This window comes from Dermacentor silvarum, chromosome 2, assembly GCF_013339745.2.
Source record: "Dermacentor silvarum isolate Dsil-2018 chromosome 2, BIME_Dsil_1.4, whole genome shotgun sequence".
Classification (NCBI taxonomy): Eukaryota; Metazoa; Arthropoda; class Arachnida; order Ixodida; family Ixodidae; genus Dermacentor; species Dermacentor silvarum.
In genome coordinates, this window is record NC_051155.1 from 223,968,699 (window position 1) to 224,112,387 (window position 143,689).

Sequence of the window (143,689 nt, forward strand, 5' to 3'; positions counted from 1 at the left end):
CGCCGATTCGGCGGAAGCGTTTATTGGAGCCTGCAAGCACGGATCCAGATTTTTAAAGTTCATGTCTCACTGATTCGTCCGTGAGCGCCAAAAACGCACTGCAGGAAAGCCAACTTACACAATGAAACTATCTGCGCACGCAATAGAACAACGACGGCGCATCTGCGCACACAATAGAACAACGACGCACGACATACGTATCGTACGTAGAACACTACAGTTTACATTAGCAGTTGCACCGAGAAGAACAATGGGAACTGCAACGCCACGCTACCCAGACGAACTGTATATATCTGCATTGGGTTACGCGCGTCACGCAATGCATTCCTGGCCGTCACCATGGGTAGGCCGCAGGTGCAGCGCACGGCAGAAGTGGCTGCCGTACGCGAACGTAAGCGCGAGCGCGATCGTGCCCGTAAGGCCGATCCCGTGTATCGGCAACGGCAGAGCCTCTGACCGTCTACCCCAGCGATCACAAGGCAACACTCTGCAAGTGTAGAGTCGTCCGTGAAAGTGTGAGTGTATGCGTGTAATCAACGGCTACATGATCTAAAATAAAGGCTATGCAACTTAACGAAAGGTGTCTTGATTCAACTTCATCGTTAAATAAATACTACCCTAAACAAGCAATCAAATCACATATGCATCGCATCGGGTCGGTCATCATTTCTTGAGTTCATTGCGTGGTCGTTGGCTTTGGACTTTGATTCAGTTTGCACGAGAGAAAGCTTCGCGTTAACCATCTTTCTTTAAGAAAGGGGCTTTGATTTTTAAAGGGGTAGGGGGTGGGATTAGGTAGGCGCGCGGTGAGCGCATACGTATGTACCAGTATTCACGGTTTGCCAACTATCATGCACCAAAAGTTAAAAATATGCAAACGCCATGTAGCTGGACAGAACCAAGGTAAGTTGTTTGCCGTCGCTTGGAGATACCCAGATTATTTTGTGCATTTTGTAATTACATAATTATTCTTAATTAATTACTCAACTTCTCAAATATTATAGTTAATGAAACGTGTCGGTGAGAAAATTGTAGAGCAGCATGACAAACTCCCGATACAGCTTTCTATTGCTCAATACGTGCTACATAAAAGTGTTTTGCTGAGCGTGAAAGAATCCCGCGAATAGACGCAAAATTGCCGCGCGACTGGCCGCTCGAGGCACTTTGCGTGTATTCGCGTGCAGCTTTCACGCACGAAAAAACACTTTTATGTAGCCCGTATCGAGCAGCAGAAGGCTGTATCGAGAATTTCTCATGTTGCTCTACAAATGTCTCATAGACACTTTTAATCCAATTATAATAATTGAAAAGTTTATTAATTAATTGACTAATTATCTAATGAGGCGGAATGCAAGAAGAAATTGAGTATATCCAAGCGACGGCAAACAAGATTACCTTGGTTCTGTCCAGCTACGTGGCATTTGCATATTTTTAAAGTTTGGCCCAAGTAAAGTGAAACACCTTGTGTACCCTATACTGATACGCCACTGGCCGGTACTTTCTACGGAAATACGCAATAAAATATCAAAGTACCCAAATATTCTTGCTGCAATCCACACACACTTTCAAGCGCATAATCGCTTTATTAAACTGTGCCTACATTCCTGGGCTTTGGCTTGTCTGCTTGGTCGTTTTGCCGGATAAAGTGGACCGATCCTGGAGATTGTGCGGTATAGTAAACTGTGATCCCGTAGAGATGGTGTAATGAAACACCTCTTTTCAGGGAAAAATAATGAGAAAGAAATAACAAAGACGGAAAAAAAATGTGTTCTTAGGTACCAAGAAACAAAATGCGGACCTTTCAACGCCAGCATACATAACTCTTGTCGACTCGTGCTCAAACGTCAAAGAGATCGCACGTGCCGTCAATACACAGAAAGGTAGTATACAGCCTAAGTATCGTTCTATACTGACTGGCCCCCATTCCAGAGCTTGTAGGACTTCGTTGTGCTCTTATCTACATTTCTGTTTGGCGCAGCACACGCTCGCAGTTTCAACAATGCATTGGCAGGTGTCCATCTCGATAGCGGAATAAACTGTGTTTGTCTTCCTCTGTTGTTAGGTGCATGTCAATTTGCCAGTGTACACTTTGCCACATGACAGCGGAACAGAAAAGGAAGCGCATGGCGAACGAGACAAAGGGAAGCTTATTTCTTCTTTTGTGTAACCAGGGCGCCACGTCCCTATTCCCGTTTGCACTGATAAGCTTCCACTTACTCGCCTTGCTTCCTGGTTTCTAGCCCTTGTCGTAATGGAATTCGTCACGACGGTATAGTGTGTTTTCCCTCCAAACTGATACCTTCGCTCTGAGGAATCTGTGACTGGTTTAAATATATTCTTGTTGATGGGGGCAGGAGCTCTGTTGCTCAGCGCTGCTCACCTGAGCCTTGACTCAGCAGTTGCTGGGCTTTTAGAAGAGGCTCCGTCACTATCCTTATTTCATAATAGCTTTTTTATTTTTTATTATAACCTCTTTGGTTGGCCGTTGCTGATACTGATTGCTTTTATTACGAAATACAAGTCTTTAAAACTAACAGATGACGTGCCTATTATGTGCAGTGACTACAGTCAGTTGAAGAATTTAGGCATATTAGCTAATGATGTAGGGGGCGCTACCGCTGTGAGCAATTCAGTGAGGAGCAAGCAAACTGGCGCAAATCCACAATGACCGTTATAAAAAATTATGTATTTATAGCTAAAGATATGTAGCGGCGCTGTGGACAGTTATTATAGGGAAGATAACATCGGACACTAGATGAACGTGAAAACGCTGAACCCTACGGTATCTGGAACCCACGCCCCAGATACCTCCAGACCCTACCTTACCGGTCAATGCAGCGAGCGTCGCGCGCTCGACTTCGCACTTCCTCACCTTTAGGCTTACTATTTTCTAAAGTGAACACCATGGCCAGATATATCATGCGGTATACTCCGGTCTTTGCGAAACCATCGAAGCTATAAGGAGCATCATTGGTCCGGTAATGTCTTGAGACGGAGACCATCTGAAAATGTCGGGCATGCAGCTTGTTTATCTCATGCCGCTAGTTTCTTCAGGTATTTTCACTGCACCCGCCTCCTTACAGTGTCCGCAGCCGTGGCAGAGGATTCATCCCCACTCTGCTTTGCAACCAATTCCTTTCATATATCTTCTCCCAAGAGATTTACTGTTGCTAGCTGCTACTTCGATCATGCAAGCGCGCACGGCTGAACTTATTGAGCAGGCTCTCAACCATGCTGCCAGCAAAACCCTCTATACCGTGAGGGCCCACAACAGGCACTACGCCCAGTATTTTCAACAATAGTGTTCTTTTCCTAGTATCTGTAGATGCATGCTAACCTCCCGTCATCTAAAGCTGCTGGAATGGTTTGGGGATTCAAGATGACCTCGAACATTTCCGTCTATACGCAGCATGGCGAACTTACGCGCTATAGAAGAAATATAGACTCCGTATACTTAAAAAAAAATCGCTTCGTTTCTCCTTCTTCTGGTCTGCCCTTCTCTCTTATATTTCCTGTTCCGCACAGTGGAATGTGTGCAAAAGTATGCAGGCGAGCGTCTTTTATTTCCAGTAAAGAGCTCTCCTGCGTGCTTCCTCATTCAAACAGCGAAAAATTTCCTCCAGCAGACTTGCGCGCAAACATATGCGATGTCGTAATAATTCAGTATTATGCGTTAGAGCCGGTTGTGCAATATACACCACGCCTTGCGTTTGTGTTGAGATAGGCAGGGCGTTGGTGGCAACCGTCCAACCGACAATACCATGCTCGCGCCGAAAGACATTATCGACGAAACAGCACCTCAGAAGTCTGAAAACCATGCGGACTGATCGAGCTATGCGCAGGCTCTTGCCTTGGGCCATCACACGTGTTTGCAGCTATACGAGGGATTGCCGGAATGGATTCATTACGCCCCATGTTATCATGAGTTTAATTACTGAATAACATAGGGTTTCTCGAGAAGCCCGCAACTACCAACGTTTGCAACTAGGTCCAAATAAACTAACCAATCATTGAAGGGATGCTCTTATGTAAGAAAAGACAGAAATGGCGCATAATGTTTTAATTTCAAAACAATGTTGATGACTATCGCATTTGCATCTTGTATATATGTGCTTTGCAAATGCCTGTAGTAGACCTACGTATTATATCTTGTTCAGCCTATGTACAAGCTGCCGGTCATTCCTTTGGCTTACAGAAGTATATATCGGCTCGATTTCCCGTTCTTTAAATTTTGATACAGCTGCCGGAAAGGTTGATCAGCATCACCTTTGAGTCGACTGCAAATATGACAACACGATAGTTCCCACGGGGCCCCGGCCACTGTTAAAAACAACACTCTTTGGTGTTCTAGATATAATGCAACTTGAGCACTATTTTAAGGAAAACAAAAGAAACAAGAGGTGGCCGAATGGACATTTCAGACCAGCATCTATTGTGGAGACTAGTCCGTGGGTCTTCATGTCAAAATTAGGCTATTGTGGGCGCTGGAATATATTGAAGAGATGCTATCTCTTGGAGTTCGCGGCCCTGTACATGGAACTAATATTTATCGTCGCGAAGCTGCTGTCCTCGCGAAATTGGAAAACCAACGTGAGGATCACTCTTTTGAAATTCGTTCTTCAGGTTAAACCTCAAAGCGGCCTGTATACTAGGCACTTGTTCTTTGCCTACCGTGCAGAAGGGTACGGGCTCGTCAACTATCGCGAGCCCTGCGTAAGTTTGACTGTATAGCGACGTTTATCATGTCGGTGCCGAGGAAAAAATCGGTGGCCACGAGGTTGGCGCAGCGCCACCAGTTCTCCCTGAACCAACGCGTCACGTGCGAGTTCACATCCTGCGCCATCTTGCGATTGCTCTTGAGAAAAGGCAGCTGCGCCGTCGTCTGCGCCATGGCGGACGTGGGCGTGCCGAACGTCGGCTCGCACACCTTTTCGTCCAGAAAGCTTTGCAGCGTCGACAGGTCCTTCGTGTTTGCCCAAAGGTGCTTGACGCCCAAGCCGGTGAACTCGACGCCCGGGCCGTGGTACGGGTGATTGTAGCACAGCAGCACCTTCGGGCCAAGGGACGCGCCGTCCCGGCAGCCGTCCAGGATGTCGGCGAGAGGAATCCTCGTCGCGTTGCGGAACAGCAGCAAGCCCCGCAGTTCTTCGGTGATGAGCTGCACGAGGCGGACGTGGTTCTCGTGCGGTTGCGGGTCTCGCTTCCGGAATCCCGTCGTGAAGCGGTGAAAGTCCAGCAGCACGGGCTCCCCGGTCTCCTCGACGAACTGGCGCACCTGCCTCAGCACGTCGCGCACGGTGAGCTGTCCCTTGATGAGGTCGTGCGTGATCCAGAACTCGCCGCGGCTCTCCTGGACCCGCAGGTCGAGCGAGCGGATGCCGTACAGCAGCTGGTTCAGTATGGTCTCCTCCTGGTTGAGCAGGAAGTGGTCGAAGATGGTCACGTGGTCCGGCGAGGAGGTGTCGTACATGGCGGAGTTGTGCGTGCCCGGCACGAAGAGGTCGACGAAGCGCAGGTGGCCCAGCTCGCGGCAGTGCTGTCGCATCCAGCGAGGTCGCGCCCTCAGGCAGGACGTCGAGGCCACGGGGCTTTCGGGAGTCGAGAGGACAGCCCAGAAGCCCAGACACTCGTCGGTCGTCAGACTGGTCCAGTTGAAGCGAGGGAAGGGCACAGCCGTCGTGTGTCGTCCGTCGCGGCCCGTGGCACGGTACGACTCGAGCGGATTCCAGCTGACGTTGTGCGCCGCCACGTGGGGGTCGGTGTTGAAGAGGTGCACCGAAGCGACGTCCTGAAGGTTCGGGGGCAGGCCGTACCAGTTGAGCTCCAGGAGTCTGTATTTACCGTCCTGCTTCTTCGACGCGGCAGTCAGGTAGACTCCCCAGGTGCGCCGCTCTCCTGCAGGTAAAAGTTCGTGTTTTTTGTTTTTTTTTTTTGTTAGCTAGGTATAGGACGTCATACAGTTGGCTGCTGAGGATTCTTCCTCACGGTAACGCAGATAACGAAATAATACTTTTACTTAGAACGCAGCAAAGTGAAGCGATGGAAATGACAAACAAATAAAATTCTCACTGTGTATTAAGAACAACAGCAAACAAAACACATTTACAAGATGAAGAAAAGCAAAAAAAAAAAAAAAAAACAATAAAGAGTAATACGTAGACACAGGAGTCCCAGGTATGCACGAGCCATGCACGCTCTATACGCGAGCATCTCTGTTGCCTTGCACTCGTGCTGAGAAAGTTCGGATCAGTATACGGACAACAAAGCAGAAGAAAACAAAATTGAAATTCCGTGTGCGTGGTTTCCCAGCGTCCTTGGCTCCTCGCGAGAAACGTATCGCGCTCGCGTCTGTGTTACCCTGACTAAAAAACACAGTTTCGCGCTTATTGCCAACACCACCGCCACGTTTGCTCGATAACATCGCGATACCGTTGGGGTTCTTTTCCGTTTATATCGGCATTCCGACATAGATAGACAACCACCTAATGTCTTCTTGAAAGAAGACAGCCAAGCGGTGTCAGCAAAAGGTTAGTAATTAATGCTAGGTGTTTCAAAGTATACGATTCTCCTCCCTTTAAATTCCGCGCACACATTTTAAAACCATGCAATTAGCAGTCGCACCTCGAGCTCAATTTTGTCTTTCAATTCTCAAGGCGAACTTTATTGAACGGACTTCGCTAATCGCACACCAAGCGTGCACGAATGTGTGACGCCGCGTGCACAGCAGATCTCTCTGAATGCTCCACACGTTTTACTTCAAACTGCCACGAAGTTGTGTTGGCGTCTCCGCTCTCCTGATGTTCTGTACAAAGGACGTGTTTATAATACGCTCGCACTTTTTCTATAAGCGCCTCGGAATGTATACGCAGCCGTGCGGTGTGGTTTCCGCGCATTTTTTTTTCCTCGAACGTTTGCAATTAGGAAACCAGACACGCACTGCTTGCTAGGCGCGCTGGCTCGTATACGCGCAATCGGTCTGCAAACGCTGCCAGTTAACGGTCTCCATTTAAAATAGCGCTGCACTTCCCCGATATACTGAGCAGGTAAGAGTGGTTGCCACGTCATTTAGGCGCACCTTATAATACGAGGCATATTAATCAAATTCTTGAGGTGTAGGCGCGCGTTTCAGGTTCACGCTCATACCGTTCCTGCGTTCGTATAAACGCTTTCTGCGATGTCTGCTCCTAAACCGTATCGCCATCATTAAACCAAGCACGCGCTGTAGAACGCGAGGATTCACTGGAATAATTGGCGCGAGGACATAGTGGAAACCACACGATGGTACCTTTCCATCGGTAGCGATCGATCTACCGGGCCGATAGTTGCACACGATTGCCACATCGTGTGACACAGGTGCGCAACACAAGATCTCGTCGCGATGTGTCTTTAGGCGGCGATGGTTGAGGATCGCGCTGTCGCTACGTTCATGTGGTTTCGTTGTGTTCAAAGTTTGCCGTCAGTATAAACGAGACACAGCTTCCAGACATGATCGACTTATTACATTTACATCAATTTGTTATACTAACGAGGGCACGAGGTGATCGTTTAGATGATTGGTGTTTCCTAAGCACTGACAATCGCGTAGCAGTGTGACGCAGCAAATTATAAGCGCAAAGAGATGATGATGAAGTTAAAAAAAAACACAATCGAAAAAAGAAATCAAGCTTTCCTGTCCACTCGATTTCTTTTCGCCTCTGTCTCTTCCTGTTTAATTGCTGTGTTGTTTTTTTTTTGTTTTTTTGAGCTGACAGTGCGTCAGTAACTATCATATACTGCATCGTTCGACGCGTAAGCGGGAGACACGTGGTACGACGCGGCGTATACGACACTACCTGCAGCGCCTCCGGCAAACGGCTTGTTTGACTGTTACGACCTGTTGCGATCTGTTGGAACTTGCTCGAGACTCGTTAGATGCCGTCGTTGGTGCCAATATAAACGCACGCCGGAATCGTTCCCCGCCTCAAGTGCTCGAATACAAGTTCGACACTTCGTGACACATTCACGCATATACAGAGACGGCAGTATACGCATATGGCTGCTGCTCACCATGCTCTTCTTGTGCGGAGACAGCGCCGGCGGCGAGCCAGAGCAGGGGGAGCAGGGAGACGCGTCGCATGGTGCTCGGAGCGGTTTTCCTCGCTGCCACCACCAGATAAGCGTCGCGCGCGCGCGCGCGCTTTCCCAGAAGCGACCTCGTCACGCAAGCGCGATTAATCGCCCGCACGCGATGAGGCGCCCAGAGCGCGCGAGAGAGACGACGCGATCGCTCTTTTTTGTTTCGTTTTATCTCGTTTATCCCCCCCTTACCCCTCTTGGATCGGGTGAAGCGTGCCCTCACGTTCTTCCGGCACTCGTCCACGTTCTCGTGCGCGCCTTGTAACAGACGCGCGACAACAGCAGGAAAAAATGAAAGAAGACAGATCCATCGGGGGTCGGCGTGGCGATAAGCCGATTGAACGAGTGAGGTTTGAAAACGAGAAGGACGCCGCCCTCTGAGCCACTCATTAGGGGATTTAATTGCAAGATTGCCCGTTTCTCGGCAACACTGTAGAGGTGGCATTCTCACATGCGCGAAGGTGGTGTCGTGTTTTTCTGACGTTCTTTATTAGTGAACTAGCTTGAATGTGGTTTCGTCTGAATGATGAGATTACAAGCGATCGAGCTTCTCACATTTACAGTCTGTAGCAGGCAATACGTCTTGTAATATACTTCTATGCCACCACGCTTGCTCACGCTCAATAAAAAAAAAAAATTGCGTAGCTTGCAATGGAGGCGCAATGCTGAAGAGACAGCGGAGCTGATGGGCACTATAGCTAGTCCTGGCTTTTTGGCTAGGCTAAGCACTAGCAAGTAATCCCCAGCATTTCCCGGAATTTATTGATTATTGATCAGTTATTGATTAGCTATTGATTGGCTATCGATTGCCTATTGATGACTGACTAAGCTTAAGTAGTCCTAACCATGCTTAGCTAGACTTAGCCAGGTTCAGCTTCGCTAGTTCACAGTGCCATTGCACTTGGGCCCTTTCTGCACTGCCGCCAGGATCGGCCCACATTTCTTCGGGCGACGGACGGACTAACGGCCGGCTTAAACAGCTCCGCGGTTAAAAGAAGGAAAGAGAGCGAAAACAAAAATAAATTGATGATGCAAGGAAGAAATAAAGAAAGCCAAAGACAGGACACGACGAACAGGCATGCAGAAAAGCAAACGCACTGCGCATTAGGTTATGGTTAAGATGCATATTCAACCAATAAGGCTTCTGCTAGGGCTAGTTGGCATGGCATCCTTCTGTTGACTGCGCTATACTGTTTTACGAAGGACAAAAAAAGAAAGGACAGGCGCACATTTGCGCACATGTGTGTCAGTCCCCCCCTCTTTTTTTTTTTCGTCCTTTGTAAAACAGTATAGCGCAGTCAATAGAAGGATGCATATTCAAGGTTGCACAAAGTATAGACTCTTAACAATTTAGAATCACAACCATTGTTACCACATATTCTTGCTTCATTGATAATTTCGATCGTGGCTCGGCTATAGCTTAAGTTTTATATTTCAACTAACATTCACCCCTTTTCGCGAAAACTCGCGCCCTAACGTTTGCAGTGAAGCACAACGACACGCGAATTCAATAGAACGGTTATTGCGGGACAGACGCATTCCTGTTCCGGTAACGGCGTCCAGGGAAGTGCGATCGTCTTTGCCAGATGCGGCAGTGAATGGTCGCGCAGGAGAACGCGCAAAATGCAAGAGGACAATGTGCCACACTCATTTTCAATCAATTCGAACACCACGCGCGTCTTGTCTTTCTCGCCGAGTTCGTTCGACACGCGAAGCAGCAGCATGCGTCTCGCGCAAGGGATTCCTTGCGCAAGAGCTCTTCGTAACCAGGAAAAAAAAAAGAAGCCCACTTATCGGGAACGCTTCAAACTTGCAGCGACGTGTCCACAACCGGTGCAATTGCGATGCGTGAGCTATTATCGGTACACTTCGGCAATCACGTGTGCACGGCCCTGGGTGCGTTTTTTTTTTCGTTTTTTTTTTTTTGGCACGCAACCTTGGAATAACCCAAACCTTTATGTAACAAGATAGTGAGTGCGATAGATAAGACTGTCCTTGCACGAATACAAAACTTTATCCCCGCTTTTCTGGCATCGAAGTCGTATACTTTCCAGCTTCCGGTAGCAAACAGCAGCGAAAGTTGAAAGGCCAAGCTTTGTTGACGGATGATATACTGCCTCTCCAGTGCTCGGTACATGTAGCGTGTGGGCCATTATAAAGGAAACACCCGATTGGTGAAAGGACAATTTACCTGCAACAATTGTTCCAAGAGAACCTTCTGTGGGTCACTTTTCTGCAACAAGAAAAGTGACCTACAGAAGGTATTATATAACCAGGCGGCTATGTATAAAAAAGTGTGCATACCTTCAGATCTTACATTAGCTGTTATTCGATTGCGGAATACTAACTGTACGCACACTGGAGTGACGAACGCATATCATATATGCGTAGAAGAACTTTTCATTACATGTTTGTATCCACTGAGAATAAGACAAGATTCGCTTTTATAAGCCCAGAATCTAGTAAATCCAGGTGCACGATACGAAGCCTGGGGAGCGGGGGATGTAATCCCTTCGACTACGGTGTCCCTCATATTTATTTATTTTAATTTTTGATAAATACTGTCAGCCTTATTGCACAGGCTGTTACAGGAAATGGGTTATGAAGTGCACACAGAAGCACACATGGTAAACATATTTGCACAACGCAACAACAACAAACAACACGTACAACAATTGAATAATTAAGCTTCGTTAACAGAAAAACGTACGTCAAATGGCGACAAGATATACAGGCGGTCACTATCATGCTTACCAAACATGCAAATAAAGCAGTACATATCACTTTTCTTACTATATGAGGAAGTACGACTCCACTTTCACCAGAACGTTGTTTACAGTAAAGAGTCCGTTTCGACAACATCCCGGGGAAACACATTCAATATCTCTATAGATCTAGTAACAAAGAAGAATTTGGATGTGTCGCACCGTGTGGCATACGGCCTCAGGGGCTTATCATGTCAGTTTCTACTGGTATGACGATGGGGTGTTTTCAAATGCTCGTGTTTATCTATGCTGATAACAATTGTGATAAAGCATGAAAAGAAACTTCATTGCAGCCATTCGTTGCTGACAAACAAAAGTAGGCATTCCTGCTACATTTCGAAGAGCACTCACGCTATCGTGGCGATAATACTTGGAATAAGGTAACAGGAGTGCCTTATTTTGGATGCTTTCCAACCTATCTCCAAGGTATACCTGATGAGGGTTCCAAGCTATACTAGCGCACTCAAGAATTAATCGCACTAATGTTTTGTAGGCTGTTAGCTTGACAGGAGCAGGTGCCGCAGCCAACTTCCTTCGCGATGAAACCCTAGTGTTCTGAACGCTTTCGGGCATATATTCTCCATGTGAATCTCCGACAATATAGCGTACGTGTAATGGTTATACGTGAATATGTTATAGCGTCTGTTCGTTTTATATCAGATCCCATCAATTTATAATCAAATGGTACCAACGGCTTCTTATGGCTCATACTCATCTAATTTGTTTTATTGATGTTAAGTTCCGTACCCCACGTATTACACCAGCGAGCGATTTTATCTATAGTGACGAGTTTAGTCGCTTCTGGTCAACGTTGCTTCTGGTCATCTGTATCGCGTACACGGGTGCACGCCACGTGATCGTCGGCAAATAACCGCACATTTACGCCATCCTCAACGCAAGCAGGGATCGGTGTTAGGCTGACACCGATCCCTGCTGTACACCTGAGTACACATCAAGCAAATCTGATTGAATATTATTAATGGTGACGAAGTGCGTACGATTCGGCTGATAGGCAGTAATCCATGCTATTAATTTTGAGTCTTATACCAATGGACCTAGGCTTCTCAATTAGTTTGGAATGTACGACGCCTTCGAGAAATCAATAAATATAGCATCAATTTGGAATCGGGAATTCATTGCCGAAGCGAAATCTTTTGCTATCTCTAAAAGTTGGGTTACTGTCGGTAGTCATTTTCTGAAGTCGTGTTGCATTGGGTATGACAGTTTATTCTGTATACGTCATGACTGCGTTGGTCAGGATATGCTCCATCAGTTTGAAACATTAACTTGTTTGGGCCGATATCGGCCGGTATTTTTCTACAAGCGTTTTTTTTCGTTTGCATGAATATGGGTCACGTTTGTGCATAACCAGTCGGCAGGAAGGATAGCTATTCTGAGTGAATCGGTAAAAAATTACTCAATCTCCCGGTAAAGGGAACCATGTGTGGATGCGAAGCAGCGCGGAGATGGTTAGCTTGAGCGGGAGATGGTTTCGCGGCAGCGGCCCGCGCGCTCATCGCGGCGCTGCACAGGAGAGAGAATGAGGCGCGCGCGCTCCGTCATTTTCATACCGCGGAACTACCGTGGCGCCCCCAGCGGAGTATGCAGCTGTCGCACCACCTGTCGTGCGCGCCCCTCCTGATTCCTAGAGGAGAGAAAGGGGGAGAGCGTAGGAGAGGAGACAGAGGGGGAGGGGACGCGCATGCGCTGTGGGGGTGTGGCACGCGGGCGCCCCTCCGTACAGTAGAGGATTCCTAGAGGGGAGAAAGGGGTGAGCGTAGGAGAGGAGAGAGAGGTGAGGGGACGCGCATGCGCTGTGGGGGTGTGGGACGCCGCGGGACGCAGGACGGACAAAGCTCCCGCCATAAGCTGCTTCGCATCTAATAATGTGCAAGAAGGGAGTTAACTGTTGCGCATATCGCATACCGTCGGCGTAATCGAGCGAATGAGCACAACGAAAGATGAAAGCGAACGCGGATCGGGTAATGAAAGACGCGAGGAGGAAAGCGGAGGAGGAGGCTGCAGCGGAACCGTGAGACGGAAAGCGGAGGAGGGTTCGCCTAAAGGGTGAAAAGCGTAGTGCGGCGACGATAGCTACGAGGTGGCGCCAGAGTAGCTAGCGTAGTCTTGTAGATTTTGTCGTCGGCGGCTGCTGGGAATCTCGCCCACGCGTCACCCACGCGCTGGCTCTCGCGATCTCCAGATTAGTGAGTCAGTCGCGCCACACTTCGCACGAGACAGATTATCCTTGCCAGCCATTATATCGTGAAATGAAAACACGTGTAGAGCTGCGCTCAAATTTAGGGAGTATCCTAACAGTCCGTAAATTTTTCGTATATGTTATCGAGACCCGGCGCCTTTTTTGTATCGATTTGTAAAAGTACTACGACTTGAACACATCTGTCTCTGTTGCAACAATTTCTGGCATAAAGACATCACCCTTAGCCAAAGGCGTACGTATAGGAGATGAACGTGTGAACACAGATTGAAAATAACTGTTGAACGTATATATAATGAATTCATTTGTGACTACTGACTCGGCAATTTCTAGTCTACTAACACTGCCCTACTTATCACAAAGTGCCTGAAGTGACGTAAAGAATGCTTCGCATTAAAATGCCATCGACTTACAGGAGATGGCTGAATGCCACGAGATGCACAGCTTCAGTTGAAAGAGAGAATTGAGGCTTGTAAATGATGGGGCAGTATTCTAAAAGGAGTTATTTTTTTAGCGCCTAAGCTCTTCACTACCGCAGATTGCGCCAGAAATGAATTTATGGGGCCGCGAGACCGCACTTTGGGGCCATTAGATTCCTCTCTTCAATCCCCTCCAACAATTTCTTTATTTTACAGCTAAGCGGCTAGCCTCTAGTTGGTCGGGATTTTTCGCGCCGTGCTCACACAAAAACCGGCACCTGGTAAAGAGGTTTGTGTTTGAGTTTCCGCGTAATATACGAGTAGAATTATGTTTTCTCGCATATTCGAATTACTATCCGATGCTATCATATCTGCAGGTTGTGTGTAAGTCGTACTTTACGAATTGTCTGACGCATTTTACTTGGAGAAATTCAATTAGTTCAATAAGGCACTTGTGCTAGGCGGAGGGCCTACAAGAATGAGGATATATGCTCTGCTAACGGTACCGCCACCTAGCGGTCGCGGCCACTCAAGACAGCCCTCAAACAGCAAAAGGGCTTTGTATTTCAGAACTTCGATGCGAGTTAGTTGGTTCATGATCTTGAAGCAAACTGACCAGCGCGAAGAAAACGAGACGAAAGACGAGGAACACGAAAAAAAAAAAAAACAACGCTCGTCTGTGGTTCTTCGTGTTCCTCGTCTTTCGTCTCGTTTTCTTCGCGCTGGTCAAAGCTTGCTTAAAGATCATGAACCAACTAACTCGCACCAAAGTACTGCTAAGTCAAATTTCTTCTATCAGCGCTCGTCTGCGTTTCTTCGTGTTCCTCGTCTTTCGTCTCGTTTTCTTCGCGCTGGTTTAAATTTGCCTTGTCTTTCAGTTTCCGCGTAACAGATTTATGTTTTCTCGTACATTCCAATAACAATCCGAAGCTATCATGTCTGCAGCTTGTGTGTAAGTCGTACTTTACGCATTTTCTGACGCAATTTGCTTTCAAACATTAATTTAGTTTAATAAGGCACTTGTTCTTGGCATAAGGGCTCAAAGAATGAGGATGTATGCTACATTTCCGCACACGTCAGCGTTTTCACAGCGGTTGTCTGTGGTCGTCGAGTAGGATCTGTTCATGTTTGCTTGTACGCGCTGACACCATGCTTGTTAATTCAGTTAGTAAGCGAACGTGTGCAAGTTTATACAGCCGATAAAACTACTATCCTTACTCCGTATAGCTATCTACTAATTTGCTATCGCAATTGACGCTTCGCCTTTCGGGCGAAACTGCGACTTCTTACTCTTTACGAGGAAGCTTTACACTCTAAAAAAGGTTTACACCCTTTGGGTGGTATCTTGTCCCCAAACAATAATCGTCATCTGCCTTGCTTGCGTTTCCTTTCTTGAAAACTCAGCGCTCGCTACTTTCCTGTCGAGAATGCTATGTCACGCTGATTTCGTGACTAGGAAGTACCGGGCTCGCAGCGTTAAAGAAAGGAAATGCAGAGAAGACAGATGACGATTATTGTTTGGGAACAAGACACGACCGAAAGGGTGTAAAATTTTTGTAGCGAGAGCTACATTTGCCGCATTCTCGCCGTTTCGCTGTGGTCGGTGGCCACACCGCGAGCTGAGCCGTTGCCTAGCAACCGCCGCAGCTGGCAGCGCCGCTCGCCGTGCCACCTGGCATGAGGTCAGAGGAGGAGCCGTTGCCTAGCAAGCACCGCCGTTGCATCGCCGGAGGAGCCGGCATTGCATCGTATAGATGCGGCTCGGTGGGATTCGTCGGCAGATATGGAAAGTCAGTCGGAGAGACTGAAAGAAGCCAGGCTTCGTCGTCGGAACGAATCTAAGAGGAGGCAGCGAGCCGAGCAAACGGAGGAAGAACTAGCCGCACGCCTCGAGAAGCGTCGTAAGTATGAAGCGGCCATGCGAGTGGATTCAGATGAAGATGGTTCGTCGTCTAGTTCGGTAACTCGTGCCAGGGCCGCGGATAAACGACGGAATGAAACACCAAGCTAAACAATAACATTAACCGTACCTCTCGCTACGCACACCCAGGCATAACTGAATTAAACCACTACCATTTTTTAAAAGTGTAACACGGGAGCTTTTATCTGAATAGATGAAAACGGAGGAATAGTTTTTCTCGGCAACCACTACACTGAATTTGATGAGGTTTGTTGCATTTAAAATAAAAAATAAGATTATTAGGACCATGAATGTATATAAAATTGTTGAAAATTGCAAACTTGAAAAAAGAAATATAAGCCTAGAGTATGAAGTTTATAACTACGTACTTCAGCAAGAAAAGACGATACCACAATTCTGTAAACTGCTACTAATAACACATCTAAAGCGAACAAACTTGATATACTGTACACCGCGTTGAAGTATACCAGTAATTTATGAGAGTAGGACTTTTGCGAAACCATTGTAAACATTGCAACAATTTCACGTCAGCTGTAAGTTAATATATCAATTTTGTCCACTCATATATATTTATACGTATCACCTTCAAAGAGGCACCGCTCATTTGACCCCGACAAGGTTTCGAAACAACATCCGTACTGTCGTTGCGGCGGTGTTCTGCGTGCGTATTTTGACTGTTGAAGTCACGGGGGTGTCGGCCGTTCAAGGCCGCTTGTGTAGAGTGTAGCGACACCTTCTTGATATGCGAAAAAAGTGCGAGCTTAGAGCCGTGACGTGTGACGATAGCAAACTGGCAGCCCCTATTACATTCAAGGCGGGAAACCGCGACAGGAGCGTCAGTTTACTAGCGTGACATCACGGTTCTGTGACCTCGTGCCTTTCGTTATCTAGATGTTGAGGTTATGTCTCGTGTTGACGGCGAGAAACCGGGAGATAGATGAGGCGTCGAGGGTCAGACGCAATCTCACCGCTGTTTCAAACAATCAGTCACACTTCAAGACCATCTCTGGGTGTCGGCTGACGAGGATCATTTGCGAGATGTAGCCGGCCGGGCGATATCGAAAGAAGAGCGAGAATGGTTTGTGATCACATAAAAGGTCCCACATAGCCGGAGAGACCGGACATAAAAAGTGTTAACTTTCTCGAAGTCAGCGTGCTCGTACTGATTTCGCAGAGGGCTGTGTTTGAAATCTCTGCTCCTATGTTTTCTACGGGAGCCCCGTCGTCGTACGTAAATCACTGAGTTCTAGAATTTCTCTTTTGTCTGATTTGCGTATACGTAAACACTCCTGAAGACACGTTGTAGATGTTCTCTTGGCCATGCGCCTAGTACGCTACCGCAGACGACAAACCTGATGCATTAAATGACCCATTCATACATATCACTATGAAAACTGGGGAAAGTATTGCAGGAATAAACGGTGTCTCCAAAGCATTATTTTACTGTCGCGAAACGTCGGATGGAGTGAAATGCATTGCTCACAGTGTAAGCCAAAAAGAAAGTGAACTTTATTTTTCACCCTCCTCCTTAAAAATTATATATATATATATATATATATATATATATATATTGTTACGGTGAAGGGAAAGAAGAAGGTGACGCGAACGAGAGGAAGACGAAGTCTCTGGCCGTTGCCTGAACGCCATATTTCTTCGCTTGTAAATATACATCCTTCTACACTTGTGGGCCTGCTTTCTTCTTTCTGGATTATGCAATGCGCCAGCTACATTCGAGCGCATGATGGACTCTCTGCTGCGCGGCTTGAAGTGGTCTACATGCCTCTGTTACCTCGACGATGTGATTGTGTTTTCGTCGAACTTTGAGAGCCACCTGAGGCGCCTCACGACCATACTCTCCGTGTTTCGCAGGGCTGGCCTTCAGCTAAACTCCTCCAAGTGCCATTTCGGTCGCCGTGAAATTACCATGCTCGGCCATCTCGTAAACGCCGCCGGAATCCAGCCTGATCCACAGAAAGTCCACGCTGTGCGCAATTTTCCTCTACCTTGTTCAACAAACGATGTCCGTAGTTTTCTGGGCTTATGCTCTTATTTCCGGCGATTTGTGAAACAATTTGCCGACATCGCTCGCCCTCTCACTGACCTTCTTAAGAAAGATGCCTCTTTCTCTTGGGGACCACTGCAGGAGCAAGCCTTCTCTACCCTGATCGAGCGGCTTACCACCTCCCCGATTCTGTCACACTTTGACCCTTCTGCGCCTACTGAAGTACGAACTGACGCGAGTGGTTATGGCATCGGCGCTGTCCTCGCTCAACGTCAACAGGGCCACGGCCGTGTCATCGCTTACGCCAGCCGCCTTCTTTCCACGCCCGAGCGAAATTACTCCATCACTGAGAGGGAATGCCTCGCGCTCGTATGGGCGGTCGCGAAATTTCGGCCGTACCTTTTCGGTCGGAGCTTCTGCGTCGTAACCGATCATCACGCCCTCTGCTGGCTCTCCTCTTTGAAGGGCCCAACTGGACGACTTGCACGTTGGGCATTGCGTCTACAAGAATATACATTTTCTATTACGTATAAGTCAGGGCGCCTGCATAAAGACGCTGACTGCCTGTCCCGCAATCCCGTGGATCAACCGGACGATACCGATGCAGACTCGGACATCAGTATTCTGTCTCTCTCCGGCTTTCTCCATATTGGCGACGAGCAACGCCAAGATCCTGTTCTTCGAACACTTATGGAACGCCTAAGCTCCTCGCCTAATGACCCGTCTCTGCGGATGTTCACCTTGCGCGATGGAACTTTATACCGTCGTAGTGTTCGTTCTGATGGCCCGGAGCTGCTCCTAGTCGTTCCAAAGCACCTTCGACTAGCCGTGCTCCAGCAACTTCACGACGCTCCTACTGCTGGACATCTGGGCATCACTCGTACTTACGACCGCCTGCGGCGCCGCTTCTTCTGGCCCGGCATTTATCGCTCTGTGCGCCGTTATGTCACTTCTTGCGACCTGTGTCAGCGCCGCAAGACGCCTGCTATGCCTCCTGCTGGTTTACTTCAACCAATTGCTATCCCTACAGAGCCCTTCTTCCGTGTGGGCCTCGACCTCCTTGGCCCCTTTCCTATTTCTATGAAAGGAAACAAATGGATTGCTGTAGCAACAGATTATGCCACGAGATATGCCAATTACACGAGCGATGCCAACCAGCTGCGCTACAGATGTCGCCGACTTCCTACTATACGACGTCATCCTGCACCACGGCGCCCCTCGCCAGTTACTCACGGATCGCGGCCGCTACTTTCTCTCGAAGGTCGTCGATGATCTGCTCCGCTCCTGCTCTACAGAACACCAGCTCGCTACCGCATACCACCCTCAAACGAACGGCCTCACCGACCGACTCAACCGCACACTAACCGAAATGCTGGCCCTGTACGTTTCCGACGATCACCGCGACTGGGACGTCGCTTTACCGTACATCACTTTCGCATACAACTCGTCCCGTCACGATACTGCCGGATTCTCCCCATTTTACCTTTTGTATGGCCGCGACCCCACCTTGCCCTTCGACACGTTGCTACCTTCCGCAGTACAATCACCCAGCACTGGTTACGCTCGCGATGCTGTTGCCTTAGCCGCCCAGGCCCGAGAGGTCGCCCGTCATCGCCTCACAGTCTCGCAAGCTTCTCAAAAACGACGCTACGACCTTCGGCACCGAGACCACCATTTTTCCCCTGGTTCCCTTGTCCTTCTCTGGACGCCTTCACGTCGAGTCGGCTTGTCGGAAAAACTCCTTTCCCGTTATTCTGGTCCATACCAGATCTTACGACAACTGTCCGACGTGACATACGAGATCGCTCCAGTCGGTCAGCCTTCAGTGTCTCCCAACGTCACCAGCGATGTTGTTCACGTCGCCAGGCTCAAGCCCTATGTCTCCCCATTAAGCGACGCTCCATAACCTGCACCGGGACGGAGCTAACCCCACCGGGAGGGTGATGTTACGGTGAAGGGAAAGAAGAAGGTGACGCGAACGAGAGGAAGACGAAGTCTCTGGCCGTTGCCTGAACGCCATATTTCTTCGCTTGTAAATATACATCCTTCTACACTTGTGGGCCTGCTTTCTTCCTGCAACAATATATATATATATATATATATATATATATATATATATATATATATATAATACACCCAAAACTTCACTCACGTTTCACTGTATTCGGTGTAATTCCTTCACTATACCTGAGCCTTCTCAGATAACGCACTATGTCCGAGCTTTGCACATCTATAGCCTGCGTTATATGCGACGCATGTTCCTCTGTATGTATTCTGTGCCGGCGAAGGGCTTACTGATGTCTTTAGGGATGATTCGTCACCGACGTCGGCTGCGCGTCGAAGCCCTAGCTGGTTAGAGTATACTGTACCTGCCTGGTCTTACGGCCGCTTCGGGGCTCCCCGCTGGGTGCGTTGCTGGCTGCTTCAAAGGGAAAGTTTATTGAATCTTGTATCATTTTTACAACATGCATGTTTCTAATTCTTTCAGACATTTCATCAATGTTATGGATGATTTAATCACATATACCATAATGGCATTACATAACTCGGTAGCAGGCATTTCACAAATTGGTTCTTTTGGCAACACATTTAACCATATACATTCATATACAGGCTATGCCAACTATCATGCACCAAGTTTTACAAATATGCAAATGCCACGTAACTGGACAGAAACGAGGTAATGTTGTTCGCCGTCGCTTGGAGATACTCAGATTATTGTTTGCATTCCGCCTAATTACAAAAGTGATCATAATTATTTAATGAACTCAAATATTATAAACAGATGAAAACCGTGGTTGCTCAGTGGCTATGGTGTTGGGCTGCTGAGCACGAGGTCGCGGGATCGAATCCCGGCCACGGCGGCCGCATTTCGATGGCGGCGAAATGCGAAAACTCCCGTGTGCTTAGATTTAGGTGCACGTTAAAGAACCCCAGGTAGTCCAAGTTTCCGGAGTCCCCCACTACGGCGTGCCTCATAATCAGAACTGGTTTTGGCACGTAAAACCCCATAATTTAATTTTTTTTAAAGTGTCAATGAGAAAATTGTAGAGCAACATGAAAAGCTCCCAATACAGCTTTCTGTTGCTAAATACGTGTTACATAAAAGAGTTTTTCCGAGCGTGAAAGAAGCCCGCGAATACACGCAAAATTGCCGCGCGACTGCATGGCTGCTGGTAATTCATTCCAAGTGAATACGCCTTGCAAACTCACAATTCGTAAATTGTATTATGTGCCGTAAAGTAATTATTAGGAAGTGATTTTTTGTTAATTATTTGAATATGTTTCGATTTCTTTGAAAATAATGTTCGCCTCTCTGACTAATCCAGCTCAATGACTAGAATAGTGTTATCTGCAACGGGCAATTTTTAAAGATTCTGTAAAACTTTAAAATGTTCACCCCGTACAATCGCATAACTATGTAGCAGACAATTTCCCAAATTGGCTCTTTTATTATGATAGTAACTATATGGACACGCCAGGCGAACTTCCACCATCGTCGTCGCCGTGACGTTCCGTGTAAAACCCAAGCGCGATAACATCGCGGCCGCGCACCCTATGCCGTAGGTGCGAACGGAATAAGCTTGCGAGGGTGAGCCGAGAAGGACGGTGGTTTGATCCGGCGGTGTCTTCTCGCTTTCGCAAGGGTGGAAGCCGAGGAGGGTGCCCGCCGTTTTCCCACGTGCGCAAGGGGGCTGGGGAGCTGGGAGATGTGCGCGCGATAGGAGGTGGAGGGAGGGAGGGGGCAGATCAGTGCGCGTCTCCTCCCTAATCCAGCTGCGGCGGCTGAGCCCGGCTGCTCGCTATTCTGCGCTGGGTTCGAAGGCTAACCGACCTGAGATCGCTGATGGCTTCGTGTGCGCTGTGTTCTCGCGCGCCTAGTTCGCGTTGAAGCGAGAGGCAGCACGCTCGAGGCGGATCGCCGCTGCTACCGCTCTTCGATCATCACGCCAGTGTTCTTATAGCAATTAAGTGTCCGTGGTCATCGAAAGAGACGTGTTCTTGTCTGCCTGTACTCGCGTGACAACTTGCTTGTTAGTTTTGTTAGTAAGCGAATGTTCACAGCAGTTGGCAGCTGATAAAACAACTAACCTTACTTCGTATATTTGTCTAATAATTTGCTATCGCAATCAATGCTTCGCTTGTCGGGCGAAACTGTGACTTCTTTTCATGTTCAATATATATATCTTTGTGTGGGGGGGAGGCGACGTTTAGCTGCGGCACCATATGCGTAATTACATAAAAACGTTGCAAGGTGAGAATGTGGTAAAGACTTCCTACGCTGCTCGACGAGTGTCCCGTTCTGATCTCGTCGAAAACCACCGAGCCGCCCCCAGGGGCACCGGCAACAGTCACCAACGCCGCGCGCGTTCGATGCGAACGCGGGCAAAACGCCGACGGCGTCGACAACAGTTCTGCGCGTTGTTGGTGCTGCTGCATGTCCAAGTTTATAGAGCTAATAAAACTACTATCCTTACTCCGTATAGCTCTCCACCAATTTGCTAGCGCAATTGATGCTTCGCCTTTCGGGTGAAACTGCGATATTTTCTTTTTATTGCGATAGCAATTATATGGACACTCAAAAGCAGATTTCTGCCGTCGGCGTCGCCGTCGCCATCGCCGTCGCCGTGAGGTTCCGTATGACGTCATTTGGAGAAGAAATCGTCGCCGCGCGCCGAACGCTGTATGTGCGAGTGAAAGGGCGCGAGGGGCGCGTCTTTCACGGGGAGTGAACGCACGGCGGAGAACAAACGCGCGTTCTGCGCCGTGCTCGCTTAAGGGCTGCAGAAGTAGGCGTCTCTGTTCTCCTTCACAATCACCATGTATGTAGAGCAAACGCGCCTTCTTCCGACGAGCGAGAGGCCGTGGGGGGGGGGGGGGGGGAGGGAAGGGAGGCGACGTTTAGCTGCGGCACACAGTGCCTATTTATATCAGAGGCTCCGGCAACAGTCACCAACGCCGCATGCATTTTGAGCGAACGCGGGCAAAACGCCGATGGCGTCGACAACAGTTCTGCGTGTTGCCGATGCTGCTGCATGTCCAAGTTTATACAGCTGATAAAGCTACTATCATTACTCCGTATAGCTCTCTACAAGTTTGCTATCGCAATTGATGCTTCGCCTTTCAGGTGAAACTGCGACAACTTTTTTTCTTACAGGCGGCGGGCGGTTTCTTTTTCCGTGTTTACTAACGTTGTGAGTCGATTTAACTCTTCACGGGGAATAATTAACACCTAGTCCTGATACAAAAAAAAGTTGTCGCAGTTTCACCTGAAAGGTGAAGCATCAATTGCGATAGCAAATTTGTAGAGAGAAATACGGAGTAATGATATTAGCTTTATCAGCTGTATAAACTTGGACATGCAGCAGCACCGGCAACGCGCCGAACTGTTGTCGACGCCGTCGGCATTTTGCCCGCGTTCGCTCAAAATGCGTGCGGCGTTGGTGACTGTTGCCGGAGCCTCTGATATAAATAGGCACTTGGTGCCGCAGCTAAACGTCGCCTCCCTTCCCTCCCCCTTCCCCCCCTCCCCCACGGCCTCTCGCACATCGGAAGAAGGCGCGTTTGCTCTACATATATGGTGATTGTAAAGGAGGAAAGAGACGCCTACTTCTGCAGCCCTTAAGGAAGCACGGCGCAGAACGCGCGTTTGTTCTCCGCCGTGCGTTCACTCCCCGTGAAAGAGCGCGTCCCTCGCTCCCTTTCACTCGCACATACAGCGTTCGGCGGCGCGCGGCCTGGCGCTGAGCCGTGCTCCCTCAAGGGCTGCAGAAGATAGCGCCAACCTTTCCCTTTCCCTCAAGAACCACTTACCACCACTTACCACGCGGCCACGATTTCATCTCCATTGACGTCATACGGAACCTCACGGCGACGGCGACGGCGACGGCGACGCCGACGGCGACGGCGACGCCGACGGCAGAAATCTGCTTTTGAGTGTCCATATAATTGCTATCGCAATAAAAAGAATGGTGGGCAGGTTAGAGTACGTGTAGTTTTTTCTGCCCACACAAGCTTTGTTCAATTTCAAAGAGAAGCATCCCTATCAAGAAACAAACACGCACATGGAGCCAAAGAAACAGTTAGACTCAACGTGAAAGCTTGGGAAGTGCGGAGCAGCCGGGTGTGTTAGAAGCGATTTTAATGAATTTCTGTTAATTCGATTAAGTCCTGAGTATTCCGGTAGTTTCTATTATTCTGAATCAAGTCAGTTTAACTCTACCAGGGTTTGTGCTTGTGTTTTTGAGCGTGACGACATGACACATGACACGCCGACAACGTCGGGCCCTATGACGTGCTCCGCCCTTAGAAGGCACTCCGAAGAAATAACCAGCACGCAGACAGTTCGAAATTGACGTGCACATCCTCCGAATGATCTCTGCATGCTACCTTACAGAACCTCAGCACTCGATCGGGTATTTTTTATGCCTCTTGCCCACCGCTTCTCGCAAGTCATCAGGGAACTATGTGCTGCAAGAACCAAACCATAAGCAAGTCACTTACGGCTTAAATCTGTTAATCTACGCTGACATTTTAGAGAACCGAAAGGTTTGGTTGCCACTTTTTTGTTTACAGTGCTTTTTGTCGCGGAGACACAGAATGTCGCGAATGCACAGAATGGACGGCAGATACCCACTGCCTAGCACCAAGGAGGTTGTAAAATAATTGTAATTTTTATAGTCTATTTGCCTAGCACTTACCTGATGACGCAGTCAACCGACATTCACAGCTGCTGCTTACGAACAGAGACCCTGGAAAGCTTCCGGTTCCTGCAACAGGAAACAATGACGAAGCACCAACCACGGTTGCTATTAATTAATGCGTTTAGCATGCTTTGGGAGGTGTTCATTCGAGGCACTATGGTGCACTCTGTGCTATGAGTGGCGCTCTCCTTACCCCCATGCCTTACCCACGCGGGAGCCAACCGGTATTTCGAGCATCACTTCCTCAAGGAGCAGTGCGGAACACCTTCCATCGTGTTCGACAGCCTTTTGTCGCAGCATCTCACACGACATCGTCTGCGTCTTCTATGAGAGGCGCAGGGTCTCAAAGCGATAGCCCCCCCCCCCCCCCCCCCCCCTCCACAAACACACTTATTACCGTGCCGCCATGAGGTACCGTACCACCATACGGTTTCTACCGCTGCGTTTGACTGAACTATATTCGGGATCGGCGGCCCAAGAAAATGGTTAGACACGAATAAATTGCTGTTAGTTCCAAAAGAAAGCTAAACGCTTTATTAGCCCGCCGGCGAGAAAGACAGCCTGGAGATTTTAAACATTTTTCCTATGAAGATAATCACATCGTTACAAACAGTTCGGTCGTTAGTTGCACAAAAATGATATATTTTTGAAGTTGAGGCATGCGGCGCTATACTTTTATTTGAAAACATGAGATGTCCCATACGTTCAAAGAACATGAAAAATAAAGTCTTTTTCTTTTTTTTCTGGCATAATAGAGTGATATATAGGGCACGCGAACCGGAAGCTTTTGGGGGTCATGCCGTAAAATGGTTCTAGGAGGCCTTGGCCAGGGTAACTGCTGCCACGGCGTTAAAAAAAGTTGTCGCAGTTTCACCTGAAAGCCGAAGCATCAATTGCGATAGCAAATTTGTAGAGAGCTATACGGAGTAATGATAGTAGCTTTATCAGGTGTATAACCTTGGACATGCAGCAGCACCGGCAGCACGCAGAACTGTTGTCGACGCCGTCGGCGTTTTGCACGCGTTCGCACAAAATGCGTACGGCGTTGGTGACTGTTGCCGGAGCCTCTGATATAAATAGGCACTTGATGCCGCAGCTAAACGTCGCCTCCCTTCCCTCCCCGTCCCCCCCCCCCCTCCCCGCCACGGCCTTTCGCGCGTCGGAAGAAGGCGCGTTTGTTCTACATATATGGTGGTTGTAAAGGAGGAAAGAGACGCCTACTTCTGCAGCCCTTAAGGGAGCACGGCGCAGAACGCGCGTTTGTTCTCCGCCGTGCGTTCACTCCCCGTGAAAGCGCGCGTCCCTCGCGCCCTTTCACTCGCACATACAGCGTTCGGCGGCGCGCGGCGATCTGGCGCTGAGCCGTGCTCCCTCAAGGGCTGCAGAAGATAGCGCCAACCTTTCCCTTTCCCTCAAGAACCACTTACTACGCGCGGCGACGATTTCATCTCTATTGACGTCATACGGAACTTCACGGCGACGGCGACGGCGACGCCGACGGCAGAAATCTGCTTTGGAGTGTCCATATAATTGCTATCGCAATAAAAGAAAAGAGTGAAAGGGATAGAGAGAGAGAGAGGTAGAGAGAGAAAGAGAGGCTTATTAAGTTGAAATTTTGGCGCTGAGCCGTGCTCCCTCAAGGGCTGCAGAAGATAGCGCCAACCTTCCTTTCTCGCAACGAACCACTTAGTAGTTGAAATTCGAACAACAGTCAGTAAAAATTCATTACCCGCCGTCGTTGCTTAGTGGCTATGGTATTGGGCTGCTAAGCAAGAGGTCGCGAATCAAATCGCTGGCCACGAGAACACCCGTGTACTTAGATTGAGGTGCACGTTAAAGCACCCTAGGGGGTCTATATTATTCCGAAGTCACCCACTACGACGTGCCTCATAATCAGATCGTGGTCTTGGCACGTAAAACCCCATACTTTTTAGGGGCGAAGCTCCTTATAGCGGCACCCGTTCGTCCCCGTCGTAGTAGGTAGCCACGTCTAGTTTTATGAATTGCGCAATAGATGGCGTTGTGTGTCCGTATATGTATGTATACCCACACACACACACATATATATATATATATATATATATATATATATATATATATAGTATAACCGGAAGCCGACTTCCGCTTCCGTTTCCACTTCCGGTTCCGCTTCCGCTTCCGGAAGCCAGCTTCCGGCTTCCGGAGAACGCTTATGAAAAAAAATTCCGAAAGTTGTGTCCGTAGCGCGGAATCGAACCAGGGACCCCTCGCTTCCGAACGCGCGGCGCTAACCACTACGCCACGAAGCGCACATGATGATGATGATAAGTGGTTCTTGAGGGAAAGGGAAAGGTTGGCGCTATCTTCTGCAGCCCTTGAGGGAGCACGGCTCAGCGCCAAAGCGCACATAGACACACGCACCACGATGGCAATAAATACCCAACATTAACGAAAGGCCGCGTTTCTAGCGCGTTTCTAACGCGTTTGTGCTAGCGCGTTACGGCCCGTGCAAGAAGCTGGTGTAAGACGCTGTGGCCTCTCCGCCTTACCTTCAACGCGTTTCGAACGCGCTGCCCAAGGCGGTGGCAAGTCAAGTTCAAGTCGAGGAGCGTTTATGAATACGGGGGGTATACTCTCTCAGCAGTCATGTGATGGCGTCGGCAAACGCGGTGCACGTTCCGGCATGTGTAAATGGCTGCGTAAGACGCTGTGGACGCTCCCCCTTACTAGAGAGTACTGCACGTTTCTAACGCGTTTGTGCTAGCGTCCCCTTAAGCGGGAGATCCGATGATTCCCTCCGTACCTTCGCCCACTCATCATCATTCACCCCGTGGATATGCTGTGATTTTTTTTTAGAAGATCATTTAGAGTCCTTGGAAGGGGCAATGAAACAGTCACCCGCATGCTGGGCTGTTCGTGCTCGATTCCGCGGCCCACGCACAAGTTATTAATGGGAAAACATTACATGCCTCGTTACGCGAAAATCCGTCGGCGTAGATGGTACCAAAAATGGACGTGACCAAAGATGGTACCAAAAAATGGATGACGACGCAAAGCGTCGTCGTCCATTCTCTTTGCGTCGTCGTAAAAAAAAATGCCCGAATTGACTTCAAATTTCTCAGGGAGGTTCCTGTAAACAATGGAAAATAATGTTTCCGGAAAGAAAATTCGGTCAATTTTGGTCTGGATGGGAATCTAACACAGGTCAACGGGGTGCATGTCATCTACGGGTCGTTCTGCTATACGGTGGCTGCTGCTTACCGCGGCGCGGCCGCGCGGTCACCTTATCTTGCAAGCGATCTGCGACATGGACAATGTGCGCGCCCAGCTTCGTATGCGCTGTGCTTTCGACGTTTAATTCGCGTTGCAGCGAGAGACAGCACCAAGGTCAATTCGCACAATGCTAATTGCGCGCTTTCTCACTCCAGCGTTTTCACCGCGAGCTTCCGCTGTCATCGAGTGAGATGTGTCCATGTTTACCTCTGCGCGCGCGACACCGTGCTTGTTAATTTAGCCAGCGAATGTCTGCAAGTTCATACGGCCGATAAAACTAATATCATTACTTCGTATAGCTGTCTACTAATTTGCTATCGCAATCGATGCTTCGCCTTTACGGCGAGACTGCGACTTTTTTTAATAATTCGCCGTCATTGTTCATTTCCGGGCTTTGTGTTGTGTCATATAGTTGCACATATTGTTCAACTGCCCTTCTCCTCCTTTCTCTTTTGTATTCACCCTGCACCTGTTGTATGCGCACTCTTTTCAAGATTGTTATTTTTATTCATTGTTTACTTTTTTACTGGTATTCCCTTGTCGTTCTTCTTTTTATGTATGCGCGCGCCAGCACTTAGACCTTATGGTTGTACCTGGGCACGGTAAATATGCGATTGATTATTATTATTATTATTATTATTATTATTATTATTATTATTATTATTATTATTATTATTATTATTATTATTATTATTATTATTAGGTTTCAAAACATATATACGCTTGACAGAAAATGGAAAGCGAGGAGCAGGCTGGCAACTGCCACCGGAAGGTGCACAACGCCTGCCTACTCTTCAGAAAGGAGGGGACAGAAGCATAGAAATGGAAGAAAAAAGGGGAGGAAAGAAGAAAGAAAGAGCAAGATGAAACATCTCAAACAATAAAGCAGCACACACACACACAGTACAGGTCACGCACAGTAGGTCACGCTACTAAAGAATGTTAAAACAGAAGAAATAGTGTCTGAGGTGGTATCATTTGAAAACAGAAGTAGGCTACAAACGTGAACCTAAGTTAGTTACTTCTAGAAAAGTAAAGAGAGCGCGATGAGCCTGATCGCATCGAGACGCACAACCACTGGGTTACAAACATTCGTCGACTGTCGTACACCGCAGGAAAACGAGATAAATGATAGTCCCTCACTAGCGAAGTGCGCTGCCGAATGAAGCGTCAAGACGAGGGAAATCGAAACACGCGTTGCTATACCACCGATGCACCATCGCTTGGCCGAGCCGGGCTAACGAGTGACAAGAGTGGCGCACTCGTTCTTCGTGGCTGGGCGCTGCCGGCTCGTTACCGTCGATCGCCGCTCCCATCTTGACCCGCTCCTCTCGCCGTAGTTACGTGCAGCTGAGTGGAAGCTATACCAGAAGAACTAAAGGAGAGCTGGTCGACATCGATGATCTAGGCCTTGTCCATAGCCTTTGTGAGTTTTTGTTGGTGCACTGTCTCCTGTTAATTGTTTGTGAACGTGTTTGTTTCTGCTTTTTTCCGTATGACAGAAGAGTAGCCGGCATCAATCTCAAGTAACCGCTATAAACACGTCACGCGCGCGTTTGCTTATCAAGGCGAAAGCCTTGTATGTCTCATCGTTCAGTCGACCTTTAAAGTCCTTGAGCGAAAACGCGTCGACGACACGAACGATACAAAAACTATCATCACCAATGGCTCATAACCCCGTATAAGCACTCATACCCGCGTAAGCAAGCAAGGTGGATGATAAAGATTAATGATAAAGCGAATTAAGATGGACGATAAAGCGAAATAATATGGACGATAAAGCGAATTAAGTAGATGACTAAGCTAATTAAGAGGGATGACTAAGCGAATTAAGTGGATTACTAGAAAAAAAAAGATTGAATTATGGGGTTTTACGTGCCAAAACCACGATCTGATTATGAAGCACGCCGTGGTGGGGGTCTCCTGAAATTTGGACCACCTGGGGTTCTTTAACGTGCACCTAAATTTAAGTACACGGGTGTTTTCGCATTTCGCTCCCATCGAAATGCGGCCGCCGTGGCCGGGATTCGATCCCGCGACCTCGTGCTCAGCAGCCCAACACCATAGCCACTGAGCAACCACGGCGGGTAGTGGATTACTCAGGCTGGTTAAAGGCCAATAGAATTACCATTGATGACTAAGCGATTTAAGAGGATGACTAAGCTAATTAAGAGGATCACTAAGCGAATTAAGCGACTGAGCGAATTAAAAGGATGCGTAAGCGAATTATGAGTGATGACCAAGCGAATTAAGGGGGATGTGTGTCATGTGTCCGTCTTTAATTCATCGGCCTTCGCCTTCAAGTCGTCTTAGGGATAACATAAAAGACTGAATTTTTGTTTCTTCTCTCATCTTAAACTTTTCGTGTTTACTTTTCTACAGTTGTTATGTGTTATTTCGTATCCATTTTCAATAAAGGAACAATAAAATAACAACTGGCAGGCTGCACCACGCACCAGCCAAGCCCTCCTAGCCCGGATCCGGAGCCTGCCGGCTTCACGCATGGGCAGCCTGTGCCGCCTCTATGAGGAGACAGTTACCCGACTACCTATGGCAGTGGCTCTTCCTCCTCCCCATCACCAGCCTCCGGACGTGCACCTCTCCCTCAAGGGGATAGCCAAGCGGAGAACGCCAGCCGCAGCCCTGCGGCAGGCGGCAGCCTGCAAGCTCCAGGCGCAGCTGGAAGGACACTTGCTCGTGTTCATGGATGGTTCGGTCCTCCCGAGCGGGTCAGCAGCAGCGGCATGCACAGTTCCAGCTCTCGCCCGTCACAAGCAGTGCCGGCTTCCCCTAAAGGCACATATAGGTACACACCGATTGCTAACATGTACCGTGCACGCACTTGCTGCACGCGTGCTCGTTAAAAGGTAAATGCGGTTCAAGCATAAGTAACCGCACAAAACAGCTGCTAGCACTTATACCCTCCATTTGTTGTGATGGTGTTAAGCTTCGTTTATCATCAATCTTCACGGAGTGGAAGGGCCGACGATTTCTTTAGAGTATATTGTTGACACTTCCGATTGGGCGACAAATACGCCATCAAACAAGGTGTGAAACTCTGCAAACAGTTTATCAACATCGAGTATAAACGCGAACAATAAAATAACTATGGAACCGGACTGACAAAAGTAATTTAATGCAAGTCGTAATTAGCACGTGGAGATGACTTTTCGTTTCGATGTGATTTGATGTGACGTCGCTTATCTCCTAAGCACGCCGGAGACACAGCGCTCTAAAGGCCGAGTTTGTATACAAAAACGAGCACAAGTTAGTAAACGTACAGGGCAGAGCTGCATATTCCGAGTTTTCGGGAGTTGTTCCCGCATCTACATGTGCCATATGCCAGCGTCAAAAAAAGAAAACGTTTTCGAGATAATCTCGCTCTCAAACTCCCTTCGAAACTTGTCGTGCGAAATGGCCACGAATATGTAGTGCCAGTCTTGAGTTTTTATGACAACGCCACCTGCAGAGAAGACGGGACACTCTCCACTCACGTGGCAGTTCATCGATCTGAGGTCAACACGCCAGGGGTGACGACCACACAGCAGGAGCAGACAACACACCTCAGACGCGTGTTGTGTTTCTTTTGTCGTCGAATCGTAAACGCAGTGACTGTACTGACCTCATCAAGCGCGGTGAACCGAGCATCTCGGAGAACACGTATGCGGCTTGGCCGTGGTTTTGCTTGTTGCACCGTAACCGTGAAGCCTCACTGGAGGCTTAACAATCAAGAGCTATAGCAAGCAAAGAATGAGACAAACAAATGCTCAAGTCTGCTGCGGCAGCAATGACTGACAGGGGCACAAGAGAACTTTGGTGAGCCCTTGAAAGAAATGGACCAGACGTTGCTTCTCAGCCCCGTAGCAATATAGGCATTTGTCGTTGCAGAGCTGCATCACAGTAACACTCTGTAAACCGCCTGCACAGCTTACATCCGTTCTTTTCATTTTCTTTTGCATTGGCCGTGTAATGCCAAATCCGCCGGTTGTCGAATTGTTGAAGTGGCAGGGAAACCCCTAAAGAATGCTAAGCAGTGTTGGCTCGTCTTTTGTGTCCTCCTGATACCCGAATACAACTATGTGATATAATCGCTCTTCAAGGTGGTTTTTATTGCCGACTGTTATGTTATGGACTTGAGAAACAATTTTTAAAATTTAAATAGCACGGTTAGATGCCAAAAACTGTGTCTTCATGTATACTCATATTTGCTATGGTAAAACTGCATTTCATAGCTTAAACTCCGAGATGGAGATGGAACTACGTGCAGTAATTGACAATGTTGCTGGCGCGTCCGGTATTTTCACGCAATATCAGTGATATAGAAACATACCTCAAGGTTGCTTTCAGCCGTCTGGGATGACACATAGGTCTAGATCGATTGAGTGTCAAATTCCTGGAAATCGGAGGCCAGGAATATGAGTAAACCACTTCTTTGCAGTTACACGGGCACCGTACTTTATACCCATATGAATATCTTGCGTAATCACTTTCGAGTGAGTTATAAAAAATGTAGAAGGCAATGTGCAAGTATTGTACAAAGGGTCTTGGGAGGGTATAGCCAGTACTGCTCAGTAATAAGTTACCATGCATTCAACTCAACTAGCCAATCTCTGTCTTAATTCACCACATTTAGATATATCCAGTCCGGCGTCATGGTTCTTGAACTGAATAAACACCGCCAGCACAAGCAGCAGATTCCGCGCAGCTTTGTCGCTTGATAACGTGTGGGAGGAGGAGGAGGAAAAAGAAGAAAGGAAAGGCAGGGAGGTTAACCAGACGCACGTCCGGTTTGCTACCCTACACGCGGGGAAGGGGTTTAAAAGGATGAAAGGAAAGGAGAGAGAGAGAGAGATGGAAGAAAGTACTCTCAGTATGAACACGTGCGGTTGTCCAACACTTCACAATCGGTCACTGAGGCCAGTCAACTTCATGAACTGTAACAATGCCCGCGTCGCTTTGTAAGGCTGCGACGCGTGCGAGGATCTGTTGTTCCGCACATACTCTGAAAGTGGCGGCGTCTGTGCTCGCATTTCGAAGCCCACACAACAGGCAATGCTGTACAACGGAGGAGAACATGTACGTTGTGTGCATCGCGAAGAAGTTGTTCTTGAGAAGGTGAGGCTATTTACTGTGAGAGACAAAACGAGTTGAGACCTGGAGGGGGGGGGGGGGGGGGGGGGCGTACCGATGAAGTCTGCTGGTTTTCTTTCTAAATTGACCCACGCTTTCAAGCACGTCCACAAGTGCATAACAGTATACAATCACCGCGCGAGAGGCGGCCGTTGAGACTTCCGGCAGCAACGCCATATTGTTGCCTGCGGATTTACCAGGTCACGAGACCGCTGCGACGTAGAACCACACGTCGGCAGCGCTCGGCGCGCTGCCAGTGGAACGTCGTGTCCCAAACCGTGTACCGATCGGCAGTCGCTCGTGACGTAGTGCACGCGTGGGACGAGAAAACGGGGACGCTGCGACGACGCACCCGTACTCTTTTTCTCGGCCAAACCCCGCGGGACCGATTGCGGCGGCCCGAATGTGGCGGCGGCCGCCGTGGGATACTTTCGTGGTACACAGAAAAGTCTTGTTTCCCAGCACGAAGGAGCGAGACCCTCAACGGAAGAATTTCCCACCACTTCTGCAAGACCTTTCTACATAGAAAGCTGGAGTGTTCTTGAGTTTTAAGTAATTGTTTCACGGGTATTCGTTTCTGCGGAAATCTATACAGTTGAGATTGTTTAAATATTTGCCACGTCTCGCCTGCGTCTTGTCGTGCATGAAGTGTGGTAACTTTGGTGCTAGAGCACTGCTCTATAAGTTAAGGGTTGGGTCTGTGTTGGTGCGCGAACGCCTATACCGACAAGGACGTGTGGACAGCCCGTCGTGTACATTTTGTGGCTCCTGTGAGACACTTGAACATCTCGTTTTAGAGTGTCCCGCATTCGTTGAGCAGCGCGCATTGCTAATTAAGGAATATGGACTTATTGGACTGCAATGTGCGACCCTTGACGATTGCCTCTTTCCAAGAGGGTGCGCTTCCCGACGTGACCAAGCCCATCGAGCCCTGCTAACTTTTCTTAAAGACACTGACTTGGCCTCCCGTTTATAGACATTATTTGTATTTTGTTTTGTTCTGTCTGTGTCTCCGTCATTTCTTCATCTCCTCTTTTCTTTCCTCATGTTTTAAATTCCTCTATTCCCTCCCCCTGAAGGAGTAGGCAGGCGTTGTGCCCCTCTCGGTGGCAGTTGTCAGCTTGCTCCCTCCCTATTTCCTTCGTTTCCTTGTGTTATATGTACTCAAACCAAATAATAATAATAATAATAATAATAATAATAATAATAATAATAATAATAATAATAATAATAATAATAATAATAATAATAATAATAATATAATAATAATAATAATAATAATAATAATAATAATAATAATAATAATAATAATAATAATAATAATAATAATGCCTTCGTTTTGTACTAAGGGTGGTGCGTCGCTGGGGTCATGCGACTACGTCAGTCTTTATTGTTCGCCTCCTGTAGCCCTAGAGCTCCTGAACATTTTAATGTCGGAATAAAGCCCAGACTGAACTTAACTGCATTGAATCTTCTGCGCCTGTATGGTTCTTACGAATCCTATGGTGCAGTTACTTTTCTCACGTATTATCGAGCAGGATAATTTCAATGCGGTTGTGCCTACTCAACAGACGAGACAATTATTAACGAAAAAGCCAACAACTCTACCTTATGCTCTCCGTGTTCCAATGATCATTCCCGCAACTTCGCTGAAAACACGTGGTTTATCTTAAATATAATCTGCTATTTTAACGTTGCTATGAGACGTGATTTGATAATTTCTTTGTTAGGAAAATATATACATTTAAATGACTGATCAACTTGCGAAGTCACGAAACTTAATCAGATTTACTTATTGCGAGCCAAAAAAAGAAAACAAAAACACTGTTGGCTACGCTTTATTCTTGTCCAGCTCAGTATGAAACTGGGTATGAAATTGGGTATAGAACTGAATATTGTTGAATAACGGAATCTCTGCTATTCAACTTTTTTTTTTCGTTCTATAGTTATTTTTTCTCGTTAACTGGCTCTCATTCATTCTCACTAAACATGCCAAGAAGCAACTCTGTACCCATTTAAATATCATAGAGTTCAAATTGTGCCCTAAGCCATCTAATGGCACACCATGGGCTAAACGGGACCAATTTTTTTGTTGCAATTTCTAACATTTACCAACGGCAAGCAAGCCGGCTCAGGGAATCTTTGTGGCGTTTTCTGGTGCATACATGTAGCTCTCCGTGCAGCTGATCAGATGCAGATTAAATACATTATTGTTCGTTCTGTCTCTTTAAGCGTCCCTAGGCAACGCATACAAACCACTGATACCGTAAATCACTATTTTACGAGCATTCAGAATGAAACCTTTGTACACATCCCACACGTTCTCTCTCTTTACCTCTGTACACCGTGAAGACTCAGCTGTCTTTAACTTTAGTCTCTAGAGTGGACACACGATGACGTTTCCTGTTTAACACCTAAAACCCAACTGCCCCAGAAAGTCTGCGCATGGCCTCATGTGCTGTCAGCAACGAATGAAAACCCGCCGTATAGTGGCTTAGCGGCTATGGGGTTGCCCTGCTAAGCACGAGATCGCGGGATCAAATCGCGGCGGCCGCACTTGGATGGGGCGATATGCGAAAATACCCATGTCCCCGTGCATTGGGGGCGCGTTACAGGTTCCCAGATGGTCAAAAATTCCGGAGTCCCCAACTAGGGCGTACCTCATAATCAAATAGTGGTTTTGGTACGTAAAACCCCAAAATTTAATTTAATTTTTAACGAATGAAAGGTGACAGTGCAAGAGCTGCACATCGAGTCGCGGTGGAGATTGCGTATCTGCTTCTAGAGGTAATGCAATAAATACGAGTAGCATGCGCGGCTCTGTATCTCAGCAGCCGAGCGCGAATATTTTCCATGCACAGCGGCAAACTGCTCGCTAATTCCGAATGCGATGCGTTCGGATCGTCGCCTTTTCATTCCTTGACGACTGCTCGTCGGTACGCTTACTGCGACAACCCAACGAAACCTGTCGAAATGGACACTAAAAACCAATCTTTAACTTTCCTACAGATATAACCCATTACCTGGGATTTACTGTCATCCAACTCAAAATGCTTATGAGTTTAGTTCATTGAGGGCACCAAGTAAACCCACTAAAACGATAAAGCGATGGTTCAATAAATATTTGTAACGCCTGTAAATAAACCAGAAACGATAAACTTTGCGACACATTGCGTTTAAGATGGGCCTATTTCTTCCAAGTCGAATGTTTCTGAACCGCAGCGTTCAAGGCATTCGGGAAACGTAGCTGGTAACGGCAACGCGACCCTTCCGAACACTTGCTTAAGATTTTTTTTTTTTTTATTAACAGCGGAGCTGTTTAAGCCGGGCGGAATGTGTCTCCTGAGTCCAAAGATGTGGGCCGAGCCTGACGGCAGTGAAGGAACAGTCCAAGTGCAATGGCACATACCCCTGCGAACTAAGGAAGCTGAGCCTGGTAATTCTAGCTAAGCATGGTTGGGACTACTTAAGCTTAGTCAGTCACCGATAGGCAATTGATAGCCAATCAATAGCTAATCGATAATCGATCAATAATCAATATATCCCGGAAAATTAATGCTGGGGATGACTTGGTAGTGCTTAGCCTAGTCCAAATACGTGGCCAATACCTTGCGATAGCCAATCGATAGCTAATCGGTAATCGACGAATAATCAACAAATTTCGGGAAATGGTGCGGTTGACTTGGTAGTGCTTAGCTTAGCCCAAAACCCTGGCCAATACCTTGCGATAGCCAATCAATAGCCAATCAAAAGTTAATTGATAATCGATCAATAATCAATAAATTGCGGGAAATGCTGGAGATGACTTGGTAATGCTTACCCTAGCCCAAAAGCCAGGACTAGATAGGTGCCCATCAGCTCCGCTGTCTAGATCTAGCATTGCGCCTCCAGTGCAAGCTACGCTATTCTTTTTTTTTATTTTTTGATATTGCAAAAGATGTGTTTGATCAACATAGATTTAACATCGCACACAAATTTCGCGCAACGTTCCCCTTTGTTCGCAAAATTTGCCCTCGGTTGTCATTGTAACTATGCAAGGGCAGCGGTCCAAGTTTTACGCCGCTCGTAAAACACAGTAATAACGTTCCGTACCACTTGCGCACGTAATCTACTGCAAAAAGCTGCATTTAACCCACCGATTGAGAACGTTACCTACACATTACCCATACCATGTCCCTAATATTTCCCAAATATGAACGCAGTGTCTTGTTTGTAGCTCACACCAACAGCGCCGGAGAAACAAACGAGCTTCGTATGAAGCACGGAAATAGGGAAAGCCAAGGTTCAGTCATAATTAGCAGCGCTTCCATTTGAAGCAGCAACATGAACTTTTCGCAACGAATTTGAGGTTCGTATCTCGTGCAGAATTTTTAGAAGTCTGGCAAACATTTTTAATAGCGGTAGTATGACACCCTGGAACGCTTGAATAAGTAACTGTCTACAAAGGCTGTAATGAACCCACACTGCATATTTAAACATTTATCGCTCGTCACACAGAACATGCTTCCTTTTTCAACTCATTCGACAAGGTCGTTTGCAACATATCTACAGGATAACTCGTCAGTACACAATGAAATTCGACAGGACCTGTAATATGTTTCATTTGCTTACTGATGGCGAAAAGACACTGAGTCTGCAACGCTGTGCACGTCGACATTCTCGAGACAGAGATTGAATAGTTACAGTCTTTGATAATCCGACGATTTATGCAATCGTTCATCGCGACTTTGTAATAATACTTTATCCGGACCCCACCATTCGCACTTAGGTTAAATATGGCAATCGGATATTGTGTTTTCAAATTTGATGAGGCGGTCAGAAAAAGCTGCTCATGGTGCAAGAAGCGCAAGCTGAGATTTTTTATGGCGGGAACTGTCCATATGGCGTATCCCACACGTCGTCCGCTACAGCGCGTCGCGCCGAGGCATGAAAAACAATCCTCGTTGCCCAAGCAGGGGACACGTAATAGAGAAAAGCATTGCTTACGTTGGTAATATATTCAGAAAAAAAAAACACTTTGACCTCAGCTGTTGTTTTGTTGAACTTCACAGCGTGCAGCCGAAAGTGCCCTCTTTCAAAAAAAAAAAAAGGGGGGGGGGGGTGCAAATAGATACTTGGCCCCTCCACTTCTGACAGTGGTGCCCCCCCCCCACCGGTAAATACGCCTATGCAAATAAGAACAAAAAATGCACTGGAATTTGTGCCGTAACGCTTACGCAACATTGTTGAAGTTCGCAGCCACGTCTACGGCACGAAATTCGACATCGCATTTCATGTTCTTCATGCAGTAATCGACCCGGTTCCGCCAAATGAAAGAATGCTTTTCCAATCTAAATTGACTTGGAGTTGCTAGTTAGTGTCCATTTAACGCTTCCTCTATCAATTCAAACGCTATGCTCAAATGACCATCCTAATTGGTTTACCGAAATGGTATGACCACTATGTCGGTGGTTATGTATACCTCCGCGGCTCGAAGGCAGCCTAATGTGACGTAAAAACAGTAACGCGCTGCATTTTTGAAGGCACTCTGCGTGAAAAACATTGCCCACCCGCTTAGTAGCATTTTTACTCTGCAACACATGACTGGCTAATACAACTACACTACGGGTGAAAAAAAAAAAAGGGGGGGGGGGGGGGTAGGGAACAGTTCTGGTGGAGCCACAGAAGCGCGGAGAATGGTGCGCCTCTGTCCGGTCCACGGCCCCTTAATGTGGCGAATACTGTGATAAACAGTTCGCCGGTGCGCTCGAAATTGGATTCCAATGAACGTCTATTGGCGTGCTCTCGATAACAACGGCGACAGAGAGAACCGCCGCGCGGGCGTGAAAGTACGCGGCTGATTAGCATCCCGGCGAAGAAGCTTCTTTATACACACTCGCTGAGCGAGGTAACGCAATGAACCTTGGCCGCCTTCGTCGTTCCCTTCCATGCCTCAACAAGGGCGGCCCTCACTCTTATCTGCACTATATAGCTTGTATGAGAGCGTGTTTCTGTGCGAGTCTGGCGATGGCAATGCATTCCTCCTGTTCTTTTTTTCCCCCTTTTTTTGTTTCTTTTTTATAGCCCCAGTTTCTTTTGGTTCTATTCTATAGGGGCAGCTGACAACCTTATTTTGCGGTCTGCTTACCATCAAGGCGTTGCTGGACTGTGAAAATCACGTCGCTTTTCTGTTTGGTTTGTACGACCTCGTAAAGCAGCAGTTCCGCGGTTTCTTCTTTCTGTTGCCCGCGATTCTGCCAGATACTCTTTCGGTTTACTTCTATATACTTCGTCTACGCACTTGAAGAGCCGCGAATTGGCTGGATGCTTGCGCAAGAGCAGTGCATTATCACATTTCTTCTCCTGCTTTCGCAAATATTTTCATTATTAGCTGATTTCGTATACGTTTTCCCAATAGTAGATTCTTGTGCAAGGCTGCTGGCAGCTCTAATGAGGCACATGCTCATGCTTCGAATGCTTTTTTTTTATTGTCCTTGTTCGAAGATATGCTCATAAGCGTGCGTGCCAGCAGAGCCGAGACTTCCAAATTACGCAAACAAGATTTCGCGCGTCACAAATCTAATACTTCTTTTCCCGAATCCTGCTAAAGGAAGGCAGCAAATGGCGTGTTTGAAAATTAATTGATAAATTATTTGGTTTTAAACATAGGAAGTTCAAATAACGGAAGAAAAAAGTATCAAGTAAAGTGACACTTACAGATGGCAGTTGCTTGTGAAATATAGTTTGCGGGCTATTTCATCGAGAGCGAATGCTTTATACATTTACTGAAAACGCAGGATGCTATAGGCAGACCGAGTTGCGCAAAGTATGGGGACACACCTTTGCTAAATATGTATGAGATGCTCAGGCGGAACAATTGCCGGCTAAGCATGCCAGGCTGACCCGTTTGCTACACCACCACCACCAGAATGATTACTTTTGCTGGTCTCAATTCAAAGCAGTGGCAAACATCAGATCATCATCATCATCATCATCATCATCATCATCATCATCATCATCATCATCATCATCATCATCATCATCATCATCATCATCATCACCATCCTATATTTTATGTCCACTGCAGGACGAAGGCCTCTCCCTGCGATCTCCAATTACCCCTGTCTTGCGCTAGCGTATTCCAACTTGCGCCTGCAAATTTACTAACTTCATCATCCCATCTGGTTTTCTGCCGACCTCGACTGCGCTTCCCTTCTCTTGGTATCCATTCCGCAACCCTAATGGTCCACCGGTTATCCATCCTACGCATTACATGGCCTGCCCAGCTCCATTTCTTCCGCTTAATGTCAACTAGAATATCGGCTATCCCCGTTTGTTCTCTGATCCACACCGCTCTCTTCCTGTCTCTTAACGTTAGTCCTAAGATTTTTCGTTCCATCGCTCTTTGTGCGGTCCTTAACTTGTTCTCGAGTTTCTTTGTTAACCTCCAAGTTTCTGCCCCATATGTTAGCACCGGTAAAATGCAATGATTGTACACTTTTCTTTTCAACGACAGTGGCAAGCTCCCAGTCAGGATTTGGTAATGCCTGCCGTATGCACTCCAACCCAATTTTATTCTTCTGTAAATTTCTTTCTCGTGATCAGGGTCCCCTGTGAGTAATTGACCTAGATAAACGTACTCCTTTACAGACTCCAGAGGCTGACTGGCGATCCTGAATTCTTGTTTCCTTGCCAGGCTATTGAACATTATCTTTGTCTTCTGCATATTCATCCTCAACCCAATTCTTACACTTTCTCGATTAAGGTCCTCAATCATTTGTTGTAATTCGTCTCCATTGTTGCTGAATAGGACCAATGTCATCTGCAAACCGAAGGTTGCTGAGATATTCGCCGTTGATCCTCACTCCTAAGGCTTCCCAGTCTAAGAGCTTGAATACTTCTTCTAAGCATGCAGTGAATAGCATTGGAGAGATTGTGTCTCCTTGCCTGACCCCTTTCTTGATAGGTAACTTTCTATTTTTCTTGTGGAGAACCAAGGTAGCTGTGGAATCCTTGTAGATGTTTGCCTAAGATATTCACGTATGCCTCCTGTACTCCTTGATTACGCAATGCCTCTATGACTGCTGGTATCTCTACTGCAGTCATAGAGGCATTGCGTATGCCTCTATGACTGCAGTAGAGATACCAGCATATGGCAGAGATATGGTGCGACAATGGCGGCAAGTTCTTTATATAACGTTTAGAAGTGATTCGACTGTTTGGTATAACATATAGGGAATATATTAGTGCACTGCAAAGGTGGCACAGACACGAACATTAACATGAAAAATAAAACTTAACTCGGACGTTGCGCACTAACAGCTGTCAATTAATTCAATCGCTTACGCTCGTCATATAGACATGTACATTTCACAGTAACGTATCCAGTGGTTTCCATTACATTTTTGTTGCATTTTTGTGCACGTGGGCTTTTACTATCTGTGAAATGGATATATGTATGACAAACGTAAGCGATTCAATTAACAGTTGTTAGTGTGCAAGGTTCCTGTTCGTTTTTGTTACCTTTCTCTCTCTCTCTCTTTCTTATTTTTCGTGTTAATGTCTCTGTGTGTGTTACCTTTGCAGAACAACTATAGACCTTAAGGTAAGCTCTTTAATGGTATAAATCAGTAAATATATTTGCCATTTAATGACTTAAGGATACACATAGAAATCGCTGCATTAAATATGGCCAGCGCTCAAGGCATCTACGCTTAGTCATTGGAGCAGCACTAGTTTCGACATATTTGTTCTCAATATTACGTACAAAACACATTGGTGCTCCATTTGTTTTGAAGAACTTGTGTGGGAAAACGATGTACTCGAGAACCAGACATATACTGCAACAATACAAACAATCCGGGATGCGCAGGTTGAATATATAAGTCAATAAATGAATTGCCATAGTTATGCTTCAAGTCATTCTTCCTACGAGGTGTTTTCCTTTTTCTTTTTCCTTGTCAGTGTCCACCCGAGGCATTTTATTGAAAATGATCCGGTGGTCTTGAAAGAGTAGTGTTCTGCCATCGTCCAGCATCACGCTGGATAGCCACACGTATCAGACATATGACCAAGAGTTTGCCCTGGCGTGATCAGTGGTCATCGAGGACGCGTGCTCTTTGCTGCAAAGTTTGGCCGGTATGACCAGCGAGCATCTCACTTCTAAGTGAGAGCAAGATACGCAAGCAAGCGCCTACACTTCGCATGCGGCTTAACTGTAAGCGTGTCAAATTTCACAGTGGGTGATGCCTCTTTTACGCTTTTTTTTCTTACTACGGGGTTTGCGCAAGCGCAGAGGCTCGTGTTTGCGTTGGAAACCCCATACATATCTGCGTGAGCTTCAGTTCTGCGGCCGAGTCCATTGATCGAGCAGGCTATTAGTCTGAGTGGTTCAGTCGATCCTGCGCGCAGTTTGTAAAGCAACTGCGACTTCTCGCGATTCTGTAGCACGCGCGCGCACTTGATGCCTTGACGACCCGCCCTGAACGTCAGAAGCCGTACGAATGAGAGGAAAAACTAGGATTGGCTTAGGCCGAGAAACCGGCTTCGGCGGCTGTATTTAGAGGGGGCACAAATGCGAAAACGTATGGGTACTTAGGGTCCCTATAACGTAAAACTATTCCAATCTGTTTTATTCCAATCTCCTGACGTCAAATTTACGTAACCGCCGACGCAAGCGTCGGCGGTTACGCTGGTGACTTCCAGCGTCACTTGAACCTGCCAATGAAACGCTCTCCTCGTTTAGAGGCGGTCACTTTTGTTTGCTTTCGAAGCGAATAGCGTTGCCTTACCTGACATTTTTTCTTATATAATTGGTTGTATTGATACGACCAGCGCAAAAACAAACACGAAACACAGAAAGAGGCGACGAGGACAAGTACTGACTTCCAACTGGCGTTTTTATTACAAAGAAACATGAATACATAACCTCACGCACGTGATCAGAGCCACACATATACTTGTGCAAGTAATCAAGACTTTTTCTTTCTTCTTTCTGGGGTTTTACGTGCCAAAACCTGTTCTGATTACGAGGCACGCCGTAGGGGAGGGCTCCGGATTAATTTTGACCACCTGGGGTTCTTTAACGTGCACTAAAACGCAAGCACAAGTAATCAAGACTGCCCATATGCATGTGGGGAGCCGCCTTAGGCTATGTTGGTATTTTTCTTGCGGAATTGTGGCAGTCGTGAATACTTGCACAAGTTTGGGTGGTTGTGATCGGGTGCGCGAGGTTATATATTCATGTTTCTTTTTAATAAACGCCAGTTGGAAGTCAGCGCTTGTCCTCGTCACCTCTTTTTGTGTTTCGTGTCTGTTTTTGCGCTGGTCGTATCAATATGGAATACCAGCTAGCCCGGTCCCACACCTTACTAATTGGCTGTCCTGACGCGAGGAGCATGCAGAAGTAGAGAGGGTTTCAGTGAGGCCAGGTTAGCGCAGTGAAAGTAGATAACCTGTTGAGGAGGGTGGTGCCAGCATCTGCGATTGGCCTGCTTCTTCCTGCTTAGCTTTCTGTGTGTGTGGTAGAAAATCACGGCGGCGTGCAACCGAAGGGTAAAAATGCAGCTAAAACGGATCCTCAGCTGAGAATATTCGGCAGAGCGATGTAGTGTACGTGCTGATAGGGATGCGACAACGAATACTGTTACGCAAAAAGTTTTATTATACACAAATAAATATGTTCTCCCCGGCAACTCCGAATTGCCAGTGCCAGAGCGATCGGCGGGCAGTCATGCTATATTGATTTCAGTATAGCCTTTTGTGCACAAGGAGGTTATATACTTAGACTTCTGGAGTTGAGCTGGCTCTCCAAAAGTGAAGCCGGTCGCCGCCATCTTGCTAGAGGAAAAAAAGCCCGAACAGGAGTAGTCGCGGTAGCATAGCGTGGAGTGAGTTCGTCGTGCTTATTGATTGTGCGCAGTCGAAGCAGTGTTGAAGTGATTGTAGCATGCTTTCAGAGTGCATTACAACATCCCAGTAGGTCATAGGTGCACCAACCACGTGAAGTAGACAACCCTGGTTCCTGTAACATTCCCCCTGAAACATAAGCTCTCGTTTTTGCTCCTGACGGGAGGTGTTAAGTACGTTTGCTTCCCTTGGGAACTGTCAAGAATGTGCTCGCACGTGCATGCATGAAACTTACGTGTCAAGTAGACACTGGCACGTCACTGCGTTCGGAATTATGTAGGGCAGCTGGCTTGGGTTGTGACGTGCGGTGCGCATTTTTCACGACCTTCTCTATTTGGTTTGCATTTATCGTACCATGCGCTCGCCGAGCGCCGACGAGCGCTCGATTTGTGACGAGGAAAAAAAAAATTATGGTTGATCCCTCTTTCAATGGAATCGCTAGAACACGAAAGTGAAACGTGTCTTCACAGATGCTGTTGCATGCTTGCTTCGTGAACTCATGGTCCGCTGCAGCTTAAGGCGCACAATTTGCAGGCCGGCGACCGTGTTGCAGGTTCACTTAGTGCGCAGCGTCCTGTTTGCGAGCGGCGTCCAGCTGCCGAGTCGCTTCGGCGATGGTACGAGCATTTTGGTCCGACTCCGTATTGTCTTGGGCAGCCAGTTGCGTTACGACGCGCTCAGCTTCAGAAATGCGAGTGGCAGATTTCGCAGCGTGCTCTGCGAACGCGCGAAGGCGTTCTGCTTCACGCTGGCGTTTTTTCGCCGGACTAAAGCGAGATTCGCCCGTCGACCTCGTTGCCTTTCTGCGCCACTTTGCTCAACAGTCTTCTTAGTTGTGGCCATCGCAAGCGAAGTAGTAGGCGGCGTGTAAGCACTGCTGATGCATGTTGAAGCTACACTCCGTAGGCGACCAGGTGCAACAAGCTAATGCGACGCGAAAAACAATCCATGTGCGGAAAGTGCCAACACCAGGCTATACCGCGTTGGAGCCTCCCCTGCACTGTGACTACCGTAGCGCTCTCTGTCGGCACTCGTTAGTGTCACGATGCAGTACTTCGTTTCACCACTCCTACATGGCGGCGCCATCCCTGTAAAAAAAGTCCCAGGTGTCCTTAGCTATCGCCTAAGAGATGCGACGGCGAAAGCCTTGTAAAGCCTACTGTAATTCACCTTAATCCTCCTTAGTCCACCCTAATCCTTCTAAGTCCTCCCTAATTGACCTTAAACCACCTTCATCCACCTTAATTGACCTTTATCCACCCTAACCCTCCCTATAATATACCCTAAACCATCTTACTACAGCCTAATCTAACTTATTCCTCATTCATCCATATTAATCGGCCGTAATTCACCCTAATCCTCCTTATTACAACTTATTCCATCTTAATCTACTTTAATCCACCCTTATTCATCCTAATCCACCTTAATACACCGCAATGCATCCTAATCTACCACAATATACCTTAATACACCCTAATCCACCTTAATCCTCCTTAATCTATCCTAATCTACTCTAATTACCTTAATCTACCTTAATCCACCTTCACCATAACCATCATCAGCCTACATTTATGCTCACTGCCGGACGAAGGCCTCTCCCTGCGATCTCCAATTACCCCTGTCTTGCGCTAGCTGATTCCAACTTGCGCCTGAAAATTTCTTAACTTCGTCACCCCACCTAGTTTTCTGCCGTCCGCGAATGCGCTTCCCTTCTCTTGGTACCCACTCTGTAAATCTAATGGTCCACCGGTTGCGAGGAAATATAGGTTTTCTTGAAAATTTCCGTGCTCCGCAGGAAAACTATCACTGTCGGCCTGTATACGTAATCATAATAACGCTTCTTCCAACCCTCTCTCACCTTTCTGTCAGTACTTGCTTCCCTCATTCATGTAATTCTCACGGTTTAACTCGCGCATACGATATATCTACATCCTAATGTAGATATATCGTGTATTATTATTATAATAATACACAATAATTATAATAACGATACCGTGTATTGTTATTATAATTAAAGTAACACATCGTTACATAGTTATAAATTACTAACTACTGTATGCACGCCACAATGTGTGCGCCTCGTATGCTAAATTTCAGCGAAGATGTCAGCGCCGAGACTCAGGACAGTGTCCCTGCGGGAAAATTCGCTTCTTTATTCATTAAACGCCAAATTGATCGATCGATGAAAGCTTAGAGTCGAGGGTCACGAAATTCCCACTAATTTAGTTTCGGCTGGGAGTCCACTCGCTGTCATTCAATCCGTGCACGCGCAGAAAAGCCGCGGCGCCTGCGTCAGGATCGCCCTCGCTGTTCTCAATATGACGTTATTTATTCACGCGTTCCAAAAAGCCGCGATATGGCTTTCTACAGTACAGGCTTAGTGCGTTACAGCCGCGGAACGTTGCTACAAATGCCCCCACTTGTTGCTCCAACCGTGATTCTCCCCTCCTTGGTATACCTTGGCTGCCAATGTCTTCCCACGCTTGAGCCCCCTTTTCTCTTGCTTCGGCGCCTGACTGCCTGTTCGCACGCCCCAAAGTGCATCGGCGTCACCGCCGTTATTACGCGTGTACACGCTCAGTGGCGTCATGCCATAACTCGGTGACATGGAGCATGCGTGGGTGCAGCGAGTCGGCGGCGGGCGGCGAGCCCGGGACCAATGGGCTAGCGCGGCGCGGACCCGGGGGCCGGCCCGGGTTCCGCCTCCGCGCCGACAAAAAGGGCCGCGCTTTCGAGTGCGCGCAGCAGCCTGCTTCGAAGGACCGCGGCGCGTCGATCTTGCACCCCGAGACGCCAAGCGCTGTGCCGGACCTTCGGACAGCAGCCCAGCCGGTGAGGTTGACTATTTCTCGGTCTTAAGCATATGTCGATGTGTGTTTGTGTGTGTGTGTGTGTGTATCTGTAAGTGTGTGTGCGCGCTTTCTTCCGATTCACCCACCACGTTGGCTCACTGCAGCTGCAGCATTCCGAAACTTTCAAGAAAGAGGTCGGGGGTTTGATTCCCGGTGGCGGCGGCCACATTCGTATGAGGGCAGAATGCAAACACACCCGTTGTATTCGATTTAGGTGCGTTTTAAATAGCTCCACTTATAGAAACTATTCAGGGGTCTTCTACGTAATCACTGAAAGCGCAATGGCGGTTGCTTTTGGAAGTTAAACTTCAATCAATTTACGGTGCGTCTGCATTGGGGGCTAAGTTAGGCGTTATGCTATGGGCACGAGGTCACGGGTTCGATTGACAGTCGCGGTGTCGTCGCAATTGGACAGGGACGAAATGCAAGGACATCCGTGTACTTTGATTTCAGTGCTCGTTGACTAACATTTCGGAGGTAGAAAGTTATCTGCTGCCCACAAAGGCGTTCATACAGACTAAGTGATGCTCTGAAACGTTAGACTTGCATCACTCACCGTTGTCACCACCAATAGTGACAATATAGGTTATAGTTACCATCAGTCATATGAGCACTCAAAGGAAAAGAGTTACGGAAGTGTCATAACCACCGACCGCATAATTCTTCATCAGCGTGACATTATTGTGGATGACTATTCAGCAGCATGTCAACTACAGCGTGGCCGTATGTTTCCACCAGTTCATGAAACTTGGACGTTGTAATATTGTCCCCTGTCTGAAGAGGTTGTCTTGTGACATTGAAAGTACATTGCAAAGCCTTAGCGCTTTCACTGAACTTAGTTTCGACATTTTCTCTATGTAAAATCATGCCAATGAGACAGCGGAAAATTTCGCGCGAGAAGCGCTGGCCGGGCCTGTGACAATAAAATTCGGAGAAACTCAGCGACATCGAAGAAGATTTTACTTCAGTTTAAGCAATCACTCTACTACCCACTAGACGTTGGTGCTGTTATGTTGTGTCCGTAGAGGAATGGCATTTACACCATCATCGCGGCGTCGAAAAACGGTCGATTCGCCATTTATGATCGTGTCCACTACTGCGCCCGCCAGATACATGTTCCAGCTTACGTAAACAAGGATTGCTCTGTGAGTCCAAAAGGCTGCCCGGAGCGTGATTCTAAAGAACGCGTCGCGGCGCAACTGATGTGCCACTTGGATATGTTTTTTTTAAATTATTATTATTAAGTGGGCCGTCACATAAATATCTCGCATACCACCTAGGCAAAGGACTCACTCACTCACTCACTCACTCACTCACTCACTCACTCACTCACTCACTCACTCACTCACTCACTCACTCACTCACTCACTCACTCACTCACTCACTCACTCACTCACTCACTCACTCACTCACTCACTCACTCACTCACTCACTCACTCACTCACTCACTCACTCACTCACTCACTCACTCACTCACTCACTCACTCACTCACTCACTCACTCACTCACTCACTCACTAAATTCTCTTTCTGAATCTCTTTCAGCAAAGAGGAGAGAGTCGCAATAGGAAATTTCATCGGCATGATATTATGCTTTCAGCAAAAAAAGAAAGAAAAGAAGAAGATCTAGCTTTCATTGTTGTCTTAGGTGCCGAAAATTTGCTAGCCTTTCTATTTTATCTTCTAATGGAGAGGTATTCCGTTGAAGCTACGGTACCTTGACTGAACGGGAACGAACAGGGCCTTTAGCGGCTGTAAGTTTTATCAAGTCAAGCGCGATTTCTCTGAGAGAACTCCCGCCGCCTTTCTCGAATAACTAATCAAGCAGGCTGCGAAATGGAAATCACCCGAGGAACAAGATTATACATGCATGCATGCAGTGGTGCTGTTGTTTTGAGCTAATGTTTTTGTTTGAGCTTGCACAAGTATTAACGTGGTAGTCTATGGAACTTGTCCAATGTGCGAAGCAATACAGCGCATAAAAATGCAGTGTTCGAAAATAATAAAAGTACTATATAAATTACAATTTACCGGTTCTTGTACATGCTTCTAAATATAGGATTTCATTTGGTTTAAAGAGCGGGACATCAAGTCACATTTATTTAAGATCGCGATCGAAATAGCGCTTTTCAAGTGCACATAGGAAACTCTCTACGGGAAGTGCCTGCGCAAGCCCATAATTTAGTAGCTGTGAAGATCGCGGTACGTCGCTTGTAATAAAGCTAGACAGCCATATAAATAAATGTCCATAATTTCTATTTGCCTGTTCAACGACGTCGCATGAATTGCGTCGCTCCTAGATAGTTCTTAATTCATCGACAGGTTAGCCCATACGAGTATGTAAAATCTCCCACGCTGTTGCAGTTCTCAGCCTGAGAGAGGCAGAGAGAAAAGAGAAGGAAAACGCAGAGAGGTCCACAAGGCGCACGTGTCATTATTTAGCTTGCGCTAGGGAGAGGGGGTTGGGAGTATGAAAAGAAAGAAAGACAGAAGGAAAGGGGAGAGACTGCACTTACAAAAAATTATCTTACGCAAGTTCTTTTCGCAAATGGTCGTCGCCGAAGCGATTGCCAAGGGATCGCCTGTCTGTATAGTTCCTGTAAATATATTGTCTGTCTTTATAGCTATTACCATTCACGGAACACCAAAATACCGGACACGGGGATAAGAACAGCAGTATTGGTGGACGCCTACCTCCTGACGGCGAGTTCAACTCACAGAGATCATATTACGATTACCAACCATGTTCTACTCTTCCTGCTGACGTAGGTGATCGCAGAAACAGAATTATTACCGTATAGTTTTCGTTATTATTTGCTTTCGCAAGAACCCTCACGCTATACACGAATCCGAGTACCGGCCAATCGGGAAACGCTCTTTAGTCAGAAAAGTTTCGTGAAAAACGGGCCCCGGTCTTCAATTAGCTCGTACGCTGAGTTAGCATTTCTCGGTTGCAAATGCGTGGTCGATGAAGGTGGAGCCCGTATGCAACTCGGCTAGTTCTTCCGTAACCGCAATATCTCATAATGTGGGGAAATTTGTGGGAAATTGAGAGCGACGCGATGCAGGCACAAATTCAAGCTGTCAGTCGAACTAGCAATTCGCGTTAAGAGGAAGCTTTAGCTCGCTCCCAACTCCGATGCCACCTATTCAAATACATTTGAAACACAGAAACGCTTTTCTGAGATAACCGCCGGGCCAATTTTAATGAAACTTATTGCACTTGAGAGAGAAAGTTAAATTCTAGGGACTGCTGAAAGCAACATTTTGATTTGGGGCCTAAACTTCTTTTAAAGGCCTAAACTTTTTTAAAGGAATTAAAAAAAAAATGTAAGTTTGGAAAAATAACCACGAAGTTTACAAATCTGTACCTCTGCACCAAAAACACATATAGTATTTTTGTAAACTGCATCCGTTAGAGCATCCAAAGCTGACAAGTTTGATATATCAATTTCTATCTTTTATGAAGTTGTTACATTGTTTACAAGGGTTTTGCAGCAGTCCTACTGACATATAAGTGGTATACTTGAGAGCCATGCATAATACATCTATTTTGTCCGCTTTAGATGTACTATCAGATGCAATTTACAGAATTGTGATCATCATTATCATCATCATCATCAGCCTATATTTATGTCCACTGCAGAGCGAAGACCTCTCCCTGTGATCTCCAATTACCCCTGTCTTGCACTAAGTGATTGCAACTTACGCCTGCAAATTTCCCAACTTCATCACCCCACCTAGTTTTCTAGAATTGGGATATCATTCCTTAATGCTGAGTTACAGAGTTCTATGCTTGATAGTTTCGTTTTCTGAAAATGTGCGATTTTTGACAATTTTTATGAAAGCTTCGACGGCCTAAATCAAAAATCCGCTTCAAACAGTCACTATATTTTAACGTTTTCTTTTAAATACAACAAACCTCACCCAATTCGGTGCACTGGTTGCCGAGAAAAACAATTTCTATGTCCTATCTCCTATCTATATCCTATCCTAGCTCCTATCTAAATACATGGGAGAGGCGAAATCGTTTTACTCGGGAACCGACTGATCATAAAATCAGTTTACACACACATATATACCGGGTGTTCAAAATTAAGCTTCATGCAATTTTTAAAAATCGCCTGTGGCAGGTAGCATAATTCTTATCGTTGAGCTGGGTTATTCGAAGAGGCAGACATTAGTAGCATGATAAATCGAAACACATATTAAACTATTTAACAAAAATTCACTAATTAACTTCTAAGTTAATTACTTTATGACACATATTGCAATTTACGAATTGTAGCCGGTGAGCTTGTCAGGCGTATCCACTGGGAATTAATTTCCAGAATGACACCAGTTTGGAGATATGCGCCATCTAACTCGCCGTAGAAATGCACTGTTGTTCCACTTACTTGTTTACCAAAATGCTGTTTTATATATTGGAGCACAAAAGTAACTGAAACGCCCATGTATTTCGTTCCACACTTTGGGAAACAAGATCTCGAAACTGGTGTCATCCTGGAAACTCATTCCAAGTGGATGCGTCTTGCAAACTCACCGGCTACAATTCGTAAATTGCAAGATTCAAGATTCAAGATTCATTTTATTTCTCCTAGAGAAAAAAGTCCCGGGAGAAAAAGCTGCCTTGAATGGCAGCAGTGAAGGGAAAAAAATACAATTTCACATACGTTATGAATCAAGAAACCATGCACAATGCAGAATTACAATTAAATTAATGCAAGACAAAAGTAAAATTCAAATATACAATGCACTGAGAAGTAAAAAAAAACAGTGGTATAGCAGAAACAGAAGGTTTAAAACATGATTTCAATTCCACACTACGATATAGTAAATGAAGTTCAAACATAGCAGTATTTTTCCTTTTATACCGTGGCAAAAAATATAAAAAGAATACCCTAATTTGGGTTTGAGCCCACCACATGCTCAAAAAATTGCTGAGCAATTGTTTTTGTTTAGGTTCATATTTTCTGTGTACCATTTGTTTGTGTTAAGGGTGTTCGGAACCACGAAATGCAACATTTTGGGAGCCATACGTTGTGCGAAGTCGGGGTAGATGCCATTTCTCTTTGCGTCTGGTGCTTGCATGAGTGTGCGTTTGTGTCACCGATGACAGTTGGATTATGAACTTAGCCCGAGGTAAGCTCAAGTTGAATTCAAGGCGCGAAGTATGGTAAATGACACTAGATGATGGATGGGAGCTATTCTATGTTTAATAAACAATGGTCTGGTATGAGCTAGGTAGTCTGAGCCAGAAACTATGCGGATAGCTTTTTTTTTTTTTGCGGAAGCAGTAGTTGGCTAAGGTGTACGCGAGCCGCAGTTCCCCACACAAGATGACAGTAGCTTATTTGAGAATGAAATAGTGAAATGATATATAATTTTTTAACTTTCACGGGAAACAAGTCGTGACCTCGTGAAAGAGCTCCTACAGATTTTGACAAGTTTAAAGAAAGATAACGGAAGTGACCAGCCCATTTAAGATGTTCATAACCGCCTTTGTTTTATTATAATTAATCTTTAACCTGTTTACATGTGACCAGTTATGGAGGCTTTCTAATATGACGTTCGCTTCAAGCAGGAGCTCATTCGATGAGTTTCCAGATAAAAATAAACTAGTGTCGTCGGCATATATTATAAATTTAGCTTTCTGAATGTATCGTAAAGTAATTAACTAAGAAGTTCATTACTCAGTTTTTGTTTATTAGTTGAATGTGTGTTTCGATTTCTCGTGCTACTAATGTCCGCCTCTTCGAATAACCCAGCTCAGCGATAAGAATTGTGCTACCTGCCACAGGCGATTTTTAAAATTCCGTAAAGCTTAATTTTGAACACCCTGTATATATATATATATATATATATATATATATATATATATATATATATATATAGTGGCGTTCGATACTGTATTTACACTTCTTTGAGGAAAGGGGTCAATTATTAGCGGATAAATCGAAGACCAGATTTCCATTTCTGTTAGTTTCGCTCCCAACCCACCCCGTTCTTGAGGTCAATGTGACGTCACATATTTCGTAACACTTTTCGCACGTTTGGGATGTCCAAAAAAACGTCGTCAGAGACTGCCAGGTTGAGCCTTGTTTTTTGTTTGAATGTAATATGCAATCCTCGCCTATCGATAAACGATTAAGTAATATCGAGCAAGTGCTGTTTAAATCTACGAGGTCGCGTATAGCTGGTGCGGGGAATTAGAAGCCGAGGTCACCACCTCTCTTTCGATGACGCGGCCTTTCAGGCTTATACTAAGTTATAGCTGGCATTAAAAATATTATGTTGTTCTAAAATTCAAATTGCTTGTACTGCGGCATGTATAGCTATTGAGTGCATGCGTACATGCTCAAACGACTCGGTTAGCTGCTCCAAATGTGCACAGCTGCGTCATATATATCTTTGAGTGTAATGAGGGATTCACGGCTTCACGACTTTGAACCACATACATATCAGAGGTACCAGTTTATGTTGGTTTATGCACGGCAAACACAGTTAACTACGTACATTCGACATTGACGAACCGCCCCCAGTCTCAGTAGTGTGAAATTGAGGTGATGTACAGATGAGGCGGGCGCAAGCGGCCTTCGAAAGTTGAGTCTTATGAAAGCGCATCAACCTCACGCCACGATTTTGAGTTTGAGTGAGGCCGTAAAACCTGATTTGAGGTAGAGTCATTCAGGTCGAGCATTACAAGGTTCCTTAGCGTCATCAGCAGGACTGACCAGTATGAGAGTTTGTTTATTCTCAGCTCTCGAAATTCCCTAATGATGAGAGACCTTGTCATCGTCTTGAAGAGCTTGCTGAGCTTTTCCAAAAGATTAAAATAGATATTCGGAAATTTATGCTCCATATTAATTTGGAATAATCCACTCATTTCTTGGCCAATCCTCCATTGTGGGTAGGAGCCACAGACGTGATAGGCAACAACAACAACAGAAGATTTGGCAAAACATCAGCGAGTTAACATGCCAGGACAAAGGATAAGTTATTCAACGCATTCCCACATGCAAGAAATTCTGCTGATTGAGAAACAGTGAGGAACCGTCGAAATAAAACAAGGGCTTCACTGAGCAATGCAAGATGCACTTATCCGTGTAATTGCATTATCGTAGGCACCGAACAGAAATCTGAGATGCTTCGGAAGAAAATGTGAGATATTAAACTGGTCTTACAAAGAAAGAGGTAAATGACCAAGAAACACTGAACAGCCAAAATTCTAGGCGAGCCGGATTAGCCGAATAATTCAACCTTATCTACGTGAATACATTTGGCGGTTCGCGGGCACCAGGCTCCCTCATCTTGGGCGTACCGTCCAATTCATCCGCTCACACGATGCAGAATAATGTATCACTCCATCACCACTCTCTCCCTCGCCTTTTCACCACCCTCCCCTTCCAAAACCAATTTACCGCAGCCATTTGAAGGCAAAATAAAATAACAATAACCAAGAAGTTAGACAAAGATGACAACTCGCCGGAGGAAATAATCTGGATAGGTAGGAATCCGAACAGTCCGTGTCTTGCACAGGTAAGAGAGAACTACAAAATGCATATTAGTACCTTTGAATCAGACACTCGTTGCAAATTTACGTTATTCAAATAAGGCACCGACGCGTCCCCTTAATTTCAGCCTGACAAAGCTCGCACAGATATATAATCTTAGGTACTTCTGATTTTCTCAAAGATGATCGATTAAATGTGCGGCCCGCAGATGTAAAAAGAAAGAAAAAAGAGAGAGAAAAAAAGACAACACGGGAGTCATGTATATATATGTTGTCGCAGTTAGTGGGACCGTCTCTCCTTCACGTCAGGAACCTCAAATCTCAAACTCCAATATATATATTATCCCGCAGGCGAGACTTACGCCTGCGGGATAATTCGCAGTTGGATTACAACCACGCAAGGTCTTACGGTGAACGTGCCTATAGCTGTCACGTGCAGACTATCAGTTCAGGAATCTCGTAGCTATAAAAAAACAACCTAGTTTGATGTAGTAAAATTATCTTTCAGACTGGCGGCGCTTTGTCGACACGTCTGGGAAAGCAAATTGTCTTTCCGTTGTGAGTTGTGTGTGTGTGTGGAAAACTTTATTGAAGACGAGAGAAAAAAAGAAACGAAAAAGATTATGCTGCCTAAGAGTGGGGCCCTTGGTCCAGAGCTCTACTGGCGCGGGCTGCTCTGTGGGCCTGATCTATAGAAGGGCTATTTGCCTTCTCCAGATCATAGTCCGCGAGTCGCGTCTCCCATGACAACGAGGTGTTTGAGGTTAGTGTAGATAGCGCTGTATAATGGACACAAGACTGCGAGCGGCGTGAAGGTGACGAGATTTTCGGCATAGAATTTGGTTTTCTCTAACCAGGCTCTGCTTGAATACGTTACCTTCGTCTAACAACGAAATGGCACTTCATCAACCGACATTTAGTAAACCTGTTGATCTCCGTTTTCACAACGCGAATGTTCTCCGATCGTCTAAATTTCAGAGCAATCGAGCGATAACGCAAGGCTAGAACTTAACGTTCGCCTGAGCCGTAGAGAAGATATTACTGTGAAAACAATAGCAGCAGCCATCGAATATACCCTATAGACTGCATAGAAATGAAACATTATGAGCTGGGACGGGATCAGTGCCGAGTTTGAGAAGTGAACATGCCATTCCTTTGTCGCCGACTCGCGTGCACATATATATATATATATATATATATATATATATATATATATATATATATATATATATATATATATATATATATATATATATATATATATATCTGTGATGTAGAGATAAGGGCGCCTGGTTACTGCTGCAGCAGTCGTGAGCGTCTTTGATGGCACGCTATCGGCAGCTTGCATGCGGTGCGTCAAACGAGTGGCATCGAGCAGCGCACGCCAACAGCAACTTTTTGCTTAGTGACGCAAGCGTTTCTTTCTCTCTCTCTCTCTCTCTCATTTTCTAAAAGCTGCTGCTAAGCGCTCGATGAGGTATATATGAAACACACTTTGCTGCTGAAAGTAATTTAAGGCCCATGTGAACAAAGCTATATCAACAGAAACAGAAATACATGTATATACCTTTATTGTAAACTCCGTGTTATTTTTTTTCAGCCCTGCTTCATTCGCCATTGCAGCGATGGACATTTCGATATACGATCAATTCAGCTTCGTGCTGTCACCTGCTGGCTGAATTGCCTAGCTCAGTTATTACAGAGCGACTACCATAGTAAATGGCAAATAGCCTGGAATTAGTTCCCCAAACTAGGACGAGTTCCTTTGTTTTTAGTTGCATAGTTTGATGTACTGAGGAGATAAATTGGCTCCCCCTGTAGCTGTACTATTAGCACGACAGCCAGGACGATGCTAAGTTATTTTTCATGAAAGCCATTCACTTTATGTTTCTACAAAAAAAAAACAGAAAAAAACAGGAAGTAAAAGCACTTCAATACAAACGGCACAGCGCAAAGTTGTATGATAGGAGTGCCTGTCATCCTCTGCTATAAGATATTCGTCTGCAGAACATTTTGCGAAGGGTTCAGAAGTTGTGGCATGACCTCCAAAATGGACAACCGCGTCAACGTCCGCACTCTTTGCAGGTTTTGTAGAAATGCCTGTCATTGGATAAAAAATAATCCAGCTGGTACAGAAGAGCGTCTCACTGTTAAAGGAAACACATGCGTGTAGAGCTCATGCGAACGTTTCCCTATGGCAAGGATTGAATCGCCAGGCTATGCAGCAGACAACTTGTCGTTGGTGGCGTTGGCAACTTTGTGCACTGTTGTGTAGTGCATTGACAAAGCTTCAGCCGACAGTTGCAGCCGGAGTACAGTGTACTAGTACGCTACAGTGTACTAGTACTAGTACAGTGTACTAGCACTGTGAGAACGCACATTGGAGCGTTTCCTTCTTCGTACATCAGCTGAGGTACTTTACATAAGCGTCATGTGCATGAAGTTACTATCAGGCTAATTTATCGCATAAATGATCGGGATCCTGCGTTTGTCCTTAATGTACGGCTTTTCATGTACTTATTTACAACGATAGTAGTTGTGGGCTCTTTCGGCAGTAGATTCGGTGTGATATGACGCATAAACTGTCACAAGCATGCTCTGGGAGTGCGAGTCGAGATACCCCAAGTTCAGCAAGGAGGAGTGGGACTCGCTTCTGCGTAGCCCCGCTCTATAGACAAGCAAATCCTGGCTGTCCGACGTGCCCGCGACCGGGCCGGTGGGCTAGACCTGCCGGTCCCGACGTGGGACTTGCCGGGTGCGCGACGAGTTCGCGTCCTCGCCGGACCTCCAATAAAAGTTATTTCACTCACTATCACAAGCATGTCATCGTCCCAGGAGGAGTCGAATGGGAGTGGCGATGTCGCAACAGGCAGGTTCCAAACTGCAATTCTTCTCTATGCCCTCAGTGTCGGTGTCAGTAGCCCAAGGTCACATGACAGTACACGTCCAAAACGTTCACAGTTACGAAGAAACACCAGCAGACTCAAGAGCACGAACCTTTCTTTATAACGATAGAATTTTGAAAAAACTGACTACCACACACATGCCAGCTGAAAATCCTGTTCTCTGCAGGGTATTCCGCTCCACATTATGATTCCAGCAAGCTCAAATAAACAGCATCACCCAACTCGTTGCAACTCGCACATAGAGGAAAAAAAGAGGGTAACCCGTTTTGAAAGCTCAAATTGACGTGCACGTTGATCCCGTTCTTATCTGAAAAAGTAGTGAGAGCTCGGTGTGACTAATACCCCTGTCACATAGTCACCTAGAACTTCTTTGAGCTAACCCTGTCTTCATCTCGAGGGAGATGCGTGTGGTGTCACGCTGTCATCGCTTCCGTTGAAGAAGATTAAAAGTTTTCGCAAAGAGAGTTCGTTCGTTGATCTCGTCTTGACGGCTGAACGGACCTTCCCCGTCCCCAGTGCACTCGAGTCATAAGTGGTTAACCAAGTGCTGTCAGTGATAAATTTACTTTTACATACGATAAAACGTTTTTCGCTGTTTAATATAACCACTTCAAGGTCAGTTTCAGAAATCTTATGCTCGCCATAGCCCGACTCTGCTCGCTTGCCTAAAGCACTCCGTTGCCAGTGTCATTTTGGATTGGCTTCTTGGATCGTTGCGCGATGCACATTAGTTTTTTTTTTCCTCTGTTTTGTACGCCGGTCTGTGCTTTTATTAGGGCCACTTGGAACTAATTTCTTCGATTACCGTTGGTATGCTCTCACTCTAATTTCGCAGCGAGATCAAACTTGTTGGTACGTGTTCATTAAAACGCTTAGAATTCTTGCTTGCCTGGATCGTCCAGAAACAATGAAAAACCACCATTTCACACGCACCTCGTCACTGGAGAAGCGAGCCGCTGCGGAGATATGGAGAATAGTCTCGCCGCCTGCAGACCAGCTAAATGTCCGGAGAAACTATCGCATGCGCGCCGAATACATGCACTAAGTGTTCCAACAAACGATGCGGATCAAGAAATGCAATCTTCTTTCGAAATTTGCGATAATGTAGATCAGTTGCAAGATCATAGTGTTTTGAGAATAAAAATACATTTTATTGTACACCCACTTATTACACCATTATATTGTTACGGGGATAACGTTTATTTAGGGAGTGAGTATGGCTATATACAAGGTTTGGACAAGCAGCAGCGACGGATGCAAGGCTGTCGCGCGCCTCTGGCCTCTTCGTCGCCGTCGTCTTCGTCCGACCGACAGTAGCAGCCCCTTCACTGTCTCGTGGCACTACCCCCCCGGGGCGAGAGCGCCGACCCGGTGCTTGCTACGACAGACCAGAGGGTCCAGTTACGTCCAGTTACGTCCAGAGGCCTAAAGGGCGATTTTCGAGAAAATGATATCAGCCGACCTTTCGCATACGCAAGCAGAAGATCTTCGCCGGGTCTTGCTGTCGTATTCCGATATCTTTGATCTCGCAAATCGCCCTTTAGGCCAGACAACAGTTGTTCAGCACTCCATCCACACCGGTGATGCTCAACCGGTTCACCGGCGCCCTTATCGCGTTTCCGCTGCGGAACGCGCCATAATCCAACAGGAAGTCGATAAAATGCTGGCCAAGAACATCATCGAACCGTCCTCGAGTCCTTCGGCCGCTCCTGTTGTGCTGGTCAAGAAAAAGGACAACACCTGGCGATTTTGTGTTGACTATCGACACCTAAACAAGATCACGAAAAAGGACGTCTATCCCTTGCCTCGTATCGACGACGCACTCGACTGTCTTCACGGCGCCAAATATTTCTCATCTATTGACCTTCGCTCAGGTTATTGGCAGATTGCTGTTGACCCACTGGACCGCGAAAAAACCGCATTCTTAACTCCCGATGGCCTCTATAACTTTAAAGTGATGCCTTTCGGCCTTTGCAATGCGCCGGCCACATTCGAGCGCATGATGGATTCGCTTCTTCGTGGCTTGAAATGGTCAACCTGCTTGTGCTACCTTGACGATGTCATTGTTTTTTCGCCAACATTTGACAGCCATCTTCAGCGCCTCTGGCCTCTTCGTCGCCGTCGTCTTCGTCCGACCGACAGTAGCAGCCCCTTCACTGTCTCGTGGCAATATTATTAGTTTTGGCTTCTCCTTTTCTCTTAAAGGGACTGTTTCGTTCGTACTGCGTTTCCGAATTTTCCGTGTGCATGCCGTGCTCCCGCACGGTATGAATACAATCGCGAACACGACGATCGCCAGCCAAGCTCCTTGTTTGTATTCTCGGCAAGAAAAAATAAAAATAAACATTTTTAAAGTGGAGTACACACACGAGACACCGGTACTGTTTCGCCTTAGGCAGATAATTAGGACCAGTTGAAAGGTGGTCGGTAAACATAAAACGATGCTATTGTGCTACCTTTCGATGAGAGCGTCGTTTCTTTTATTGACTTTTCCTTTCACATTGTTTCGTACAAACATGGCAATGATGGGGCGTCCAAAATTTCTATGGATATTTGTCGACTTCAACGAGCTGCACTACGGATTTTGTTAGAATGTTCCGTTATTTATAAGGATTGCGAAGTGGATAAGTTGGACATGCGGTTTATGTTCTTTTGCTGTAACAAGGTATTGATGTAGCATTGTTGGTATAAGCTTTTTTTTGTGACATGCGTAGTCAGTGGAGAAAGTGCGGTAACTGCGCATATAAAAGCCGTTTTCGATTGGGTATAAAAACCGGCAGGTTTTGTTGTCTTTGACGTAGTTTCTTCCGCAATCCGTTCACTGATACCAGCGGCTATATTGTAAAAGTTACGTTTACTGGAACGCTTCCTGTGAAATAATGTGCAGTTTCGATTTAAGATTTCTATAATGAAATCAGTGAATTCGAACCAATGACTGTGAAAATGATTTTCCGCATGAAAGGCGAAAACAAGTCTTGTGAAGCTCATTACGATTAGCATTGATGTTTAGGAGGAAGTTTCATAGATTTCTTGACCAAAAACTACATTATTGGTAACAACGTCTGGATTAAAGCGTTGCCTTGACGTAGAAACCACTGATGTCATCTCCCTGCATGCAGCCTTTTGTTCTTTACCGCTTTTCGAAGGACCCTCAAAAGCTACAAATAACACGTTTTGTTGACTGCTTCTGGTTCTTTTAACAAAGAAGAATGGAGGAGGTAGGCCTGCATTCTTCTGTTGATTGTTTCGCTTCGCAAGAAGCTCACGCGGAATAACATTATCCGAAGAGATTAAAAAAATGAAGTTGACATTCTTCCTGAATGGACAACGTCTTCAACAAAAATACAAACCTCTTGAAATATGCGTTTTCTTTTTTTTCCCTTGTGTGTCGCACTTTACTAGAAAGATGAATTCTCAGATAACGTTTTCAGCAACCAGTGAGTCTACGCGAGAGAGAAGAATTTGGGCGCCACATCACGGAATCCGCTACTTGTTGCATTTGCCCATTTCTACAAGCAAAGCAAATCGCGAAACGTGATCATCATGGACTTACTGAAATTAATTTAAGGGGAGAACAAATAAAGGCCTAATAAAGATTTGCGGCAGATAAGCATCGAAAATGTCACTAGATGTCCGTGCAAAATGACACAAGGTTAAATTTTGTTATTGGCGTAAAACTCTCGGGAATTGTTACGCATGTTCTAATGGTTACGGCGACGACGTTTTGACACGCAGGGGTCTTCTTATTTTTAAAATTTTGACATAAGGTCTCACCAAATCTTGTGGTCGCAATGACAACTTATTAATCTTCTAAATACACCAGCTTCTCACGAGATCACCGAAGCTAAGCTGCACTGTGCTACAGTAACGCCGCGTACTAATGGATGCCTGTACGATGTGTACAAACGGACATGTCCACATCCTGTATTACTTCACAAGCACTGCATCTCGATCATAGAGGCAGTAGCCACTTGATTGAAACGGTTTATTATGCAAAAAGAATATATTATGAATAACCAACCCCGGTTGGCTATCCAAGAATGCGTTTAGCATGCTTTGAGAGGTGGTTATTTGTGGTACTTTGTTGCACTGTGTGTTACGGGCGGCGCTCCCGTTACCACCGTGTCTTACCCGCTAGGCGGGAGACAACCGGTCGTTTGAGTGCCACTAACCAGGAGGTGTTTCACTAATCCCCTGCAGCACCTGCGACCGCTTCTGGTCGCAACGCCTCAAAAGACAACGTCTGCGTCTTCCCTCGTTGCAACTAGCGTCTTAAAAGGCTAGTTGTCGTGAGGAAAGAATGCGAGAACGCTCCCATTACCACCGGTACCACTGCATGGTGGTACCGTTATGTTAGAATGCACTACCCTCTCGATCAGCCCAACAAAATGGCTAGACAGTCATAACAAAATCATGGTTAGTTCACAAAGAAAGCTAAACACTTTAATACCGTACTGCGGTACCACGGGTACCGGTGGTACCGCGCCTTCCCGCATTCTTCCCTCATGACAGCTAGCGTTTTCAGGCGCTGTCGTTGAGACGCTGCACCTCTGGTCGAAGACGCAGACGCTGTCGTATGACGTTTCGCCTGTGACTAGAGGAGGTCGCAGACGCTGCATGAGGTTAGTGAAACACCTCCTGGTTAGTAGCGCTCTAAGTACCGATTAGCTCCCGCGTACGGCTAAGGCACAGTGGTAACGGGACAGCCACCCATAACGCACAGTGCAACCTAGGGCCACAAATAGCCACCTCACAAAGCATACTAAACATATTCATGAATAGCAATCTGTGTTGGTTTTTCGTAATTTTTTATTTATCGCTGTGTTAGACTGCACTCGTCGTAATCGGCCCACGAAAACAGTTAGTCACCAAAAATCACGCTCAGTTCGAAAAGAAAGCTAAACTCTTTTAAAAGAAAGAAATATATTGAATCCGGAACTAGCTTCGGGACGCTTTATTGCAGCGAGGCTCTAGCGAGATCGTCACAAGGGCGTTGGCATGCTCAAAACAAAGTGGTGTAATATCATGCTAAGCTCGTGATCAAGCTGTTTGCTATGGTGATACCAACGCCAAAGCTGTTACATAGATGACAGATGCCTTCATTTTCATAGAGCGGGGTCGTTATGAGCTGCGAAAATATCTGGAAGGCTCGTACTGACTGCCGAAGCAGAAGTGGATCGTAAACGGGTCCGCCCGGTGAGCTATACATGCATTCACGACGGCGCGCCTGAGTGCCACGTGGGGTGCGGAGCAAGGAAGAACCATTCACGACGAGCTACGCAGAAGAAAAGACTGCAGCGGCTGCAGAGGCCATGTGACAGCGGCAAGCAATATAGGCAAGCGAGACAACAGAAAACACCGAAATGAGAAGCATATCGCTTGTATATGCGATGTTGCCGTGCATTCTACGTGTGTCATCGAGGGGGACTAACGACGACGAGTGGTCAGCCGTCGAAACGCGTGCAAAATGTGCCTGGCACTGAAAGATTTAGTGGCAGACTTGACATCTGGTGCATATGCAGCGTACACTGCCGCGGACGGTCATAAGAGAAATACCGCGGAAAAGTACTTTGTGCGTCTATTTTGTTTAGTATCTAATAGCGTGACACTGGGGTGTGATCTTGTGAGAATCTATAGAGGAAATAAGTGACACTGTTTGTGAAATTTGGAATAACCAGTCGACGCGCGAGTAACTTGTTATCTGCGCTATGCACGCGGCACTGATGAGCATGAAATGCTATCGATTAAATTCGCTTGCAAGGGAGCGTGAGATTTTTGAAAGCGTCGGCTGGTCACCAGACGAAAGCTTTCTTGCTACAGTGAATGACGCTAGCCTTTGCGTCACGCGAAAGAGAAGATACCACCGCAAGTGATCGATGCAGGATACAGTCCCAGATACTTCGATGAAGTCATAATAGGCGACCCATTACATGGCGGTGCTCCTCGTAGTTCATTGAGTTCTTGAGTTCTTGAGTTCTTGTTTCACGACGTGGTAAAAAATAAAACGCTTTCAGTAAAAATCCAAACGATGTTGATAGTCACAAGAGAGAGAAAGCGAAGAGAGGAAAGGCAGGGAGGTCAATCAGACGATTGTCCGGTTTGCTACCCTACACTGGGGGTAAGATAAAGGGGGGCTATAGAAATAGTGAGCGCTGAGTGCACGCGGGAGGATGCACAGGAGCACTATATAAGCGGTCTCTCGGACCGGTGCACTTCGAGTACTGCACAAGCGCAAGAATCGCTCTTTGTGCCAGCGTCGGGTCAGGCCACGGCCCGTTTATCTTTGACTCAGAGAACGGTCTCGAGCGCACGAAATTTTAAATGTGCTAACAGGGCATGATATCGCAGGTGAAGCGCGAAACATGACAATGTTAACAAAGGCGTATGACACTGTACACTGAATATAAGAAACCATGTTAAAAATACTTAAGGCTGTCCCACTTGGAGTTAGAAAGAGTTTAATGAAAGCTGAAGATTTCAGCTCTGCTATACGCAGTGCATTTTGTTTCACGTGAAGTGTTTTAATTGATACGAAGATGAGTGAATTAACATAAACGAAAAACTACGAATAAGTATAAATAAACAAATGAAACAAAGATGGCTGAAAAAAGGTGAAAGAATGTCTATAGAAGCGGACTGGCGTAAGTAGAACAGCAGGGCCTTCCCGGCTCGAATCGTGTCCCCACTTCTGTCTCTGTGCCCTCGGAAATCACCAGTCTGTATTCGTCCTCGATCGTACATCAAGTGAGGTCCTTGCTGCTAACTGCGCGGTAGTATCGCGGCGCCTGGGACACAGCCTGTGCTCGACATCACTAGGCAGCTTGCGCTTGGTGCGCAGTGGCGAACTGAGCTGCCCGATCTTCAGCTAGGAGCTTGACACCCCTCCTCAAATTAGTGCAGGTTAGGACTCCACTTCCTCATAAAGTCACTCAACTTTTCCGTTCTGGATATAACGTCACGGAACAATACCTCCTTCTTAGGCAGTTTCGAAGGCGAGGACTTGCGATGTTTCCTCGTGCGCCGAACGCAACGCAATCTCGACATTACGCTCTCTAAGCCCGAGCGAGAACCTCTAACAAGCCTGCCGAGTCATACGGCATCGACCTTTAGCGCGGGTGCTGAAGCCGTTTCCTAAGCGGGCCCCGAGCAGCTATAGCTGTCGGGGCCTTGGCTGCCGACAATTGCGACCGAGCCGCGGATATGGCCCCGGCTCCCCGGGCTCGTTCGACTGCCATTGATCCCTTTCACCCCCTTCTCCTATACTACCGCCTCCCAGGAGATTATCCTCCGTGTCGTGCTGCGGGCACGGCGTTCCGGCCTTGCTCTCTCGGTTTCCGAGTCCCAACAATGATTTGCGACACCTGGCTGCGTCTGCGGTCTCTTCGAAGGATGGCCGCAGGCGGCTTTGCCAGGAAAGCTTGCATCCGTGAGCGTCTGCGGCAACGTTCCGAAATACGAGGTGCAGCTGACGAAAGTGCAGCTATGCGATAGGAAGGCGGAAAAAAAGAAGAGAAAGGGAGACTTGTTACGCGCTCGCGTTGCAGTATCCTCGACACGTGACGCATTAAACTGTTTCCACGAAAACAATTTTGCAACGCCAGAGCATGCATGCGTTGCTTACGCCCTGCTGTCGTCCTTTTTGTTATCTTCCCTCTTTCAGGCGGAGTTGCGCGTTCCCCCCGAGACCTTATTACACGCGCGTGTGAGTACATGAAGATTTCTTTACCTTCGAGCCCAGGCCCCATGCTGAGCAGAGCAATCATCAACGTTATAAAGGGAACTTATTCCGACATATTGACTAATGCGTACAAGAGACAAATTGCATAGTATTTGATTTATAAAGAAGGACATAAGAGGGGAAAGATAAGGCCACGGGCATCGTAACTGTCTCACTTTCCAGTGGACACCTGAGCTGCCCCACGGCCGTGGGAAATATACAAGGTAAAAAGAATAGATAGGGAAGACGAACGGTTGCATTATAATAGGCGTAAGTAAAATAGGGCATAAGAGAAAAAGGACCACAACTATTGATACAGAAAAAAAAATTGTGCAGATGCCACGCACTGTGGGAGTCTGTGTTGTGCGAACGATTTTGCAGGTACCTGGCTATCCAGCATCGTTTGGGGTTTCGCAAAGCGATACAAGGCGGACCAAGGTGTTCCTGTAAATTGAGCATACTTCTGTGTGTGGTTCGCGAGCGTACGTGTGTGTCACAACAGCAGCACGACAACCACGTCGTAGACGATCGTATGACGGCAATGGCGTGATTTCTACGCCGACCGTTCGACGCCAGCCTACGGTAACGTGGCGACTGTTGGGTTCTACACCGTGGATGAGTGTAAGCGAGAGAAACACGAATTGTGACGTCATCAGCGACTACGTGGTACACAATCGTACGTACATGTCGCTATGTCACGTGATGTATGTTAAAACAACGATGGCGTTTGTAAGATCGCCGAAGAAAAGTTAAAACCTAACTTTGATGATCATGATGTCTGTACAACGTCGCACAGTTTCTACGTAGAGTAAGCGGCTACGAGGAATGTACTGGACAAAGTGGGCTGGCCCCGAAGATAGTGCACTCTAGCACGGCGTCTCAAAGCGCGGGCTGTCACAAGGAAAGAAGGTGACAAATTAGCATGGAGTGCACGGGGTGCACGCGCCGATATCGTTTCAAAGAGCTGACGGGCTTTCGAGCGAGAGAAGCATGCGTGCTGGGCTGGTACGTTTGTATAATGCATTTCTGTGTGAATTGAGTAAAAGCAATAAAGAAAGAATTAAAGAAAAGCTATCGTGGCCTAATGGTTAGAGCACCCGGCTGATGTATTCACCGGCCGAAGTTCGATTCCCGCATGGGTCACTGATAATTTTATTTTTCTTAAAGCGAGGCGAGACAGGAACTTACCTAGCGAGGAACGAACCTAAGCAGCGCTTATGGGGGTGTGCCTGGCCAGTGAAAATTGGATGGCGGTGAAATGGTAAAGAATTACTCGTCAGAGAGGCGAAAAAGCGGCCTTTCGCTGAGTGGGACAGTGGCGTTGACTACAGAAAACAAAATAAAATAGAAATTTGTAGGAGGGTGCCCTTAGCATAGCGTATAATGACCTACAGGATGCTTTAGAACGGGGAGGTAAAATGAAATATACATTAAAGATGTCGCCCCTGAGATGTTATACATAAAATGTTTCGCAGATAAACAAACCTATAGCACTTTTGGTAACGGCTGTAGAAATACTTCCCCACAGGGGCCGACTGCGCTAGTAAACTTGCGATTTCATTTTCTTACAAAAGCTCCTTTAAATACCCCACGTTTTACTGAGAATGTATTCTTCCCCGCCTAGTCGCCTACTATTTCTGGCTCGTCTTCATTTTCCTCTCCTTTCAAGTTTCCTCCTTCCGAGGTGCTTCTTTCAACTTCAATGCGAATAATCTATTCTCGTAGACAATATATGCAGCTACGTATGCGATGTGCACCGCACATGGCCATGCATAAACTCTGCATACACTGTGCATACACTGTGAACACACATGCATACCCATACATACACAAATCGCTACAGGTATTTCCACCGGCTCAAAATTTGCATTTATTTTGTTATGTGCACGCTTATTTTTTGAATTATGACATTTTACGTGCCAGAACCACGATATGATTATGAGGTTGTCTGTATAGCGGGGGGGGGGGGGGGGGGGGGGACTTCGAATTGATTTTGGCCGCCAGGAGATTTTTTAACGTGCACCTAAATTTAAGTACAGGAGTGTTTTTGCATTTCGCCCACATAGAAATGCGGCCGTCGCGGTCGGGATTCGATCCCGCGACATCGTGCTCAGCAGCCCAACACCATAGCCACTGAGCAACCGCGGCGGGTACGTTTATTTTTATAATAGCAACATGGATATTAATCTGACGAAAACAATTTGCTCTGTTTATTTTTTGCGAGGTGTTCTTTTTTGAGTGAGAGATTGAACTTTGTGAAGTGCAGACGCGTTGTTTGGTCACCTTCCTGTTCTTCTGTCTGTTAATACGAAATAAGCACGTAAATATGAACTTTCCATGTGTGAGGGGCTGAATTGGGAGTTTCTTGGTGCACTCGTTACTTTGGACATTTCTAAAATAAATAAAAATTAATTAGCCGTTAGCTACAGAACAAAGTCCACGCTGAAGCAAGCCATCAGGATAAAATTGTGCTTCGTTGCCTGAAACGAGAGGGCGGAATGGGGATGGGGTGTCCTGGCGAGCCACTGCCCCGGGAGCCGCTGACCGAAGTGGATGGATGGATGGATGCTATGAGCGCCCCCTTTGAAACGCCACCAAGCTCTTGTTAATATCTTGCCAAATAGCCTACTTTTTTTTTTTTTGAGAAAACACAGAACTACAAGAATTCCAGGCATGAAACTTTTTGAACCATTACTGGGAACTCTGTTTCTGTACGTCTCCGTTGTTTGAGATCTCCCTACTTTTCTGCCACCAAACCTCCAACCGCCTCTTACTAATCTCTATAGCGGACATGGTTACTTTCCCCCCACTATCCCTTAACTCCCAAGGGCTTCAAGGAGGTCAGAGGAGCCTAGACTGGCAGCTGGATAGATTTCTTCACATTCAATAAAACATGTTCCATCGTTTCCCTATCTTTACCGCAGCAAGCACATGCGTCTTCATCCTTGGTGTACCTCGCTTTATAACTACGCGTTCTAAGGCATCCTGATCTCGCTTTGAAAACTAAGGAGCTTCCCTTTGAGTTATCGTAAATCGTTTCTTTCCTAATTTCGTTTTTTTTTCTTGAGATAGTTAGTCATAGCAGTTTTCTTTTCCATTGCCGCCACCCACGACATTGTCTCAGCCTCTCTCACTTTGCGTTTGACATTCTTTGTTGCCGTGTTGCTGACCATACCGGTCACAAACTTGCTGGTAATCTTCGTAGTTATTTTCCTCCACTGTGAGTGAATGTTTTGCCTGTACAAATACCTGACGTCATAATGACGCCATAGTGACGTCATTGCCCAGTAGCTGCGAGGGCGCCGTTCCTTCTACCCAGCAGGAGTTGCCTTGCGTGCTGCATCGTGCCAACATGTCGCACCTGCTTATATAGTCAGAACACCGTGCGAGGAGTTCAAGCAGAATCCTAAACCATGTTATCGTTGTCAAAGCTTCGCCATTCGGGGTGTTTTTTTTTTTTTTTTTTTTTTGAAGGCTTGGCACATTCGTATGTTTGTGGTATGTGTGCCTGTGTTTATGGGGGAATGAGTTTTCTTCAACTTCTAAAAGGTATTTTGGGATAGCTCAAGTGGGTAGCCTGCCTTCCCATTTTTCTGGTAGTTATTAAACAGCAATTTTATCTTGCGAAGTTTATCGCTGCCTTCTCGATAAGAATGCGATAGTTTAGTTCCAAATGTCCGAAATGTGGTAATAGCATTCCCTAATTCCTACAGCAATGCCGCGCCTTAGAATGGCCGCGAACTGAAAGGCAACTGAAAGGCACAGATGACGCCTGGAAATTCTGACACTCTGTATATACATTGTAGGCACCTCGATCACTACGTTGTTTACCGACAAATCTGCGCCCTTGCGTCCAGCTGGTGTCGCTACTCATGTGAAAGTGCCCGCAGGAAGTGCATGTAGCCTATCAGTCTTCGAATGATCAGTCTTCAAGCGCCACAAATGAGGAAGTTTCAAAGCGTGAGCCCTGTAATACTATCTGGACCACTTCCAGGAGTCAGTACTCCAGCATACTTCGGTGTCGTCTTGCATTAAAAGAATAATAAAAAACAAAGCAGCCTATAGCGGGCTGTCTTTACGCGGAGTTCATAAGGTATGCACGAGCTGGACTGTCTATTTTAATTCGCAGCATCAAAACTGCGCCCAGATATAGTCGCGTATATACGAAAAAAAAAAAAAAACTGGGAGCCGTAGGAACGGCAAGGACTGAACACGCTGGAACGCTATAGAGGGCGTCTAACGTTCGAAAGCCAAGAAACGCCGCGTACTTGAGCAGCCTGAACTTCCATCAGGTATTCACCGCCGATTGCGCCAGCCGCAAGTTCCGCTACTGCCGTGCTAATGAAAGAGTGCTTCGTGCAGCTGCGCCGGTGTACACGCGCGAAGGCGAAGCATATCAAACCCTCGAGCACAGACGGTGACGGCCGATCCATTATAGGCTCCGGTCGAAGCTCTGACGGATGTGTACACGGCCCAATCGGCGCAGGGACGTGCAACTCGCCGACCGGAGTGTATAGATGAACCGCGGTTGCAAACGGACAACTTCTTAGGAAACGGATATGGTCCATAAGCAAGTGTCAACTGACCCACTTTGATGAACAAATTGTGGGCATCGCATGCGAGCTAGAAGGCGCACGGGCGATTTCAAGCAGATGTTGACGTGTGGCTGTTATGGGCGCCTAAATTAACCGTGCCGTTTTCTAAACGTAATGATCAACGCACTGTATTCTTTACGGCTGAGTTATAAGACGTCAACTAAGGCATGCAGGGTAATTTTGCCGTCTCACAAGTACGTTACCTTGGTTCCACGGCCCCCTTAAGAGATCTAAGATATTCGTAAACTAGAGGGACAAAACGCCCAGACATACCGTATGTCAGCGCCCCAAGTTTAATGGTTGAAAGATTTCGGCTTTGAAGTTATTTGCAAGTAAGCTCGTTCCTGCGAACGTAGTGCATTAAGTAGTGCGTAAGTGAACTTGTTCGCATTACAAACAACTCCGGAGCACGTACACTTTTATGGCGTCTGAATTAAGCTGTACAAGCTAAGGCTTTTAAAAGTTCGAAGGAACCTCCAGTTTGGGTCAGCGGGTAGATATATCATTTACCACTGATATATCCGCTGCAAGCCTTTTCGTTTTCGCCGCCCGTGTATGTTTTGTCGTTCCATCTCCTGGGAGTATAAATCGGGGACTGCAAATGGGTTCCCTTATGTCCACACGTAGTTGAGAGAAAACTTTAGCTAAGGATGAGGTATGCGATTTGTGTAGTCGCACATACGTGGAAAGCGAGAATGATCCCATTAGGCAACCGCTGAACCGAAGCAATTGAACTTTATAAGCAATTAAATCAGCCGAAGCAATTGAAACAGATAAATTCAATTTGTGTGGCAAGAGGGAAGTAGAATTTTAGTTTAGACCATCAATTCATTAAAGAAATTTACCAAAAATTGGTAACATTCAAGAAAGTTTAAAGCTGGAAGCACCAAGTTTACAACTTCATGACTCCGCAACGATAATGGTTACCTGAATTCTTCCAATCTATGTCTATCTATTTGAGCCCCTTGATATACTGATGCGCAGCTTGCGTGACATTATTGCATAGTTTACGTGAGTCTGAGATAAGTTCTATTCACAAATTAGTGGCATATCTCAGTTCGGGGTATAACACATCGAATTCGTTGGATTTATGCTCATAAATTATGCAGTTTATAGCATGTCCGTTTTCACTGAGCAATTATAGAATCGTATACTTGATGCATCATTTTCTTCCGTAGTTTCTCTTCTACGGTTGCGACAAACGTCATCAAAATTCGTTCTGCGGATGCCACGAAAGATTACTTTTGCGTTTCCATGTCTGCAAACAGGACCACCCGATCTAAAGGTTCCTTTTGACAATCATTTATTAATTAATTTATTGCTGGCTTAACAAACCGTGGAGTGTATACCGAATTATACATTCCATGCGAGCCACCCGTCTGTCTTCTGCAGTGTTCATCAGCACTGACATTCCGCTTAAGCTGACAAAGCTTCTTCAGAGGAAGGAATTAGGCGTATTTTGGTCTTGCGTGGCGGATGTGAAGAGGGAGGAAGTAAGCCCCTCTGACGTATAATCCAGGTGGATCTGTGTAGCACCAACCAAATACAGCAAAGGGTTCAGAAAACTTACAGCTCTCTACTACTTTTTTCCTTGTTCTCTCTGTCATGAATTACAACCGAGCGTCTTTCCTCTATCGATCCATTTCTTTTTTCTGGAAACATGGTTGAGACTTTACAGAAAGAGAGTGCTTTAGAGCTAAAAATAAATAGTTCGGCTGTTTCTGTCTCGTCTTCATAATACAAGCAGTAATTAGTAGTTACGAATGTTGCGGTGTTTGGCTATGTGCCGCTCTTTCACAAAAGCAACGAAAATAATGTGCTCACGCCTTTAAACTAGCTTAGGGCATTCCATTAGCAGGGCGCATGCGCACACTTTTCACAATATAGTGTAGCGTCTAATCACGTGACATATTGTACCGCTTCCCGCTAGCGGAAGGTATACGTATACACACCGGATATAGTCTGCGCCGTCTATTCTTGTTGCAGCGCCACTGCAAGAAACGAGTAAAATCTAGTTGTATTTTCACATGAAGACGCCGGTGACTGAAGGTACTAAGACCTGAAGTTGTAAATCGTTACGCGTTGACCTGTTCGGCATCATTACCGATTATCTGTAGCAAATCCTTCTTATCACAAAGGTGAAGGAGACGAGAAAGAAGCTTTAATTGGATTAGATAATCCGCATTCACGCATGTAGAGCGGAACTATACTTCCGCGCTACTGTACTTTTTTCCCCGTGTTGTTAAATCAACGCGTCACTATACATCACCTCTCTTTAATCGCATGAAGTGGATTTTCCATTGTACGCGGGCATCACAGCCAGCGTATTCTTAGACGATTCAGCTTACAGCCGTTAACTAGGCTCTAATACCGAAACGATGAAACTACTTGTTCATTATGTTTTCTTCTTGCGCTGATAGCTCTCATCGAACTTTGAGGGAGACACAATACTACCGAAAACCGTTACCACGAAGATTTAGAGGTCCGCACTGCCTCATCAACGAAGAATATTGGTGTCCGCCGTGATCGAAGACGAGAAAGATCCGCAGCTCCCTAAATTCGATCAGTCACTTCGAAGCAAACAAGGCGCGGGCCGGGACGGAGTAGCGGCTACGACATTGAGCACCACGTTGGCGCGAAGAGCAGAAGAGTCCCGCCTACGCCGTTCCGTTTTCTTCGTTCGGAAAGCCATCGAAAATTTATGGAGAGCAACTTTTAAGCCGGATCTCATCAGGGGACGCAGGATTAGACGCCGGCCGCTTTTGCTGCGTAATGCAGTTGTTTGACGCGTTTCCGCGCTGTCAGCTGCTCTGGTTTCTGCTATTGGCGGAGTTGCGCGGCGCCTCCGACGTCAGCGTTATACGAATTTCTTGCGACGCGCATGACGCGACCGACGGACCTCTTAAGACATTCATGGAAAGCGCTCGTCGCGAGGAACAAATGAACCACTTTGTCGTCTATTTGTGATGCCTGGCGGTAATTGTTGCAGAAGGAGATCAATAGTTTTATCATCGAATCTTTTGTTTTGTAGCGATGCTAGAAAATGACTAAGCGCGTCGCCCTCTCAAGAGCACAAATATGTTAACCACGCTTCGTGAAGAAACATGCGCACGGCAACTGTATGGGGATATTCTGTTTATGGGTTTTTACGTGCCAAAACTATGATCTGATTATGAGGCACGCCGTAGTGGGGGACTCCGGAAAATTTCGACCACCTGGGGTTCTTTAACGTGCTCCTAAATACGCGGGTGTTTTCGCATTTCGCCCCCATCGAAATGCGGCTGCAGTGGCCGGGATTCGATCCCGCGACCTCGTGTTTAGCAGCCCAACACCATAGCCACTAAACAACCACGGCGGGTATATTCTGTTTACACTTACTTGTCCATTGTTGAAAACACAAGTCGGCGGTTGTCAAAGTACGAGTACTTGGAGTGGTTCGTTGCTATCGGTGTATGTTTTGTAGCTGTGTGATGCAAAGTAAGCTGTATTGATCTTTACAGCAAATCTTTTAGCCTGGTCGTTGGTCGGGATTTTTCGTGTCCGCGTGTGCGGTGTTCGCAAAAATAAAAATGTGGGCCGATCCCGGAGACTGTGCAAAGAAGCGGGAAGCGCACAGTGTGCTTCTTCTCCAAGAGGCATCACGTGACGTCATCAGGTTACATCACGTTTGACGTGATGCCGTCATCAGATTACGTCATCGGGCGATATCGTCACGTGACGATGCCGTTATTATCGTGTATTTGAATTACAATCCGAATGTCTTCAGCTTGTGTGTAAGTCGTACTTCACGAATTCTCTGACTTAATTTACCTTGAAAAAGTCGCAGTTTCGCCCGAAAGGCGAAGCATCAATTGCGATAGCAAATTTGTAGAGAGCTATACGGAGTAAGGATAGTAGCTTTATCGACTGCTTAAACTTGGACACACACGCTTACTAAGTGAATTAACAAGCATGCATGGTGTCAGCGCGCACAAGCAAACATGAATAGATCACTCTCGATGACCGCACATGTACAACCACTGTCAAAACGCTGGCGTGAGCAAGCGATGCGGCAGCAGCGAGCGAAGGTTCGTGCGGTCTATCGCTTCAACGGAAGCTGAGTGGCGAATAAAGCTATAGGAGCCGTGTGGAGATCGCTTTCAAGATACGGTGCGCGCGACAGCCGGCAGCCGCGCTAAGTACAAGTACGCAGTTGCTGGCGGAGTAGAAGCCGCACTCCCTTCCTTCCGCGCTGCCTTTCCGCTTTCCTCCTTTCCCGTGAGAGATTGAGTCACCAGTTCCCCTTGCGCCCGGTCGCAAGATACGCATTTGGTGCCGCAGCTAAACGTCGCCTCCCCTCTCCCTCCCATCCCCCACGGCATTTCGCGCGACAGTTCGCGTTTGCTCTACGCCGTGCGTTTGCCTCTCCGTGAAAGCGCGCGTCCTCGCCCGCGTTCACTCGCACATACAGCCTACGGCGCGCGGCGACGATTTTATCGCCCTTGGACTTTATACGGAACCTCACAGCGACGACGACGGCGACGCCGACGGCAGAAATTCGCTTGGAGTGTCCATATAATTGCTATCGCAGTAAAATTGAATTAGTTCAATAAGGCACTTGCGCTTGGCGGAGTGCCTAGAGGAATGAACATGTATATGCTGCACGTCCGCACAAGTGCGTGCGCGCGTGACGTACGTCGCTTGCGATGGCGGTGCTTGTCTAACGTCATCTAACGTCGGCATCAGCTTGTACATGCACTTTCACAGGGTGGAATGGAGGCGGATTTTTTTGTTTCAGGTTTCGAATGATAGCGACCATTCCTCGCTGCGACATCAATTTTTTTCCCTAAGGGGGCAAAATTGCTTCACGATACCGTGACCATCACGGTACCATCACCAGCGTAGTTTAAATGCAATGCTTCTGAGCACGGAATGGAGGTTCGATTTACTTTAACTATTTAGCTAGCGTAAATTGTATCAAAAGATAAACAAAGATGCGCTTGGCCCTTTCGCACTTATGCACATGTTATGTGACTAGTGAGAACTGCTTATTCGAAAACATCGCGCTCGCTGCTACGGCTCTATCTTCCGATACCTTAGATAACATGCAGAACCGCACTTCTAATTTGTGTTCGAGAAGAATTAGATTGTCTCCAATACAACTCAGATTTACCATTATATTTCGACAACTTTCATGCTCCTTGAGGCACGTTTTTTTATTTTTATTTTTAGAACTCGCTCTCGCACTACCTTTTCATGCCTGTTTACATTTAGCATGCGCGCACGGTAGCGACATGCACTTCGAGTTATAGTCGTACTATTTCCTTACGAGTAATGCAAATAATACAAGAAAGTTTGAAATAATGGAACCGTGTGCGGAGTGTTAAGGCTGGGAATTGTGACTTCTTTCCGTACCCCGCAGAAACTGTAATGCCACTCTATCTTTAGGTGATGGCTACTTCATTTCACAACCATTCCGGAAAGTAGAAGTAAAAACGTCTTTACATTATAGGGGAAGCGAATTAAGGTCTTTGAATGAATGAAGTCAGTGGAGACCACTTTAGACCAAACGACGAAAGACGACCCGGCTATTTGCTTCTTTACTTGTTCGTTGTACGTGTAACTTGAAGGAAGCCCTAAGATGTCTTTCTCTTTTAATTTTCTTTTTCTTGTGTTTGCCTCACGGGCCGTGGCAAAATGTACTTTCGGCTATGTTATGAACTGTCGTTAAAAACTACGCATAATAACGTCCTTACGTTCGATGTGTCGACACCACGCAGCGCGCATCCCCCGTGTGTGCACAGCAACGAGACAGCCTCGAAGTAATGGACACGTCGCGGAGCCTGCTGCTAAGCCTCGCCGCTCTGGCCCTGCTGGGACCCGCGGTGACGTCAGCCTTCTACCGGGGAAGGCCTGGCAGCAGCCTGGCGCTGGCCAAGAGGCTCGAGACCGAGCTCGCCGAGGACGAAGAGTACACCGCGCTGCCGGGTGAGCGCGTGGTACCGTTCGCTCCAATGCAACCGCAATGTCGGAGAGGAAGTTTGCCATTCCTTTCAGGGACTGTTCAGCTTTCAATGAGCCTTCCATGTTCAGCCTTACAAAGTGAGAAATGTGCCCCGTTTTCAATATGTGTCCTATCTGAGATAATCCCCCGGGCGACGGGGAGATGGTCAGTGAAGCGTCTTGTGCATACAACGTCGGCCTCAAAAACAAGAAAGATAAAGAAAGAAAGAAAGAAAGAAAGAAAGAAAGAAAGAAAGAAAGAAAGAAAGAAAGAAAACTGATGTTTGTAGATCCGCTTGCGCTTTTATTGCCACCACTGCCACCACCCCGCACTGTGTGGGTCGACTAACGCATCGACCGGAAAACGTGTTACACTAAAAAGCTCGATTCATAGCCCCGGAAATTTAGAGGGGCTAGTAGGCTCATATTAACTTTCGGGTATTAAAACTGCGCAAAATCGGAAAGAGACAACACAGAGGAAGACACATGTATAGAGTTATTTTTAATTTTTATTTTATGTGTACTAATTTCTCTCGGACTTCGGACTTCACGCAGGAAATACCAGAAACATTTGTCATGACCCATTGCCGAGGTAGAATTTGACCTCGTCGCACCTGGCTAGGTCCGTGCTCTTGATGGTTCAGTTTCGGAGATTCTCCTGCGCAATGTAACGTCTAGCGTGACATCTCGCTTGAGGGACGGGAGTCCTGTAAATTCTCGATAACTATGTGCATGAAACGGGAAAACAACACTTTCTGGAGGCGCGTGATCTCTCACACGTCAATTCAATCCAGTTATATTAATGAAAACATTACAAAGAACTAATAAGTATGTTATACAGCAGGAGGCCCCAGCGTTCAAAACCAAACGTCGTACTTTAGGTTGTTGAGAGATATAGAGAAGCAATGTGATCTATGTAAGAAAACTATATAAATGTTCAAAATTGGACATTGAAAATAATTTGGTGCGCCTTGATTTAGTGTCGTAACAATTCTGTAAGCGTTTAGGGCTCAGCCAATCAACGCACTCTGAAATGGAAACAAGAGGCTCATGTGTGCGACGTGCATCTCCAACTGTCCCGCCGTCTCGTGTGTATGTTCACCTCTTTCGGAATATAGTGTGTGTTGCAGCTTGGACTCGCCTTTTGTATATTTATGCTCACGTGTATCTTGGACTATGTCGGTAATTCGGTGTACCTCGTTTGCTGTTTCTGGCTCTATTCACGCCCGATTTTCATAACATGGAACTAAATTTCTTATTATATTGTGTTACCAATATGCGAAAAGGAGCAGCCTTCATAAGGGGCAATCCTTTTCCTTTAATTTCAGTTCAGTAATAAAGAAAACAAAACACTGTTTCCTCACCAAAGCCCTCCTATCCATACATCGCAGCGGTGGTTATATAATTACAGCTCCATAATTCCTTCCCATTTTCGTACGTAGCACAGAATAGCAGCTCCGGGCTTGTCACAACAATGACGGGACTCGCGCACCTCACATCGACGCTCCTTTCTTGAATACTTGAACATTTATGCACTATGAGTGCACATATAAACAAGTAGGCACTGATAACGTGCTGAAAGTGGTCCCAAAATGAAACGCTACACTGGGACTTCTAATAAAATGCAATTTTAAAATATCGTTCACTTTTCTAACGGCCTTTACCGTCCGCCAACACAGGCGCCCTGGAAGCATTCGAGTGGCGCTCCCGGTTCCCACCGGCGGCGTCGCCGGACATCAGCAGCTTCTACCCTTTCTTCAGGCCCGCGTCCCTCGCCAAGAAGAATAACAAGGACGCACCCCGGTCTCTGGACCCGGCCGGAGCGAACCGCAAGTTCCAGACGCAGGGATGGAGGCGCTGATCACGACGAAGCACCGGACACTATACATTAAAGCTCACGTTTGACCGTTTGTTGCCGTACGGCTATCGTGTCTTTCACTGTAACTGGAAGGGGACGAGCTGACGCCGAACGTTCGCACCCTTGTCCTCCTTACGATCTGGCATCGTAAGTTTCGTCGCCAATGGGGACGTTTCACGGGACGCCTTGTACGCGCCCTGTTCTCCTAAAACAGGTATGTGTAAACGGTGGATTTTGAACTAACATTTTAGGACGAATCAGTATCAGATTATATCACAATTGTTGATGATGTATACATGCGTCAGTAAACTTTCTTGCATCTATTAAGGTTTGCGAGAGGTACTTGGCATTGAAGTTGAAACATCTGGAACAGCAAGCAGCCGTAAAGGTGTACGCAAAACTTTCTTTGTAGTTGAATATATACTGCCAATACCATTGAAAACCTTCCCAAGAAAGCTCGCTATAACTGCCTAGCGGCAAGATTCAAGATTAAGCACTTTTTTTTTAGCGTTGACAGCTGTAAATCGCACTAAATGAAGCTTGTGATTTCAATGTGGCACTAAGTCTGAATGTGGCAATGGGGCTCCTACTCCGCCTAGGATGCCTCGATACCATGCTTCTCCGGGAGGCGGCGCTGAAATAAGGCACCCTAACTCTGCCGCACGGCTGGTACTACGAAGCGGCCGTTTTCAGAGGCGACATGTGATGGTCAACGTAGGTGCCACCGATGGATGACTCCACGTCAGTAGTGCGCCGTCTCAGTTTTTAGATGTAAAAACAGGGAATGGAGACGTAACCAACGGGAAGCTAATAGACATTGCCCTTTGGGGACGAAACGTTACCGGCGTTTCCGTGCCAAGAGCCGGGGAAACGTAAGAGACGGGAACGTTTCAACACGGTTCTATATACGGTATATATGCTTCCGCTTGGCACTGCTGCTACTCTGTGTCCTGCATTGTTCCGTGGCTTCGTTCCGCACGCCATTTTTATAAATAAACGCTTTCAGGAGATGACTAGGGCTTTGAGTTGGCTGAAGAAACAAATCGCGGCGAGTATCAGCAATCCTTAATGAACGAAAACAAAGGCACGCAGGCGGTAAAACCGCTCTCGCCAAAGAACTTTCATTTTTAACAAGTGGTCCTATATATAGGCAGATTCGCAAGTTCCGTGCCGGTGCCCAGATGAGCATTATGTTCTGTGACCGACAGGAGCAGAATACGTTCTTCGTAACTTTAGGTTGCTGCGCTTCGCACGCTATAGCGACAATGTTGAGAAACCCCCTGTTGCATTTGCTCTCGTTTTTCATTTTCCTCTATTAAAATGGACCGTATACTATGTGCACAACTATAGTGAACGGAAAGGTATACAGCAGGCGTAGAAATAAAAATATTTTGCAAACGACTTGCCGGAAATGTGTATATCTTTGGAAATGGCTGCGCTCGGTTAAGAGGCGAAACCTATTCAAAAGAGAATGACCGCAACTTTCTAGACGCAATACATCTATTGCTGCAAATTACGGTAGCACTGAACATCGGGGCTAAGCTTCCCGCTCCGGCAGAACAAGTGGGTCGAAACTTGTTGCTTCGAGCGTCCGTAAACTAAACACAAAAAGTTTACAATTTGCGGTGAACACAATAACTATAGACAATCATAAGCAGGTCTCATTGCATCCCCAATCGACTGTTGCATTACGTAGACTGGCCATACAAGCTGCACAAGCTACCTTCTCATCGACAATATCGACCTTCGCACGAGAGCTATGTAAGAGTCATCATAAATCACCTTCTGATATTACACGAGGAATAAGGATTATAAGCAGGGATCCTTATAAACAGATAATCCTTATTCCTCCTGTGCTACTCCATTAGTCAGCCATCTTTTTTGATTTTGGACTTCTGATATTGCAGTCTCTGCTTATAAATCACCTCGACACCTTACCATCAGGGTATGGTTTTGGGGTGATATGAGAATGATATACATCCGGGATCATAGAAGACACACTTTTTAACGTCAAGTGAATCCATTCAACTTGCCCAAAGGCCTGTAACATCTGACGAAGCGCGCGAATGTCGTGCGTTTAGGGGGGAAATACTTTTTAATACTAATATATCAATGTATTTAGGTCATGACGGTGTGATATTATCACTCGTAAATTGTTTTGCCTAAAACGTGAGAATATATTGAGCCGAGCAGCATTATATAGAGTGATACGAAAAAAACGAACCAGAGAAAAGTCCCACGAGTGCTTTTTTTTTTTATTGAAATGAAAGTAAGATTAGCGCATTTAGTTGCTTTTGCATTGTGGTCGCTACTTCTTCTCATATACCAATAGTAATAAAGTTGGTGTCCAAAAAGTAACTGTGCGGTGATAAAAAAAGAAGAATATGATGATAATTGTGAATGACATCGAAATTTCACGTGCGATTGGATAGCGCAAAACCTGTAATTCGTCTGATAGCGTCTGTGGGTAGCACTCAAAGAACAATCCTCACACATTGCAGGAGCTATACGTACAGGCGGCCATTACCCAGCGCATTGCACAGATAACTCCAGCAACCCTCCACCGAGTGTTTAACAATATGCAGTGTCATGTGTAGACATGTATTCAAGCCGTTGGTGGACACTTTCGACATCTCGTGCAGTGATCACTGCGCTACCGTAAATAATAAAACTTCAAATTTTAAGACCACCATTTCCAGCCTGCAGTTACTTTTCTAACCTCCATAAAAAAATGTAAGCGGATCCCACGCACGCACCATGGGGATCAATGTTATGCGAAGCATTAGCAACGACTCCGGGGAATATAAGGAACTGGTGGACGTTATGCAGCATGAAATAAGGCAGACACGGCAAAACAATTGTTGGATTGGAAAGAGGAAACCACGTAAGTTGTGGAACAAGGAAATCAAACAAGCTATAGAAGAGCGTAAAGAGGCATCTAGGGCTCATCGAGAAGCTAAAAAGTTGGGATTACAAGAAGAAGAGGTGCTCCTTAGATGGAATACATACAGAGAAGAGAAAAGGGTGGCGAGTGAGCTCGTGCAAGAGAAAATTAAATGCGAAAGTGAACGTTCGGTGCATAGCATTCACAAAAGAGACAAAGGTGCCCCAAAAAGATTCTGGAACCATATAAAAGCACTCGGAGCTCCAATTAAAAACTCGCAAACGGCTATAAGGGATGAAAACGGTAACATCTACGAAGGAGACGATGCGCTGCGGTGCATTAAGACGTTAAAGCAAGGCACTGCTGACTAATGCCATAGAGCAAGTGATTAGAACAAAGAAAATTCCCGTTGGATGACGTGATAGCAAGATGAACCTCATCTACAAAGGCAAAGGAGATAATGATAAGACGAGCTCGTACAGTTACAGTAGCGTCGGTGATATATAGAATGACAATGCAAGCCATAAAATTAGAACTGTCGAAGTGTGTGGAGAAAAACGATGTATTGGGGGAAATACAGAATGGGTTCAGGACAGGCAGACGCTTAGAGGATAATATGTTTGTACTAATTCAGTACATAGAGATTTCAGTAGCTCAAAAAATACCTTTATCGATAGCATTTCTAGATATTAAAGGAGCTTATGACAACGTAGACAGGGAAATGTTAGGGGATATTCTTCAGTACGAAGGAATAGTTGACGATTTCGTGGAGCTGCTGAGGGAGATATATAGAGACAACCAAGTACGTATGGGAAGGTCGAAAAGGTAATGAAATGGTGGGAATTCACCAAGAATTGAAGAAGGATGCCCTCTGTCACGATTGTTGTTCACGCTTTACGTTAAGGGTATAGAAAGACGACTGGAAAACAGTGAATTAGGGGCAGTGCCTTGCTATTTGAGGCTTGAGCCGGTTGGCTAAGGACCAAAACATACCGGAGCAAATATTCGGAACTAGATGAGGCATGTGTATACTGCAGTAAAGATCCAGAGACCACTCAGCACATGCTAATGGAATACGACGGGATCCACCCAGTGATAACCGTAGGTAACGTGCAACTCCCAGAAGCGCTTGGGTTTAAAGTGGAAGGAAACATCAGCAGATCATCCGTAGAGATAAGCAAGAGATGATTAGAGTACTGGTGTAAAAAAAAAGCAGGGAAAAGATGGATACGCCCTGATCTTTAAAATTGTAGGTAGCGGTACAAAGTAAATTTTTGAAAAAAAAAATTAATTAGAAGTATACAAAAATGCTAGATAAAGAATATGTATAGTATACCTGATTAAATCAAGCAGGCTAGGTGTCTATTTGTCGCCGCCCCGTTTCAAAGGGGATGCCAATAACTCATCATCATCATATGTGCAATGGCGCATTCACTAAGCACTCCATTAATCACGGCCTAAAGTCTCCCTTGAGTGGAGAGGGGGGGGGGGGGGGCTCATAGTTCGGTGACCAGTGTACACACACACACACACACACACACACACACACACACACACACACACACACACACACACACACACACACACACACACACACACACACACACACACACACACACACACACACACACACACACACACACACACACATATATATATATATATATATATATATATATATATATGAACGAGAAGAAAGGCCGAGGGGCCCGATTTTTAATAATAATATAATAAGAGTATTATATATATATATATATATATATATATATATATATATATATATATATATATATATATATATATATATATATATATATATATATATATATATTGTAATGACGAAGTTAGCACAAGCGTCGCTGTGGTCGCATGGCTGCTGAAGTGAGGAAGAGAAAGACGAACGGATCGGTGTCGCTGGTTTTTGCCTCGCGCTGGCGTTTGGCTGGAACTGCTCGGGTGCTCTTTGAGCTGGACCTAACGCCAATAAACCCCATATCATTTGGTGGAGGTGCTGGGTATACTAACTATCCTACCAACTCGCCCTGGAACTCCGCAGCCGCACTCTGCCCTCCGCTACCCCCACGACCATGCCAGACGACGCCGGTGAGCGACCCACTTCGTCAACTGTGCAAGTCACCTGTGGTGCCGTTCGTGAACGAGACCCGGCTGTGTTCAGTGGCACCGCTGATACCGACGTCGACGACTGGCTTTCGTCGTACGAACGGGTGAGCAACAACAACAAATGGGACGATCGGACAAAGCTCACCAAGGTTATTTTTTATCTTGCGGGTGTCGCCCACCTCTGGTTCCGCAACCATGAAGCAACCATTGCGACATGGAATGACTTTAAGACTGCATTCGCGGAAGTATTTGGCCGTCCTGCGGTGCGAAAGCTTCGCGCTGAACAGCGCCTTCGCCACCGAGTGCAACAGCCGGGCGAGACTTTCACTAGTTACATCGAGGACGTCATAGATCTCTGCAACCGCGTGAGCCGAACGATGACTGAGGAAGACAAGATTAAAGAAATCCTCAAGGGCATTGAAGACGATGCTTTTCAGATGCTCATGGCCAAGAATCCTACCACCGTTGCAGCCGTAGTCACATATTGCCAAAGCTTCGATGAATTACGCCGGCAACGAGCGCTCTCCCGCCAAACTGTTCCTCAAGTGGCCTCCCTTTCCAGTTTGGTGACTGCTCACGGACAGGCTGATGACGGGTCTCTCCTGCCTCAGATCAAAGCCTTCATTCGTGAAGAGGTGGCCCGCCAGCTCTCGCTGCTCCCTCTCACCCAGGAGCCTGTCCAACCTTTGTCCTCGGCCGTGCAGCAGGCCATCCGCGAGCAGGTTGCAGAGGCCCTTCCACCAGTCCAACAGATTGCTGCACCAGCTCAGATTGCTGCACCTTTGACGTACGCTGAAGTCGTGTCGCGTCCTAGACCAACGACGCTCCCCTACTCGGCGCCGCCACCGCGCCCAGCGCTTCTCCCTGTCCCTCAAATGCCCCCTCAGTACTTCCGGCCACAAGATCCCTGGCGCACGCGGGACAATCGGGACATTACAATATATATATATATATACAGTTAATTACGACCGCAAAAAGCCAACAGACAACGAAGCCAAGGAAAGCATATATAAAATCAGCTTCTGTGGTTGAAATTGAAATCTAGAAAGCACCTATAGAACAGCCTCAGGGCACTACAACACTATCGTATTTATGGTTTCACACCTACTTACCAACAAAAGTGGACAAACTGCATGCATATTTGGTATAACAGAGCACTCATAACGCACAACTCAACGAATGAACATTAACTGGTAATCTAAAGAAACTAACGTGAACCTTCTCTAATTCACCAACAGCTAGATTCACACTCAGGTGGCTCATGAAACTATGCTATAGTTGTGTCAAGAATTCTAGTGGAAAAAGGGGGATGACCGTCATGTGCAGTGCCTCGGGGAAATGTAAACAAAAAGAGAGAGAGAGAGAGAAAGAGAAACGGGGTGAGAAAGGCAGGGAGGTCAACACGAAAAGTATTCTGGTTTGCTACCCTGCACTGGGGAAAGGGGAAATGAAAGGCGGAAATAATGGGGTAGAGAAAAAGCAGTTAAGAAAAAAATTTAAAAATTAAACAAATTAGAGGAGGTTGGAAACGTCTGTGAGAACTATAGTCTGTCAGAAAGTCTACTCGATCGCAAAAACTTCAAGAGTGCCTTGACTGACTTGTTGTGTGACGAATGTATAGGCCGGCGTTCCAGGACTGTCTGCTCCGAAAGCGACCGGTCATCAAGACGCGCCAGCGCGGTCGCGAGTGACTGCCTATGTGCGCTGTATCGGGGACAATGACAAAGCACGTGTTCGATAGTTTCCTCGTCGCCGCGGTGGTCACTCGCAGCACTATCCTCCCATCCGATGCGGAAAGCAAACGACTTCGTAAATGCGACACCAAGCCACAATCGGCAAAGTACCGTTGTTTCGGGTCGGGACAGTCCAGGTGGAGGTCGAAGTCGAAGACAGGGATCCAGTCGATGCAGACGTGTGTGCTGCAAACTAGGTGTGTTCTAATACGATTGTGTGGCATCGTTTGGAAGCACTCGAAGTTTCGCTGCTGCATCTGTTCTTGACAGCGGGATTGATTCCTGCGCTTCATCGAGCAGCTTCATCGGCATGTTCGTTGCCCGGGGCCATTACGCCACAGTGGCTAGGTAGCCACTGAAAGGTGACGTAGTGTCCTTGCTCGACGAGGCGACGAAGGAGCTCTCGGATTTCGAGGACTAGTTGTTCGTTCGGTCCACGGCGTAAGGCGGAAAGCAAGCAATGTAGAGCTGCCTTGGAGTCTCTGAAAACACTCCATTTGTTAGGTGGTTCCTCACGAATTATGCGAAGTGCGCTACGAAGAGCAGCAAGCTCCGCGGCTGTCGATGTCGTCTGGTGTGATGTCTTGAACTTCAAGGTGGAGACTTTCGCAGGAAAAAAAACACTGACCCTGCAGAACCGTCCATGGTGGTTGAACCATCAGTGTATGGATGGGTATATGATCACTGTATTTTTCGTACAGCAAGATCAGCGAAAGTTCCTTGAGAGCTGTTGATGAGAGTACGGCCTTCGTTCGAATTCCTGGCACTGTCAGTCGAACTTGTGGCTGTACCAAGCACCAAGGAGGAAACAAAACTCTCGCTGCAGCTGTGTAACCTTATGGAAGGAATATACGATAAGGCAGTATCGTCTGGCAAAAAGAGGCGCGTAGTCGGTCTTCTGGCAGTGAGGCTAGATAGTGGGAAGGGGCGCGAGCAAGGTGCCTGACGTGTGCTCTGAGCGCTTCCATAATAATGTGAATCTTGGCTGGGTAGTCATGCGCAATTGCAATGGTTTCTGATGTTGATGTACATCGTGGCAACCCTATACAGACCATAAGTGCCTGTGCCTGAACAGTTTCGATTGTACGGATGTTAGTTCTACAGGTATTGGTCAGCACTGCTAAGCTGTACCTCAGATACCCGTGAAACAGCGTCCTGTAGAGTTGCATCATCGCGTGTAGTGAAGTACCCCAGGATTTTCCTCCAAGAAACTTGAAGAGATGAGAGATGGCTGTCAGGCGCTTCTTTAGGTAGGTGACATGGGGTCTCCAACAGAGGTCACGATCGATGATTACCCCTAAGAACCTGTGGGTTCTGACGTAAGAGATATTTTGTCCATCGATGGATATGGCGTATGATGTCATTGGTTTCCGGCTAAATGCGACCAATGCATATTTTTCCGGGGAAATCTTGAGGCCTTGTTCACTATAGGTATGTCGTTATCAACGTCACAGATTTTTGGAGCCTTGCACGTACTTGAGGACGCGTTACGCCAGATGCCCAGACGCATATGTCATCCGCATATATTGACAACTTCACCGTATTTGGTAGGCATTCTACGAGAGCAATGAGCACAATGGTTGAAGAGTGTTGGGCTCAACACACCACCCTGTGCTACTCATGTCACATCAACCAATTAATGTCAATTAAATCATTAATCGAAGAATTGGAGAGTCAGAATTGCCCTGCACTAGGCACTGCTGGTAATAAAATTACCTCCAGCGCTTGTCGAATGGGTGCCGCCATGCTACAATTGACCTGCCGACGGGGGGCCGACCCCCTCTTTAAAAACAGAAAGGAAGCCGGGCCCTCCCCTCCGGGCCCTCTCTAACTTTAAGCACTGTCTTTAATCAACCAGAACCGACGAGCTGCCGTGGCGGCAGGAAAGCGGGCTCGTCGCGCACCTCGAAGGCCCGGGTTCGATTCCCCCCCAAGAATGAAATTTACCAAATTTTCTTTGCAAAGAAATTCATTTACTTCGTTTACCTGCCTGAGAAATATGACGTCAATTGGAGCATTTCTTCACGTGTTCTTACTCTTTGCGCCGTCGGCCATTTTTGGTATACCATCATTCGGTCACGCCGCCGACTACGACTCCGGATTTTCGCGTAATGGGGTATATAATGCTTTCGCATTAAAAGCTACGGCCGATTGACCACACTGGCAGGCTGGCTGCGCTAATGCGAAAACAGCGAAAAAAAAAAAAAACGGTGGCGTTCGAACGACGCGCGCAATTTGCATACTGATAGACTAATTGACGAGCGCGCACTCCCGGGCAGGCCTCGTGGAATTCCAAAATCGAGGGGAATGCAGAGACTTCCATTTAGAATACTCGCGAGCTTACGCCGAACAGAACGTCCGTATAGCGGAGCATTAGTACCGTATTTTCGTGGCTTTACACAGCCCCCTCTTTCCCTCTTCCGTTGTTATTGTTTGCTTGTGGTTTCTTATTTTGTTGTTGTTGTTTTCTTTTGCATATATGCGCGTTACAAAGAATTACGTCAGGATATTGTTGCGGGATATTATGCTTCTCGAAGCGTAATTAAAATCGAGCAGTGTTGCCCGAAGGGCGAAGCACTGGAAGCGATAGCAATTAGTATTTATAGCGTTGCGCTGAAGCTCCCCAGACGGCGTTCTACGAATAGGCGGAGCCGTCATGTTGACGCGACACAACACGCGAGGCCAACTGCAGAAACAGCGCTCTGGCAGCAGTCAGGCGTCTCAAAACGCTGGCGTCATCTATATATGGACCTTACGCTGGCGTGATAACTCAGCGACACCACCACGGTGTTTGGGTCACGGTGCTCGAAGTGTTCTGTCCGTTCCGCTCAGAACATGTGTGCGAACCACGGTGTGGTATTCACACAGCAGCGCAGCTGCCCTATAGTGTTTGCGCGCACATCGCTCACGCCAGCAGCGCAAGGCAGAACGCTGCGTTGGCTCCACTGTATAGCCGATTGAGCGAAACATGTGGGCGCTTCCACTCGGCTTCGTCGTTATTGCAGGCAAACGCAATGCCTGTCACTCAGATCACTTGAGATTTGGTGACCCTCCGCGGGCGAGCCGCGCTTGCAGCGTCGATACCGGCACAGCACGGCGACAGCGCCGCCGACGGCGCGAACGCGCCTCGTGTGTCCACGTAACTGCTGTCGCAATAGAAACACTGGCAGGAGGACATAACACTGTACCTAGGGCTATAAAGTGAGCACGAGCACGGGGCCGCCGAAGCTGAGCTGTTGCCGTCGTCTTCATCGTGACACAAAGCACCCGTACGTCACACCATCGGTCACACTATTCCTGGCGTCAAAAGCGTTTTATGGTGCGTTCTATGGCAAAGAGCAAAGAGTAGAGTAGTGCGGCTTGACACGGAGAACATGAACAATTTCAGTCGCTGGTCCAGGAAATGGCGACGCCGCAATCCTAGTAGGACAGCCTCATATGTCAATATGCAGCTTTCTTTCTTCTTGAAAAGTGCTTGAATAAACTTGTGAATTTGTTTTGTTGACACATACGAGCAACTGGTTCAGCAAGAACTTCGCGATTTCAGTTCGTTCGCTGTCGTCTTTCTATTTTTCTTCTAAGAAGAAACCCTTCTTCTTAGAACTGCCTTTTCTGAACTTCTGAGCTCAGTATGTTGCCGTATACATATCACGCGCAAATAAGGAAAAGAAAAAAAAGTACCGGGGGCATAGCGCGGATGCGTATAAACCATTCTGCCCGTGTGAAATTGTATGTCCACTTTACTTATCGCGTGCAAACATACTCCCCTCTCTTCCTCCCCCCTCTTCCTTCATGCGCATGACATACAAAACGCGCGCCCACGGCTTGCATATTGGACATTTGCGCTGAAACGAAGAAACATGAAGCCATGGGGTTTCCACATTCGTTTCGGTCGCGTAAACTCATTCGCAATGTTTCCATCCGATTCCAATTTGCTGTTATAACGCATTCATGAGCAATGCACTGGACTCTGAACGCAGCAGGGAGTTCGTTGATCGCAGCCAATGTGGCTCGTGTACCATTTCGTCAGTGGTATTTTTGTGTTTTTTTCACCGCTGCGGCGGTGGTTGCCTACTTCTTTAAAGACGGAGTCGAGTTGAAATAAAGCGCCTTTTAATATATATATCTACTGCTGCGTACGTGCCAGTGCTTCTTCTACATTTTTTTTTATTTGACGTTGAGGTTGCTGTTCTTGCTGTTCAATGAAAAAAAGAAACATGAGCAAATGGATTGTGGTGAAACATATAATAATAAAGAGATACGTCAGTGCCGAAAATTTCAGCACGCGAGGGTGTGAAGCAAGAAGCATTCCATGCGCTAAGTAATTTAAAAACTGAGATTAGCATCACATTCAGACCAACGGTTCCGACTATAGTATATGACCACAGAATCTTGCCATTGTGACATTTTATCTTTGGTGGATTCATCACCAATCATTTATTTATTTTCAGTTGTTACTGAGCTATATTTTTATTACTTTGTTTTATCAGAAATATCTTGGTGTTTAACTTTTTTACAGCGAAGCTGTTAAGGGCTTACTCTTCGATGGTCGCGTCCGGATGTAGAAAAAAACTCTCATTGGCCGTATGCTGTATGTGCGAGTGAAAGCGCGCGAGGGACGCGCGCTTTCACGGGGAACGAACGCACGCCGGAGAGCAAACGCCACTTCTTCCGTCGCGCGAAAGACCGTGGGGGGACGGGAGGGAGGGAGGGGAGGCGACGTTTAGCAGCGGCACCAAATTCGTATCTTACGACCTGGCGCAAGGGGAACTAACTGGCGACTCAATCTCCCACGCGAAAGGAGGACAGCGGGAAGGCAGCGTGGGAGGGAGGGGTTGCGGCTTCTGCTCAGCGAGCAACTTGTATGTTGCGCGGCGCCCGGCGGTCGCGCGCACCGTATCTTGAAAGCGATATGCAACACGGCTCCTACATTTGTATGCGCTGTGCTTTCGCCGTTCAGTTGCCGTTGAAGCGATAGAAAACACGAACTTTCGCTCGCTGCTGCTGGCGCACTTGCTCACGCCCGCGTTTTGACAGCGGTTGTGTGCGGTCACACAACGCGCAGAGCTGTTGTCGATGGCGGCGGCGTTTTGCCCGCGTTCGTACCGAACGTGCGCGGCGTTGGTGACGTGTTTATCAAGAACGTGCCAACCGTTGCCGTACACCCTATGGCGGTGTACCGTAGCGACCATATGGCCATGGCCCCTGTGGTCACTAAAAAAATGAAAACCACCGGATCATATATATTTTTAATTTTTTAATTAATAATTATGGGGTTTTACGTGCCAAAACCCCGATCTGATTATGAGGCACGCCGTAGTCCGAAAATTTGGACCACCTGGGGTTCTTTAACGTGCACCTAAATCTAAGTACACGGGTGTTTTCTCATTTCGCCCCCATCGAAATGCGGCCGCCGTGGCCGGGATTCGATCCCGTGACCTCGTGCTCAGCAGCCCAACACCATAGCCACTGAGCAACCACGGCGGGTATATTCTTTAATAGTTCAAATAACCAATTACACCACCACATCTTAATAGTCATAATTGTGAATAAATAATTCCCACCATAGTACAACTTCGCTGGTCTTCCATCTCCACCCCAGTTCTTTTTTTTTTTCTTGAACGCCTATTTCAACAACTTTGCCTGCGGTCATTCTTTGTTTTCGTGAAGACTATAATTACGCTCGGAAATTTTGACACGCCCCTGTTCATTTCACTGTTGTAGCGCCTGTTCAAACTCAAGTTTACTTTTTTATTTTCCTGCAACAAAACCAACTACAAATAAAAAGTTATCTACGGCATCTGGAAGTATACAGTGCCTATTCCAAATTTCAAGGAGACATACGACTGAAGCACGGTGTAAGATATATACGAGGGGCGGTCAACAAAGATTTCCCCTGACTCACTTCTATTTATCGCAGGATGATGAAACTGCGCATGCGTAGTGACACTATAGGTCACGTGCCAATGTGCAACTCTGAACTAATAACCGTCTTTCTTTTACAGGTGCTGAAGTGGTGTGAGGTGTGATAACTGGACGCAGTGGAATACAGAGCAGTCATCAAGTTCCTGTAATTGAAAGGCCGCACTCCAAGGGAGACGTTCGATGAGATAAAAGATGTTTATGGGGAGGATTCCCCATCATATGATGTAGTGAAGAACTGGCGTCGTCAATTCAAATGCGGTCGGACTCTATGATCCGGAGACTAAAGTCCAGTCGATACAATGGAAGCACTTGAACTCACCGCCTCCAAAGAAGGCACGCGCCCAGCCCTCGGCGGGCAAGGTCATGCTCACAGTCTTTTGGGACCAGCACGGAGTAGTCTTGATGAATTTCCATAGCAAAGGGTGCCACGATTACTGGGGCATACTAGTGCTTCACTGCTGCGGAAAGTGCGGGAGGCCATCAAAAGCAAGAGACGTGGCATGCTCACCAAATGTGTCCGCCTTCTGCAAGACAATGTCCCAGTTCACAACTCACATGTTGCCCAGATTGAAGCACGCTGCTGCGGCTTTGAAATTCTACTACCGCATCCCCCTTACTCACCCGACCTCGCCCCATCGGACCTCCACCTCTTTCCAACAATGAAGTCATATTTGAAGGGCAAGTATTTTCCAAATGATGAGACTCTGTTTTCTGAAGTCACAACATGGCTTTTGGAGCAACCTGTCGACTTCTACAAGCGAGGTGTTTACAGTTGCATAAAAAGATGGAAGAAGTGTGTGTCCCTGGGTGGCACCTATGTAGAGAAAGACTAATAAATCTGCGAAGTTTCGTTGGTCTCCGTCCACAGGAAGTGGGTCAGGGGAAATCTTTGTTGAACGCCCCTCGTACTCTGGTGTAAGATAGTACATATCTTACACCGTGGACTGAAGCCTGCGCGTCGTAAGCAGAGGCCCTGCCATCTTCTAAATTTAGTGACTAATTGGCAGTATTGCTAACATTTGATATAACTCAAAATCGTAGCGTTAGTGCTTAATAAGAGCAAACTAATTGCTAATATAACAGTATAAGAAAAACAACACCTTGCACGCTATTCTAATGAAGATTGAGCGGTTGTGACAGACGAAATATTGTTCGCCGGATGGATATTCTAGTTCTCCGAGAAAGACGTCAGTGCGAATCTCCCCTTCCCGGTAGTAGAGCCACTTTTCCCTCTAGGTAAGTTTTAAGGAAGTACACATGCCTAAATGGTTGCACAGAGTAAATCAATATTATACAGCGTCAGTATTAAATTGAACCCAAATGAGAATCAAGTCTTATGTAGACTTCAGGGATCGTAATTCTAAAGACGTTCGTAAGTGCTTTGTGGCGCTGGCTGGCCGCCTCCCTTAATATTTCCGGCATCAGCATTGGCTGGCATTCGTTCCTTCGAGCAATTCTAGCGTAAGATCGTTTTCGGGAATACGGGCCGAGACATTCTCTGCGAGATCAGTTTGAAGCTCGAAACTAGGTTTGCTGTGTCCGTCCGTTAGCCCTTTAGGTTACGTCGTCGTCGTTATATGCCATCATCGTCGTCAACGTTACCTTGTCGTTCTCGTCAGACCTCATACTCAGCTTGACTCTCGATCGCCATATATGACGAAGAAATTCCGGTAGAAGCCATCAATAACGATTTTAAAAGACTGCGCTGGCTTCTTTAAAATCGGCTGGAATTCAGTTGAGCCACACTTCGTACAAACAACCAAAAAGGACGAACGACAAGCGCGTTACACATTCGGGAACAGAGTGACGTGATGCAGCGACCCCGCCACGGGACCCATGCGAGGGCGGATTACACCATTTGGGGGATGGTCCCAGTTTACCGTGACACTGTATCCGGGTTTGGTTGTGCAACTTATGCGGCGACAAATTTTTTTTTTTATTGCATATGATATATTAACAGCGAAGCTGTTTAAGCCAGCCATAATTTGTGGTGCGTATTAAGAAACTACCAAGAAATAAAATAAAATAAACTTTCTTGCAGAGGGGGGAATCGAGCCCGCGTACCCCCAAAGCGAGCGTCCTAACCACTAGGCTATACAGCCACTTTTTTTTCTCTTTATTACATGGAAATATTAGTAGTTATATGCAACAATTAGTTGTGTTACATATATACATACATAAAAAACAAATTCACACACGCTAGGTAGTCCAATGAAAGTTCAAAAATCGGGTAAACAAACACAAGCGTCCAGATACGAAATCCATTCCGGAACGGGGTCAAAGGTTGCAACCACACTCCGCACTTAAGCAGCCTTGCAGAACATATATTTATGCGAACCATATGATTGCGTTCGAGCGTCGTCGTCTTCGTCCACAGCTGGCGCGTTCATACGCTCGTGCTCTGCGTTGTGAAGAGGTTTTGCGCGCTATGAGAGCACGCGAGAGAAAGAGAGGGATACGCATTCATTGAGCGGATCTCCTGGAACGCGGTGTCGGCATTGGAACGCGGTGTCGGTGTTGCAAGCTGCGCTGTGCAACGCGCAGTGACGGCCGTAAATCCGAGACGCGCGAAAATAAATTATCATCATCAAGAGTAATAAGATGAAAAGTTCGCGCGCACTTCCGGAAAATGCTGGGCTACGATCGCCCAGCTTCGCTGTTTCAAGCGTTGCGCGGCCGAGTGCAAGGTTAACCTTTTTTTTTTTTATTGCAGTGAGGATATTTGGGTATCTTTGTTTGGTTATTCGCGAAATTCCGCAGAGAACAGAGCCTTTCACTGGCACATTTGCTGTGGCTTAGTGTACGGATGGCTATATCAGCCGACTATATATATATATATATATATATATATATATATATATATATATATATATATATATATATATATATATATAGCATTCGCGGTCAGAGACCAACCAACCACCCATTGAATGAAAAATTGGATCGTCGCACAGAAGCTAACTTTTAAATAACAAACCAAAAGAGAGTACTTGAGCTTGAAGTTGCAAGCTTCTGAACGCTACATGCTAAAGTTAAAGATGCGATGAGACGCGCCATTTTGCGCACGGTTCACGGAGCACTGGAACTATCTTTATGGGTGCATACAAACTGATTTCACGTGCGGCGAATAAACCTGAAACAATTGGCCTAGGGAAAGTTAGTAAGTGAGCTGTCACTGCACGTCGTAATAAGATGTCAGAACATTGTAAATTACATAAAGACGTCGTAAAGTGCTCCAGTAGAGATTCATCGCAGGCAACATGCCTCGGCATTCGCCATTATGCACCTCGCTCGCTCTCGAAAACGAAGTTTCGTAAGCATTTGCAATTTTTTTTTAATATCGCTATTATTTCTTCGTAAGCGTGACTTGACCCCCGACTTAAGTCGGAGAAACTTGTTAGTGCAGCGTGCCACTGCAAAAACCGAGACCTTTACTTTCTCTCTCTCTCTGTTCAGCGTTCGTTCATTATCATACACTGGTGTTATTTTTGCGTGCGTAGCTGCATTAAAGCTGCGCCGGACATTTGATTACTCCGATCGTACACGAAAGCAGCCTTCGAAGCTCACAAATAAGTTTTTCAACCATTGTTCTGCCGCATGTATCGAGCTCGCTGGGTCTCGAAAACGGCTGAGGCACGCCAAGGAAACATTCAAAGAAACAAAAACAGGAAAAACAATTACTTCGACTTAATTTGAAGTACGTCCATTGCAGCAGGTACCTCGCGTTTGTACCGTTGCCTGCGCGTTGAGTAATGCACCTTCTTAGCTTTCAGTGAGTTTTTGAACAAGCTTGCTTTACTTCTGCCACAGCAAAGTGCAACTGCTTTTCGCTTTGGTGCTTACCATTGCCTTTAAACTATGCTTGCATCTGGGGCAGTATTCTTGAGCACAACGCTATATAATAGTACGTTCTCTGTGTGACAGGGCTATGTAACTTTCCGGATAGTAACCATGGCGAGTCAAATAAGTCTGGGAAAGAGAAAAAAAAGGCGACGTTGCTCTTGAAAGGAAGCTTTATAAAACATTTCAAATGCACTTTAAACGCAGACATTGTCTTCATAGGGCAACCTCTTTACTGATTTTAAAGGAACGTTGTATTTGGCGGAAATTTATATTATACGGTCGGTTGAAAGAAAGTTCTCACCTAGTGCCCGAAGTTCTCTTTTTTTTTTCATTACAGGAAATTGGTAAACTTTAAAGAGTCGACGTACCAAGTTTGCGACCCCCGCCACTCCGGCAATGTAATACTGGGTGTCGCAGGTATACAATCTCCACCAGGGTTTAAAAATATGCTGAGGCATTTTAAAAAAGACGCGACCAAATGCATTGTGACGGCTGTTGTATGGAACTAGTCACACAAATTTTGTATTCTGCTTAACTGTATAATTAGACAAGTATAAATAATCAACTTCGCAAGTAATAACTTTAGGGCAGAGCTTCCAATGAAAAAGTTGTAGAACGTTCTCTGAAACATCGCGTATTTGAAGTTTAATTGGACAACAAGAGAGGAAGAGAGAGAAAGAAATACGTTGTTGTCGAGGGGCTTGACATAAAGACAAATGATGCTTCACTAAGCTTGACTGAACGAATTCTCACAGGACACCATCCGCCTGATTCTAGCAATACCTTTGTACACGAACTTAGTAATAGTATCGCTATTGCCAAAGATATTTGTCCCACAGATGTAATTTATCTCTTCGGAGACTTTAATCTTCCGCTAATTGATTGGAGCAATTTATCGTCACCATGTTGCCTTTCAACAGAATTCATCAACTTAGCCTAAAACTTAAACCTGTTTCAAGTCATTGGTTGCCTTTCAACAGAATTCATCAACTTAGCCTAAAACTTAAACCTGTTTCAAGTCATTGGTCAGCTGACCCGTGGTGTGAACACGTTAGACCTATTACTGACGAACGCTTCGGAAACACTTAAGACAGTGTCTTGCCAAAAAGGCTTTAGTGACCATAATTTAAGTAACATTGGACTTGCCTCTACCATTAACAGGAATATCAAAAAAGAAAATCCGGGACTACAACAAAGCCGACTATAACAAAATGAACGTAGCACTTGGAGCATTTTTCAATCTAGTTTTACTACCGTCTTTCTACAATCAGTCTGTAAAATGTCCTCGCTTATTAGCCAATGTATACAAGTTATCACACTTTCTAACGATAAATCAAATCTTTGGTTCACCAAATCCCTTCGTAAACGTAGAAACAGGAAAAAAAAAAAAAAATGTATGTACTGTAACGCGAAGCACGCTTTACACCTTCTCCTTGGGAACAATACAGGGCTTGACCAGTTACTGTTATACAATATGCAATGCCAAAGATAAATATTTTCACAACAATTTGCCTTCCGTTTTTCAAAATGTTAAAAAAAAATATCCCCAGACCAAGTACTTACCAGTTCTCATAGCTGGATGAAAACAATCTTCCTCTCTCAGATTCCGAGTGTTCTTCTACATTTATTACGTTTTTTCTTATCTGTATACGCTCGGGAAGATTATTCCGGCATGGCAAATGTCCCTGAACACAACTACCAGTACATGCAGCCCATTGAAATCACGGTGGATGGTATCGCATGTCAAATTCGGCAGCTTAAGGCATCTTCATCAGCCGGTATCGATGATATTAACTCCAAGATGCTAAAAAATACCCTTTTCATATTCGTCATCATAATATAACACATCTTTCGACAGTCGCTGTCATCTGGGCAACTGCCAGACGACTGGAAAATTGCTAAAATAATACCCATTTTTAAATCCGGAAGTAAGAATTCACCTGAAAACTACCGTCCGATATCACTCACATGCACCAGCTGTAAGCTTCTTGAGCATATAATCGCCTCCCACGTCTACAATCACCTGGAGACTAACAAATTCTTCTTTCCAAACCAGCATGGATTTAGCAAACACGCGAAACACAGTTACTGGAATTCACCACTGACCTTCATTCCAACATGAACAATGGCCTACAGATCAATTCCACCTTTCTTGACTTTGCCAAAGCTTTCGATCTTGTCGCCCATTGCTGCCTCATTTCTAAATTATCTGTCCTTCAATTAGATTCCCTCACTTTATCATGGCTTCAGAGTTTCCGTTCCCTTCGCAAGCAGTTCACGACGGTTAATCATTCTTCTTCTCACTCGTCCTACGTCTTTTCTGGCGTTCCACAGGGCAGCGTTCTAGGCCTGCTTCTTTTCTTGATCTATATAAATGACCTGCCAAATAACATATCGTCAAGTATAAGAATCTTTGCTAATGGCTGCATGTTATACAGACCAATCAACTATCCCGTTGACCACCTGATCCTTCAAGACGATATTAACACTATCTCTAACGGGTGTAACACCTGGCTCATGGCCCTAAATACTCACAAATGTAAAATTATTTCTTTTGAACGTAAGCGTGACGCTTCTCATTTTTCCTACCACATACAAGGAGGCAAGTTGTCCCGGGCATCATCTTACAAATATCTTGGCCCCGTTTACCTTACACCAAGCCTCTTCTGGTTTGATCACACCACTGCCGCTTGCGCGCGAAAGCCCCAAAAACATCATGGTAATTGCGCCGCAACCTTGATCACTGTCCCTCTAATGTTCGCAAATTATCCTATCGAACTTGCGTCCGTACACAACTTGAATATGCCTCATCTATTTGGTCCCTTTCCGCTCATTATCAAATTAACATGCTTGAATCAGTTCAGAAAAGAGCCACCCGTTACATTACAAGGAACTATGACAATCATTCAAGTGTGACTCAGCTTAAACTTGTTCATTCCCTTCAACCATTGGCCATTCGCCGTCAAATGTCTCTCCTAATCCTGTTTCACAAGTACAGCAATAAAATAGCCTAGTTACACCTTGAACGCCCCCTTTTCACGTCACGCTAGCTACATAATCACCTCAGCTTCACGCGCATCTTTGGCAACACGAACGCTTTTAACACATCCGCACTTTCACAAGCCATCCGCTTGGGGAATGATCTTCCCGATGATATCGCCTCTGATAACAACCTGAATACATTTTGCCACAAGCGTGAGGTAATTTTTTATTTTATTTTATTTTATTTTATTATTTTTTTGCAATAGCGCTGTAACATTGTCTCGTCGTTTAAGGTGTTGTTGTTGTTGTTGTTGCCTATCACGTCTGTGGCTCCTACCCACGAAGTTCTTGCTTTGTTTATTTTGTGATGTGGTGCGTTTTCTTCTTCGCTTGCACTCAAACGCTCTTTTAGTGCTTATTTCGCAAACGTATACTGTTGTGCTGAGTCTTTTTTTTCGCTTTTTTTTTTCACTTTCGTTGGAACCTTGTTTTGTATTTTGCAATTTACTTTGTTGCGTTGCGTTCTGATGTTCACTTGCTTTGTAACCCTATTCCTTACTAGATGCTTGTGCTTTCATTGTAATAACTAACCCGGCCCTCTACTACTCAATGCCCTTTGGGCCTGTAAGGTATTTTTAAATAAACAAATAAATAAGTGTCAAGACCCCTTTTAACAAAGTGGCAACACTCAGAGGGGGTACAAAAAAACAAGAAAAAAAAAGAAATAATAGCCTACCCACCATGGTTGCTTAGTGGTTATATGGTGTTGCGTTGCTAAGCACGAGGTCACGGGATCAAATCCCGGTCACGGCGGCCGCATTTCGATAGGGGCGAAATGCGAAAACACCCGTGACTTAGATTTAGGTGCACGTTAAAGAACCCCAGGTGGTCCAAATTATTCCGGAGTCCCCCACTACGTCGTGCCTCATCATCAGATCGTGGTTTAGGCACGTGAAACCCCATAACTTAATTTAAAAAAATAATAGCCATAAACAAAACAATAAGCAAATCAATTTCTCGCTGTTCGGTATGAACGAACAGCGAATTTATCCTGGTGTGCTGCTGCTTAAGAAGTGTCAGGGCAGTGGCACAGGCGTTGTATGCGCGACTTGCGTCACTGATATGCTTCCTTCGCGGCAGTTCATGATGATAATAGGCGTACCAAGCAGTGCATCAGAATAAATGCTCTGTTCGTTCATACACCGCACGTTTGAGGGCACTGTGATAGCCGCGCGCAACTTGCCACTATTTGTCGCCGCCCCGTTTCAAAGGGGATGCCAATAAATCATCATCATCATCAGCAGCAGCAGCAGCAGCAGCAGCAGCAGCAAGCGATCAGGTCACATGTTCTCTATTATTTTCTTTTTAAAGTTTTGCAGGCTTTCTTTAGGGCGCCGAAAAAAATATATACTGACGAAGGATTTTGGGTCGGTGCTGCTGAATTATATGTTTTCTGGAACGCTGTGCTATCTTCTTTTATTAAAAATTAGGCCCTAAAGTGAATACTTGGGAAGTTGATTCATTTAGTTATTTTGACTAACTATGCAATCAAGCAGAAATGAAACAAGTGTGACTTGCTCCATATAAAAGCCGACAGCATACATTTGGTCCCGTCTAGAGTGTGCTAGTCGCGTCCGCCTAGATTGCCTCGGTACATTTTTAAACCGTGGCTAAAGTTAGCTGGGACGCCCTGTATATATCGCTGTTCTGCGCAAAGGCACCATTAGGGTGTCCGAGGTGCACAAATATATGTTAGTTTGGACTTTGCCTAAGATGGTTTCATACTACATCAGTTTGTGAGAAACTAATTTTTCTCAAAGCGTTGGTGTCATTCTGAACGGCACGTGATACATCATAAATCTGTCCTATTTGGTCATCTTGATTCAAGCAATTCCAAATATTCTTATAAACCTCTTTCTTGCCCAGTTACGGAGCTGTGAACACGGTGATTTGGACTTCCTAATGTTCGTTAAATGTAAAATAAAATCTGTTGAACACCAAATACAAGAGATCTGCTCCCAGCAATGGATAGAGTATAACTTTCCATTTTATGTGCAACCAACCAATCAACATCGTATCAGTGGATGTAGACTAAACATTTTTCTCTGTTTCCATGTATTGACAAGAGCTGCAGAAGCAGATCGTCATCGCCCGGGTTAAAATCAAGCATTAATTCCCACATGTTGCCAGACGCTGGCTGGTACGGCTCATCAGGTATATTAAAGGGCTCCAAAGAGAACAAATAAAAATCGCCGCCGTTGGTAGAGCTGTGTCCGATTTACCGTCAAACCTTGTCCGATTCATGGCCAATTTATATTAAAACCTTAGACACTGAAAAAAAAATCGCTGTTCGAGACGAGACGTCTTTTCATGACGGCATATCACCTGAGTAGATAAGTGGAATTATTTAATTATAGAGCATTGGTGCAGCACAAAAATATTGCGTAGAAGTCTGAAATTACAACACGCCGCTATAATCTCAAAATCGCATTTTTAATGCGTGATTGCAAACACGTTTTGTGGTTAGGAAAAAAAATGCACAAATGAAATTTCAACAGTCAGAATAAAGCAAAGAAGGGCGCTCGAGAAACCTTCGACATGTCTACACGCTGGAAAAGGGTGAATCACGTACATTTCCTGGCGCACTTTGGAGCCAACACGTAATTAGCATTTCAACAATGATTACAGCTCGCATGAAAAACTAATGCTTGGAAGCTGGTCGTTAACTTTCGTCCTAGAAACCAGCTGAAACGTGAAAGGCAATTTCGCTCTTTTGAGAATTGCTTTCTTTGTTTGGCGAGGACTGAATATAACAGCTTTTGACGTCTCCAAACATCCGCTCACTGCAGCTTGCCACTGACGAATACGCTTCTGAGGTTGCCTCTCCCACGAGTCTAGCTGCTGCTGTAACATTTAATATTAAAGTAATATAAAGTAATATATAAAGCAATATGTAAAGTTTAATATAAAGTAATATTTAAGTTCGCAGCCGTAAAAATGAGGAGATAGTACCTGCAAAAACAAGAAAACCTGTAGCCACGGGCTTGTTTATTCCATTCTTAAAAAGTTTATCTATCTATCTATCTATCTATCTATCTATCTATCTATCTATCTATCTATCTATCTATCTATCTATCTATCTATCTATCTATCTATCTATCTATCTATCTATCTATCTATCTATCTATCTATCTATTCATTTATTTACCTATAAAGACTAACTAACCAATTAACTAACTAACTAACTAACTAATCTGAAGACGCACCCTTTCATAACGAATTGCTAGGCGAAAGTGCTCGCCTCTTCACGCGCGAGTTTTGGCCCTTTCTTTTTTCATTCCATTTTCTTCCTCATCCAAATCCATTCTTGTCGCGTGCCGTTGACGCTCTGTGTCAAAGAAGAAGTCAGAGAAGAGCGTAGAAGCCACATTGAGACCTGACGCCCCGGAAAAAAGTAAGTTTCGTCGTGCTTTGCTCTCAGCCACGACGGAGGACTCCCTTTCGTGTGGTACAAAGGGAGGCGACCGCTTGCATAATCCGTGTCTCAAAGCCTCACTGCCGTCTGTCTTGGGTATGCAGTGCACATGATGTACACATGCAACGACTCCTTTATAACATCTCGTTACTGTGACGTAATGCGGCTAGCTTGATTTACTATGATCTGTCGCTTGACGTCTTTTTTTTTCATTTATCGTGATATCCTTCCTTTCTATCTTTGATTCGCTGTGGGGAGCGTGGAGCGCTATACGATGGAATGAACACAAATCCTTCAACTGAAATGACAAAATATGCTCACAACGAGTCCATTTTCGTGGTTTCTGGAAGCACCGCCCCTGTTGCTCACAAACAGGCTGTCCTACGAACAGTCATTCCAACTTTTCTTATCGAACCCGCCGTGGTTGCTTAGTGGATATATGGTGTTGGGCTGCTAAGCACGAGGTCGCGGGATTAAATCCCGGCCACGGCGGCCGCATTTCGATGGGCGCGAAATGCGAAAACACCCGTATGCTGAGATTTAGGCGCACGTTAAAACCTCAGGTGGTCCAAATTATTCCGGAGTCGCCCCATTACGGCGTTCCTCATAATCAGATCGTGGTTTCGGCACGTACCCCATAATTTGTTAACTTTTTTTTTTCTAACGCGTCACTAAACTGAGACAACGAAGTAGCTAAATTTTCGCAAAACTTTGCTGCAATGGTAGTAACATTGCCGCTAGGACTAGCCAGTGAAATTCAAATTACATAGGCAGTTTGGAACACCATAATATCGGCTAACATGGCTCATTGATTGATTTTACCAAAACGTTTCATGTTCTACGTATCGTTCGTGCAGGTAAGAGAATAGACAGCGTGTAGAGGACTTTTACATTACTGATATATTTACAGCGGATGATGACAGCTGAAATTCTGCATCTTCCTTCAGATTGTAAGGCGGAAGATGCAGCACAGTTCTAAAGAAGACGGGTGACCTGATTTTCTCAGCACGAAAACGCACTTGGCCCACGTCATGCATGCCTGCAAATGTTCTAATGTTCGACAGTCGTGAAAGGAGAACTCAATTCACCGACACGCACATTGCTCATCTTTCTTACGTTTCCATCAGATGTGACGAAGGAGCAGACAAGTTCCTGGTAGAACAACGTTTATTAACCCGTACTTATATGGGCTTATGGATCGGACGAAAAGGGTTGGCGCTAGCAAACGGCGCTCGTGAATTTAACCGTTTGCGGCACATGCGCTCTTCGCAGAGTGCCTTTATCAGTGGTGTGCTACCAGACACGACAATGTTAACACGGTGATGACACTTACGTGCCGCACCGTAGCGCCAATATTGGCAGCCTACCTGCAGCTCTTGAATTATAAAGTGCGTTCCAGTGAGCCGGTTTCGAATCAGCTTCCTTAGCGTCGAATTCGCTAAGTGTCGCTAAATTGTTCTGCATGTTCCTAAAAAGAGTTTCTGGATACTAAATAAAACAACTTCGTCACTAAACAGACAGAAAGGTCGCCAACTCTAACTACAAACTCGCTAAAATGCCTACCAATGTGCCTGCCATGCGTGTTTCGGAAGTGTATACACAGTGTGCGGGGAATCCCCCGCTTCCTCCCCCCTCACCCTTTCTTCGCACCAATCTAACACTCTCAAGTAACATCGTATACCTATGCCAACGGCACCATGCGATTTCATTGTCAACATCTTAGCAGACCCTGCTTGCTACTTACCATTGTAGCGGTCTGTGAATTGTCACATGCTGGTTTGTAGCGTGCAGCATTGAAGCGATGGAAGGGAGAATTTATGATTGTAGTCCGTGTGCTAATTCCCATAATGAACAACAGTTTGAAATTGTCAAGCAGCATTCGGTGTTATGACTAAATGACCGGCAGTGTTTATAATCTGACTTGATTCAACTGTTCTTCATTTCTGATATTTTAGAGGAAATAAATATCTTCCAAGCTTTATAGGCTGTGCGCTGCTAGTGTGCGGAAAGTAATTCGAATTATACATTGCGAAATAAATAAGTATGTCAGATCTATTACCAAAAATAACTAGGAATACGACAATATCTCAAGAAGGAGGGGAAGCAACGAGGACGCTCCAACGCAGTTAAATCTATGCCGTCTGAAGCAAGAAGACATGAAACATTTTCTGCCTGCGCACATAGCCCAAAGTCGAATGGTGTAAACGAGCTTGTCTGCCCAGATAAAGCAATGTGGACCCCGCGATTTCATGCTCAGGAGCCGAGAGGAGATTTCGCCTTTCCCAGTTATGTTGATGCCGCCGAAAACACGAGTTCCACATGCTCCTCCGACAGCATGGAATCGTACGACTCCAGCAGAGAATCTTTCCTTGCATTTTTTTTTTTCAACGGAAAGAGTCGCCATCTGGAGCCCGTAGCGAGAATTTCGCAGCGTCGATTGTTGCCTCCGAGATGTTGCAGTCGAAGTTCGGAAGACAGCTGTCTGATCGCAGACCCTGCTGCAGTCGAAAACCTACGCCGGTGCGCAGCCGACATGGTGCGCTCTCGTGTTGCCTTTCATGACGCAGACAAAGAGCATTCTCTATGAATCGAGGAGGTCGCGGGTGCTCCTATATTTTCTACTCTTAGGATGTCTCATGTTATAGTGAAGGCCCTAATTTAGTCCGGCCTCTTTATCTCCTACCGCATTGGCAGACCCCTACGGTGGATATTGCAATGGTGCAGTGCTGGGCAGTATCTTAGATACTCTTCGGGTATCTTGTATCTGTATCACGATATGTCTGGCAAGACGTGTATCAGTATCTGAATTTCCGATACATGAATGAATGCATCGTGTATCTTAACATACAAGATACTGCTATCGCTACATCTCCGGGAGAAACTATAAACGTTTGCCGAACTCCGCTTCTTAAGCTGATACTGCTGCCACTAAGCCACCTGAATTAAACTAAAAGACAGCGACAATCTTCTGTCCTCCCGCCAGAGTCCTCCAGCGAGAGCAAGCGATGAGTTCTGCGCGTCCCTATTGGTGAAGCAGCGTCACGTGGTGGCGCTCGCACTGTCTCGACAAAAACAAGCCCGCGAACGTCTGCGCGCAGCCGACCTTTTGTTTCCTTTATTGCATTTTTTTTTTTCGTTGTGTCGGTGCTATGACACTTGCTCGTAGCCACCCTACTTTGCTGCGTACGCCAATGCGTGCGGCATCTTTAATTCGCTCAAGTTCTGTTGCCGCTATAGTGTCGTTATCGGAGTTTCTCTTGCGTGGTGCTTTGTTACGAAGTCTGTAGAATGCAAGAATGGAGTTGCCTTGCGTATGTGGCTTTCACACATCAGCGATTTGGAGGATCTCGTGGATGTATTACTTGTGAACCAAAGCAGTTGTGTACAATGCGACTATTTTGTGTACGTGATTGTTGCTCGCAAGCACAAAATACACGATAAGAATTCAGCGGGCGTCCTCATGAGCGTCCACATGAGCCGTTTTAAGTAATTTTCCACGGGCACTAAATTTTCTTTTGTCTGACCTTAACAGGTAAGTTGACGCTACTCCATGCTAAAATGGCGTAGCTATTAAGTGGCGCCGCCTGTATCGTGTTTCTACGTACTCACTGTGATTGTGTGATACGGTACCGCCTTTCTGTTTTACTTACATATATTTTTCTTTCTTTTAGCTCGCCCTTAAATCTCTTACTGTTACGAACCACTAGGTAATCGAAGCAATAAGTGGCAGTGTGTGAATAGCGGCGCTATCCTGCGACGCTTTCTGCCACTACAACACGTGTAAAACGTTTTTGGGCTGCACAAGTTCTCTCGTAGGAGAAAAATCGTAAGAGGATTGCATTTGAATGAATATGTCGCTAACGAACGCTTTACGCCAGCAGATAAGTAGAATATGAAAGGTCATTGCAGCTTTGTGCGCTCTTTGTATACACGATGCGTCACAAAAAAAAAAAAAAAAAAAATGGCGCTAACAGCGTTGTGCACCTGTCCGGTATAGCGTAAACGGCAATACGTTTACGAACGAGGCACAACTGCACAGCGATATTTGAGCCATCGTGCAGAGGTTTCTTATTGACGTTCTTCTAATTAGATGACGACCCGCTAGCTGGTCGGCCAACAGAGCAGCGACTCCCACCAATTACAAAAGCGACAAGCAAAAACCGCTGATAGAGCGGCGTATAAAGGGCTTTCATGTTAAGCCGCTAAAGGCAACCCCAATAAATTGTTTAGGAATGAAAATATTATACTTTTAGCAAGATAAACAAACATTTTGAGATACGAACAGACGTTTCATTCAAATGAAACAAGGTTGTTCGGAGTTAAGAAATTTCCAAGCAAACATTATTGTGCATACACGTTTGCTGCTACGTTATATAGATCTATAATAAGAAATTTGCGACTATATCGAAGTATCTTAAGATACAAAATGGAAAGTATCATATCGGATACAATAATTGTGGTAGTATCTTGTATCTGTATCTCCAATACTTGTTGACCGAGTATCTTGTATCGTATCATGATACAACTACAAAGTATTTTTGCCCAGCCCTGCAATGGTCGAACGGATTGAGAAGTGGTAAGGGCTTGCGTAGGGGCTGGCTGGAATAGCACTTTTGGAATACAGCGCTGCAAAGTTATAATATAGACACACAACTGTAGTCTGTCCAGTATACATTGGCAGCGCTGTACCACAATGGTTGAGATGTGGAGAGATCGAGAGACTCATTCGTATCCTTTCTGCTGCATGCCCCGGCTAAGTTGCTGACGCGTGTGAAAAGGTGCATCAAACGCGCTTCTTTCGTAAACGTCAGCACTCCCTGTAGCCTACCCATATATTTCCCCATACTTTGGTTACATTTAGCTTTAAAATAAATGAATAAAAATAAACGAGGACACAATACAGCGCGAAGTAGCAGCCGAAGCTTTAATGTGACCTTTTTCACGCCTATACACGGGAGCGAAGGAAATAAAGAGAGGAAGGAAGAAACCAGAAATCTATCACGCATAAGCCTGTTCAATTGTCGCCACTGCACATAATGCCAAGTTAATAAAGGAAAAATTTATATTTATGTGGATGACGTGCTAGCACAATTGTCAGCGCCTCGTGACGTCTTTGCTGCCACGGCTGAAGACATATCATGTGTGTTCACCTCGGTATCCACGCACAACGGCTCACTTTTCAACCACAAGTACAGCATCTGCAAGTTCGGCAATGCTCAGCCACGCCCTCGCACTTCTCTGGGCAAATTATAAACTATATCGCTATCAGAAACTCAAATTATCTTGGTATTGTGCGGCATCACGGCATTGTACGACGGTCGAATAGGCATACGTGCACTATAGATTTCTGCTTTATTCCTTCCTTTCATTTTTATTTCCCCTGTTCCACTGCTAAGTATGAACAAGTTGACAATTATACTCCAATCAGCAGTTTGCGCATGCATTGTGTCTCCGTTTCATTGTGCAAAAAGTAGTAGTCATGGATGACCACAAAGTAGCCTGAACCCAGACGCCCAGTTCTCCATACTGTTGATCAGAAGTGAGACATGAGACTTTTGCACCTTGTTGCGCCCCTCGCCCCCTTACACCAGCGTTGCCTGCAGACGTATCTTTGCGAGGTGTACGGCCATTTGTGGGGACAGCGCCATGCAGCCGACCAACTTAGCGCGGCTTAACGGTCATTCGGAGACGCCTTTTTGTGTCAGCGTTTATGTTATACTGCGTTTTGTACGGATATTAGTGGGCTAAGGAGGGCTTCAACTCTGACAAATTATCCCAATAGGCGCTTGTACTGATTTTAAAGCTGGATTTCCGTTAATAAAGACACTGTCAAGGTAAAGGCAACGTGGCCCACTTTTTTTTTTTTTTTAATCGGAGCGTATGTGCGGTGTTCGAGCGTTTTGCGTATGATATGGAAGATGCAAAGATGTTCTCAAGATGACACCCATTACCGGAGTCTAGCGCTAGCATGCGTTCCTTCGCACTTGACATTCAATTTAACGACGACCAGTGGGGCATTAAGTTTGTATTTATATTCTCCTTCCACCGCAGGAGCCATGGCGCACGTGGGCTGGGCCCTGTTCAAGATGCCGGGAAAGAGGCGCTGCCTACGCAAGCTCAACGGCTGCCTGGTGCGATATATAGCTGACACCACTTGCGTGTGCATTTTTATGCACTCTGATGTGATGCGATGTTTTTATGCTCTGTGATGTCATCAGAGCGTTTTCAGCGTATCTCTGTGTTTTTCTTCTACCGCTCTAATGTGAAAACCACATGGAAGGCATTAGGAACAACTTGGAAAGCAACTCGTTCTTTTGTGCGTGTGTCCTCTATGTGTTAACTAATATGTGGAGGTAGAAGAGCATGATATTTGTTTTAAGTACGCGACCACTGGCATTACGATCTCTCAGCTATTAGCTGGCGCCGAAATAAAGTATCACTGGGTGGAGCGGACAAACGGACGAACGAACATTTTATGAGCATCTCCGTTCAAATGGGGTAGTATAGCTGCTGCTACCGAGACCGTTATTCATTCTTTCTGTTGCGTTTATTCTTGTCTCTATCAACAATAATTTCACGTTAACGAACCAAAGTATCTTAGATGTGTTTCATCGACCTAAAAGATAGTGATGTTCCATTCATTCCATGTGTCCCTGCCTCCATGCAGTTTTGCCAATCTTCCAGCCATCTTTTAGTATTCTACACCGCATATTCATTCAACATCGTACTGACATTTACACCTAAGAAAAGGGGGAGGGCAATTGCATCATTTACCTCTGTATGGATATAGTTTCCGCGCTGTTACGCGCGTAATGTTTTCATCAGCGTTAACATGGGTTGAGACGCCACGGTGCGTACCTCAGGGTTGTCGACATCCTCTGTTGCCGCTGCTGGTGCTGGCGCTGCTCGGTGTGCTGGCGCTGCTGTACAGGGGTCGCCGCGACTGGTCCGAGGACCAGTGGGTGTCGCTGGCGCCGAAACGGCTGCTGGTGTACTCGGCCTGGGCCGAGCCGCGCGGCGACGTGCACGAGGTGCGCGTCATCGCTCTGCTGGCTCCTCGCGGGGCACTCCGGGGGCGCCTGCTCTGCACGCTCGCCTACCTCAACTACTCGCACGTGCAGGTACGTTATACGACAAGCCACCGTGGAATGAACACGTGGCGGCCCGGTTGGGATTCTCACGATAACATTAAAGATGTTTAGAATTGGGGGACCCAAGCCGCGTTGGGTAGGCTGCTCTTGGGTTTAGAGGAGCAGTAAAGTTTGACAATTGGGTCAAACGCAGATAGCGTTGGGTCGAGCGCTCGGGACGCCGCAGTGGAGAACGTAAAAAGGTGCTTGAAAGGAAAAAAAAAAAGAAAAGTTTTCCTTGCAAGTGAAAACGAACAGAATGCATTTTTGAGCAGAAAGGACAAACAATAAAATGTAATAAACGTAATTACGGTGTTAGTACTGCGAATAAGTATGCTCTTTTAATACCCAAGACTGCTTGGGGACCCACACTATATTTCGATTTTTTGGGTCTTAGGTCAACGCGAACGCAAGAACCGCAGACTGGCTCGAGTTCTGCGCATACGCACTTACGGCCTGCAATTTTCTTGGTTCCCCAAGCCACACGGTTCCCCTGTTCTAAAACTATCTACTGTATCTTAAGAATGACTAACTGTTGGGTTGTTGACCTTGCATAACTGATGGAGGGGAGTTAGCGCAACCAAAGACCCACACACTGGAGGGGGAGGCGAATACGAGTGCTACTTACAATTCTGTTAAAGCAGGACGGGTTTTACATATATAAACGCCTTGTCGCGCGTGCGCACAAAAAGTGTACAGCGCTACCAGAGGATGACGCATGCATAACTCAAAGAAGGGGGCACAAGAAGTCATATTATTAGGTGTGTAGTGAAATTGACGGCTCACTAATGCAAGTCTTCCTTCTTTTTAATAAAATAGGCTCTGATAAAAATCCGAAATATTTCCCGCTGTTAAACAGTTGTAAGTAGCGTTTGTCTTAATCTCCTCTTCCAGCGTGTGTGTCTTTTTGTTGCGCAAACTCCCCTCATATCAATATTGCATCGCTCATATTAACCCTTTACTAGCGAACTCTATAGCTGCATATGAAGTGCATTGCACGGCAACTTGACGGGCATATCAGGTGAGGATGTTGCGTGACCGTTAAACACAATCTTGGCAGATTAAACGATAATGTTTGTGGCAACATATTGCTGTGGGCCAGAATCACCGAAGGCAATTTGTGACAGTGTTAGAAGAGGAGGGCGAAGTGAAGCTGAGGCGATGGAGTGAAATTTTCGGTCCGAAATATAGGCTTGTTTTGCCGTGGCGTAATCCTGATGTATCACTGCAGCGATGAGATCTAATACATATTAACGGAAGTGGACAGTACCGCCTGTCTTGTGTCTTTTTTTTTTTTTAAATCTGAAATACGTACCATCACGCCCACCAACGTTCGCGCCTAACGCGCCTTGTATGAGGCGTATATACTGCAGCCGCGCGCCTATCTCGCGCTTTCCTGTGGACAAGCTGCGCCATCTAGGGCCGCCACCGCGAAGTCCGCGTGTGGCGCGCGTCTGAATATATATGACGGGGAATCGATTCCGCCCAACGCCGGACCAACTTTTAAAGGATTTTCTTTATAATTAAAGAGCGGCACATACCCAGCAGTGACCAAAGTTGGCGTGAAAGAGCTTAGATACAGACAAACGTACTACAAGCTGGGAGAAGTTCCCAAATGATGCTAATCGAATTAAAAAAAAAAGTGAGACCAAGGTGCGTTATTGGGGGAATCGGTACACATTTGGCGCAAAAATTAGTGGGTACGAGAAATGATACAGCACAGAAGCACCTATATATCGTCCTGCGTCCTTGAGCTCTTGCATTTCGTCCTTTCTCGTCCCCCGCGTTAATTTGCGCCCGCCTTGCGAAGTACTTCGCACGGGGCGAAATCGCCATTGCTCCGAAACGCAGAAATCGAGTTGTCAATCGACATACGACTCGCTGTCTTCGAGACAGTAAAATTTCCACCCTTAAAAGTGAATAAGGGTGTACATCGGTCTATAACGCACACCCGCACACCCTTTTTGGCTGTGAGGAGGCGAGTTATTAACCTATATACACCCTTATTCACTTTTAACGGTGCAAATTATTTTACAGTGCACGCGTTATGTATATGCTACACGAAAATATGGCGAAGCCCATACATATGAGCAATGACACAACCGCTCGCCGCTGCGTTGTCTACGTTTCAGAAATACAAAAGTTTCCGCTTTACAATGGAGCCTTAAAAGAGGAAAATAATATTTTTGCTTTATTTCCTCTCTACTAACGGGCGCAAGCGGATCGGACGGCGTCACGACGAGGAAGGCCCCGGTCAACGGGGAAGTTTAGCAGGCGCAGGTCATTGTGCTCGCGATAACAAACGTGCCACCGCCGGGCAGACCGGGCTTCGAATTCGAGCAGCGAGCGAATGTCTTTCGCTCGGCGCCCCAAGACAACTCGCCGCCGTGAATTGACCCGCTAAAAAAAGGAGGAGGCCACTATTTCTTTTTTCTTTTTCCTACTCGCTATGCGTCCGGGACGTGTGCGGCTCCCCCGACTTGAACGCGAATTCGGCTTCGAGTGTTGACGGAAGGTTATACACTGCACTCGCTCGGCGCAGCATGCATGGATGAAGACTGCAGTTCTTAAGAACGGTTCTATAAGTTGGGGTGGTTGGGTGCGCGAACGCGCTTAAGTAGAACACCGTCACCGTAAGTACGAGGATAGCCATCATACTTTGATGTCTGGTGTTCGTTTGATGTCTGGTGCCCTATCAAAAGATCGCCCACGTGGCTGTCTTCGTTTTCCGGCATTACACTTAAAATTCATGTTTGCTTACATGCATGTCTTTCTTTTCTTTTCTTTTCTGTCGATCAGATTTCCAAAAATGTCACCTGTGGTTTATAGCGCAAGTACGCCTCATTTAGATGCGTTACTTGAAGCAGCGTGCATTGCTTGCTCGATAAGTCGTAATTTTTTGTTAGCTGATTAAAAGGATTATGTCGGTGTGACGCCACATATTTTAGAGCATTTTCTCGCATTTGTGCCGTTTATATGCCGGAAAAGTTCTTCGATCTTGCTTGAATGAGTGCATATGGCATCTTCAGAATGCTACGTGTAGTCCCCTTGTTGATGCGCTCAGAATCTATAACGTCTAAACGAACTGGTGCGCCATCCTTAGGGCAGTGGTAGCACCCATATTTCGTTCTTGTTGCGTCTCTTAATTGTGGTGTGCACAGCCTTTTCCAATGACAAGGGTAACATTTTCCCCCTGCCATTAAGGTACTTTCCAAGACACAGTTTAACTTAATATTCTCATTTAATCTTTGTGCACTGCTTTGGTGATTTCGCTGTGCACCGTTTCTTCGACATACGTAAAGAAAGAGCGCTGACGTGGGACGACGGTGTTCTACTAACTGACGGCTTATTGCGGCGACCACGATATACATGATATATATATATATATATATATATATATATATATATATATATATATATATATATATATATATATATAGTCATAAGAAACCAACAAACAGCGTGACTATATATATAAATGGTATATGGTTATGGTATATATATACCAGAAGAAGCCAGCAAACAATGACACCAAGGACAGAATAGGGGAGATTATCTGCAGTTCTTAATTGAAATGAAGAAAAGATATATAAATGGAACTGCAGATAATTTCCCCTATGCTGTCCTTGGTGCCATTGTTTGTGCTTCAGATAACTTTCCCCTAGGTGTCCTTTCTTCTTCTCGTGCATATATATATATATATATATATATATATATATATATATATATATATATATATATATATATATATATATATATATATATATATATATATATCTGTCACTTGGCGTCAATCAGCGCTGTGTCTCTTCCTTCGCCAAGTCTAATCCACACCTACCGCATCACACGGACAACCTGCTACTTTCTTGAGCTGAGCACGTGGCAAACCCGGCTGCAGGTAGTGGCTGCCCGCGTCGAGCCTCTGAACGCCACGGTGCTGACGGGTCACGCGACGGGCCACTCGCTCGAGCCGGGGTTCGTGTTCTGTCCGGGCGACCCGCAGCTGCAGGCCGACGAAGTGGGTCTACGCCTGGTCGACACGAGCCGCGTCCACTGGCTACCCGTGGGACACGCGCCTTCGACCGTCGCCGACCTCCCCCCGCTACCAACGGCGGTAAAGCTTGGCGCTTGATCACCGAAACATTCAGATTAATTATTTAACGATTTGTTCGCTATTGCTGACAGAGTATAGTGCCGCCGTAGCAATCCCCGTTCTTGCATTTTCCCGCGGTTATCGCGTTCCAGATAGCGCAATCCGGGTCAAACGCCCATATAAGCTTACCTGCATTGCATCTTGACATTGGGCACCATCGACTGTCCTACTTTCCACATCTCTCGGGCGCCGAGGTCAAACTTTAGTTAAGTAAACCTATCATAAGCGCATCATAAGCGCAATGCGAAGCCAGCGCCATCTATTCTTGAGAAAATCATGTCGCCTGCAGTCTACCTTTAACGGCGAGTCGGCTATTAAGTAATCGCATGTGCGACACAAGCCTGGAGATAATATTAAAATCCTGCCTACACTTGTGCGTGGTTAACTAACAATCTCAATTAACCGCCAACCATTAATTAAATCAAGGGACCGCGGGTAGTTATCATTTTCGCAGGTAGCACGCGCGAAGAATGACGTAAGTGACAAAGAAGAATTACGTCATTATATCAGAAATGGCAAAGAAACATTCTGGCATAACCCCCAAAGGAAACTTCAGCAACGAATAAGCTTACGTAATATATCATGTAAGAAAGCAGAAAGCGCTGCCGAAGGGCAGCGATGACGATTGCATGGGATTGCCTGTTTCACTTGCATTCAAGATGTTACGCATTGCCAGGAACTTGTTAGCTGGATGAGCAAAGATTGATGAAGGTGGTAGATGAACAACGATGAGCCAAGTCCTTAGCCCTAGATATCGGCTCGACTAGATCAATCAAAATGCCAAGTTTTTCAGAAGTAGATACCATCTCTATTAACTCAGTGTAATCGAATTTTTCCATACAGTAAAATAGGAAGGATAAGGATAGGTGAATGACTTCTCACTATATCGAAACCTTTTGCCGTGAGGTTGGCAGATTTCAGGGAGCTAGTGGAAGTTCAGTCCATTAAAGGCTGGCAATATTAAGGGCGTTACTAACGGCCACAACTTACCCGATGATTGCTTGCATGCCATTTAAGGCACGAAAAGTTCCTTGCGGCGGCACGCTTCAATCATACGGCGCAATGTTTCTAACCGCCAACGAGCTGTAATAAGCAGTTTCCGGAAGAACTTATAATGCGGAGCATGAAACCTACGTAAATTATTTGTTACGGCGGCTGCAGTCTGATCACTCAGATTCATTTTGTCGTCAATTTTGTTGTTATCCGCGTCAGATATCCTTTGTAAAGCACTATGGTTCGTACAGGCTTCATCGGACCGGAAAGGGTTGAAAAGAAAAAAAAAAAAGGAAATGAACAACCGAGTGCTATAGATTAGTTAATCGCTCAAACGGTTGCGATCTATCAACAAAGTCTAAACTCTCGCTCGACGTGCAGTACCAGCCGCCACTGTCCGAGCTGGCAACGTCCCGGCCACCAAGTTGAGGGCAGTGGTGTGCGCGCTGTCCGTATTCGACGCGGCGACGGAGGACCTGCTGCTCGGGGAGTTCGTGGCCCACTACACAGAGCTAGGCGCCACGCACTTCATCTTCTACAACCGGACGCAGTCGCGACGAGCTCGAACGTTCTTTGGAGCCCTCACTACGGTGAGGGAGAGAGTGCATGCAATGCGGGCCCCCTTTTTTTGGGTGTGTGTGTAACGCTGCCGTGCTCGACAAGCACTCGGGTCGCAGATTGTATATATAGGAGTGGGTGGAAATCGTAAATCTAGCACTATAATGGACTCTTCACAACTATATGTGAACAACCTGCGTACAAACATATAGTCACAAAGCTCTATGCTTTATGGCTGTGTACTGCGCAGGGTAGTCCTGACCGGCCTCAGACGTGCTATGCTAAACACTGTTGAAGCATGAAATGATAAGGAAATCAGCGGTGGGACTCCGGAACCACACTAGTTGCTGCCGCCTTCACTGCTTCGTCGTTCGAGCAATATTGGCATTTTCTTCTTCTAACTTCCTTGGTGACCTGTCCTTTCAGTTGCTCACTTCACACCCTCACCCCATTACGTAATGCCTGCCTGAAACCATGAACTACCATGCCTGCTACTTGCTTCGCACCCTCTCAAAAGCCCTCACCCTCCAGCATAGATGTAAGATACCTAGATAAAAAAGCTTTATCTAGGGACCTTAAGATGCCCCACCTATCAGAGCCACGTACGAGCGGAGAGCCATGCTTTGCTGACAGTCTGTCTCCTGCCATGTCAGGGATGTATAAATAAAAAAAATATGTGCGAATTACATGTGCGCAATGATCATGCAGCCCGACGCATACGGCTGGTCGGGCATTCATTCTTGGCTAATCATATGTCAGATTTATCAATGTCAATTAGAATATCGGCTATCCCCGTTCGTTCTCTGATCCACGCCGCTCTAGCTCTTCCTGTCTCTTTACGTTAGGCCTAACACGTTTCGTTCCATCGCTCTTTGTGCGGTGCTTACTTGTTCTCATTAACACACGTTTCGATCCATCGCTCTTTGTGCGGTCCTTGACTTGTTCTCATTAACATTAAGAGAAAAAAAGTGGAGCTGGGCAGGCCATGTAAGGCGTAGGATGGATAACGGGTGGACCATTGGGGTTACAGAATGGATACCAAGAGAAGGGAACAGCATTCGAGGACGGCAGAAAGCTAGGTTGGGGTGATGAAGTTAGGAAATTTGCAGGTGCAAGTTGGAATCGGCTAGCGCAGAGACAGGGGTAATTGGAGATCGCAGGCAGAGGCCTTCGTCCTGCAGTGGACATAACTATAGCCTGATGATGATGATGATGATGTATCAGATTTCGAAAAATTCCTTTTAAGATTTACGATTGAGCGTTTGATATGGGAACGTGGATTAGTTGGGGTAGAGATGGGGCGGAAAGTGAGTTGGTCTCTCGAAACAGGAGACAGTGGCAAGACGCAGTGCCCGATACAATGTGCAGCAAGCTGCAAAATTGGCTGTCATCGCTCTGCAGCGTGTCACACGATGTGTGGGACGAAGGGTTGAACCGGTCCGTCTGCGTCTACAATACAGAAGACGTGCCACCACGCGCGCGCCTGGTACGATGTGCAACGCGTCGAGAAGGTGGCTCTCACCAAACACGTTAGAAACTTGATGCGGTTGTATGTACCACCAGTCTTAAGCGTCGTAGCACACACGGAATCATACCATATGTCTCCTACCTAAATCAACCGACTCAGCGTCCGATACGACGTCAGAAATATGGCTGTTCCAGCTATTGGGACCTATCAGAAATTTGTTGGATGCCATTGTTATAGGACAGCGACTAGAAGTACCGATAACCGCGTCTAAGCGGCGTCCAACATGTTCCAACAGTCGGAGCAGTAAATTTTTTCCTCGCGCCGTACGTCGTATCGAACAAGTTCGTCGCATCTAGCGTGTTCGTGCATGAGCTAGATTTCGGAAGACAATGTTTGCGAATGCTGATAGCAGCTTGGGGTTTCCCTGGCATGTCATCAGGTGGTCTCCGTGGAGTACCTGCCTTGGACTCGCCATGACGCACGCTCTCTATTGGCGTACGACTGCGCGCTGCGGATGCGTGGCCGTGCCGACGTCCTGGCGGCCGTTGACACGGACGAACGGCTGGTCCCGTGGCGCGTGTTGGCCCAAGGCGCCGTGAGCCAGGAAAGCGGTGGAGACGACGCGGCCGACTGGAGGTTGTCCGACGTTCGGGGGTCGCTGCTGCGTATGTCACGGAAGACCTTCTGCGGAGCGGACGGCGACGTCTCTCAGGGCGCGGCCATGTTGTTGTCGCGCCACCGCAGGCTAGGTGACGTCCAAGCCGCCGGAGTGGTGGTCGCCGACCTGGACGCGCTGCTCGCCGGCACGCTGGCTCGCACCACTCCAAACGAGTGCTCGTACACAGGTATAGACCATTATATAGACCATTTTCCGCAGAAAGCTATAGATGACCGGTGTCATGTTCGTCACTGGGTAGTGGAAGTATACGCGCTGGTGTAGGACTTTAGAGATCTGAGGCGCGAAGCACCCACAGGCGCTGCTGTCCAGTACCGGCACTTTTCCATGTTTGTGTTTGTGCCACGAGATGGTCTGTATATATATATATATATATATATATATATATATATATATATATATATATATACTCGCGGTTAACTTTTCTGGTCATGAAGGCAAAGCTATAGAAAAATAATGCGCGAGGGGGATCACCGGCGCTATAAAAACAGTTCGCGGGTTCTCATGTGAAAAATAGAAGATGCGATTGTCATTAACTATATATGGCACGTAATTTTAAAATATACGGGACAACGTTGCGCGCGCTATAACAGCCGCATTGAAAGCGGCCCTTACACAACTTTATTGCTCAAATTTCAAGAAACTCCGTCTGTCTATCAGACCACAGGCTGTATGCAGACAATGTAGAAATAGAGTGCAGGCTTGAGCGTGAATTCTATCAATCAAACATCTGATCTGAATTTTTTTCCCCATGGTTAACTTATCGTTTGGGACTCACTTGGTTAATGCACCGTTTTAGCGAGCGGTCGCAGGACTCTTTCAGGCGGAAGTCCTGCAAGCGGGTCACGTTCCGTTCTACGCAGGTATTCCGATGAAGAGTGTCCCGCCGGTGCAGTAGTGGTAGACATGTCCGCAGCCGTAGTCGTGCGTCGGACGCTGTCGTCGCAGGCCATGATCCTGTGGAGGGCGTTGTTCGTCAGCTGAGACTCGCCCCCCCGGGACAGAACGCAGTGCACGCAGCCACGGAGGACAGACAGCTTAGTCGAGCGTTCGCTGCCTCGGCGCAGCCTCGACGACTCGAACTGCTGCTGGCTGTCGGCGTGCTCATTCCTCGAAGACGTTTGTGCGTGTGTGTTCGCGTGTGTGTTTGTGCGTGCTTCTTGTGTTTCTGTGTGTCGCCAAAGCAAAAAAAAAAGAAAAAGAAACTGCGCGAAGACGTTCTTTTGCGTCATTTGACCTTTTCTTCACCCCCTTTTTTTTAGGTAGCGGGTGTCAATAGGTTAAGTAAAACAGGATCGTTATGTTGTGGCTTCTTACCGTGGCCCTGTTGCAGCTATGTCTGTCATGAGCCATCCCTTGGCTCCATTTTATGTACGGCGTTAAACGCAACCGACATCGGCCGAGACAGAAAAATAATTTTCACCCCAGCCTGGCATCCCGTCCTGAGCCGGCTGTGTGCCCCGCTGCGACAGGTTTACGCCAGCTGTTGCAAGGAGCTGCACAAAACTGCATGCGCGATCTTATGAGGTTTTTCTCGCACCATGCCAAACCGAAAGACGTTGGCGTGCGTGTTGATGATGATGTGAGCATCCCCTTTGAAAGGGGCCGGTTAGACATTCCACCAAGTTCACTACTTAAAACTTTACAGCTCATTTAAATTGTTAAGTATCTTTACACAGTAAGCTACATTTTTCACAGTATAGAAAGTTCGCCTCATTCCATGTTATCCCTTCCTCTGTGTCGTTAATCTTCCAGCCTTCTTTCGCTAGTCTCCGCAGCTAGTTTCATTTATGGTTCCCCTAGTGTCCTTAAAATCAAACACCTCGGACACGCCTACTTTCTCCACATTACTTGTTGGACGAATGCTCTGACAATCCCACAGAATATGCTCAATGATCTCTGCACCATTTCCACACGCTGTCCTCGAGTTGTCTTCATCTGAACTTTTTTTTTTCCTTTTTCATACATGATGATGATGACGGTTTCTAATGGTGTTCCTTTTGAATCGGGTTAGCGGTAAAAGCGCCTAGAATTTGTGTGCTTTCATATCATAATCTAGTACTCTGTTTATCTGCTTTATCTCGTAAAGATACCTATGTCTGTGACAATCCCACCCACTCTTCCCCGTTATTTTTTCCCCCAGCAATACCCCAAACGTCTCTTATCGCGACCCCTGAACAGCTTACGCTCCCATCAGCTTAGAACACCAGCGTTCATTATGCTTCTGGCTGGGTGAACACCTTGGCATTCCATTACAAAGCGCAGAGTCCTCTGCGGACTTTTTCGCAGAAGACATATACTTCACCCTGTTACGAATATTTGCTATTGCATGTTTCCGTCCTCGGGTAGCCAGCTTTGTGTCAAAGCTGGCTACTAGTCAAAAAGTCAGAAAGCTTTGTGTTATCGTAAAAGTTTTCTTTATTTATTGCTAGCCGTCTTTGTAAAACTCCGTCGATTTCTTTGTTTCCATTCTTCCCAACTAATTCGCGGTCTCTGTTTCTCTCTTTCTTTCTGATGACTCCGGGTTGTCTACTAGCACTTGCACTTACTCTGCGCTTGGTTGCCAGAGCAAGACGACATATCACTGAGGACATGCTCTATGTGAAGTGTGTAATGAAAGAAAACAATACACAAGGAAAACCAAAACAATGTTTTTACTTTCCTTTTTTTTTTTTACAAAGGCACGTTCGTCTGCCTTCGGGGTAGCGCTGCACGCGAAAATTTGAAATCGACCCCCTCCAGCAACGATAGATTCTGGTTCACGCTACCAAGCATTTCCGCGCCACAGTTTTGTGCCACCGCACCTCAACGCTGGCTGTGAGGTTACCAACGACAAGTGCAACCCTTTAGTGAGTCACACGACACACACACACACAAAAAAAGGTCGATAATACACGCTGAGCAGTACGTCCCCTTGCAGCTGCTTTTGGCAAGGAGGGCCACCTCCCAATTGGAGTCATGAACGTCCTTCACAACCTGTTGTTTCACAACCAACCCTGCGATAATTCGGCAAGCCAGCAGAGAGCAGGAATTCTGCAATGGTTCCAAAGTTTACGCTAGGGTCCCGTCCACCATGATGGCGACGTAATTTTGTACATTATTCACGAACCACCAGACGCATTCGCGTCGGACACTGTGCTGTGCAGCGCCGCACAATTTCACTCATTTGTTCGTAACGGCATGCAGCAGAGCCAGCTGGTGAACCAGCATCGAAACTTCTCGCATTTTTTTTCTTGCACATGGAAGCAATACTTAAGGAATAATTTACGAATATTTTTATGCAAAGCAATTGGGCACCAAATGTCTTGCCGATCTTTTCTCGCTGGAAAGTGTCTCGTGTAGGACCGTAGCAGTATACTCATAATGTTGGCGCAAACACGTAGCCTGCGGGTCCTATGTAGCCCTCGAAGACATTCTGTTGCACCTAAGTGGCTCTCTTGTGTCTAAGGCCATCCCTCTTATTTACCTCTGTGGGAGCCTATCAGATACGTAAGTGGCCTGGTACCCGAGTTGCGTATGAAACCCCTGGAATGGCTGATTTCCTATCTGACTAACTTGTCGAGAACAGTGTAGAGAGTCTGTAAGCTGCGGCGAGTCAAATTGTCCATTGAAGCTGACGACGTCACGAGCAAGGTGTCGGGCGCGAGGCCTAGTTGCGTTTGTTTGAGCGGGCATCGAGTCCGCCGATGCCGGAGTCGTCGCCGGGTCCGAGTCCCTGCGGGGACGGCGACGGGCCGAAGCACTCCTGGAACTGGGCCCAGTAGTCTGTCGCTTCCACCCACGAGGCCGCCGAGCATCCCGAGCGGCCGGCCTTGTGCATGCGCGCGTAGTCGTAGCACGTGACCTGGCCATCGCCATCGCAGTCGGTGCCCCACTTGTTCATGTAGTTAACCACAGCGGTCTCGGCGCAGGTCTGGTCCTTCAGGCACTTCTCGAAGTCTGCGCAGAGCACAACATTGCCGATGATCAGTGCAAGCGAAGCTTGAAAGTTATTGAAGAGATGATAACCAAATAATCTAAGCCATATGTCGGAAAGGTTATCGCCACGTTGTGGGGCGCGTAAGATGCAGTGATTAGGTATAGCATCTCTCGAACTCCTCATGCGACAAAGCTGGTTGTCAGATCATAAAATTATGAAGCCACCATCTCAAACGTCAAAGCGCCCTCCCCCCCCCCCCCTTTTTTTTTTTCTTCGTCTTCTTTTTTTTTCACTTCACAACAGAGCTAGCTAGCACCCTCCAGCTATGCAGGTCACGGTTTAAGAACCGCTGCTCGACGCTTATCTCTTTACGACACAGTTAGCCGATGACATCTGTCAGCCATTGTGATTCAATTAAGACAGGTTAATCGATTACACTAGCACATTAAGAAGCGCTCTGAAACTTGCACAAGGTTACGACCCACAAGTTCTCCAAGAAATCAAAACAGCAAAGGAGGCTGGTTACCAGTCAAAGGTAAAAATAGAAACGGCGTCTGCGGCCCGTCTATACGCTTCCGGCAGACAGGACAATATAAGAAGGAAAAGAAAGGGGAGACTCACGGTCAAAGTTTCCAGGCTTTCCAGCATCGATCCAATAGGCGTACGAGATCTGGTAGGGTCCGCAGAAGTACGAGTTGGGGCCGCCATTCGTGCAACCGATTTGCGTGTTGCACTTGGTGCTGGCCTGCATGACACGGTTTCCCGAATGAGAACGCCGTCTTTCACTATACAGGCTGCGTGGCTCATTCGTACTTCCTGCACAGCGACTTCTGGTCACGAAATATTGCGCCTCGGGTATGAAAATTAAGAAGGCGGCCGCCGGGCACGCTTACGCCGGTCGCAGCCTCGACGTAAGCGTGCTCTTCACACCGAGGCAGCACACACAAGCTTCGATGAAGCCTCGTCACCCGCGACTTGATAAAGTGAGGAAATTGTCTAAATAACATACCAGCTGAACGAAGTCCATGGCCTGTCTCAAAACGTGAGGGACTTCATTACACAACTATCTCAACATGTGGCGCTTCGAGTTCCTCTTTTCTTTAGGAACTGTACTCGAAGACATGATCTCATCATGTGGTGCCTCAGTAAGTCAGCATCATGGATGTGGCGGCAGCGGGCTACAATGCTACAATGTCGTTTAAAATGGTAAAATTACTGAGCGGACTCCGCATGGCGAAAGACATGCGTTCTGTTAAAGAAAGACACGCACTAGGCTTCCCGAACAAGGCTATACCTGAAAAGCACCCTGTTGCGGTCACGTGGATGACAGAAAGGAGCACACGACTCAGGTGCAGTGATTCGGTAGCATCTCTAGAACTCCTCATGCGACAAAGCTGGTTGTAAGACTGTAGAATAATGAAGTCTTCCCCTTTCGCACCGCCGGCAACTTCATATGCATTTTCTCCTGCTATATGTCCGTCCGTCCGTCCGTCTATTACTATCCTATCTCTATCTATCATCTATCTATACTATCTATCTATTATCTATCCGTCCGTCCGTCCGTCCGTCCGTCCGTCCGTCCGTCCGTCCGTCCATCCATCATCCATCTATCTATCTATCTATCTATCTATCTATCTATCTATCTATCTATCTATCTATCTATCTATCTATCTATCTATCTATCTATCTATCTATCTACTGGTGTCTCTAACCGTTTTTCCGCCAACTTAGGTCACTGGGTAATCCATAGTCTAATGGTATAGAGCATCGGGTTGGCTGTGCACATGCTAAGGGGACAGGGTCAGAAACCAACGGTCAGACTAATTCGGGTCACTGGGTATGCGACACTGGGTATGTTTCCGAATATATATCCACAATCGCGCAACGCGTGGACTTCCCAGCAGAGCTGCTAGATGGCGCAGCGCGTCCACTGGGAATAGGGTGCCTAGGGAGCCTACATGCAACGCTGTTTCAGGGTGGCGACAGCCTTTGTAAGGGTACTTGCCGCCGCCAGCTGAATGGGTGGGTTAAATGTAAGGCACGAAATGGCGAAAGACCAGCCGACAAACCACGTTTCCCCGCATCCCTTGGTGACGTGAAACTAATTACCTTTGGCCTCAGCATGCCTGAGCGCAGTGCACGGCACGTCTACGTTTTAGTTAAACAGGCCAGTAAGCACAGTTTTATTACAGCACACTTCGAAAAACACCCTTTATATACTGCGTACATGTGGAAGGCAACGACAACGCTTAATGCAGTTCACATTCAGTGGCGTGAGATAATACTACCACGAGCGCGCCATCGTGCCTTATAACTTGTTGCTTTACGTGTCGCACGACATGCAATAGAAAAATAAGTTTGATGTGTTCAAATGAAGCGAGAATGCAACTAGTATATTAAAGATGTATGCAGGTTTTGTGTGAGCATTTAGTGCAAAACTAAATTAAAGAAATTTAATAGATGGCGTGCCAACATGGGTACATCCGAGCGTGACAAAAAAAAAAAAAAAAAAGGCAGGAAGACTGGGGGACCAAGATGGCTGCCCACCAAATTTGGCGCTAAATAGCGGTAAAAATTTCGGTGGATATAAATATAGGCTGATGATGATGATGATGATGATGATTATTATTATGATGATGATACATGAGGCGTTTCGGCGTTGGCAATGCGGTGTGTCGCAGCAGTACTGCCTTCATCGTGAGATGAGTTCTGCCAGATTTTTTTTTCAAGTTCAGCTTGGAAAATCAGGCGCTTGTTTGCATTCTCAATAAGTTAACCGCCATACGAAAAAAAAAAAATGCAGCGCGGGAGATTGTTGACTAGCACACTTTTGCGTCCCGACGCACAATTTCTGTGCGTATTTTTAGAGACCTGCGTTAATCACAGGATGGTTAGCGGATGGGCACCTTTTTCATTCAATTATACGATTATTGCAAAGCGCCTAAATGTGTTAGTCAAAGATCAAGTCTCCTGCTACTCGGAGGTCCTCATCCCTGTGCCTTGCTACCGACGGTTCCCGCGGTTTGACCGAGCTGCTGAGAGCGTCCAAGTAGCAAAATGTTAGTATAATTAGCAATTTCTATGTTCATTATACTAATCACACATATGCTGATGTTCGTCGCCTCAGATAATGTGCTGCCGAAAGATGTCGACAGTCAATCTCTACTGCGCTGTGTTAAAGGACTATAGTACTTAACGGGACACTAACGGTAAATATTGAGTCGAGCTAGCTCAATAGATTATCCTTCTAGATGTCTATCATCGTTTTCTTCGCGTCAATATATCACTTAGTAGCCGAAGGTCCCGCTGCTGCTCCTCAATTTGAACCCCCCGCGCCACAACGGGCGAGTTGCCGTAATATGCACATGACCTTGCTCTATGCCACCCTCTGCGAATCAGCCAGTGCCGACGTCACAAAAGAGTTACCATATTCCACAAAGGGTGGCGTCACTCCGAGTTCTCATTTTCGTCATTTTCTCGCTTACAAAAAAGTTCTGTTCTCGCTACAAATTACGAATTCGTCATTACAGAAGCCTAACCTTTGAACCAAGGTCGACTTAATATTTTCCATTGTGTCCCTCTTTAAGCTCTACAAGATACATTCGTATACAACTCCCTTCCTTCTCTGTGTATAATCGTAAGTCATAATTCTTTTGCAGCAGATGTAGTTGTTAATGGTTCGTGCTACGGTGCTTCGCGTTCGCTACGTGCGCGTATGTCCGATATCGCTCCTTGCCCTTTCGAGCGATTTTAATGCCGACGGCATGAGTGACGCTACGAGAAGAAAAAAAAATGTAAGCCAGCGTCGTGCTAACGTCGTTTTCTAAGTGCCGCAACAAAATCGCCTAACGTAAACGCCGAAAGAAAGCGCGCCTTTAAGTTAGTAAAGCGCCGACATATAGGTAGTAACTGTTACCTGTGTAGGTGACGCAGTTTCTGAACGATTGCGCAGCACTGCCGTACTTTTCTTTCCTCACTTGAACCCAATGCACAGCAGCACGTTAGAGCACATACCATGCCAATTATCTGTATTTCCCTTTATGAATTATCTCTGAGCGAGCAAGCAGTAATTTTGTTCCTATCTCGAGCCCGTGCAGGGAGTCTGGCGCCGTAACTCCTTTCTTCTGGCTGCTCGGCGATATGGAGGAAACGCTGTCGAGTTCCGCTTGCTGTTGTCTGTGGCCAAAGGTCCAATCACCTCACGTGACAGTCTTTCTTTGATAACTGAGGCCTTGGCCACTGACAAGTACAAACAGAACGGGTCAAGGCACACACCCCTGTCACTACACACACGACAAGGAAAACATGCCCGATTTTGCTAAAAGACATATGCGCTAGCTTGAGGAAGTAACAATCCTTTTGACGACTCTGTGATGCGTATACCAAGAAACATGTTTGCGTAGATGTGTCATGACAGCCACTGTTGTGCGTGCTTGCATAATCTCAGGTGAAGCTGTCAGTCTGTCTGAAAGGTAGCTCTTTGTTCGCATGTCACTCGTAACGTAGCACTAATGAGAGTGTACATTTTCAGCCTTCGGCTGCATTGTTTTAAATGAATGTAACAGTGGTTGTCTGCTACTTTCATTAGTTGCATTGGGCATAAACATTACGTTAGCCGAAGCAACTGCTAGGTGAAAGTTTTACTTCGTAATAGCACGAAAACATTAGGTTCTGCACATGCTGATTAACGGTACCTGTAGCACCTGCATCAGTCAATGTAAACTTCGGATTCGGCTTGAAGAAATCAATCTATCATAATCACTGCGTTGTTGCTTCTACTCGGAAGTTACCTGCAAGATTGGGAATATACGCACCTTTAATATATCTTATCGCGATGATGAAAGAGCACGAGCGTTTCATGGCTATCCGTGGTTCATGCACTTGACGAATCAACGTAATCAGCGGCGCTCTCCAGTCAAGACAGCAGTCAGCGAAAAAAACACAGCTGTAGCAACCATATGTAACATATTTGTGACGCACTTTCGAACTTTTCGGTGCGCCTTTTTAAGTAAACCAAGTGTCCACGCTATAATTAGGGCTGAAGTACGTTCCTCGAGGCTAAGTTATTTAATGCGACAATCATGTGAAACCCCTGCCACGTTAACTGCGATTGCAGGAAAATACAAAAAAGCAAAAAAAAAAAAAAAAAAAAAAGACGGGGTACGGTGTATTATCGCACTATGTTTTCCTATCAACTGTAGATTAGGAAGAGGTGCAATGTTTGCATCTAATGTATGAACACAAAGCCATTGAAACCAAACTAAGTTATTTTAGGGATTTCGTCTGATGCTATAACACTTAGCAAGAACCTACAAAATGGTACAAACTACAACAGTAAAGCAACCACTATCCAGATAACGGCAGAATGAGGAACCCAACGTCCGGTCAGACTCGTTGATTCAGAACAACGCCTTCGATTTCGCTGTAATTTGAACTCGAGCAATCGGTATTTTGTCGTAATAGTCGGACTGCCCCCTTTTATAGAAGGACGTCCTGCATGCGGTGGACAGATCATACAACAGAGCCAACACTTACGTAGCAGATGCAGTTGAGGCACTTGCGTGTCGGGTCGTCGTTGACTTGAGCATTGGACCCTGCGCGATCGAATAAACATTATAGCATGAAAACGTGCGTGTGTTCATGCCACTGCCACTAGCTGTAATTGGATACCAGAAGATGCCGAGGTATCTTAATATTTCTCGGTTGTGCGCGTTGGCATTACCACATTCCTTCATACTCTTCCTGGTTTCGCAATGAACATATTAGTTAATATTTTAATCGATGCTCTGCAACATCGCAGTTTATGTCGAATGCAAAATTCTATAGCAAGACGTCACTGAGCCAGCGAATTATACTTTTAGTACACAATTGCCAGAAGGTGTTGGAGCCTGCATAGATGGCACCGGCTGCTCTTACATAAAAGCAACGAATGCGCAAAAAAGAAAGAAAACCCTATTTCATAACTATACGACGTGAACAACCGGTCAATTTCTCGGTTTGGCAGGAAGAATAATTTGTTCCCGGAATTCAAGTTGCCTCGCCATCAATTCTAAGCGCTCGCTTTTTTTCTTATTCTTTTATCAGAAGTGGCACGGACGAGATTTCATGAACGACTTGTCCTTCCCAGAGTTCAAGTAGCACACTTGAAAAACTCGCACATGCACGTATAAAAAAAGCACAGAGATAGAAGCGCTTACATAAAGTTCTGCGGCACTTTGCGTCGTTGCTTATTTTTTGTGCATCAACGTTACTTAATGCGCGGGCAACTTTCTGTGGCAATGAAGGGACAGCTATACGGAGGCAACGCGCGCACAATTAGGAGCGCTCTTTAAAAAAAAAAAAAGGAAAAAAAAAGGAAGAAAGAAAGAGGGCCTATTCTCATCCACATTCAAGTTGGGGAAAAGAGAAGTTAAACGTACTTTTTGCAACAGCCAAATAATACAAAATGAACCACACAGGTTGACATTTGACTTATTTTACTGATTTTCTCGTCCGCGTTTGGGCAACTGCGAAACCGTCGCCCGTGGAAGCTAAGCTGACTCGGCATTTGTTCCAAGAAACACAAGGAAACCAAAAGCGCTGTCAAGCTGTGCCGGACTACTTGACGCGCAGTAACACGTGTGCAGAAAGAAGCTCCGCCCGCGTAGATTTCCCTTCATTGCCATAGAAAGTTGTCCGCTCAATGTGTCGTCTGCTTACACAAAATGTACACGTACGTACTCTTCAATTTCATTCCAGTGACTCTCAAAAGCATGTGCTTTCGAAAGCACGTGCACTTCCGAGGTGAAAAGAGGCTTACACTCTTTAAAAAAATGTTCACCCTTTGGGATTTATCTTGTCCTCTCAGTCATCATGTTTTGCATTCATTTCCTTTCTTTAACACCTCGCTCCTGGTACTTTCAAGTCACAAACGACCATGCGTATAGTTTCTTGTAGTTAAAGGAAAACTGGCGCTGGCGTGATGTTGTATGTATGAGAATGCCGGGATGCGGTGACTTTGGATTGTCATCTTTCTCGGAGAGCCAAGACACCTTCTGGCTAGCGGCCGGGGTTCCGTCTGTCACAGCGATTCATTTTCTGCTGAGACAGCATACATCATGCCGATTTTTGTTTATTATTATATATTACGATTTTTAACAGCGGAGCTGTTTAAGCCGGCCATTATTCCGTTAGTCGTCCACAACAAATGTGGGCCGATCCTGGCGGTAGTGCAGAAAGGGTCCAAGCACAATAGCGCACACCCCTGTGAACTAGCGAAGCTGAGCCTGGCAAGTCTAGCTAAGCATGGTTGGGACTACTTAAGCTTAGTCAGTCATCGATAGCCAATAGATAGCCAATCAATAGCTAATCAATCAATAATCAATAAATTCCGGAAAATGCTGGGGATGACTTGGTAGCGCTTAGCCTAGCCCGAATACGTAGCCAATACCTTACAAATACGTAGCCAAAAACTGGTGCTGGATTGTGCAGTTACAGCACAATTATCTCAACCGTGGACGCGCTCGCCGCATGCCTTATCATTGGGGTCGCGCGCTACTCTGGCGCCATCTCAAAGCCATCGTCGCCGCAGAGCCCGTCTTGCGCGGAACTACGGTTTTCTTTTCACGCTTTCGCCATACCCTCCTCCTCCGCTTTCCTCCTCGCGCTCTGTTCGCTATCGCCGTCTTTCATCCCCCACTGCGCCCCACGTTCGCTCTTTGTTCCTTCGCAGTGCCCGTCCGTTCGGTTACGAGGTACGCCGCCGACGCCGATACCGACGCTCGTCGCAGAAACTGAAGCTTAACAGCTGCACTCCAAAATGAACCCCTCGCTATTTCAGTTTTCCATTTTTTGGTGCTTGCACGTCGGTGATGATTACTCGAACACTATACGAAAGATATTCCCCGTTTAGAATAATGGCTATTCGATTCGAGTACCGAATTGAATAAAAATATATTCGATTCCTTATTCAAAATTTCTGAATATTCGCACATCCCTACGGTAATCGCATACATGCCAGGTTTTTCTCTATATAGGTAATATTGTAAGCAACTTTATGGGCATGCTGGCGTATCAGCGTGTATCAGCGTGACCTAGCGTTCCTAAAAGGAAAGTGTAGCCAGCGCAGAGTATTTACTAAAGGCAGTGTAAGCAATATTGATGATTATTATTGGTGGGGGACAAGATTATTTAGATTGTATGGTTTGAGCAGCGACATCATGCGGGAAGGCCAATAGGCTATTGAGAACATTTTTTGGGGAAAATACATCATTTCATTGCTAAACACGGCAGTATACCAAATGCGTTCTGTTGGCGGGGATAAATCGTCATTTCGACCTCGTAGCTGCACAATTGCACAGGTCCTTTGACATTGCAGCCGTACGCTTTAAGAAAAAAATGTCGCGGTTTCACCCGAAAGGTGAAGCATCAATTGCGATAGCAAACTAGTAGAGGTCTATACGGAGTAAGGATAGTAGTTTTATCAGCTGCATAAACTTGGGCATGCAGCAGCACCAGCAACGCGCAGAACTGTTGTCGACGCCGTCGGCGTTTTGGCCGCGTTCGCACCGAACGCGCGCGGCGCTGGTGACTGTTGCCGGTGCCTCTGGCGGCGGCTGAGAGGTTTTCGACGAGATCAGCAGAACGGTACATTCGTCGAGCAGCGTCCGAAGTCTTTACCCTGGCCTCGCAACGTTCTTATATAAATACGCATTTGGTGCCGCAGCTAAACGTCACCTCCCCTCCCTTCCTCCCGTCCCCCCACGGCCTTTCGCGCGACGGAAGAGGTCGCGTTTGCTCTCTATATATGTGGTGATTGTAAAGGAGGAATGAGACGCTTAATTCTGTAGCCCTTCGGGGAGCACGGCGCAGAACGCGCGTTTACTCTCCGCCGTGCATGCGCACCTCGTGATAGCGCGCGTCCCTCGCGCGCTTTCACCCGCACATAAAGCATACGGCATGCCTGCCGGTTTTGCTTCGCCCAGCCATGGCGTCTCCACTCTATCCCTTCTTTCGCTCCCACTTACCCCTCCCCGTTGGCGCTGAGCCGTGCTCCCTCAAGGGCTGCAGAAGATAGCGCCAACCTTTCCCTTTCCCTCAAGAACCACTTACCACCGGCGAGGATTTCATCGCCGTTTGACGTCATACGGAACCTCATGGCGACGGCGACGGCAGAAATACGCTTTGTGTGTCCATATAATTGCTATCGCAATAAAATCTGCGCCCCTCGCAGCCTGCTTGTCCCCCAACAACAAGCGTCATCTATCAGGCGCGCATTTCGTTTCTTTCGGCCCACGGCGGCCGCATTCCGATGGCGGCGAATTGCAGAAGACGCCCGTGTACCGTGCATTAGCTGCAAAGAATTCCAGGTGGTCGAAATCAATCCGGAATCTCCCAGTATGCCGCGTGCCTCATATTCATATCTTGACTTTGTCACGTTAAACGCCAGAACTTAAAAGAAAAAGTCATTTCTTTAACGCTGCGATCTCAGTACTTTCAGGTCACAAACGGCAGCGAGTATCAGCATGATATACCGTTCCTGACAGGAAACAAGCGAGCGTAGAGTGCTACATAAAGGAAGAGCGAGTAAGATTGATTATGATTATTTCTGGGTGACAAGTTCCTGAGGGTACGTACTGTGCTGCCTTATCGAGGAGTTGAAAAGTCATACGTTACTAATTTCACTTCCTGTGTCCATGCGGTTGCATACACCCTGCAGCTAGCAATAGGAAAGAAGCGGAAGACGCGAGGGATTACAATCCGGTAGCCGTTATCATTCCCAGATGTCGATGCAGCATAATCCTGCAAGTCACACATCCTCCACAGCCGTCTACTTTCGATAAGAGGTGCTAGGACTTGCACTTATGCTAGTAAAAGACGAGCAGCCCAAGCGTTGGCTCAAAGCCGCCTCGGCAGGAGATAGCATCTCTGCACGACGTTCGCTGTGGGAATCATCGCCAACTCGCCTCGCGTTAAGGCTCAAAATAGAACTCGTCGGTTAGCTTCAATGCTGCCACGTTCCGCGTCTAGATTCGATCTCTTACCAGATCAGAACGTTTCTTGATTCATCTTTGCTTGATGTGCTTCATTCGCGTTCCGAAAATATGTTACGAATATATTTCTAATTTGCTTTAAAACATAAAAGGCCCATTAGGTTTCTGTTATAAAACACACTCGAAGAGCTGTCACAAGCTGTATTTTTTTTTATTTGCATCTTCGTTCGCACAGGGCTTAAAAATGCAGAATACATGTCTTGAACTAAGCACGTCACCCACAAGTCGCAACAATACTACATATAATTGAGTACAACTATCCATGTCTTTAGTGACACAGTTTTGGATATTGCCGTAATATAAGACGTAATTAAGTCGCAGGTGCTGCACTGAACCCAGCGATAAACATGCAAATGCATTAGCGATATCTCAAAAATCCTCGTAGAGAAAGGAATAAAATGATAAAAACATTACGGCATGTGTCGACAACGTTCGTGTAGCTTGACAGGTCAAGAAATAACCACAATTAAGTGCCGTAAAGCGTGATCAAAGGTTCTGACGAACAGTATATTTCTTCTGAAGTGAGGAAGAAGTGGAAATGTGTGAGCTCCCTCCCAAAACTACATCCACATTATTTGGAGTTTAATAGGATTAAATATCAGCATCAGTCATAATTTACAATCAAATGACATATCCGAAAGTTCGGCTCATCCGGGTTCGTATTATCGGGAGCCCACTGCATTGACACACGTTAACAAGAAACGGTGTAATTCAGATCGCCACAACACAACGCTTTGTGTAGCTTGACAGCTCGAGAAATAACCACAGTTTTAAGTGCCGTAAAACGGGATAAAAGGTTCTGACTAACAATATATTTCTTCTGAAGGAAGAAAGAAGTGGAAATCTGTGAAATATCCTAACGACCACATCGACATTCATCCGAGTTTAGTAAGATAAATACCAGCATCAGTTCTAATTTACAATCAAACAATATATCCGAAAATTCGGCTTAACCGGGTTCGTCTTATCGGGAGCCTACTGCATTGATGCACGCTGATAAGTATAACGGTGAAATTCAGACTGCCACAACACTGTAGTATCCTTACGGCGCGAGAACACGTCCTGAAGAGTGCTCGCATGCGCTGGGAAAACCCAGAGGTGTCCTGTCGCGTTAAATGGGTAGCGTCGCTCCTATAGAGATAACACCATAACAGACGCACGTCAAACGCGAAATGAATAGCTCGCTACAGCGAAAGTACAGCGATTTTTGTTCGACCATAGCATTGTTGTGCCACGGCATCACATTTCTATACAGTTCATATGTTTGAGAAATTCTCTTTGGATGAATCTATTCCTTGTAAACCTTACTGCGCAGCCAAGCGAGCCACCACGAGCTTTCTGTTCGACGATGAAGACGTGAAGCGCATGCCAGGGTATACCCCTACATCGACTCAAGCACAAAGCGCTTATTACGCGGGGCTTTACGTCGAAACCACTCGTCATGCAGATTAGCGGGCTTCGAAGGACACCGAGGAAAAGTGCTCAGACTACCTGTGCAGGCGGTTCTCGATGCGCTGCGAAATACGGCCGGCGGGAGCGCGCCAGTTCGCCACCGTCAAAACACGGACACCACCGCGGACGGGAAACTTTCGAAGCCGCACGATCCGCCCGCAGCTAACTTCGACACAGCGACCTAGTTTTGAAATGGACACAAGCAACTTCGCGCCGAAATGTGTAACACCCCGTCTAGGAGCACCGAAAACACACGTAACTCGCCGTTCTAAGTTACACAGACTTCCTGTGTGAAATGGAACATCTGTAAAGTAACCCGGCAACGATGAACAACTTCGAACATCATTTGCCAATACCAGCAATGCCGCGCTCTTGTCGAGGAATGTGCGGTTTGTTCTGGTTTTGGTACAACAAACAAGGGCCATATCCTCGATGGGTATACCTTTCACTGCTCACTCACTGGCCAGATGAACGTCAATGTGTCCATCGCTCCAGTAGGACGTCGCGCTAAGGCATTACACGTCGCACGAATGTGAAAATACCCTCAGGATGATCGACAGATAATACTGGTCCAGATGCAATTAACGTTCTTAAACGCAAACCAGGCTGTAAAGACTGGCAACGCGGGACAGTGGATAGCAATTTTCGTCCAGGCGTTTCCTCAGACACCGACAGTTCCGCGCCCATGTCTGCACGTTTCTCCCACGTCTGCGGCGCTTCTCGAGCGAAGCGAAAGTGACAGCACGTGCAGTGCGCGCACACTCACCGACTGCGAGGGCGTACAGCGCAAGGCAGGCGACAGCAGCGGTTCTCGGCGACATGCTTGCGGTACGCGAGCTTCCGTTGCTCTGGTTACTCCTCCGCGGCCGGCGAGCGGCTTGTGTCTCGGCGGCAGCCGGAAGCGCTCGGCCTTCACCCACAAACCAGTCGCGAGCGCGCATGCGTCCAACGGGCCAGCCAGCCGGCTGGCTAGACTTCTCCCAAGGTGAGCTTCTTCTTCCGTTGCCTCTCGCCGCGGGGGACGCGTCAAAAGAGGCACCGTGCGGTCCGCTGCGCCGGTCAACACTGAGACAGTGACTCACTGACGCCGAAGCCGGCGTTGCTTCGGCAAACGGTCTCTATCGAGAAGCAGAGACAAGAAAGAATGCTGATAGAATGAAACGACCCGCAGAGCCGCTTCGAAAGTGCGCGCGCCCTTCGGTACGCCATGCACGGCCGACCACCACTGCCAAGGACATGTCGCATCGTCGGTCCGGTTGCGTCAATCGCGCCGGTATATACGTGTGCAGCGCGGTCACCTTTATATTGCGACTTCGAAGAAGCCGTTGCCGCAATTCTGGAGAACGCCACTGAAGCCGCCGGTGCGCGCCCGGTTCCGGTTCAACGTTTTCCCCTGACTTACATCTATGCCGTCTCGAGCCTTTCCTTTGAACACTGCAGTACGTAACACGGGGATCCGGAAGCCGTTGCGCGAATAATGTAAGCGGACTGAAGTAGTCCTTATGAGCTAGAAAAGGGGTTATTGCTGTTCCTAGTGGTCTCATGATCTGGAACAGTGGCCACAGTGATGAGCAGGTATACATTTCATGCATGCAAGATAAATGGTTGGCAAACGTTTGCAAGTACGGGTGCATGTAATGAGAAACACGAAAAGTAATGATTGACGTTTAACACGCCTACACCCAAAGAAATAATCAATTGCATCTCCCACGTGGAGACGTTGGTCACTATATACTTTAGGTCACACTGAACTATGCGAACACCATTTGTGACGTATAAACCAGCACCGCTACACAAGTGCTTTCGAGTAACTCCACGCTAACATCACAACTATTCTCCGTACTTTCCCTCGGTGCGCCTCACCTGTGTGCAAGACCTTCCACTACATCTACTCCCAAACAACGCACCCTGAAAAGCCGGACGCCTGGACGGGGAGCTGCTTGCACCCGCTTATAAGTCGGTGGGTGTCCGGCGGTGGGGCCGGGCCGGTGGCCGCTGCGTACGGCGCGGCTTCTTGAACGCGATCTGCGATGGGAGCAGAGTGCGCCGAGTGCTGATAGCTTCGTGTCCTTTGAAGCGAGAGGCAGCACGAAGGTCAATTCGGTCGCTGCTGCAGATGGGCTTCCTCACTCCAGCGTTTGACAGCGAGTGTGCGCAGTCATCGAGGGAGATGCCATGTTTGTTTGCGCGCGCGGGACACCGTGCTTGTTAATTTATCTAGTATGCGAATGTTTGCAAGTTTATACGGCCGATATAACTACTTTCGTTACTTTGTATAGCTCATAATTTGCTATCGCAATCGATGCTTCGCCTTTCGGGCGACACTGCGACATTTTTTTTTTATCTTCTTTCTGTACTGAATAATCAAATTGCAGCCGACACAGTATAACGACAGTAGACTATATGGTGCCAGAATTCGTCAAACGCGCAGCGAATAGCTCATGCCCTCTCCAGTTAAAAACAAATGCAGCGCGGCTTCTTGGCATAGGATGTTTGAGAGGGTACCTCTACACGTCATGAAAATTGTGGAGGTTATTCAACGCTCGCTGCAGAGACACGACAGTCAAAGATCGGCGGGTGCTGCTTGGGCGCCGGATCTGCAATGTGCGAATAAGGAAATCTCTCGCCTCTCAATTAACGTCCACTTTTGTCCGCGACATGTAACGTTGTTTACTATATTGGAAGTCAGCGGCATCTTAAGCAAGCAGCGTCAGGTCAATGTCCTCTTGCGCTTCACGCGAATGAAAGATCCTTCTTTTTTCTCGTGCTTTAGCTTCGGTGTTGTTTGTAAAAGGAAGAAATGTCAAGGAAACGCGTCATCACAGCACTCGAACAGTCACGCACGGCGTGCACATGCGCCCGAGGACAATGGTGTTATTACAAGCGGTTCGCTTTCCGGTCCATCCGTGCTAGCCTCCGACCTCTCTGGCCGATGCAAACGCCGCCGCGCATCCGTTTTGGCGAGTGAGGGCGGCTGCTGCGTAATGCGCGCGCCGCTGACGTCGGCGAACGTCCTTTCCACGTGCCGGCGCTCGAACGGGCGGGCTTCCCCTCAGTTAGACAATGAACTACGCACGTGTTGCACGAGTCCTTGTCATCTAAGGTTATGCAGTATTCGGCCCGGAGCGTTTTGGTCGTGCTCGCAGGGCGCCGCTCTCGTACGACCGTATAAATGCAGAGAAGGTGGCGATTAACGGCATCGCCAAGGCTGAAAAACAGTCGGCGCAAACACTTCTTGGGGGGTGCTGAGTCAGGGTCGAGATTTTGGTAGTTTCGGAGCCTATGTATACGCAACCGTGTGTGCGTCACGATTTGCAAACACTTCGCCGTGTTGAGCACGATGTTTATAGCCGATCGACGCCCGACGAAAGTGCGGCCTGGAGTAGCAGCACCATTTACAGGATTTCTACACGGTATATTTCCTACGGTTTCCTCTATGCGTGATAAATGCGTAAGGATTATGTTTATGCAATTTAATTTCGAAGTCGCTTCCGAAGCTCTGACCTTCAGACATCCGGGCGAGGACACACTTTTGCGACGCCTGATTGCATATACCTGCCAACTCTCCCAAATTTTATTGCGATAGCAATTATATGGACACTCCAAGCGAATTTCTGCCGTCGTCGTCGTCATCGCCGTGAGGCTACGTAAAAAGTCCAACAGCGATAAAATCGTCGCCGCGCGACGTATGCTGTAGGTGCGAGTGAAAGCACGAGAGGTACGCGCGCTTTCACGGAGAGCGAACGCACGGCGGAGAGCAAACGCGACGTATTCCGTCGCGCGAAAGGCCGTGGGGAGGATGTGAGGGAGGGAGGGGAGCCTGGGGAGGCGACGTTTAACTGCAGCACCAAATGCGTACCTTCAGACCGGGCGCAAGGGACTGGCGACTCAATCTCCCACGCGAAAGGAGGAAAGCGGGAAGGCAGCGCCGGAGGGAGGGGGCGCGGCTTCTACTCTGCCAGCAATTGCGTACTTGTACTTAGCGCGACTGAGGGCTGTCGCGCGCACCGTATCTTGAAAGAGATCTCCACACGGCTCTTACCCTTGTATGCGCTGCGCTTTCGCCGCTCAGTTTTCGTTGAAGCGATAGACCAAGCGAACCTTCGGTCTCTGCTGCAACCGCGCTTGCTCACGCCATCGTTTTGACAGCGGTTGTCTGCGATCATCGAGTGTGATCTCCTCATGTTTGCTTGTGCGCGCTGACACCATGCTTGTAAATCAGGCTACGATAGTTTTACGTTTCTCCAAATGTTGCGTCATAACTACAAAAAATAAATTCTGTTCACGGAAAAGGTTCCGCTCTTCGGTTTCCGAACCTACCTTTGGAAGCCTTCTGGCGACACCAGAGGGGTCACATGACAACCCTAGATCACTCGAAATTTGCAACAGAAAGTGGTCAAACACGTCACTGTGACCTATAAAAACAAGCACAACGGTTAGCTGCTGCTAATTTTGTGTGCTGAGCCTAAAGGTAAAGCTTGATTTACCAGTGTTCATCAATCTTGTATGCATTACTCAAATAAGGCGCGCTATCCCCACACCCACGTGTCCGTGTGATTTTACGAATTTTAATGGTCCCTGGTTGGCAGGCATGGGATTGTGAGGTGAGCAGTAATGTCCGGCGTGTGTGTCCGCGTGTTTAGATCTCTCCTCAGCGGCAGAGAAAGTGTGTGTGTGTGTGTGTGTGAAAGACATAATGCTCGAGGTAAACTACTGAAATTGGGCGAACAATTACATACATTTGTAAATTGTAACGGCGTCTGGAACGCCGTTTTTATTGTGATGAACACATGAACTTAGATCCCTCGTGCTACCGTGGTCTTCATTGCGCTGCCCCTTGGAAATCGCGTAGCGAAACCACAGTATACTCACACAGCACCTTCACCAGTTGAATTCATCAGAATTCTCTCACCCTGCGTCAAAAGGAACGCTCCCGAAAATGTTTCTGTAAAGCCCCTCATAGAAACGTGGTGCAACCGAAACGCTGTAAGCTGGTGTGGCATTATAACGCCAAAAACGAGTCGGCATGGTAACGGCGATGAACGCACGGTTACGACATCAACGCCGACGACAGCGACAATGAGAACGCCTATGGCGGCACGGCGGTTAACACGTCGCTTACCATGCATGTATGATAATATTTTCGCTGGGTACGAATGGTGCGAGTTTCCTTCAGCGAATTCTTCACCAAGGATACTTATTGATAAACTTCATAACCATGATGACGACGCCCGAGACAAGCGCCAAAAAGTATTTACGACATACATACTCCTTAACAGTCATCACTGTCAGAGCTGATTGGCAATTCCTCGTGGCCTCACAAATGCGTGGGCGCTGGGCGTGGCGCTGACACCTTCTAAAGAGCACTCCTCGATCACCTGAACGTGGCAGACTTTCGGATTTGCACACCTCTCATGAAAGTCCGAATTCTCAGCTTTTCTCCCTATGCAATAAAATTCTCTCTTTCTCTTTCTGCTGCTGCTCAATTCTTCGCTTAAAGTGTAGTCTATGACTTCTCTGACACAGAAGATTTTTGCCATTAAACGCACATATTTATATTTGTCTGATACGTGACCCATATACACCCATCTTTGCAATATAATATGCAGCTTAATTTTAAATTACCGTTACATATTTGGTAATCTTTTCAAGGAACGTAGACGTTTGCTGGAATCTGTTACAATTGATTAGTCTTTCAAGTCTAAATGGCTAACGTGTCAAAGGCGTCGTTACGAGGTCAGGGTCTTATGAAACGCTGCGCTTCACTACAACCCAGGGGCGAGCATCGCGGCATTGAGTAACCAGAATCTTGTGCGCAATGTGTTCGTTGGTTACAACATCGCCCTTCCCTCCAGCGCGCAAGTCGAGCGAGTTTCCAGTGCCGCTGCCCTGATGTCTTCACAAGAAATAATCAGGGTAGACGATGCACGAAGATAGAGAGGGATATAAGGAAGGCAGGGATGTTAACCAGTCAAGAGTCTGGTTGGCTACCCTACGCTGGGGAAGGGAGAAGGGGAAGAGAAAGAAGGGAGAGAGAGAGTGGGGTTATGGAGAGGTGCACGGACCGTACGGCAGAGTCAAAGGCGCTTGTACAAGACGCTCTCAGAAAGCTCAAAAGTGCCTTCACTGCCTTCTGAGCCGATGATCGGTGGGGATGGTGTTCTAGTATAATCTGTTCACTCAGAGGACGATCATCTAGTTTCCTGAATGCGTTAATCATAGATTCTCTTTCTGCTTCAAGTTGAGGACAGCGGCACAATAAATTTTTTAAATAAACAACAGGGTGCTGTAGATGCACTGAAACAGCCAGGCCAGCTTGTTTTGTTTACTGAATTTGTGCAATTTTAATAAAAGTTGGGAGCAAATTAACGCAAAAGTCAGTAATTCCTCAATTAATTTCGTGGCGCAATAAATGGCCAATTGTAATTAGTTAGTTTTTCTTTTTTTTCGTAACGTGTATACAGGTCTTGTGTAGAAGACGTAGCAGAATTATCCGCTTTGTTATTCCATTTAATTTATCATTGCCGTCAGGGTTTAACATTATTAACAGCATATTTGACTCTGTAGTGGCTGTCCTTTATTGTTGATTCATCACAAGAAATGCTCTTGTCTTCAGCAACCGCAGGACTTTCCACCGATCACGGTGCAGCTGCAACCTTCGGCTACCGACAGCGAAGGCGCAGCAACCGGCTTTCGGGACATCTGTTTTGCACAAGCGGCGCAGCTTAATTTCGAATGCGTACCACGCGGCTTAGTCACGCGACGCAAGGCGTTTCTCAAAAGCAACAACAGCAGCAGCGCTAGCGGAAAGGAAATACGCCTCCGTCGACAACCTACAAACTGCACAAGTATCACTCCTCAACATCATGGTGCATTCGTGAAAGTGCTCAAACAATGCTCGTCTGTTTCAGATGTGTGCTGGGACTATACACTTTTCTGACTTTTTTCGGTTCCAAGAGCCGATATTCAGCATATTTACCGTCCTCGTGACAGAACCTCCAGCTCGGCGCTTTCGCAATGGAAGCCCTTGACGCATGGCCGTAAGTCGACGGTCAGCAGAAGCACGCGCATGCGTGCATGCGGGCAGGCCTGAGAGCGCGTCGCGTGCGCTCGATCGCTGGGGGCGAGTCTGACCTTCCGGAGTTTACATCGCTTAGATGCTCATGCCTTTGGAGAGAGCGCTCAGTACTCGGTAGGCGAATCGTGGAGAAACTCTTTCCGCTCCTTGTCCAGAACGTCTGTGGAAGCGGGCCGTGCAAGACTGGCCGAGGTGTGGCAGAACCTATAATAGCTAAAGACGCGCATTCGACTTCGTCTTTATCTTTGTCTCATAGTCACCCGTCTGCCTGGTCAAGCACGTCCGCCGAGTGGTATATAGAGACGAGGACAGCGACTCTGTACCGTTCAGAGCGCAAGGTCCAGCTACCCGGCATGAAAAAAAGAATGAAAAAAAAAAAAAAAAAGAAAAAAACGTGTGCGACGTCCATAACGCTCGAAGGTGCATAGCGCGCTTGTGATTTCTATCAAATACCTGATAGATATCTGACGTGCCGATTGGCTGTCAGCCAATCAGCACGTGCATTGAAACACCGCTATAGAAAGTATATAGCGATAGAAAGCCAGCGCCAGACGTTCCTCAAAAACCAATTTGCTCTAACCGAGAACTTACGCCAGCCGCAAGGCATTCTGAGAAAACGATCTTTTGGTTACACGTGCATTAAAACACCGCTATAGAAAGTATAGCGATAGAAAGCCAGCGCCAGACATTCCTCAAAAACCAATTTGCTCTAACCGAGAACTTACGCCAGCCGCAAGGCAGTCTGAGAAAACGATCTTTTGGTTACATGCTGCAATAATAAGTGCGAAAGGCGGTAGTAAATATATATATATATATATATATATATATATAATTGATCCCTCTTTAATAGTAATCGGTAGAACACGAAAGTGAAACGTATCTTCACAGAAGCTGTTGCACGTTTGCTTCATGAACTCACGGTCCGCTGCAGCGAAAGGCGCACGATTTGCGGGCCGGTGACCACGCATGTTTGCTTAGCGCGCGGCGTCCTGTTGGCGAGTGGCTTCGGCGGAGGTGCGAGCATGCATTCTGGTCCGGCTCCGTATATAGTGGCTACGGCAGCCAGTCGAGCTGCAACGCGCACAGCTGCAGGAATGCCAGTGGGAGAGTTCACACCGTGCGTCGCGAACGCGCGAAGGCTAAAGTCCCTCCAGGGGCTTTAGCCTTCGCTTAGCCTCCTCCGCTAAGGTTAAAGACTGGGCGCGTTGGTATTGACCCTTTTCGCGGCGATCCCGTGGGCGCTGCCATGTTTGATCACGTGGTGACGCGTCCATTGCTTGCCTAAACTGCCTCCGTTGCCTCCTTGTTTAAAATGGAAGTGTATGACGCCTGCGCGGCTTAGAAAACCTCTGTTTTCGGAGATATCATAGACGGTGACTAGGTGGACGACACGAATTAAGCTTTGATCACAGCTTCAGAGAACATGCAGAAGCACTTTCGGAGCTGATTAGGCTAAGTCCAAACGGCGCAAGCAGCGTATATGGTGCTTGTTCTAAAACCGGGGCTAAGTATGTATTCCGAGCTATCCAAGCTTTCCGATTATGAATTCAGTCAGGATTAGTGTGTTTTGCTCTTTGTTCTTTATTCGGCAAATATTTTGAAGCAGTGGCTTGTCAGTTTCTGACTCAGTGAAGTTCCTCGGTGCGGCCACTATCTGATTATTTTCTGCCTAATCACTCGCGGGTGTGCTCAGTTCCGATAGATTTGTTCTTGCTGCGCACAAGGCTTGAAACATAACTGTTTTGTACATTGTAATACCTTGTAGCAAATATATATTACAGCTAGTAACTCGTAACCACATAAAGCCAACAGACAACGAAGCCAAGGAAAGCATCGGGGAAATTAAGTGTAGTTGAAATTGGAATGTAGAAAATGATGAAGAAAAGGGAAATGAAAGTGGACGAAAAGATAAGTTGTCGCCGGCGGGAGCCCAACCCGCAACCTCCGCATTACGCGTGCGTTGCACTACCAATTGTGCTACGGCGACGGCCATCAATTCCTCCACTAACTTGAGTATTTATGTTTACTAGATCTAGCCCTAAGAGTGTTAGCCAGCGCCACTCAGAACCATGGCTAGATCTAGTAAACATAAATGGTTCTGAGTGGCGCTGGCTTTTCTACATTCCAATTTCAACTACACTTAATTTCCCTGATGCTTTCCTTGGCTTCGTTGTCTGTTGGCTTTATGTGGTTATGATTAACAAAATCGAGTCCCTCGGTTCCCATTCTTCTTTCGTAGCTAGTAACTCGCTTACTCTTGTGGACCGTCACGAAATATTCCGCTTCGACCATTCGTGCCCCATAGGTGTAGTCCGTCATTTATTGTGCGTATACAGTGCGCATATATTCAAGTGTGCGCCCATTCACTTATTTTGATACGTCGGCGATAGAGTGGGCGTAAGTTTTCCTTCCATTTGGAACAGATGTGTATAGACAACGTGCGCTAAACTTACTATGACAGGAAGCGGCGCTACTCCCTTTGTCATTGTTTAACGAGTGGTACTCACTCTTACCCACGTTCTGGGGATGAAGCCCTTTCTTTGCAGGTTAGCGATACAAGGCTGGTGGATGAGCAAATTTCTGTATCCTCTAGGAAAGCCGTACATCACAAAGTGCCGATAACACGTTCGGACAGTTGCAGCAGCGGTCCGCGAACTTGGCCACACAGATTCATTCTATTCCTTAATTACATGCCAGTCACTATTTTTGCAGCCAACTCCTGCACACCTCTTCAATCCACATGATTCAATCTAGCATGATTGGAGCACAGTGTGTTAGCGAAAACTCAGTTGCATTTCCGACAGCTGATCGCACTGAAGCAAGGTAGGAGCTGCAATGGTTTCGTATTCGTGCGCGGTCGCTGAGGAGAGGTATGGCGCGCCGCCGTGATCGCCATCTCGTTTCTATAAAACAAACTGCTCCGCGAAAAGGGTCAATAGCATACTAGAATTTGGATTGCGCAACATTTTGACGGAGCACAGAATGGTTCCGCTATACCCTCTTCGCTTTCCTCCTCGCGTCTTTCATCCCCCACTGCGCTCCGCGTTCGCTCTTTCTACTTTCACTGTGCTCGTTCGCTCGGTTACGCCGACGCTCGCTGCAAGAACGGGCGCAGCTGCGCTCTAGAAATGCTGCCGAAACTCCCTAAAGTGCAATTATCGTGGTGCAAAGGATTATAGTATAGTGGCTCCTCATTTGCACGTTTACGAGCTAACGTTCTTGGTTGCCTGCTTCCGTTAGATTAGGGTAGCGCTGCGTACACTCTAAAAAAAGTTTACACCCTTTGGGTCGTATCTTGTCCCCAAACAATAACAGTCATCTGCCTTGCTTGCATTTCCTTTCTTGAAAACTCAGCGCTCGCTACTTTCCTTCCGAGAATGCTGTGTCACGCTGATGACGCGCAAGCCTTTCGTGACTAGGAAGTACCGGGCTGGCAGCGTTAGAGAAAGGAAATGCGGACAAGACAGATGACCATTATTATTTGGGGACAAGGTATGACCCAAGGGTGTAAACTTTTTTTTAGAGTGTATCTCTGGCTATGGCCGGACTCGACTCCGCCCTCCGCGCTCCCTGAGGAGAGTCGAGTCCGGCCGTGCTCTGGCTGTTCTGGCGCATGGCATAGAAGCAAAGCTCACCATCTTTGGTCCATGCATTAGCAGTCCGAGAGTAGAAGCAGCCGTGGAGACTGGCAATTAAGCGGCGCCCGTTGTCCAATAATTGCACCAATGTGCGGGCGACACCGCGCAAGGTTCGCGCCATTTGTACGCTATAGCTGGAGCCTATAACGTGGACGGAGCTCCAGCCTTTTTTTTTTTTTTTTTTTTGTATATGACGTGGTCTTCGTGCCCATAGAACCCAGGACCCCCCAATTATTGTATGGCCAGGTGACTCACCTTGATTGAACGCTTACTACATAGATAATACAGAATGACTATTTTCAAACAACTGAGTTAGCTTATCACTTCACACACCTCACAAAAACAAGAAATTGAGTTTTTAAATTTCGTTAATTAACAACCGTATATATCCTCATGAGTTATGAATATTGTATACATTATTAGGTTTACTTTAAGATTGCGGCATTATTTTGTCGGATTTATAAGCGGGAAAGCGATTTTTTAGGGTGAAACGAAACATTAAGAATCTGACCTTGCTTAAAGCTTATGCTTCGCATTAAAATGCATTTCACTATAGCAGGACACGACCACTCTTTTCAGTTATTATGTAGCGCAATTGTATCAGTGAGTCACAACGGTACCACCGCATGAGCGTTCCCGCGAGAAACGTGAGCAGCGATCGAGTCTAGCCCGCGCTTGCGGCGTAGAGATTCTCGGCTCTCATGAAATTTCGTCCGGTAGGGTTTGATTCAGAGCTTTGCGACTAATGCAGCCCGAGATTTAGCCAACGCCAAGTCACACCCCACCATCGCCGTGCTGGTCAGCGAAGGCTAGGGTTCGTGTCAGCCGATCAACAACAGGAGTCGGCTGCGTGTTTCAGATAAGGAAAGGAAGATCGCCCATGTGAGTGAGTGAGTGAGTGAGTGAGTGAGTGAGTGAGTGAGTGAGTGAGTGAGTGAGTGAGTGAGTGAGTGAGTGAGTGAGTGGGTGAGTGAGTGAGTGAGTGAGTGAGTGAGTGAGTGAGTGAGTGAGTGAGTGAGTGAGTGAGTGAGTGAGTGAGTGAGTGAGTGAGTGAGTGAGTGAGTGAGTGAGTGAGTGAGTGAGTGAGTGAGTGAGTGAGTGAGTGAGTGAGTGAGTGAGTGAGTGAGTGAGTGAGTGAGTGCTTCTCCACAAACACTAAAATTGTAACGTGAGGTGGTAGGAAAAACGTTCCGGCAATAAAGGCCACTTCGTTTCTCGTGCGCTACAACACGCTGTTGTAGAAGCTGTTCTCGGTTTGGAGGAGGTAGCAAGTCTTGCAGCGGTGAGAGCAGTGTTCGTTTTCAGCCTTCCGAAAATCTAGACCGCAAGGCCGAAGCCACGAACCGCGGGGGACAGGGTACGGATCGCGCAGTGCGGCCTTCCATTGTTCCCTTTGCCTGGCTAATGGTCGTAGTCGATATAGATCGCCCAGTTCTCCGTCGACGTCGAGATCCGGCACACGAGCTAGGCGCACGAGTTCGAACCAACGTGAGCGCCAAGTCTGGACGTGCGAATGAGGATGTCGTACAAGGACTTCATTTTTTTGCCGCTACACACTTATAGACAAGGAAATAAAGCAGCCGTTTAGCCTTACGACACGTGCATATTTCAGGGATGAGATATTCTTTCGACGCGAGGCAAAAAAAAAAATAGAGGCCTTATTCACTACTCGAGAGCGCTTACGAGCATATCAGATCCTACAATTGTCAGCAAAAAGGAATGTTAAGTGAAGAAACGGGGTTTCTAGGTCTGATGAAGAGTTGTCGAACGGGTTTAGGCGGAGCGCTTAACGAGTTTGACCGCACGACCCTGCCGCATGCGGTCGTTATATTGGAGCCATAATAGTCATTCATTGACCGCCTGCCTTCTCTCGCCCTCACTTAAGTGATACTTGAAGCTGAAAGGAAGGGCAGACATTCAAATTGGAGCTGTCCGTTATCGATACAGTAGAACCTCGTTAATGTGAAATCGTCGGGGGCGGGAAAATGTTTCACTATATCAGTGTCTTCACAATAAACGTAGTTCAATATAATGTCTTTCTGTAACGAAAATATTTTTTTGCATAAGCATAAGTGCCAATTAAGAGAAAGATTTAGCTCGCGGGCTCCTATACATGAGAAAGAAGAAATCGTGTTCTTCGGTAACCACTGCACTAAATTTGATGAGGTTTGTTTCATTTAAATGAAAATGTTAGAATTTAGTGACGGTTGGTTGCTATTTATTGATTTAGGTCGTCAATTCCTGAATAAACATTGGCAAAAGTCGCAAATTTTCAGAAAACGAAACTATCAAGTTTACAACTGTGTAACTCAGCAATGAACGATGTCACAATTTCGTAAATTGCACCTAATAGTGCACCTAAAGCGGACAAAAATGATATATTATTGACCCTTTTCGCGGAGCAGTTTGCTCTAAAGGAACGAGATGGCGCTTTCGGCAGCGCGCCATACGTTGCCTCAGCGAATGCGCACGAATACGAAACCACTACTGCTTCTGTCCTGCTACTATGCGATCAGCTGTCGGAAATGCAAGTGGGTGTTCGCTCATGCACTGTGCCCAATTCATGCTGCAAAATGTGTAACAATGAAGGGAAGACGTGTGCGGTAGTTAGCTGCAAAAATAGTGATTCGCATATTAAGGAATGGAATCAACCTGTGTCGCCGCTGCTACATAAGGCCTGCCTGTGTTGCCGGCCCTTCGCGATGCACGGCTTTCCTTGAGGATAAAAAAGGATAATTCATCCGCCAGCGCTGTATAGCTAACCTCCAAAGAAAGGACTTCAACACCAGCAACGT

The 143,689-nt window shown here is 46.5% G+C and overlaps 4 protein-coding genes across 12 annotated transcripts; 2 read left to right on the plus strand and 2 right to left on the minus strand.

The window, feature by feature from the left end:
• Window positions 1–4,045: 4,045 nt before the first annotated feature.
• LOC119442740 (uncharacterized) lies at window positions 4,046–8,230 on the minus strand. Its single transcript, XM_037707738.2, has 2 exons — window positions 8,047–8,230; window positions 4,046–5,895 (listed from the first exon to the last, which is right to left on the minus strand). The coding sequence occupies exons 1-2, from the start codon at window positions 8,114–8,116 to the stop codon at window positions 4,694–4,696; spliced, it is 1,272 nt and encodes a 423-aa protein (XP_037563666.1). The 5' UTR covers window positions 8,117–8,230; the 3' UTR covers window positions 4,046–4,693.
• Window positions 8,231–29,898: 21,668 nt separating this feature from the next.
• LOC119442741 (uncharacterized) lies at window positions 29,899–76,881 on the plus strand. The gene is made up of 4 exons (XM_037707740.2): window positions 29,899–30,125; window positions 46,041–46,245; window positions 74,755–74,962; window positions 76,657–76,881. Exons 1-4 carry the CDS (start codon window positions 29,899–29,901, stop codon window positions 76,836–76,838), a joined length of 822 nt encoding a protein of 273 aa, XP_037563668.2. The 3' UTR covers window positions 76,839–76,881.
• A 26,049-nt stretch (window positions 76,882–102,930) lies between these two features.
• On the plus strand, window positions 102,931–115,996 carry LOC119442742 (uncharacterized). Of its 9 annotated transcripts, XM_049662363.1 has the most exons (7): window positions 102,931–103,109; window positions 105,850–105,929; window positions 106,662–106,919; window positions 110,827–111,042; window positions 112,456–112,664; window positions 114,540–114,945; window positions 115,640–115,996. In XM_049662363.1, the coding sequence occupies exons 1-7, from the start codon at window positions 103,087–103,089 to the stop codon at window positions 115,672–115,674; spliced, it is 1,227 nt and encodes a 408-aa protein (XP_049518320.1). In that variant the 5' UTR covers window positions 102,931–103,086; the 3' UTR covers window positions 115,675–115,996. The 9 variants fall into 9 exon arrangements, with proteins under 9 accessions (XP_049518320.1, XP_049518324.1, XP_049518323.1 ...); XM_037707741.2 differs by lacking the exon at window positions 102,931–103,109 and having other exon boundaries at window positions 104,716–105,929; XM_049662367.1 differs by lacking the exons at window positions 110,827–111,042; window positions 112,456–112,664 and having other exon boundaries at window positions 102,949–103,624.
• A 1,417-nt stretch (window positions 115,997–117,413) lies between these two features.
• LOC119442743 (lysozyme-like) lies at window positions 117,414–131,185 on the minus strand. The gene is made up of 4 exons (XM_037707742.2): window positions 130,945–131,185; window positions 124,231–124,289; window positions 119,317–119,440; window positions 117,414–118,715 (listed from the first exon to the last, which is right to left on the minus strand). Exons 1-4 carry the CDS (start codon window positions 131,117–131,119, stop codon window positions 118,426–118,428), a joined length of 648 nt encoding a protein of 215 aa, XP_037563670.1. The 5' UTR covers window positions 131,120–131,185; the 3' UTR covers window positions 117,414–118,425.
• Between the last annotated feature and the right edge of the window lie 12,504 nt (window positions 131,186–143,689).

Excerpts from the sequence above, each read along its gene's own strand:
- LOC119442742 (XM_037707741.2), top strand. The coding sequence starts at position 105,767 with ATGCGTTCCTTCGCACTTGACATTCAATTTAACGACGACCAGTGGGGC. Across the intron at positions 106,920-110,826 it reads TCAACTACTCGCACGTGCAG|GTAGTGGCTGCCCGCGTCGA; the intron begins GTACGTTATACG and ends ACCCGGCTGCAG. Across the intron at positions 111,043-112,455 it reads TCCCCCCGCTACCAACGGCG|TACCAGCCGCCACTGTCCGA; the intron begins GTAAAGCTTGGC and ends CTCGACGTGCAG.
- LOC119442743 (XM_037707742.2), bottom strand. The coding sequence starts at position 131,119 with ATGCGCGCTCGCGACTGGTTTGTGGGTGAAGGCCGAGCGCTTCCGGCT. Across the intron at positions 124,290-130,944 it reads GCTGTACGCCCTCGCAGTCG|GGTCCAATGCTCAAGTCAAC; the intron begins GTGAGTGTGCGC and ends TCGATCGCGCAG. Across the intron at positions 118,716-119,316 it reads AAAGCCTGGAAACTTTGACC|ACTTCGAGAAGTGCCTGAAG; the intron begins GTGAGTCTCCCC and ends TGCTCTGCGCAG.
- LOC119442741 (XM_037707740.2), top strand. The coding sequence starts at position 29,899 with ATGGGCAGCCTGTGCCGCCTCTATGAGGAGACAGTTACCCGACTACCT. Across the intron at positions 30,126-46,040 it reads GGTTCGGTCCTCCCGAGCGG|CGAGTCGGCGGCGGGCGGCG; the intron begins GTCAGCAGCAGC and ends GCGTGGGTGCAG. Across the intron at positions 74,963-76,656 it reads AGAGTACACCGCGCTGCCGG|GCGCCCTGGAAGCATTCGAG; the intron begins GTGAGCGCGTGG and ends CCGCCAACACAG.
- LOC119442740 (XM_037707738.2), bottom strand. The coding sequence starts at position 8,116 with ATGCGACGCGTCTCCCTGCTCCCCCTGCTCTGGCTCGCCGCCGGCGCT. Across the intron at positions 5,896-8,046 it reads CTCCGCACAAGAAGAGCATG|GAGAGCGGCGCACCTGGGGA; the intron begins GTGAGCAGCAGC and ends TTTTACCTGCAG.